The sequence below is a fragment of the Bemisia tabaci genome, chromosome 10 (assembly GCF_918797505.1).
Source record: "Bemisia tabaci chromosome 10, PGI_BMITA_v3".
NCBI classification, from domain to species: Eukaryota; Metazoa; Arthropoda; class Insecta; order Hemiptera; family Aleyrodidae; genus Bemisia; species Bemisia tabaci.
Window position 1 is genome coordinate 19,887,878 of NC_092802.1, and position 144,179 is coordinate 20,032,056.

A 144,179-nucleotide genomic window follows, 5' to 3' on the forward strand; every position below is an offset into this window, starting at 1 on the left:
GCTCCTTAAAAGATGGGACAACTCAACTTACGAACAAGAAGGTAAAAAGTTGAATAAGATAACAAGTTGGAAAAATGGTCGTTTCAAGCTATCAGAAGCTCATTCATAGCTGTGGCTATGGAGCCAAGATCAATAAGTGCCAAAAGAGAGAGGAAATGTCTATAAAACCGAAGAGCAATATCTGCCAAAGATTCATGAGCAGTCTACGGCTAAATCGATCTATATTGGCTTTGGTTCCGTCCTGGTTATGACATTTAAATTCACTGATTATAACGCAAACTATAAACGTTAATTTCTCATATCGTTGTTTTTCAGACAAAATACGTAACTGAATTTCAATGTTGCAAAATTTTCACTCTAAAATTTTACTTATGCTGAAAAACCGTAAGGCAATTCTGACTGAAAATTTTACTAATCATTCTTCTGATAGCATGATAAAGGCAGTGACATTTGAACAAGAATCGCACGGTAATACTCTTGAAAAAACGTTGCAACTTTGAAATGGAATTCTGTTCCTTCGTCTGAGGAACAACAATATCAGTTGATATTGGCGATTTTTACGATATATCATGTATTGTAGTACTTTAATCCATATCCTGTCGAATGGTCCACTTATACTCTATTGGTTGATGTATGTCATGGTGCAGTTATTAGGCGTGAAGTATCCGACTCAAATTAGAGAATGGAAATGATACACCCGACAAATAACTCAACGTCCAATAGGTCTAGATGAAGCAAGTATTATTATGCAAATAAATTGCCATCAAACTATACACATATTTGCAGGTACGTCGATTTTTATTTTACTCCATGGATCGTTAAATGTAGTTGTTGTAAACATATGCCCCAGAGCCAAGGTGCGTGTTGAGCCATGCGTAAATTTTTTATTCGATAAACTTCTCGTAATTGTATAACCGCCATAAAATATCAATGCATGAATTCAAATGTTAAAAAATTGTCTAAGAATTTTCACTCGAAATGTGTGACTATCTATTCCGCGATTTCAATCAATGATAAATAACAGTGAGCGTAAGATAAAATACTGCTGGAAGGCTACAAGCAATTTATCGAGCATTGCGGTGGGTTCTATTGTATAATCGGCTAATTGAAGGCGATTTTTACGCTTCGTTTTAGTCTCTTCGCAACGATGGCAGTTCATGCCTCGTTAGATCGCAAGACGTTACTTCCTCGACGTTTTAGTTGTCATTTGCTGTTGGAAGGACATAACCCGGTCCGAAATCACCCTAAATGCTGATCGTATTTTTCTCACTTTTCCCGCTTTCCCCGCCTGCCTGACTGCCCAGGGACCCACTCTCCTCTTAAAATTATACCAAAGGTTTTTGGGTGACTCAGACGTTTGCGATGACGCTGATGATCGAGATGACGATGACGATCGAGATGACGACGATGATCGCGATGATGATGACGATCGAGATGACGACGATGATAATGATCGGAACGACGCTAATAATCGAGATGGTGATAGTGATCCAGATGACGATAAGGATCGAGATGCCGATAGTGATCCAGACGGCGATAAGGATCGAGATGGCGATAGTGATCTGGACGGTGATAAGGATCGAGATGGCGATAGGGATCCAGATGGCGATAAGGATCCAGATGGTGTCAAGGAAGCCTGTTCCGGAAGACCGTTTTCTGGATTCGTTCCATTGCCATCATCTTTTTTCGATCGATCACCCAGCGGTACCATCTGTCTTCCATCAACGGCTGTTTCATCTTCGCACGACATATACCGCAGTTCGAACTCATCGATTTTTACCGAGTTTTGTTCCGAGTCTTCCTCAAATATCGACAGGAACTTGAGCTGAAAATTTCGATACGTTTTTAGATGGGCCGACATTAAGTAAACGAGAAGACGCCATCTTCCGGCCAAAGTATCACAAGCGTTGCACCATGCACCGTTTCAAACTTTCCGCCGCCCTTTTATTTTTATACAGAGAAATTTAAGTGATGGTTGTTTCATAATTTCACTGAATTTTATTAGCATCATAAAGAAAACTCAGTGATATTTTTGGTCATCTTCGTTGAACAATTTTTCTGTAAAAAATGAAATTGGTGGCGGAAATGACCGTCGCATGGCGCTTTTAATACTTTGGTCGGAGGGTGACGAGGTATATCGTCTTTTTTCAGACAAAAGAGCATAACCTTAGTTCCATTAAACAGCAAAATCTCTCCGCACAAATTGCACTCTCCTAATCGTCAATGGTCAACGGGGGCAGCACGTTCTATCTTCAAATCCAGGAATTCGGCCGATTACCCTGCATTCGGCTAGATTGCCCATAATCTACAAACCAACAGCAACAATAATTATACTCCTGCTAAAAATTGTTGGGCATATTTGACTGAAAATTTCGTCGAGTTTTGTTTTGACCACAAGCAGAAATCAGCAAACTTTTCGACAGGAGTTGTGCAGTCGTGCGCACTTGTAGAAACTTGAACTGTATGAGCCAATTTTGCTACCTTATAATCAAGTTCCATATTTTGTTGGGGAAACGAAAATACGTCACAGTGAATAGTCAAAGCAGACATGTTCTACAGATGCTCATACAAATATTCAAATGTTGAAGACGCATCAAATGTTGCTTGTTCTGGAGATTATCGTGGTAAGAATAAGCAATCAAGCAGCATTATGGCATGTGCGCAATTTACTGTTAAGCGCTCAGCCGATAGGCAGCGCTTTTTGTTTTCGACTTGCCTCTGAGTACTAGTATACTAGTGCTAATGCGTTTAAATGGCGCACCAGCTCATCGACGTGTAGGCTTTTTTTTGAGGGGGGGGGGGGGGGTCCATTTTTAAAATAAATAAAGCTGTGAAAACTGTATTTTATGCTTTTAACGTAATGCGTAGGTAGTTTCGATCGTTTGTCTATAAGAAAATTTCTCAGCGGTAGAGTTATCGAAATTGATCGTTGAACTCAAATGAAGCCTAAAAAAAAACGCGCCTGATGAGCTCAACGGTGAGCTCATTTTCGGGAAACGAAAATACGCGTTTACGGTTTCCTTGGTAACCTTTGTTTGCTATCAGCTGATGTTTTATTTCCATTTCCCAGCCAAGTCGACGGAGTTTGTACTTCCTTTCTTCACTAAAGACATTTCTAACACCTGAGCGCTTTTCTAATACGACAGTATTAGAACTTTCCCGCTTGTTTTTTTGGGGTTTTTTTTTTTGTTTTTTTTTGTTTTTTTTTTTCTTGTTACTTTCTTTCTTTATTTTCCAAAAGATCAAACTGAACGGCTTTTGATGATTTGAGAATTTTCCCACGGTTTAACTCTCTTGAAATTAACTAAAATTTAGAGGGAGAGACACAAACAGAATGCATTTCTTACCATGAATGGTTTTAAAACAGTAATGCGAACAGCGACTCGCTTCCATGATCTAAATTCATTGATTTCAGAATCATCAGCCCAAATTTCCAAGTCCTGCTCCGGGCTGTGTATCAGATCGTAGGGCGTGCTTAGCTCCACTTTAAACAGCTTTATCGACAAAAAAAAAAGAAACAACAACTCCGATTACAAATTATGATTGTCACTTATCAAAAGAGCTATTTTAGCGAAAATTGGTCGAAACCTGTGTTCGAGGGATGGATTAATTCAGTTCATTTTGTGAGCCAAGCGGGGCCGGATTTTCCAACTTGCCGCCCATGGGCCGCCTGTATTTCTCCGCCCCCATCTCATTCGTTTTGAAATATCGATAAAAACAGTCAAGTGAACGTGCCGGAGGGAGGGGGATGCATAAGACGCGTTTACTCGTGTTGGTCACATTTTTTGCGGAAGCCCTGTCAACACTTCTAGCAAAAATTCACGGAACTTAGCGCGAAAGTTAAGTTCCTTAAACCTGTCTCTGTGTGGACAATGCCTTCCATTAATAAGAAAAGAACGAAAAAATTAAGAATAAATGTGGTTCAATAATTGTAACTTCCACCGCCGCGCCGTGCTGATCGCACTTTGTTTGGCGGAATGCGTGAAGTATTCCTACACTCTTGTAGGCGCTATGCCTTTCACGCCGACCGCTGCTGAACGCAGTGTGTTTGACGCAATGGGTGAAGTATCCATGCAGTCTTATAGGCGCTATGCGTTACACGGCGACCGCTGCTGACCACACCGTATTTGACGCTAGGCGTGAAGTATTCATGCAGTCTTGTAGGTGCTAATATGTGTTACATGTCGACCGCCGCGCCGAAGGCTTCTTCTTTTCATCTCAAGTCCTCGTCATCATTGCTCTCTGCGCCGCGCCGCTCCAGGCCAAATTGGGTGTTTGGTTTCTCTCTCAACTATACTAATGAAAGGACAGCCAACCATCTGACACAAAAATGTCACTGACAAAATTCAGATTCCAATGTCAGACCAAAACGGCCAAGAATGTTCATAAATGAGCGTTCTGGCCAAATTGCGTGTTTGGTTTCTCTCATAACTCGACCAATTAAAGGTGCTGTCTTTTGTATCACCGCAAAACGACAAAATCAGAAATTACGATACTCACAGGAAATGCAAGATTTTGTCGCCTTTTCCCGTTTGCAATTTTATTTTTATACCTACATTTGAAAAAGAAATTGCAAAATTTGCCGCCATGGGCTGCGGCCCTTGTGGCCACCCCCTTAATCCGGCCCTGGAGCCAGGAAGGAGGCACCATACGAGTAATTATGAGCTTGCTCAGCATGTTTTCATCATTTTGCTTTTATATATTCAAGTTTGCACTCAGTTCACAAGAAATTTCTCGAATTTTTTTCGAGAATGTTTCCTCACGAAAAACGATTTCGAAATTGCTTGATTTGAGCCCGCGTTTAGACGTCTCTGCTTTTTTTTTACTTGTTTGACTTCTAATTTGTCTTTTCACGTTGTTAACGGACTGGTAAAGTAACTCGAAAGATTCAGTGAGAACCCTCGATATAAAATCGAGAAAACAGGATATTTTTATCAGAGCGGAAAGTTTAAGATGCAACCCCTGCTGGAATTGGGTACCTTGTTTCATCCACAATTTTTACCTCAGTATGAATTTTGTCAAACTATATGACTTGGCACCTTCAATGCTAAGTCTATTTCCCTCATCAAGTTTTCGTGATGTGTAAAAAGTGAATGGAAAATTATTTGCACCCAAAGTCCTATGATACAAGCAATATTTCCCAAGAGTATGCATTTAGAAAACTCCATCACACACTGAGGATATAAATCATTCCTCATCGGTAGATACTCTTGAATGTTTAAGGCAGATTTTTCACAAGCGGTTTTTTGACACTAACCTTCAAAGCAACTAATTTAGGTTCCAATATATGAAATAGGTACTTAAAAATTATACAGCCCTTAGGTCTACGTCTACGTTTGACGTCCAGAGGGCTTAAACCGTAGAAATTGACGCTCCAAAGGCCGCGTGAGGAGTGATAGGACCATCTTCGTGGTTTGCTCACCAGGAAACCGGAGGCAATACCTGCAACCTCTGAAAAACACGGATTTTTACCATTAAGTGTCGTGTAGAAAAATACGCTCTTTTTTATTATCAACAGCAACTATCACGATTGTTTTTTTTATTATAAATAGGTTGTTGTATTCCTGAATTTCTGTCTGATAGTCTCTTGAATTTTTCGCTTTTCTTCGGAAATGGTACATAATATTGAGAGTTTTCCTTGAGAGAGGCACCATTTTCAAATCAGTTTGATATGAAGTGTCGAAAAAACAGCAGGGTTCATTTCCATGTCGACCCCGCTGAAGCGGTGAGAATAGGTGAGTTAAGGTTGCATTTCTCTCTGAATGTGTTTTACCTCAAGGTTATGTCAACTCCATTTTAGAGCGATGCTGTGCCTCTGATTAAATCCATCCTGCTGATTTTTTGGAATAATTGTCTAACTTGTTGCATTGCTGTGCCTTGAGACGTTAATAAAGATCTAAATAAAAATAAAAATGACATATTGTTTGGTCTTTACTACAAAATAAAAACATTTTTCAGTATATTTAACTTTTAAAAAAAAAAAAAAAAAAAAAAAAAAAAAAATGGAGCTAACCCGAATTAATCCACTGCCAGGTAGTTGAATACTTGCATTTAAATCCACAATCGTTATGTCCGAAATCACAAATGACATCTACAGGGAATCTTGGCTTTTGATTTGTTCCTAGAAAAAATAATAATACTGTTTAAAATGTAATAATTAAAAACTGTTGTCTTTGGCCGGCCGTGTAGTAGCACACTTGGCGCCCTTAGAGAGAGGGCCAATGAAAAAACAGGTCTTTGAATTTTGGGGTTTGTCCATTTCTTGAAGTTAAACATTCAAGATAAATTTGAACATGATTCTACTTGAAAAAGTTGGTTCAAATCGAGGACTTGGATACGAGAAAGCCACTTTCTCATTACAAATTTCCAGAATCTCCAACAAAATTGTATTTGTTCGTGGGAAAGTGTTTGGATCATTAAACTTAAAATTTGTTTTAAAGATATCGTTGAGCAATGAAACACATTCAGTTAAATTTTCTTTTTTCCAAAATTGAATTTTGTGAAGAATTTTCATTATTTTTATTACTTATTATTCTCGAACAATTAGTTCCATTTCCTGTCACACAGCTAGTTTTGAGCTTTCCAGTTTCAAAGAAAATTATAATGGCACCTTAGTGGCTCGCATAAAGAGGTTGTTCCAAAAACGCCGATTTTGCCCCCCCCCCCCCTGGATTTGGCCCAAACTTTGCTCAGATGTTGTACTAAGTGTCCCCGATGCTTGGGCAAAATTTCAGCCCCCTCGGATAATTAGGAGGGAGGGGGCAGGGAAGCAAAATTCCAATTTTTTTAAAACTTTAAAAATCGATATCTCGCGAACGGTTTGAGTGTAAGTGTTGCGGTTTGCGCTAAAAAACGTCAAAAAATATTCTCTACAAGAATATTAATGCTGTTTGCAAGGTTGCGTAATTTATCGCGGTCATAAATCGATTTTTTCGATTTTGAAGGTTCGACTTTTTTTCGTTTTTCGTCTCTCCTCTCCAGGCGATCGTTGCTACATGAATAAAAACCAATTGAGGTGATTCTCCATGAAATTCTGCATCTACCACACTTTGTTGGATCTTGGGGAAACGATTCGTTCGTGAGTTATAGCGATTTTTCTGCGCGTTATCGGTTACGCGCGGGCGGCTTATCGGCGGCGCTCCATCCCGCGCGGGCAAGGCAGAGGTTGTTTCACCGCTAGGGCCTTATATTCATGCTGTAGGCTGTAATTATCGATATTTTCTCCTCCCCCCACCCTTCCCCTGCAATACATATTTGTTTAATACTTCGTTATACAGGATATCCCAGACCACCCGTAACAGGTCTTTTTCGCCGTTGGTTTAGGTAGTACGAAGTGGGGGGCCGCGGGATTGAATAGGGAATTGACCCCAAGGAATCCGAATTTCATGGTCCCGATGCCCCCCTAGCCCTCCTTGTGAGGTAAAGAGGGGGTCACGATCCCCAAAGTCGGGAGACATTGTGCCTCCCCCTTTTACCCCCCGAGGGTGGCTAGGGGGGCATCGGGACCATGAAATTCGGATTCCTTGGGGTCAATTCCCTATTCAATCCCGCGGCCCCCCACTTCGTACTACCTAAACCAACGGAGAAAAAGACCTGTTACGGGTGGTCTGGGATACCCTGTATAACGAAGTATTAAACAAATATGTATTGCAGGGGAAGGGTGGGGGGAGGAGAAAATATCGATAATTACAGCCTACAGCATGAATATAAGGCCCTAGCGGTGAAACAACCTCTGCCTTGCCCGCGCGGGATGGAGCGCCGCCGATAAGCCGCCCGCGCGTAACCGATAACGCGCAGAAAAATCGCTATAACTCACGAACGAATCGTTTCCCCAAGATCCAACAAAGTGTGGTAGATGCAGAATTTCATGGAGAATCACCTCAATTGGTTTTTATTCATATAGCAACGATAGCCTGGAGAGGAGAGACGAAAAACGAAAAAAAGTCGAACCTTCAAAATCGAAAAAATCGATTTATGACCGCGATAAATTACGCAACCTTGCAAACCGCATTAATATTCTTGTAGAGAATATTTTTTGACGTTTTTTAGCGCAAACCGCAACACTTACACTCAAACCGTTCGCGAGATATCGATTTTTAAAGTTTTAAAAAAATTGGAATTTTGCCCCCCTGCCCCCTCCCTCCTAATTATCCGAGGGGGCTGAAATTTTGCCCAAGCATCGGGGACACTTAGTACAACATCTGAGCAAAGTTTGGGCCAAATCCAGGGGGGGGCCAAAATCGGCGTTTTTGGAACAACCTCTTTGACTCGAGTTAAAGTTTTTAAATTCCGCATCCCTGCGACACTTATGAAACCCCCCGACCCTCTAATTTTGATCACACACAAAATTTACCATTCCTATCTACCAGCTAGTTGTGCATTAAATGTGTGACTTACCGCGACATCTGTAAAGATCGTTGATTGTATGAATATCTCCGTGACTGAGATGTAGGTTCTGCAACAATATCAATCCATGGCTTTTCGATTTATAGGCAGGCTGAATATGTCTCCAAAGTATCTGTTAGTTGGAAGGAAACCCCAACGTCAATATCACCCGATTGCAATTTTGCAAGTTGGCAATTAATACGGTTTTCCTCCATTTAAATCTATCAAAAATATCTATTTTGAGTTAAGTGAGGCGCTGCACCAAAAAATCGATTGTTTTACATAAATTTAAATTGAGCCAAACAGTGTTGCCAGTTCTCAAAAATCGCCGCTGGATTCGGTGGCGATTCAGGGTGATTACCCTCCTCAGTCGTAGCAAGGGACTGTTCGTAAAATCTATAACGCTAAGTGAGAAACGGCACTGAGCCTGCACTACGGGTGCGTTATCAGGAAAAGGAATTCCATTCCCCGAAACGTCGGAATAGACGCGTACTGCTGATTTTCCGAATTCTTAGATGAAAAATTGATGTGAAGTGGCAATTTTCTATTCATAATCCCACACGAAGTGCTAATTTGTGGGAATGAGGTTGAACTGAGCGTTTTTAGAGCTTTTCTGCGAAAGAAAATGTTCAATAAAACCTTATAAAAAATGTCACGTTATTTTCCTGCTTAAAAATGAAATCATAACGGAAATTTCTAACATCTGTAATGGAATAATATACTTTAATATACTAGAGTAAATATAATGGACTAATAAACACTCATAGACCCTAACCATAGTTAGATTCAATTTATGTTATTTTAAGTGACTGGTGGACTTCTAGTCCAAGAGTAAAATACGTGTTCTTTCAATTTGAAAGTATGTATGGCAATCCGGTTCTTGGTGAGATAGCTTGCCTTACCTGAAATAAATATTTTCAAAGGATTTGAATGGAGGCAAAAAAAAAAAGTTGGAAACTTGCAAAATCACCTCTGATCTATCTGTACCTTTGATCAACTCTATGATTTTTTGTTCATTGAAGGTATATATTTTATACATCATAGTTTGGTAATTTTCGAGTTTATTACTTGCCTAAATATTGGTCTGGGGTCAATTTTGATGAAATATGCATGAGGGTTTTGCGGTCGAATGCAAAAAAATCCGCATTTTTCGCAAAATTGGCCTTTTTCCCCACGCTTCGGCCCCAGTATCAGACACAAACTGAGTCCGGAAATGACCAAATTATCATGCATTGCGTAGTTGAAGAAATTCAGCTGGGTGGCCCTGAGGACGGCCCTTATCGATATCCTTCCTTTTCAAATTAAATAATCGAGGAAGTTCAACGAAGAGATAAAAGTTACATCACCCCTCCTTTTGCGCCAGCACCCGAAGCATACAACATTATCGATTCATGATCAAAGGGTTTCCCCAACAGATTTACGTCCGTCCGATTATGTTTTTGAAAAAAATGCCTCTGGTCCTGCAAAAAAAGTAATATAAAAATCAATCAAAACAATGTCAAGGTACATCAACTTTGCAAGCCAAGGTTTGCTTGTGCACCCTAATGCAGCACAATAAAAGCACAAAATATAAAATGAACAAATTAAAGAGCTGTGAAAAAAATTATTTTTGATACCGAACCACAATATTTACAATACACACATTATATTTCCCTTTGATACATTTTTTTTTCATCAATTTCAATGAGAATTGTCCAAGCAGAATGTGCAAACATTTCAAAATCATGGGTTGAAAAACGCTGTCCGCGAGTTTAAATATTAGAACCTAACACAGCGGAGCGGTGTGCTCCCAGCGCGAAACGCGCTGGCGCCTACAAACCTAACAGGGATACCACACGCATTGCGCAATGCGTGAAGTATCCCTGTTGGGTTTGTAGGCACTTATGCGCGTGTCATGCTGGTTATCCGCCGCGCCGCGGAGTGCCACGGCGCGGCGCTTCAAGCAACTATTGACCAACAAAGGTGTTGCACAGTATCATACGAAATTGACGGTGCTCCAACATATTAAGAATGACAGGCATCTTTCATGAGTACGGAACTTTCCTCGCAACATTAATCAAGATACTACGGTACAAAAAGATAGCGGTAGTCCAAAAACTCACTAAGTCTTAGCATCCGTTTTTAATAACGTTTGGCATAATTTTTGAATTTCATTAGAGAAATAAGTGACTCGATTTAGGCAGAAACAGTCTTGAGTATGCCGCCAAGAGGATTTTATTTTGAATCAAAAATAAAACCGCCGAATGAAAGTGGGTGTCTGCTTTATATAAACATCTTAAGCACCTTTTTATACAAGCATATTTTCATCTTTAAACAAGCATTATTTACTGTGTTGATTCAAAAGGAAATCTTCCCTGCGGTAAATTTTATCATATTTCTGTTTGAATCAAGTCACTTTTTCCTTTGATGAAGTGAAAAAATCATGCTAAACGTTATTGATTACGGATACTTGAACTCACTATCAGTTAGTTTTCTGACTACCGCTCTCTTTCCGTTGTCGTCACTCCATGAAATTTGCTAAGGAACTTCGTGCTTTTGAAAGATGCCATCAATCATGATACGTTGGGGTGCCTTCAATCTCGTATGATACTGTGCAACACCTCCGTGGCGAAATAGTAGCTCGAAGCGCCGTGAAACGCTGGCTCCGTCGCGAAGTTATCGCACACAGGAAAAATGTAGGAGGCTTTAACTCAGGCAAATCAAAAGATTTTTCCGTTTCAGGTGTACAACAAGATGAAATTTTCTTGAAAAATAATCAAGTCTGGTTGCATCAAAGAGGCGTAGAGAGTATTAGTGAATTTTCCTCCGTGGAATTGACGCTCCCCCACTTCTACTAAAAATCTCAATGAAACAGTTTTCTCCGTTGGAACAAACAAACAAAAAAAAACAAGCAAACCCGCATTCTTCCAAGACATTATACAATCTCATCTAAAAACATCGTGAGCAATCGGCGTTTGTATTTGCACGTGAACCAATTAACTTTGGGTCTCAATTGGTACGTGGACCAAAACTCTCCTGCCGAAAAACGCGTGGACGTAAACTCCTGAAAAAAATAGGTGCGCGGACAAAAAATTGTTAACGAAATGTCCTATAGCCATACCATAGAAACTGTAATTAAGTAAACTGCACTTTCCAATGAAAAACAACTATTTTTGGCAGAGAGCACGTATCTTGTTTTAAACTGAACTAATAACGTAGTACTTTCTTTTTGTTTGAAAAGTGCATTCTTAAAAAATCAAAATTTCCCGTTCAGACCGTAAATCTGAACCATTAACCTATGACGTGCAAACCTCTATCAAGAGTCAAAACTCTGTGTATATTTATTATACTTGCATCAAGAATATGTCAAAATTGCGATCGCTCTCTTACGTATGAAACAATCCGGTATAAAACTGGCTTAAACAAAGGGGAATTCCATGTTGCGCACCTCTGAAAAAACCCATCCCCAAAATTGTCTAATCACATACCGGTCTAATGTTGTTGGGAAATACATCTATGAAGTTATCTCTGTCCGGCCGTCGCACTTCGTCAATTAAACCCAGAACATGTCCCAATTCGTGTAAAATCACGAATTCGTGGAAGGTTTCCTTGTTTATCATAAAGAGTTGCTTGCCACCCTTTCTTCCTAGGCCTTCGGCTCCTCCTAATATTTCTGTGCTACAAGCAAATATCAAACGATAATACTTTGAGAATTTGTTTGCTTGTGCACCACAATGCAGCACAATAAAAACACAAAATATAAAAGGGAAAAATTGAAGTGCTGTGGAGAAAATTAAATTTGATACAGAACCACTTCAATATTATTTATAAAACACACATTATATTTTCCTTTGATACATTTTTTTCATCAATTTCAATGAGGATTGTCCAAGCAGAGTGTGCGAACATTTCAAAATCATGAGTTGAAAAACGCTGACTCCGCGAGTTTAAATATTAGAACCTAACACAGCGGAGCGGTGTGCTCCCAGCGCGAAACGCGCTGGCGCCTTCAAACCTAACTGGGATACTTCACGCATTGCGCAATGCGTGAAGTATCCCTGTTGGGTTTGTAGGCGCTTATGCGCGTGTCATGCTGGTTATCCGCCGCGCCGCGGAGTGCCACGGCGCGGCGCTTCAAGCAACTATTGACCAACAGACGTGTTGCACAGTCTCATACGAAATTGACGGCGCTCCAACATATTAAGAATAACAGGCATCCTTCATGAGTACGGAGCTTTCCTCGCAAAATTAATCAAGATACTACGGCACAAATTGAGAGCGGTAGCCCGAAAACTCACTAAATCTTAGCATCCGTATTTAATAACGTTTTCCATAATTTTTGAATTTCATTAGAGAAATAAGTGACTCGATTTAGGCAGAAACAGTCTTGAGTATGCCGCCAAGAAGATTTTATTTTGAATCAAGAATAGAATCGCCGAATGAAAGTGGGTTTCTGCTTGATAGAAACATCTTAAGCACCTTTTTATACAAGCATATTTTCATCTTTAAACAAGCATTATTTACTGTGTTGATTCAAAAGGAAATCTTCCCTGCAGTAAATTTTATCATATTTCTGTTTGATACAGCACCGATAATATTTTGACAGCGTAGAGCAAATTAGTTGTAATAGCATTGAAAAAGGAGCTATCTATTTTTGATTAGTAGTTGGTTAAGAATGGATTCCATAAGTTAATGAGGCCGTTTAAGCATTAATTGCGCAAACCCTTTTAGCCTACTTTTAGACTGTTCCCTGCCCTGTAAGTCGCTGTGTGTGCCAATCTCTAGCCCTTCCTCGTCCCCTCCGTTAGATTTACGTAAGCTTGACTTACCCCCTCCCCCTTCTCCATTCATTGCTTTAAAAATAATGCAGGAAACCTGATAAATTGCTGAAAAAAATAATATTATCAGAAGAATATCAGATGGCGAACATGCTTTGAAAAATCTTAATAGCATATATACCATGGGCAGTGCAAAAGTTAGAATTTCAAAGGTGGTTTCAATGGTTTTTATCGCAGAATACCCTTTAACACAAAAGCGTCATCTTAGATCGCGGCGTTTCAAGGATCTGCACTTGTTCCTTTTCTTTAAATGAGAGACCGGGCCTAACTGTAGCAACGTTGCAGCACCATTTAATTTTTTTTTTTTTTTTTTTTTTTTTTTTTTTTTTTTTTTTTAAATGTTTTACACTCTCAGTAACAGTTTGCATGGTTCCTCTCCTCAGAATTTAGATAGAATTAAAAATGGACCATCCTAGCGGTTGATTAATTTGCGTATGTGTAGAGAAAATCCGCAGTGATTGAGTTAGAGTCAGATGTGCGACTAAACTAACTGCGTAGCAAAGCGTGGAGTATCACACAAAAAGAGGAGCTCTGAACCTCAGTAGTGATGCTTCTGAAATTCTTCACAGATGACACCATCATGGTGCCAATGCAACTTCTGGGGACTAGCCGCGAAAACACTCAGTTTGCGACGCTGCGTACTTCGTGTCTCTTGCCATAATCTATTTTTACTTTTTAAATGGTGTGATAGAAACTGTAATTTATTGGAACTTCCTAAAATTTGTTATTACATGTGTGTCCAGGACCGCTGACTCTACACCTTCGGCTTCCACTTCATTAAGCCCTCCCTGGCACACCTGTCAACACTCAATATAGTTTTAAGAAAAGGTTGTCTAATGGTCCATTTAATAGTTTATTAGTTAGGACCCCGTGTCCACCAGTTACCTAATGTAAATCCAAATGTAATCTATTGTAAAATTTCTTAATATTGTTATGGTAGGTGAAATATATAAATAAAAGGTAAAAAAAAATTGTCCTCCCTGACTGAAGGATATTCTGTAAAGATGATTTAAAAAGAGCAAAAAGGCAGGATTTCTGTAACTGAAGGCTCAAAAGGCAAAAATTAAAAACATAAAATATAGTTGAGAGACCCCTACCTTGAGTCTATCAATACCAAATCCACGTAATCAGTTTCTCCAGTCCATTCTTTAAACCGCACGCAAGTATTCTGCGAAAATTTTGACATGGCATCCATCAACGTCAAACATTGAAAGGACGACGGACATCCTAAACAAGAGAAAAGAAACACAGTTACAATAGTTTTCTTGGTCGGGTTTCATTGAAAAATGAAGGTGTGATAGTCAGGTAGGTACTTGGTGAAAGAAGACAAAGTTTGGGAAAAAAATAAATTGGACAAATGCTACTCAGTGAAACGTGCGTACTTCAAAATTGCATGACTTGTGCATGTATTTTAAGTAAATATACCTGTCACACCCTGTTGGAAGAATGGAGATGTCGCATGTGTGAGGAATTTGCGATCTGACCATCGATTCTTACATAAAAGTTGGCGAGAAACACGAAGGTTCCCCTTGGTTTTCTCTGAAATCAACTCCCAAGCTCAAAAAAAGCTCTCAAGTTGCAATGAGGCCAAAATGGATGGGATCCCACGCTATCCTGAGAGTTAAGGTCTACATCAAGACAAACTCTCCATGCAAAGATAGGGAGCAAATAAATTGACAGGACTGACACTTTATTTGGGGACTCCAAAACTGAAAACACGGCAACCTCGCTAATGCAGTTGTTTTATTTCTTTCGCACACGAATTTAATACAAATTTACGAGATTATTAATTATTTTGATTTTATGATCTTGGATGTTGCGTGTTGCATATTTCAAAATTGAAAGCAATCTCGCTTGACAAAGACTAGACTGATTCTGAGTTGCTTGTGGCGCTTTGATGCAACTTATCGTGTTCGATGTGCTTGTTGCATACTCAAAAATTGAAGGCGCTGAAGCTTTCAGAAATGCACGGGGCTTGTCAGTTGTAGCATCTTACGTCACATGTTACACAAGTTTTTATTGAAATTCACCAGTTTATTTTTTTATTTTGCTTTTATTTTCATTACCTTGGATTTGTGAAAACCGTTCTACTAAGCATTGCAAATCGAATTTTTCTAATACATTTATAGCTTCGAAGGATAATGCACCCTTGAAATGGCCCTTTTTATTGTTTCCCAAGTTCTAGTCTTAAAATTCCATGTTGTGTTTTAATTACATTCAAGTTATATTTTGTTTTGGCAAACCATACACTTTAAAATTTGAGCTTACCAATTGTGCTCGCCTTGTAAATAACAACAGCACTTTTCCACAACATTTCTTTGTTGTTCAGGAATTTCTTGCTCCGCTTCTGTGTAAAAAAAACCGACAGATTTTTTTTTTTTTAAACAAATGAAAAAAGTAATGATTGAATTTATTCATCTTCACTTTCACTTTTCATTTCACTTTTTTTCGAACGGTATACATTCATTTCGTAAATGAGGATTGCTTTCCCATAATTTTTTACAATAATTTCTTGCTTTGCAGTTTCATAAAAAAAATAATAAATAAATAAATAAATACAAAAATTCTATATAAAGTGGAAATTTAATTATTCGTGGACTTTTTGCCTATAAACCACGGCGCATTTAGTGAAAAGTTAGACGCAAGATGTTTTAGTCACAAAACTAGTAACTGTAACTTGGGGGAAATTCCGAAAAATCACCAAACAGAAAAATTAGGATTTTTTTTCGGAGAGGCGAGGGGCAATTTTTAGGGGCCACGTCGGCGCAGAGCCCTCTTTTTCAGGCGCCATGACCGATTTCTTAGGCGAATTTGGCGCGTTGGCGCATGTGAGTTTCGAACACTGCTCCTGTGTGACGCCGGGTCACTTTTTCGATACATGATCGATTGTTTTCGATACACGGGTACCCTACCCGGCCATCCGACGTAAACAAAGAAGATAAGAATTCCCACGTAATCCACACCGCCATTTTGGATCACATGTATCGAAAAAGTGACCGAAGCTCGGCGAACACCGGGCTCGGAATTCGTCGAGCTTGGCATGACTCTCTGAGCTCTCCCATTTGCATTAAAACTCTATGGATTCATATTATACACATCGAAACGCTCTTACCTCTGGATGACCACGCACCGTCTCGTACTCGTCCTCGACTTTAAACTGAGGAGGTGCCGACTTTCCACGGGTCAGGCCGCCGAATAATGCACTCGCAGGAACAAAAAAGAGAGGAACGACGCATAGAATGAATAAAATCGGATAAATAATTGCGGCTACCGCGGCGCGAGACATGGTTATGCTTTTCGGTCACTCTCCACGATAAGACTTTCCCGAAACACGGAGATCTTCTGTGGTTCTTCTGCCCATGAACTACCTGCGTAAGTTTGCATCAAGCAAATTAAGGTGATTCGATGGACGCCATATTTTGTGTCAGAACGGCATGCGATATATCGCATCAATTGGTCCAATTTTTGTGGCTACTCGTAATTTTTCTCCAATTTTGAGATCGCAGTTCTGTTGTCAGGAGACTAAGGCACCCACTTACCAATTTAACAAAGAAATTCAATGTAATAAAGACGTCGTTGTTTTTAGAGAGAAAATATCGCATTCGTGTGCAGTTTCGATATCAGTATCGAATGCGATGTTTTCTCTCTAAAAAAAAAAAAAAAAAAAAAAAAAAAAACCACGCCTTTATTACGTTGAATTTATTTGTTAAAACTGGTGAGTGCTTTAGTCTCCTGACAACAGAATTGCCATCTCAAAATTGGAGAAAAATGACGAGTAGCTGAAAAAATGGAACCAATTGATGCGATATATCGCATGCTTTTCTGACAAAAAATATGGCGTCCATCGAATCCCCTTAAACCGAATATTACCTGAATGGAGATGTTGCATGTGTGAGGAATTTGCGATTTGACTGTTGATTCTTTCGTGAAAGTTCGTGAGAAACACGATGGTGCCACTGATTTTCTCTGAAATCAACTCCTAAGCTCAAAAAAGCTCTCAAGTTGAGGCCAAAATGGAGGAGACATCCCACGTAATCCTAAGAGTCCACCTCTACATCAAGAAAAACACTCCATGCGAAGATAGGGAGCAAATACATTAGCAGGGTTGCCGTGTTTCCAGTTTTGGAGTCCCCAAATAAAGTGGCAGCCCTGTCAATGTATTTGCTCCCTATCTTTGCATGGAGAGTTTGTCTTGATGTAGAAGTGGACTCTCGGGATAGCGTGGGATATCCTCTCCATTTTGGCCTCAACTTGAGAGCTTTTTTTGAGCTTGAGAATTGATATCAGAGAAAACCAGTGGCACCATCGTGTTTCTCGCGAACTTTTACATGAGAATCAACAGTCAAATCGCAAATTCCTCACACATGCAACATCTCCATCCAAAACGGCGTAAGTCCGCAACCACGTATCTCGTTTGCGGTGTTTGAAAATTTCCGCTCCTACTGTATTTTTTGAAAGGAGTTTAATCGACATCATTCCTCGAGGTTTTCGCAGAATATTCTTGGCACTGAGAAGAAATGGTACGGCAATTTTAAAGAATTGCCGTTGAGTAGTTTTTCATTTAATCGTTTGCGACGGTTGTGGACTTACGCCATCGATGTGCGTAATAGCAACGCACTTTATACTATGAAAAAATATGGATGGAAAAAAATTCCTTAGTTGCTATCACTCACGAGTGCTTGATAAATCACGACCCCAAAAGCATAGATGCAGTCATGAAAAATTGTATGATGTCATAGAATTTCATAATACACGAATGACATCAACGTAACTAATTTAAAACTACAAAATTGATTATTTTTATCGTTGGGATGTGGAGGTAGGTATAGTTACTGAACATTCTTAGAATGTTAATCTCGTTCTTTTTTTAGGGGCACAGCGGTCTTATTATTGAAATTGATAGACAAAACGATGGACAAAAAAGACATAGTGCGAATATGGAGCTATCCTATTGGTTGAAATGGGTAGTTTCTGTAGGCTATGGGAGAAAATGATGCACCAACTATGGGGTCTCTCGTGGGTATCCGTTAGTTAGTCTATACCCTTCTTCGTTTGTCCATTGCTACCACACGCCTCTACCGATAGGATCCCTCCATATTCCCTATGGCTACTTTGTCTAAAGCTTTGTCTATCAATTTCAATAATCGGCCTGCAGAAACATTCTTTTCGAAGATACTGACTGCGTTTGATCCGAACGAAGAAACTTGAAAAAAACATGAATGTTGTCAAATATGTATAAGTACATGTGTTGGTAAAGAACACAGAACAAGGCCACAGAACATCACACTTGGTGCTAAAAATATTGCAAATTTAGTCATAAATGTTAAAGAGTGTAGGATTTTCTCTGAACAGCACAAAACAAGGAAACAGACCATTCGTAGAACTAGAAGAACACGCGAGTGTAGAAAAGGTCATTAAATACCACAATAACAACGTCGAAGAGAGATGGATGAACTTCACAGATCGGTTCAACTTGCGAGGTATGAACAGAATGGCTCCACTTGGCCTAACGTCTTTCGATTTTTCGCTCTTTCCTGTTCTCTTCCCTTGCTAAACATACCCGTTTCGAAAACCACTGCTGTCGCCATTAAATTGACCGCGTTCAGCAGAGAAAAAAGTCACAGCCACTGCAAAATTTCATCATTTTTTTTTTTTTTTTTTTTTTTTTTTTTTTTAGAAAGGTTGCGGGCATGTCGACGGTTATATCAGACCACGTACCTCGTCTGCGGTGCATAAAAATCTCCGCTCCCATTTTATTTTTTTGATGGAGAACAAATCAATTCACTCCTCGAAGTTTTCACTGAGTTTTCTTAGCACAGAAAAGAAAAATCACGGAAGTTTTCAAAAATTGACGTTGAGCGATTTCCCATGTAAGTATGGTAGGAAGTCTGCAACGTCGCAAACCAAGATACGTCGTCTGGTAGTTTCACTGTCAACTTACATCACGTCACGAAGCAAATCCCCTGAGATTTTTAAAATAATTTACACAAAAAATATAAAGCACCAGTTAATTTTGGGCAATCGCTGACGTGTCTTTCTGACGGATTCTTTCTTTTAAAAGCGGTCCATGTAAACACTCGTAGGCTGAATATGTACCCGCAAAATGTGGGTCTTTTCCGCCTGTCACAGACTCGCATTCTGACGTTTTAATGGTTGATTTTACAGTTAACCCTTTATTGCATAGCGTTGCATGAAAGCAACAAATGCTTTTCAGCTCTATCTTTATGCTGGAGTATTAAATTGAATCAAATTAATAATTTTTTTGGGGGGAGCAATTTAAGTCTGATCTCCTAACTTTAAAAAAAACCTACAAAAACCGATTCCAATTGCCTCTATTGTCGAAAAAATACTGTACAATGTAAATTTTCTTTCAAAAATCAACGATTAGCTCATGCAACAAAGGGTTAAGTAAAAAATTGTGATATTTGCACTCATCGGAAGGATCGATTTTGTTACCTGTTCCCCCACAAAATTGCAGTTTGCACGGGAATTTTAATCGTGGTTTCTACAATATTGTTTTTTATTTCAGACTTAACCTAAAATTCTAGTGTGAGCGGCACAATTGGACGTATTTCTGCCAAACGGAACTATGTGCATTAAGACATGAGCCCTGAGACCCATAAGAATATAATGCACAGCAGAGCTCACGTCATAATGCACATAGTTCTGTTTGGTAGGAACACGCCCATTTGTAACTTAATAAGACCCCAAATTCATATTGGACCTAAAATCAAACATAACGACGGTGTAAGTCGACAATCACACATCTCATTTGCGGTGTCTGAAAATCCCAGCCTCTATGTTATTTTTTTTAAGGAGAACAAATTGACATGCTTCCTCAAAGTTTTTGCAGAATTTTCTTTGCACAGAGAAGAAAAATCACGGCAGTTTTAAAGAATGGCTGTTGAGTATAGTTTTCCGTTTAAAAAATAAAGTATGACAGGAAGTCTGCGACGCCGCAAACCGAGTTATGTGATTGCCGACTCACAACGTCGATAAGCATAATTTTTCCACCATGTGATACGAAGCAACCAATATGGGGAAAAACAATGTGTTTCTCTCCTAGCATGTTTGGAACGTCATCATTTGTCCCCGAATGACAAGGGGAAAAAACACGTTTTTTCTTTATGTAAATCTCACGTACATTCGAGAGCACTATCGTGGATTTTGGGAATTTCTGTTTATGAATGAGCTCAGTAGCGTTGCAGCCCTTTCAGTAACATATTGGGGAGGTGACTGTGTGCTCATTATGTCAATCAAAAAAATGAGATGTTCTTTTATCGCGAATTCTACACCGAGATGAATTTTCCAGTTATTTATCCACGGATGAGAGTTCTCGTTAAGTCAACTGGAAAAATTTCGTAATGCCAGAGCGTCTCTTTTTTAAACTAGCAACCGTACAATTTGATACAAGGAGATTTGCTGCTGACTTAACGAGAATTCTCGTCCAGGGATGTTCAATTAGAATTTGTATTGAGCCGACAGAAAATTTTCTCAAGTAAATTTCTACGCGTCCGAGTTTCTAGGGATGGAGAACACATTTTGAGGGATTTTCGGTCTTAACTTGAAATCAGGGGCAGATATTCACACGTTAGAATACATTTTTGTTGACTGACTTTCTTTAATTTCCTGGTATTTTCTCCATTTCGCAGACTTAAGAGAAACACTTCGAAATTGGCATGAAGCCCCCTTAAAACTTGGTAATGACCGCAAATCTTCATTGGTGTAAAACATTCTGACTTGAACATTAAATCATGTTACTGATAGTTCCCTCGAATTTTACTGACTTCACAGTCATCACCAGGATTCTGAGAAAGCTTAAAAAACGATTTAAAACGTGTCCATCTGCACACGATGGTTAACGTTCCATGAGAGAAGAGATATCATTCTTGGAAAAAAAACCCGATGGTTTACGTCCTAAACTGCAGAAGTACACAATATAGTTTTGTTACCTTACCATTGAACACATTCTCTTTGGTTGCCCCTCGTGCGTCATTCCAGACATGAAACTGGCAGAGACTATAATGCACTATTGTGGCTGATGACGTCGATCGCAGTTAATGAATGTGGGATATTGTTTGAGAGCACTTATGCGGTCAATGAAAAAGCTCTTCGCTGCAAGTCTCTCGATGTTTGTGGTGCTACACTTTATAGTGCAGGTTTATCTCTCTCTTTCTCCCTTTTCTGATGTATGTAATTTCATCTTCGGTCCCCAGGAATCTCCAAAAGCACGTAAACGCACATCAATCTGGCGCGCTTCGAGAGATTTATCCTCACGAGTGAAGGATCTCGAATCGCACACTGCGTTCGACCCAATAGCCGGATTTGCACTCCTAGGAATCAAAAGCACGTAAACGCACATCTGGCGCGTTTTGTGAACCTCTCAAGTGGAAGATCTCGAAATGTGGGATGCGATCGAGCAAAAAGCCGTGTTTGCACCCTTAGGAATCCCCAAAAGCACGTAAAGTTACATATTCTGCGCTTTGTGAGTTTTAAACGCACAAGTAAGAGATCTCGAACCGCACAATCTGTACGACCGAATAGCCGTGTTTGCACCTTTAAGAATCTCCAAAAGCACCTAAACGCACAACTGGCGCGCTTCGTGAGTTTTATCCTCACAAGTGAAGGATCTTGAATCGCACAATGCGTTCAACATAATAGTCGTGTTTCTACCCATAGGAGTCTTCAAAAGCACGTAAAGTTACATATCGACGGTGAAACTACTAGACCACGTATCTCGTTTGCGGTGTTTAAAAATCTCCACTCACATTTTATTTTTTTTGAAGGAGATCAAATCAATGTCATTCCTTACAATTTTCACAGATTTTTCTCCGCACAAAGAGGAAAAATCACGGAAGTTTTCACGAACTGACGTTGAGTAGTTTTCCAATTAAAAAATAAAGTATGACAGGAAGTCTGCGACGTCGCAAACCGAGATACGTGGTTTGGTAGTTTCACCGTCGATATTCTGCGCTTTGTGAGTTTTAAACACACAAGTGGAAGATCTCGAATCGTGGGAGGCAATCGACCAAATAGCCATGTTAGCACCCTTAGGAATCCCCAAAAGCACGTAAAGTTACATACTCTGCGCTTTGTGAGTTTTAAACACACAAGTGAAGAATCTTGAATTGCACGATGCGTTCGACTAATAATCGTGTTTCTACCCCTAGGAATCTTCAAAAGCACGTAAAGTTACATATTCTACGCTTTGTGAGTTTTAAACACACAAGTGAGTGATCTCGAACCGCACAATCTGTTCGACCGAATAGCCGTGTTTGCACCCCTAGGTATTTCCAAAAGCACCTAAACGCACATCTTCTGCGTTTTGTGAGTTTTTAACTCACAAGTGAAAGATCTCGAATCGCACAGTGCGGTCGACCGAATAGTCGTGTTTGCACCCCTAGGAAGTTCCAAAAGCACGTAAACGCACAGCTGGCGCGTTTCGTGAGTTTTAAACTCACAAGTGGAAAATCTCGAATGGTGGGATGCGATCGAGCAAAAAGCCGTGTTTGCACCCTTCGGAATCCCCAAAAGCACATAAAGTTATATCTTCTGCTCTTTGTAAGTTTTAAATTTACAAGTGAGAGATCTCGAACCGCAGAATCTGTTCAACCGAATAGCCGTGTTTGTATCCCTAGGAATCTTAAAAAGCACGTAAAGTTACATATTTTACGCTTCGTGAGTTTTAACCTCACAAGTGAAGAATCTCGCATCGCACAAGGCGTTCGACCGAATAGTCGTGTTTCTACCCCTAGGATCCTTCAAAAGCACGTAAAGTTACATCGTTGTTGCTTTGTGAGTTTTAATCTAGGAAGTGAATGATCTCGAATCGCACAATGCGTTCGACCTCAGAGTCGTGTTTTTACCCCCAGGAGTCTTCAAAAGCACGTAAAGTTACATCCTAGGTGCATTGTGGGTTTTAAACTCACAAGTGAGAGAATTCGAACAGCACAATGAGTTAGACCGAATAGCCGTGTTTGCACCCCTAGTTTCTTCAGTGTCATTCAGTCCATCTACATTAATTTTAATTACTGAACTTGCAACTGATAGCTACATTTATAGCCAGCCAATCACGCATAGACTTGTTGTCTCACACACTCACCGCAACCGTGACATCAGCAAGTCTATAAAAGCGTGCGCTGCGCCCAAATCGAGGTCTTCTTGCAAGCCTCAGACCCGTGAGACGTTGGTCCTCCCTTAACATCTTTTAACCATAGGTCTTTTCCCATCTCTTAGACCTGCAGAGACACGTATGTGTTTTCTCAACATCCCTTAGACCCAAGTGACATTCAAACCCTCTCATCAAGCGTCGCACTCTCAACGCTTAAAGTGCATCTTTGTGTGGAATTTCGACTAACTTTTCATCCGCTTTTCTTTTCTACATTTTGTGCAACATTTACCGGTTATTTTGGATTAATACAGTGGAAAAACGTTCTCTTAAACTTTGCCTCTCTCGTTTTCATCCCGTCATTCGTAGTTCGTTGGTTCTACGATAATAAAAACCAGCTGGTGCCGAAATCGGATATTATTTTGGACTTTATTTTTCTTCACCATTCTGAAACTTTAAAATGGTATCGAAACCAGTTCTTAAATTGTAACAAAGTATGTGGAAAAGTTGCTTCTTTTTAACTGGATATTTCTATGTTCCTGAGTTAATTTTTTTGCGTTTTTAATGTAAGCATCGTGTTCTACGCGTCATTTATCTTTGGAATTTTTTGTATTCGCAAATTTTTGTATTGTATTTTTTTAATGTATTCGCAAGTGAAAATTCGTTCATGGTTTAGAGCCCTATTTTTTATTCACCAACTTCATTAAAGTTTTAAGGGGTTCTACAAACCCTCACACTACGACTTATCATCCGCTTGCTCCGTGTTAACATGGAGTGTAGGCATCTTTCTAATCTCTCCCGACCGCTCTGGACTCGGGAAATTGTAGGTGGGTTGAGCGACTCCTCGATTCCTTGCAGAATCCCTTTATACGAAATTTTAGGCGCAGTCTGAACTTGTTTCAGGAACTTTCCGACGTCACAGAAATATATCCGTCCCTTGGAGAATTCCTTTTTGTCGTCCGGCCATGAGTTTTGCGCTGCAATATCCTTGCAAAGCTCTTTCGGCGCAGTGTCCTTCGTGGCGAAAGGGTCGTTTGAACAAATCGCTACGATCGCTTTATTAGTTGCCTTGCTTTGAATTATCTTGAAGAATGCTGCAGGCACCCGGACTTTATTTGAGTGTAAAAGGACCTCAACGGATGATCTGCTCTTCGGAGAATACATCTTGAGGACCCCGAAAGTTCCCGTGATGATTCGCAAATCCTCGCCTGTCTGCGTGCAAATCAATGGAAAAAAGACAGAAATTATTTGCACATTTCGTCGCCCCTGTGACGTAAAGACGTATCTCACTTTCCAGGTGAGCCCTGTTTTACATATAATTCTATGCTTTCTGGGGTTCATGAAAAAATCGAGTTACGCCCTAACGTCAGAGGAGCGAAGAATTATAAAACCAAGATATAAATGGTTCTTCAGAATTTATATCACTGCCCAAGGTGAGACGATTGAGAAACAAAATATATACCATTATGTTCTATATATGCAGATAGGTGCTTTTATGAATGAAAATGAAATTTATGAATTTTGGTTTTTTCAGAGGGGAGAAGTTTTTACTAACAGATTTCAAAGTAAACTCTTCCACTATTATTTGGAAATGTTTTAACATGTGCAGCGTGTTTAGCGTTAGACTTTTATGAAAAAACATGCTCTGAGCTACTATAATTTGTACCTCAAATAGCTCATTCTCCAGTGAACTACTTCTTTAGAGGGTGTCAAAGATTATTTTCTGATTCTTCCTAATATTCATTTAATAATCGGTACCTCTCCTAAATTTTCTCATCGCTCTTTCACAAGGATTACTACTCTATAATAAATTACATAGTGAGTACCTTAGCTGCTACTTTTCTCACGTAGTTTTCGAGACTCTTCCAATTGCCTGCGTTGATTATTTGCCACTGTGGGGCAGCGTTTGCGTAGAAAAATGTCGACCATTTCCACGTTGCATAGTAAAAATCTGCCTTTGGTGCGAGATGACCTCTTGCCAAAAAGTATTTGCCGGTCAGCAACGGCTCGCTTAATTCACTCCCCATGAGCTCTTCGAACAATTTTTTCTGATACTCCTGTCAAAATCAATCAGGACGAAACTTTTGAGTAGAGAAAGTAGTAGTAGTAGAAGTAGTAGTAGTTGAGTTTTGAGTAGTATATGGTGGTAATATGGTGGTATAAGTATGATGATAACAAATAATATAAGAATACGTTAAGACAAACATGTTTACACCTGTACTGTCCATTAAACATAACCCACACTGATTATATTCTTTGCCTCTGCAGACTAGACATTTTTCCGCTATAGAACCCCCAGTGGTGGAACATCAGAGTGTCCACTCTTTTGATTGAAACCCTGCCTTGTAACCTGTGACGGTAATTGCTCGTATTGATATTGTAATTTTCGAAGAGAAGTTTACTTCTATATTTCGTTCGTTCTTTTTTATTTTCTTGTTCCTAAAGGGACGAAACTTAACTTATATAAATATGAGAAAGTTAAAAATTTAAAAATAGTGCGGCTTCTACTCGTTCTGGCTGGTATCCTCGAGCCATAATAATTATTAATACGATAATTATAGAGATTTCGAATATTTAGTCGAATATTATTAAATTCCATTTGTAAAAAGTCAATATTAATTGTATAGATCCGTATCCTGGGCGATTAAACCAATTTTTCACAATTAATCGTTTAGGAGTTTATTTTGGACAATGATCAGAAATTTGTGGGGTTAATAATAGATTTGTACCTATTATAGTTGAAGTTGTTCTAAACCAGGGGTTTTCAGTTTGGTTAGCAAATTCAAGATCATTAAAAAGATTCATGTAATTGATGATCTTTTAAATCGTACAAAGTATAAACTGGTTCAAAATGAATACTTAAAGGGGGTTAAAGAAGTAAAAGGAGGAAAAAAGTGAGGTGCATATGGAATATGGAGTTGAGTACGGCTCTTGAGAAGTTATGCGTCAAATATACAGGGTGAGCGAAAAGTCCCCGACCCCCCCTCTAACTTTTGAACGAATTGACCTAGGGAAATGAAACTTTGGGAATGTTCCTACCTCAAAGGGGACCATCTTTTGGGGGGGTTAAAATGTTGGTCCCTCCCTCAGCGGGGGACGGGGGCCCCCAACTTTTTTTTCAAATAGCAACCCCTATCTTGTGATACCTCATTCGAAAGAGCATAAAAAACTAAGAATTTTGGCGCAAACCGCAGATCAATATCTTAATTTTTGACCGAGTTATGATAGGTCAAATGTCAAATTTGACCTATTTTCAAAAAATCATAACTCCGGTTCAAATTATCGTAAAGAAAAAAATAAAACGAGAAAATTTACCAAATTGTGTCCGCTTTTAAGTAAAAATTGCAAAAATTACTACGATTTAATTTTAAGGGGGGGGGGGCTCGGACCCCCAAATACGTCAATTCAAAGGTCATTCCATTTTCCCGCGAAAAAAGGCAATTTCCCCTGGATTTGCCTCCACATTATCTCAGTAAGGGCAAAATCAGTTCAACATTACGTTGGCAAGTCCCCAAATTTCGGGAAAAGTTAAAACAAGCAGTTCCAACGCCCAAGCGTTGGAGGGCGCTTCTTTGACAAAGCTTATTACTACCATCTTATGTACCCGAAGACTGACGAAGATGGAATTTAAAGTGGGAGTCTTTAACCGCAAAACCCTTCAAAACTTCAGATCGACCGCGAGGATCTGAAACATTCCACAAGCACTTTGTGATGAATTTAAGTTGGTGGTGAATGGAAACATAAAGGATGCACTGTAAATCAGACGACGGGAAAGAGCGGCGGAGCCTCTAAAGCTGGTGCGTCAACGCGATCTAGCGGACAGCGGCGTCGCGACGCCGCGAGGTAGGGCGCGCAGGTCGCGGGGGAGCGGGGCCGCGTGAAGAGGAGTTCAGCAGTGGGGAGAGGAACTGGGGAAGCGCGGGTCGCGGGGAAGAGAGGGACCGGCCGGCCGGCGGTGACATCGGCCATGGATGAAAATATAGGCAGCGCTAATGTCTCCGCTAACTGGAGTTGGGGGTCCTTATTCATTCTCTTGGTCCATGACATAACCTTAAACCTTCCGCTCAATGCCGCAAACAGCTGACGTGTCGATGCTGCGCCAAGAAAATGAACCAATCACAAAATAGCACAGTAATACGTCACTAAAATGAAGAGATCACGTGACTGTTCGTAATATTTTCAAATCGATCTGAAAGTACTGCCTCGGATATAAGTATTTAAAGCATAAGGAGGCCCTAAAATACTTTAACCAGGTAATACGTCCGTGCGAGATTGTTATGCTTAAAAGCAAAACATTTCACGAAAACTTTTACGAATACCAGATGCAGAAAAAAATCCAATTTTCCCGGGTGTACCAGAATGGCGTCATTACCCATAAGGCAAAAGGGCATGTAGTATAGTACATGTTACATCGGGGGAGTCGAACGGTTGGAAAGGGCGCATCTGGTACCCAGAAGCGCCCAAAAAAAATGATATTTAAACGGTCAAATTTAATTACCTTAAATTTCGTTTTTTTAACTTTTCCCGAAATTTGGGGACTTGCCAACGTGATGTTGAACTGATTTTGACCTTACTGAGATAATGTGGAGGCAAATCCAGGAGAAATTGGCTTATTTCGCGGGAAAATTGAATGACCTTTGAATTGACGTATTTGGGGGTCCGAGCCCCCCCCCCCCCTTAAAATTAAATCGTAGTAATTTTTGCAATTTTTACTTAAAAGCGGACACAATTTGGTAAATTTTCCCGTTTTATTTTTTTCTTTACGATAATTTGAACCGGAGTTATGATTTTTTGAAAATAGGTCAAATTTGACATTTGACCTATCATAACTCGGTCAAAAATTAAGATATTGATCTGCGGTTTGCGCCAAAATTCTTAGTTTTTTATGCTCTTTCGAATGAGGTATCACAAGATAGGGGTTGCTATTTGAAAAAAAAGTTGGGGGCCCCCGTCCCCCGCTGAGGGAGGGACCAACATTTTAACCCCCCCAAAAGATGGTCCCCTTTGAGGTAGGAACATTCCCAAAGTTTCATTTCCCTAGGTCAATTCGTTCAAAAGTTAGAGGGGGGGTCGGGGACTTTTCGCTCACCCTGTATATTGAAAAAATGTGATCGAGAAACACTCTAAAGTTACTTTGAAAATATGTCTAGGGTGATATATGCAAATGGATGTGCTACACGCAAGGTTTACCGCCGTGCTAAGGAAAAACGCCGTATGAATATTCGAGAGTTGCCAAATTTCTTTCGATAAAATGTTCATTTTTGAAGGAAGTTATGAATATTTTTCTTTGAAATTTTATGGTGTTATTACATTATATTATACTCCTATTATATGTGTGGTTTTATTTTGACTCTGGGATTAATAGTTAAGATGGGTATATTTCCTTTTCATTTTTGATTGATTTTAATTTGTGGCAAGCTTGAATGGATTAGATTTCTTATTTTATCTACTTTAATAAAGTAAAATAAAAAAAGTCTAATAAGTAAATAAAGTCTATATTAAATCTATTAGTAAAAAAAAGAGATATTAATCATTAGCAATAGAGAAGGAGAGGTAGAATAATATATACATAAAGTAATATAATTATTAATATTTAAGTGCTGACATAAAACAGCACTTAAATATATTAAATCTGTAAGTAAAAAAGTAAAGTAAAAAGTAAGTAAGTAGTAAGTAAGTAAAAAGTATAAGTAAATCTATAAGTGTTAGGTGAAATAGCGAGCAAAATGATCTGTAAACTTGGAAAAGAAATATTCATAAGCTTATCAGGAAATTCGTGTTTTATAAAAGGCAATTTGGCAACGCCTGACGATTTATACAGCTTTCTTCCTCAGCACAGCAGTATACAGCCAGCAAGTAGAGTTTCTATAATGGTGAAGTTGCACGAAAATCACGAAGGAAACATAAAAAATTGTAAATTCCACTCTTCAGCGCGCAATCTGCGGTTGGTCTCGTCACACTTTTTTTTCAAGTTTTCCGCGACCGCGGGATGTTTTTCTCAGTCACCAGCGACCACGTTCGCGTAGACATAGGAGTTAAAAATCCTAAACCGGCTTTTATTAATAAACTAACAATTTCGCCAACTTTTTCCAAAGTATGATTTCAATCGTTTCAAAGCACATTTTTGTCTCTGTCGCCTTTCTTTCTTTTGCGAAATCTTACGGAAGGAGAGTTTTTACCAGTTTGCGAGATTGTTTCTTTACTTAAGCTAGGTTTTTTCGAGTCTCTCTATGGGCAAACTTGACTGCTGGCTACCGAGAAAAATTGCTTGCAGACTCCACAAAATTTAAGAAGCGTGTTCCAAACAGGGCCGGATTAAAGGAGTGGCCACATGGGCCGCGACCTATGGCGGCAAATCTATAGGGGGTGGCAAATTTTGAAATTTTTTTAAATGCAGGTATAGAAAATTCGAATTTAGAAAAAAAATTAAAAACGAGAAAAGGTGACAAAATCTATAATTTTCTGAGAGTATGGTAATTTCTACTTTTGTCGTCTTTCAGTGATACAAGAGAGACAGCACCTTTAATTAGTCGAGTTAAGAGAGAAACCAAACACGCAATTTGGCCTGGAACGGCGCGACTTAGAGAGAAAAGATGACGGGACTTGAAATGAAAAGGAGAAGCCCTCGGCGCGGCGATCGGCATGTAACAACATATTAGCCCCTACATGACTGCACAAATACCTCACGCATTGTGGCAAACACAGTGCGATCAGCGTGAAACGCATAGCGCCTACAAGACTAAGTGAATACTTCACGCATTGCGCCAAACACGGTGCGGTCTGCACGGTGCGGCGGCGGAAGTTAAAATCATCAATCCACATTTATGTTTGTTCTTTCATAATTTTTGCGTTCATCTCTTATGAATGGAAGGCCTTGTTCACACAGAGATAGGTTTACGAGACTTAACTTTCGCGCAAAGTTCCGTGAACTTTTGCTAGTAGTGTTGACAGGGCTTTCCTAAAAAATGTGTTTAACACAAGTAAACGCGTTTTATGCACCCCTCCCCCGCTGGCACGTTCATTTGATGGTTTTTATTGATGTTTCAAAACGAATGAGGAGGGGGTGGCAAAATATAGGCGGCGAGCGGCAAGTATAGGTAAATCCGGCCCTGGTTACCTACAAACCACGCAAATTGTGCGCTAATAAGTGAACCTCAATTTTTTTTATGTGTCCATCTTAATTTTCATGCAATTTTACGCGAGAAAAGTACATTTACTTGGGTGTATCTCTTGCGTGCAACAGATCCATTCTTCCGTCTCCGATTTGCGATACTCTGTTGGGAGCAATTTTGGAGTTAAAACGAATATCCATCAAAATATCTCCCAAACTTTTCTTCGTATATAACTGATGCACTAAAGCCTGATGTAACTTGTTGACATTTATAAACAGTCCTCATATACAGACATTTTAAATTGAATGATTGAATATCGAATATTTCTCGGAACTGCAATAGAGGCACCTTCAGGAGTTTCCCTAGGAAAATCACATATCGATGGTGAAACTACCAAACCACGTATCTCGTTTGCGGTGTTTAAAAATCTACGCTCACATTTTATTTTTTTGAAGTAGACCAAATCAATATCATTCCTTGAAATTTTCACAGAATTTTCTCCGCACGAAGAGGAAAAATTATAGAAATTTTCAAGACTGGACGTTAAGTAGTTTTTCATTTAAAAAATAAAGTATCACAGGAAGTCTGCGACGTCGCAAACCGAGATACGTGGTTTGGTAGTTTCACCGTCGATATGCATTTGTACTCGGCAAATTCATAGGTAGAAAATTGTTCACTTCCAAAAGCGGAAAGAGCATGTGTTAACAGTTGTTTTCTCACAACAGCCTTTTTGCTTCAAAAGACTTCAAACGCCTGCATGTCATTCTACCATACCGTGTTACAGAAAACAAATTTTAACATGAACACCACTGGTCAATGTCTGAAAAGTAGCTCTACAAAAATTAAAATTTCGTTAAGGCACGTATGTAGTTATTACCTTCGTGTAGATTAGCTTCAATGGTACGTCTTTATAAAGAGGCAATGGGCCCTCTTGAAAATCAGGTCGAGGCTCGAAGTATGTAGCTTCGCAAATTTTTGATGGAAGATCATGTTCGACGTATAACGTGTCTGCTTTGATCAAGTCATGGCAAAGTGACATCAGTGGCACAAGATCCTTCCCAACCTGTTGAGGAGGTATACATTTCAGAGGCAAAATAAACGGAGTGTAGAAATCTCTCTCAGAGTGTCTCTCTGTAATGGTACCTACTAAAAATATTGGTCAAATTTAGGTTTAAATAATAAACAGAGAGATGTAATTTTAATGTAATGTGCGTTAAAATTCGGTACTGAACTGTTATAATTATGGGGATGAATTTACAGTGGAGCTCATATTACTTGGACGTATTTTTACCAAACAGACCTATGTGGAGGTGAAAAATATGGGGTGTGCTCTAGAAAAGTGCATAAGAAGCAATGTAAAAGTGTGCGTGATTCCTTTCGAAGAATTTGAAAAGTGGGATTTTACATTCTATCAAACAGACCTATGTGCCAACTGAATGCGGAACTCATGAGCCGCGGGCATGGCAAAAGAGCGTTTTGGACAGGGCTCATGAGTTAAAGCGCCCTGACGACGATCTCCCCGTCACGTTTCGGATTCTTCATTGCCGCTGACGTCACTGGCGCTTTATTATTCTCATTCACTCTTACGGCCAAAGAACTAACGAGCACACCCCATATTTTTCACCTCCACATAGGTCTGTTTGGTAGAAATACGTCCACTTTTGAATGAAAGCATACAGTGACAAAATGCTGAGAGAGTGTTTTGAACCAAAAATACTGTTCATATAAAATTGAACTTTCTATTTTGTGAAATTCTGCTCTCTATTTAAACCCCGCTACGTCTGTTCTGTAGAACCGAACTTCACGTTCATGAGCTAGATTCTACGTCGATCAAACTCAGAGACAAGAGACCCACCACTCGTATCTCGGCTATGGTGGAAGCTTTTACTTTCGAGACTTCAACATTAAACTGTTGACTTACCTACTTGGTTGATGTTTAACAACGTGTTTGCAGTTCCGTTTTGCAAACATGCTTAAGTTTGGGAAACTCGTTCGGCTCATGACGTCAGCCGAAGCTCATTATCCACCATGTAGGTAGGTCAACAGCCGAAAAAAGAGTGATGACTGTTGCTCCCTTTTAATCGACCATAAGTAAGTGTTGAATCACTGAAAGTAAAAGTTTCAACCTGTCGTCAAGAGGCCAGTGGAGGGTCTCTTGTCCCTGATCAAACCGCATACCTTTGTCTCTGCTTATGATACTAAACTTTTCTCTTTACGCGCCCAAATTTCTATACAAGGTACTAAACTTTCTGTACATAGAGTCGCAGTCTTATGAAGCGAATTTTACCGTTTATGTGGCTAAACTTCTAACTAAGGCAAATTGTACATAAGAGTTTGGTTATTTGCTTGAAAGTAACAAGAACAAGAATCAAACATTTTATTCAACGGGCCAAGTAGTATATGAACGATTTTTTGCTCCACTTTTCGTCGTTGCTCAGGCGAAAGAACATAACTACATTTCAACGTTGTGAAATTTATATTAGCAGATTGTATATACACCAGAGGCGGATCCAGCTATTTGGCAACACCGGATTCCCACCATTTAAACCTACGTTAAATAATTGATTCTTGTCGGAGCTCCTGGCCCCTCCAAGAGTCGATATATTTCCATAGGTTTAAATGGAGATACACAATGTTGCAAATTTGCTGGATCTGCCAATGATATTCACCCAAAAACTGCTACACATATCTATTTGAAAATTTCAATAATTTTTTTAGCACAAAAACCAGAAAATTTTAGACGGAAATTGCACTGTCATAATTCTGTAAACGATTAAATTGTTGGAGTCAGTTTGGCAACATTGGAGTGGAGTTACGTTGCTTCGTTTGAAAACGGTCACTTGTTTAAGGAAGACCCCTCAATCGAAAGCCCATCCGAATATAATGATCATAAAACCTGAAATCCTATTTCCATCTGTGTCCCAGTCTTTGCGCAAGAGTGTCCGGAAGGATCAATAACTGCCGGCAATCTTTCAGTACATTCCATTCGGCCAATGGGGAATACGATCAGTTTTGGCGTGCCACTACCAGTATTCTGTTTCTTTTTCCTCCAGGTTTTCTGCGACCTCAGTTTGTTCTTATCCCCGGGGCATGCTAAAATCAGCTCCTCCTTGCTGTCCGTCTGTATGAAAACTTGAAGGCCATCTTTGACCTCTTTTTTCTCAAGTTCTAAGTCTACAGAGGGCATAACATACTTCAAATGCCCGTCCACGCGCCTCAAGTAGAGAGGTTCTCTGAGAGGAAAATCGTCAAAACTTCTTTCCTTGCGAACTAAAAATAATGGGTTTTTCTATAGTAATTAGCGACTCGAAAGGAAGAGAAATCGAATACCACTTTGAATTTTTTCCACATCACAATGTAACGTAAGTTATGAAAATAGATTATGAATTTCATAATGCATTTTGTTATTGAACGAAGGAAGTCTCCGAATGTTTATGAATCCAAACTGCCGTTTATTCAAACCTCCGCTTCAATCAGGGTTCCAGTGCGTCTTAAGGGAATCATTCCGAAATTATCATGTCAGTTGAAGATTAAAAGGCAGGGCAGGCAAAATGTCTCCGTAGGAAAAAGTGGAGGGAATTTCATAAAATAGCGAAAAATGTCCTAAAAGGGATCAAAATTTACCAAAAATGTCCAATTGAAGGTAACATTCAGTTTTTTATGCTGTATGGAACAATAGGAAGATTAATTCAATCAAAAGGAACTGTAAAAACTGTAACTGTAAACGTAAAGGGTTGCGAGCTGCATAGTTTTTTTTATGACATATTGCTTAACATGCATAAAGTGCCTTTTAGCAAGAATTCGTCCATTCAAAAGTCAAGAGAGGCGTTGCCACTTTTAGCTCTCCGAATTACGAGCTTGAATAATTGACCACTAGAGAAGTTGTCGATTCAAAGATGATGAAATTATGTTCTCTCATCAAAATCTCGCTGGTAGAACACGATTTGTTGAAAAAAAATTATTTTAGGGAACTCCGAACTAAGATATTAATAATTCCCTATGAGTAAATTAAAACTTTCAGCTCACATAAAAACCAAATTTTTTTATGAATTAAATAACACACTAGATGTTACCATAACTAACAGTCTCGGTGATATGAAAATACGGCAACCTCAATCTTGGTATCTCTGCTCAGCTGTTACACGTTGCAAAATATCAGGCATGCAAGAAACACTGCCGAGCCAAGGAAAAACGCCGTAAGAACATTCGAAAGTTGCCAAATTTCCCTTGATAAAAGATGTATTTTTGACCACACTCATGCACATTTTTTTTTAAATTTTCAGGTATTTCAGATTGAAGTGCAGGGCCGGATCAAGGGGGTGGCCACATGGGCCGCGGCCCATGGCGGCAAATTTTGCAACTTTTTTAAATCGAAAATCGGATTTAGAAAAGAAAATTATCATTGAGAAAAGGGGACAAAATCTCTCCTTCCTGAGAGTATAGTAATTTCTAATTTTGTCGTTTTTCGGTGATACAAGAGACAGCATCTTTAATTAGTCGAGTTAAGAGAGGAACTGAACACGCACTTTGGCCTGGAGCTCAGCGTAGAGAGGAATGATGACGCGGACTTGAGATGAAACGGACAAGCCCTCGGCGCGGCGGTCGGCATGTAACACATATTAGCGCCTACAAGACTGCATGAATACTTCGCCTATTGCGCCAAGCACAATGCGGTCAGGAGCGATTGGCGTGAAACGCATAGCGCTTACAATACTGCAGGAATACTTCACGCATTGCGCCAAACACAGTGCGATCAGCGCGGCGCAGCGGCAGAAGTTAAAATTATTAAATCACATTTATGTTCTTTCATAGTAATTTGGTCATTTCTTATAAATGGAGGACCTTAACCACACAGAGATAGGTTTACGGAACTTAACTTTTGAGCAAAGTTCTGTGAAATTTTGCTAGTAGTGTTGACAGGGCTTTCGCAAAAAATGTATCAAACACGAGTAGGTAAACGCGTCTTATGCATCCCTCCCCCTCCGGCACGTTCACTTGATGGTTGTTATTGATGTTTCAAAACGAATGAGAAGGGGGCAGCAAAATACAGGCGGCCCATGGGCGGCAAGTAGGTAAATCGGGCCCTGGTCAACGTACGAAATTGTCTGAAATTTTTGGGGAAAAATATTCACAATTCACCCGGTAAATTCGGTTTTTATCGAAGGAAATTTGGCAACGTCTGAAGGCTCATGCGGCTTTTTTCCGCAGCACAGCAGAACACTGCTCGATTGAAAAGCCTGCCAACATTACGGAAAAAGAAGAGGTAGGGGTTAAGTCCCAACTGTTGGATGATATGTACATTCTCAATTAATTGTGGTAATACCCGACAAATTGTGGTAGTTTTCCAATTAATTGTGGTAGTATACCGATAAATTAGGTTACTAACCCAAATTTTGCGGTACTACCCCAACTTGAAATGCGGTGCTACCAAAATTAATTGGAAATGTCCATATAATCCAACAAATGGGTAGTAGAACAATTTTGGGGGATAACCCCTGACACTTTTGTTTCCGTAATCTTTAGAGTGGGCGATTTGACTCGCGTGGACTCGAGTTTTTATTGGGAGTGGGAGATTCAAATTTGTCGTGACCAGGGCTAAGTAAAAACGTTAATATCATGGTTAGGAGTTTATTTCAGTAAAGGAGGAGTATCGTTTTGGGCCTTTTCCGGCCCCACCTGGATTTTGCTGAATGTTTCATATATTTTCAAAGTAGTAGTCCCAGGTAGACTTTATGCCAAATATTTCACCGAACGGAGCCCATGCAAAGGTGCAACAACGCCTCAAACCCAGAACCTCGGCATCGAAAAATAGTTATTTTCGTCGACTTTTTCGACTGTTATCACTCTTTCAGCAGATGATTCCTATGTATTTTTTTTCGCACTTTCCGTTTCTGGCCTTTTTAAAGGCCTCCGATAAATTTTAAGGGGCCTTATGGCCCATTGTTGCCATTTTTGGCCCATTTTTAGGGGTTTTTTTCAATTTTACACACGCAGAAATCAATTCAAACTAAGAACCGTGTACGTTTTTGAAAAGAACGCAAAAAAATGAGTAAAAAATGTTCAGTGAAACCTTTCCCTTCGTTGCCAAATTTTCGAGAAAAATCGTCCCAAAGAGCCAAAAATGGCAAAACTTCGATAAATTGCCACGCTTAAGGTTCAAGAAAGTGGAGTACAACTTTTATATTGACGTACGTAACAGCTCTTACCTATATATACAACATATCAAAAAATTATAGTTGTACCTGGATTCCCACGATGTGAAAATTGACCGGGATGTCGATTTTAGCGGCCTTTCTTTACTTGAAGGTAGCTTTTTTGAATGTTTCTCGACCTTAGTCACCCTCTATGTGTGTGTGCTATGTGTAGTTTTCTACGTACTTTTCATATCTGGCCAAATGGCTTCCTGTGAATTTTAAAATGCGTAACGGTCCATTGTTGCCAATTTTCACCATTTTTTAGGGGTTTTTTCAAGTTTACATGTGTGAAACTTAATTTAATCTAAAAACCGTGTACATTTTCGGAAAGAACGTAAAAAAATACATAATATTTGATTTGTAACTTTTCCCTACGTTGCCAAGTTTTCGAGAAAAATCGTCCTGAAGCGCCAAAAATGCCAAAAATTGGATTAATCATAAACGCCCAAAACGATACTCCTCCTTTCTTTGCGCAAATCGTGCACTACGTCAAATTTTGAGGAGGGCTCACATATCGGAATATGCTTGAATTCGTACCTTGTTTAGTGGTTATTCTCTTAACATGCTGAATGTTTCTTAACAAGTAAAAGTAACTTTTTTAAGACAAAAACTGTTTAAGTAGAACCAAACTCGACGGATTTGTGACTTTTTCATTTGGAGCCCGCTCAGCAGTGATTCACTGTCAGGCGTAAAGAGGAAATTAAGTCACACAAGAGAAAAAAACCAAACTGACAAAAAACAAGAAACAATCTGTCTTCTAGATCTGATAATCGATTGATTCTCAGAATCCCTCCCAAAAAAAAAATCATTTAGGAGGTATTATATGCTAAGTAATGAGATTTTAACAATTATTAGCAACATTCAACAATGGTATTTGGTACATTTCCTTGTTCATTGATAATTAATTAAATTTTTGCTGAACAATTTCAGACAACGTCAGGTCTGCATTTTAGAAAGAAAACACACACATTTTTGACGCAAATTTTTACAGATTTTTTTTAAAAAAATGTAAATATTGAAGAAAAAGCAAAAACAAAAATTACTTAATTTATAAATTGAAATACGAAAATATTGTCAGTGGGTACTTATTTTTAACTATGAATAAGTGCTGAGCTAATTGTAAACTACTCGGTAAATATTTGGAACAATTCATCTCACGAATAACGAATCTCTTGTCTCATTTTCTCGACACAAAGCAAGCGTGAAGCAACATAAGCATAATGCCTTTGAATATGTGAAAGTATTAATTTGCCTCTTTTTGTAAAGGATTCCAACGTTTCCCGATCAAAATGAGGACGGCTCATAGTGGAAACAAGAGGAAAATGAGAACGAAAAATAACCTTTGCTGACGGAGATCGGATGGTAAAATATTCCAAATAATGGGAGAGAGGATCACATCAACAGAGGACAACCTTTCACGATACAGCAATCTGAAAAATAATAGACAGCCTCGAGAACAAATGTGAACACAACCAGACACAAAATGACACTTGCGTGCCTTTGTGACTGAATGGTGTAATTGGCCCTCAGACTTGTTTTTACTCAACAGTTTTCAGTACTGAAATGGAATCCGTGCCTAACTTGACAAAGAGATTTCTCGATATATGTCACTGTTTTTAGGAGAAAAAGATTTACAGTTAACATAGGTTTGATGGGTCGTTATGAGCGTCATACATTATGAGTCTGTCAGCTATAGATATGAAAATTGTCTATTTCCTTTCTCTCTACTCTGTACGGGAAAATAACGGTTACGTGATGAGGATGGACTTACTCAAAGATTTCGACTTAGCGACCGCGCAGCTCAAATCTCGTATTTTCAAGATAGTTATCAGACTCAGCAGAGGTATTATCATGATAATAAAAGTCACTGCTGAAGACACAGATTATAGAACGCTACATCAACTATCCATAATTTAAAGAGGTTGTGCACCACTCAACTTCATTTCCAGATGAGGAAAATGTGGTTAAATTCAAGATAAAAAACATACGTCGTTCTCTCTCCCGCCTACCTCACCTATTTACGTACAATAGTGACATCAGTAATCCTGGAATGAAAGTGCAACTCAAGGCCAGTCTACAAAAGTTGAATTCAACTCCAGCACATGTGCTGGAGTTTTTTTCTTGCGAAATTGTCGGAAAATTCATGACTTCCCTAATGAATAAATGTTTTATAGGGTGAAATGTGGCAGCGTTCGATCGTTCAAACGACGTTTGTACTTGCAGCAAACGTTGCGTTGGTCGTACCTACTTCGAATCTGAGAGGCCCACTCGTGGGTTGAATCAGTCTTGATTACGCACGCGAAAATCTCAACAAGTCAGCCTCGCCAACACATCATAAAATTCACGTCTGGTGGAAATTAGAATAACCGAATCAAATAACTCGATCTACAAAGGGTGTCCCAAAAGTAAGTAGACTGATGCTGCCATTTCAAAACCAGGGTTTCAACTTGATCATTGGTCTCATTTGAAAGATCTAATCCTCTTCTATTGATTGTGTCCAAGATCAACTCATTTGAATAACAATTCAACAAGTTAGGACACTATATGTAAGGGAAGTACGCGCGCCACCTACGAGTTTTTCATTCGACAAGAAAAGTCTGCGTGTAAGGTCATGCTTGTTGCTTTTTTTGAGTTTCAGGGCATTATTTACCAGTCCTTTGTGACAGAAAACACGACAGTTGACAGCAAGTACCACTGCAATGTTTTGGCGGAATTGCGGATGCACATTTCCCGAAAAAGGCTCCATTTGAAAAGTTCGTGGATTCTCCATCGGGATAATGCGAGGGCGCACACATCCAATTTTACCCGTGAATTTTTGGAAAGCAAAGGTATTAGATTTCTAAGACATCCGCCGTACAGCCCAGATCTTGCTCCCTGTGATTCCTGGCTGTTCCCTACTCTGAGAAGGAGCTTCGCGGTCAAAGATTCAGGACCAAGGAAGAAATCAAGACGGCTGTCCAAAAAACCTTCAAAAAATTTCCCGGGAAGAATTTCAGAAGACTCTGCTCGTGAAATGGGAGGAAAGGATACACGAGTGTATAAACAACAACGGAAAATACTTTGAGAAGCAACCTGATAATCTGGTGGAGTCTGACGATAGCGGATAGAATACATTTTTGTTAAAAACTCGTAGGCGGCGCGCGTACACTCCTTACATATAGTGTCATAACTTGTTGAATTTGTATTCAAATGAGTCTATCTTGGTTTCAATCAATAGAAGAGGATTAGATCTTTCAAGTGAGACCAAGATCAAGTTGCTAGGTAGCTTAGTTTTGAAATTGCAGCATCAGTCTACTTACTTTTGGGACACCCTTTGTATAACAGATGGGGAAAAGTCGAACAGACGGAACGAGTCTGCAACAGGCTCATGTGACTATACGACGTTGAAACTCCCAAACCACGTGTCTCGTTTGCGGTGTTGAAAAAACTCCACTCCTTTTGTATTTTTTTAAAGAGAACAAATTAACATTATTTCTTAAAGTTTTCTCAGAACTTGCCTCGCACAGAGAAGGAAAATCACCGAGATCTTTGAGAATTTATGTAGAGTACTTTTCTCTTTAAAAATGTTAGGTACACCAGTACTGCCGTGCTGAGGAAGAACGCCGTATGAACATTCGAGAGATGGCAAATTTCCTTCGATAGAATATTTATTTCTGAGGAGAGATTTGAGTATTTTCCCCTGAAATTTTCAGGGACTCTAGGTGAAATTGCGAAAAAAAATTATCTGAAAGATTGGAAGAAAAATACTCATAAGTTTACCAGGAAATTCGTCTTTTATCAAAGGAAATTTGACAACGCCAGGTGGCTCATACGGCGCTCTTCCTTAGCACAGCAGAGTAAGCCTGCAACGTCGCAAAGCGAAATTCGTAGTTTTGAAGCTCATCATCGTATATTTCCAATGGGTAAAATCGCACAGAAATCGAGATGAGCACATAGAAAAATATAAAAATGCCACTCTCTATAGTGCACGATATGCGTAATTTTTAAATCGATTTTTCAAATTTATCGCGTCTGCGGGCAGTCTTTCTCACTAATTTGCCCACACAAAGAGAAAATTCAACACAAAAGTTTGATTAATACGGGAAGTAAAACTCATAACAACCCAAGTTTTCGGTCAACTCTGAGGTTACCCAGTCTTTCCATTGGTTACTTCGCTAAATTCACCACAAACTTTACCACAATCAACACAAAATGGGTTGGTTTGTGTTTTACCTCTCTATATTAGCCAAAAATAACCCGAGAGCACAAACATATTTTTATCAGTGCAGAGAGAGAGTTAAGAAAACCTATCTCAAATGAACGAACTATCTCTCAAAGCTAGCCAAAGTGTAAATGTAGTTCCACGCACACGGAGTGGGATCCCATTACTGCCGTCTTAAGAAAGAGCTTTGCATGAGCCTTCAGCCGTTGTCACATTTCTTCTGCCAAACCACATACATTCAGGGGACTTTGAAAACATTTTTCCCCGATTTTTCAGAGAAATGTTATGGGAATTTGACACAGAGTGTTTGAAAATTCCGAGGATTAATATTTAAAACTTTCTCCTAGAATAAACGGTTATTCCAGAGGAGATTTGGCAACATTCGAATGCCCATACGGTGTTTTTCTTGGGACGACAGTTTAGATATCTTGTGCAAAAAAGTCATTAAGTAACTGTTTCTTAACAGTTTCCAATGAGAATCCGCTTCTTACCGCGATAGGTCATAGGAATATAGCGTGAAACGACAGGCAAAAAAAACGCCTTCAATGAATTGGATAGGCACACCGAGCTCCTAGGAGGTCGAATAGTGGTATCATGCCCAACAGCACATTTCCTAGCACTATGTATCATAAACCGTGCAGTTTTACGGGCCATATTTTTGGCAGTCAAAACATTGATTAACTTTGGTCAATTGATTTTAATATTTTTCCTTGAGTTATACGCATCAAATCATGAGTGAAATTTTCCGTCAAGTTTACGGACGATTAAAAAACATTAATTTTCCAAGAAATTAGTAATTCCTGCTTGGGTTTCCCAGGCAGCAATATGTTTCTCCCTTTTAAATGTATGTGAAACAACTAATGTTTGTCGAGGGGGGCTTTAAGAGGGCTGGGGGGAGATTGGTAATTATAATATATTTTTAAGTGGAGGAAAAACTTTCGGTAAATATTCAGCACCTTCTTCGGACTTTTGTAATATCCTATACAATCTCGCAGAGACTTAATCGCTACCATGTACGATTCTCTGTTTTTCACGAGCGACACTTGTGCACTTGCAGGCAAAAAAAACCCCGCTAAAACGAACCGCGCACAGTTTTCAGAGGAATGACCTCCTCACCCTTCCCATCGAGTTGTCCTTGTCATCAACTTTTAGAGGATTCCAATATTTTTTCCCGCCTGAACACGCACTTGTTCATGCTGAGCTGTGGAGACAAGTGTTACACAGGTAAAAGCTCCATCATCATTACTTCGTTAGTAATTATAATCTAATATTATATCTTATATTATCTTGATATAATATCTTCATATTATAATCTAACTTCAAAAATATAATGTTTTAGGACGATTCGTCCACTCTTGTTTGTCCGATATCAAAATTGGTCCTTAGGTAATTCGGTCGAGATGGAATTGTCAAAATTTTTTGGTCTCAACAAATATTTCAATTTCAAGATGTTAGCCCAGTATGAAATTCTAAAGATGAAAGTTCACAAATTTTAAATGCTTTATGAAATTTTGAGGATAAAAGTTCGCAAATACCAAATGTTTTATGAAATTTTAAGGATAAAGGTGCACAGATTTTGAATGTTTTATGGCATTCTTTCAAATATTTTGAAGTTGTAAATTGTATGTGAATTGTTGTATGTTATATTGCGTATGTGAATTGTTTTGTGGGAACAAGGAAAGCCAAAATAACCGAAAAAATAATGTTTTCATTCTCGGGAAAAATAACCGAATTATTACTCCAGCAACTGGGCAATTCTACCTAAACTACTCAATTAGACCTCTAATAAACCAAAAATTCAACTTTGATTAAGAATTGTTTACTCAGTTCAGTGTGATGTCATGTCATGTCATGTCATGTCATTTTTAACAATTGAATATGGGTGCCTACCTTTTTTTATCGGACATTTGTTTCCTCTCCTTTTTAAACACAAAACATCCTATGCGGTGTGACGACTGTGACAAATTTAAACAAAAAAAGACGGTATACCGAACAACAATGAAGCACAATCTCAAAAGTCGGTACACATGGGAGTTTTTGGGAATTTTTTAAGCGTGCCAGTAGGACTCGCTTTTTGAAATCACTTCGATGCACCATAATACAGAATACAGCACGTCGATCAACCAATGCTATTCAGCGAGCGGTCCAAATATGTTTTTCCTCGGACCCGTTTCTATGTTTTTGAACCGTCACACTGTCAAGCCCTGATGGTTATTCATCAAAAAACCGAATGAACTTGCCAGTGGCAACCCTAAAGAACTTTTTCCCGTCAAAATACCGTACGATTCCATTTGACAGAAACTTCAAATACACCTTTTTTACGCTAGAGCGGCTTGAATCTAGAATATTTTTTCCCGCCGCAACTTCTTAACCAATGAGCGTCTTGCGCTGCTGTCGAGTCTACTACAGTCCATTTCACGAAATCTGAGACTTTGCATTACGGCATTAAAATCTGCAAATTGACAGCGCATCAGTCTCTCACGCGATGACCCGACCTTTTTTCTACCCAGCACCTTCAGCGCATTGGCGGATCCAGCAAATTGGCAACACTGTTTTTCTCCATTGAAACCTATGGAAATGTATCGATTCTTGGAGGGGCCAGATGCCTCAACCAGAATCGATTATTTAACACAGGTTTAAATGAAGGGAATCTGTTGTTGCCAAATTGCTGGTCAGTGCGAATAGAGGCCCGCAACCCGTCCATTGTGATGGTAGGGACATTAAACACCCTTTATTTCTCCTTAATGACCCATAGTACCCGAATCGAAAGTTCTTTGCCGTTGAAAAATTTATCCTTTAGCGCGAAAATTTAGTTCCAGCACGAAATTATGATGAAAACGCACTAAAATTCCGTCTAGTTATCTTGTATTTAAGCTGATGCACGACAGCTCACCGCAAATCGCGGCCGTACGCAAATGCCGCATATCAGCTTAAAATCAATTAAAATTAATTTACACTCAACGTTCATGAATCAATATTTTCTCCGAATTTTGGCAAGCGGTACCAGGTGATATAAATAGAACGACATGAAAATAGCATGTGTTCAGCATTTCAGTTATGCGGTACGCTTTTCCAACATATCGACCGTGTAAGTCGGCAATCACATAACTCGGTTTGCGACGTCGCAGACTTCCTGTCATACTTTATTTTTTAAACGGAAAGCCACTCAACGGCAATTCGTTAAAACTGCCGTGATTTTTCCTCTCTGTGCGAAGAAAATCCTGCAAAAACTCCCAGGAGTGATGTCAGTTCTTCTTTAAAAAAATAACATAGAGGCGGAGATTTTCAGACACCACAGGAGATATGTGATTGTCTACTTACACCGTCGATAATCATGTTGGATTTGTCTCCTTGTTTTTCACTTCATCGCGGTCCATAGTTTGGAAACTCGCTTTTGGCTAGAGCACCTACCTATATAGGGAGAGTATGGACAACTCGAAATATGTAGCTCTTAGGGCCCAAAAGGGTAGGTAACCTTTGAAATGAAAAATGTCACTGTCAATCTTCAGACTCCAATATCAAACGAAAATGGACGAGAAAATTCATAAGTAAGCATTCTTCCGCAGAAATGGGTAAGTTTATGCAAAAACCAAGTCAAATACGTGCTTTACTGACGACAGTTCCCAACACTTGTGATTATAAATCACTCTGGATAATTTGAATTATAACAGAACACCATTTTTTAGAAGTTCCGACTTAAAATTGAAACGACGACCAAAGTTGAATGAAAACGATGATTTTCCCGAAAAATTGGCAAAATTCAACTGGGAGGAGCACTTATAGAAAACGATTTGTGAGTTCAAACAACAGAATGTCAGTTCATAATAGTGAGCACCATATCGACCGCGTTCAACAGTGCAATGCAAATAAAGGCAACAAGTCAGAGGTTTGCTAGTTTCTTCATAGATTCATAGATTCATAGAATTCATAGATTGGCTGCCTTTTTGGGGTCTAAGAGCTCCATCACCTAACCTCAAAATTTTCGACAAGTCCATACTCTCCCTATATAGGTACTCTAATTTTTGCTATCGATAGAACATAGTCGCTAGACGAGCTCAGTCTATCTAGATTAACCCACAAGGGCGCGAAGCGCTCTTGGGGGTTGGACCGCGTAGCGGATAGGGGCCGCACCCTTTCGTTACAGTAAAAAAGGAAATACCTTACACCTATTTCTCTGTGCAGATGAATGCAATGAATGCATTCGTGTATTTTACATTGGCCGTGGGGCTCAATTTCATGGGAACAGCCGACGGTACTTTTTGCATTGAGGTCGGAGAGGTATCTGCACTGGACGATGAGAACTGGCGTCGAGAGGCACCGAAAAATCCTCAACCAGAAGTAAAACCCGGTTTATACTTGTGTGAACATAAAATGGGCGCAGGCAGAACGGTAAGAAGTGAAGCAAATCGTCGTTACCCTCACAAAAGAACGCAACTCCATTTCAATGTTTCCACATTTCTCCTCGTAAATTGGACATATTTCTATCAAAGAGAACTATGTGGAATCCTTAATCCTTCCATCCCGGTTTTGCCAATGGGATTAAAAAGTAAATAATTTAAAGGCTTTCAATGCCACATTCAAAAATAAAAATAAAAATTGTGGGAATATATTGAATTTCGAGTATCCGGGGAACGAATTTTTCCCTCAAAATTTTGCCTATGTTCTAATTATGAGCAAAAAAGGACAAACATCTATACATTCAATGGTTTTTTATTGAGATATTCCTTATTTGCCTTTTTTGATACGAACTGTGCCCATTACAAAAATTACTAGAAACACGAATAAAATCAAAGGATTGGAGAAGAATGAGTTCACATGAAGACTTTAATAATCCGTAATATTCAGTCGAACTATGGTATCACTCAAAAATCCCCAGGAAGGAGACGAAAATCGATTTTAAAAGCCCCCAGCCCAAATTCCTTGCAAGATGAATTGTTGTTAAAATATTTAAAAATGCCTAAAGTTCAGAGATGCATCACTCCCATGGATTGTTTAACAATTTTCCTGAAAGGAAACTGACATGAATATGTCCTTCAAACTTTTTTTGAGTACCGTTGCATGAGTGAGGAAAATTCTCAGAAATTTTCAGGAGAAAGTCAGTTGGTTTTCTTTTGAAAAATACAATATGAGCAGAGACTTGCAAGGTTACAGTCATAAATATCGTCGATGAGACTACCAAACCACGTATCTCGTTTTGGGTGTTTACAAATCTATTTTTTTTTTTTTTTTGAGAGAGAGAGAGAGAGAGAGAGAGTAAATCAATTTCATTCCTTGAAAATTTCACACAGATGTTTTTGCACAGAGAGGAAATTTCACGGAACTTTTCAAGAATTGACGTTGGGTAGTTTTCCATTCATAAAATAAAGTAAGACAGGAAGCCGGCAACGTCGCAAACCGAGATCCGTGGTCTGGTAGTCTCACCGTCGCACAGTGGATCGAGTCAATGGGAAAGGTCGGACAAAAGTTGGAAACTTTCAACGCTTATAACTCCATTTATATAAAACTTTGAGGTTCTGAAAGTGGTTTCATTGGTTTTTTCGTGAAATTCGCTTCAAGAAACACCCCAAGTTTAAAATGTGACGAAATAAACATACAAATTTGCAGTTTTGGTCAGAACTTTCATGTCCGACCTCTCTAATTGACTCAATCCACTGTGCGTCGAGCGCAATTTTTTACTTCAGTCATCCTATACGATATGCTCCCAAAGTCTAAAATGCCCTGTATATGCCCTGTATGTAGACTACACTCTCTCTTGCTCTCATAGCGCATGCAATGTCTGTAATTCTAATTGTTCTCCCTCTGTAAAGTGTTTAAATTCACTACCTTTGACGTCAGTATTCGACGTGCTTTTAGAAGGTCAACCGACTAAAAAGTGCCGTCTGCAAAACGTCTGGTGTCGTAGGTTCTGTCAGTCTCGTTCTCGGAAAATGAGATACGGCACCTAATCTGCCGTGATAGGGAAGAACGTCGTATGAACAATCGAGAGTTGCCAAATTTCCCTTCATAAAAAATGCACAATTGAAGGCATGCATATTTTCCCTTGAAATTTTCAAATATTTTAGATTAAATTGCGCAAAAAATGGTTTGACAATTTTGGAAAATGATATTCACAAATCTCCCAGTAAATTCGGTTTTTATCGGACAAAATTTGGGAACGCCTGAAGGCTCATGCGGCATTTTTCCTCAGCACGACAGTAGTGGACTTTCCAAAAAAAAGGGTGGTTGTTTGGTAACCTCTCCAATGATACGCTGGGATTGCTTTAAATCGGGCCAAAACGCAAGTTCATGATGAGATGATTCTTTTAGGGAAATTTTTAACCTGAATCCAAGGTTTGCTTTGGCGCAGTGCAATGTTTTCTGCATTTTTTAAAACTAAATAATGCTAATGTTTTGAAGTTTCCCAAATGAAAAAATGAAGAGAAAAGAAACAACGTCAGTTGATTTTTTTACATCATAAAGGCTCAGTATCACCAGTTGAAGTTAATCACGGATAAACACGGTTGCTTACACAACAATATGGCGACTTGTTGCAATGTAGCAAACTTCATACCTCAGAGCTTTCAAACTGATTCATGATGTTGAGATATTGTGTTAAAAAATGAATTCAGCGATTGTCATTTTATGTCAGCGGGCAGTCTGTAATAAGTAATTGATCTTAAGAACTTTGCAAAACGAAAATCCGGGTATCGGAACTTGGCTGTTTTGAAAACGCCTTCAAATTCGGCGTGATACCTCACGCATTCCGGAGAGTTCAAATAGTTGTATCATTGTGCCTTAGAAATGCGACGGCAGATTACAATTGAGATAGCCTTCATACACGCTGGGCTTTTCGATTTCCCTTGACATTTTAGTAGTCGTGAATGCATTGCTAAAATGCGCTCCAGCCAGAAGTGTATTTAGCAAATGGGCGTTTTTTATACGAGGATTAAAAATAAACAAGTGATACGGAACAAAACAAAAGAATATGAACTATATAATGGACCGTAGGTTGATTTAAATTTCTGAACGAAGAGTTTTCAAACGCTTCAGTCAAATAAAACACAAATGTATTGAGTTGCATTAGCTCGTAAAATCAGTCATTCTATTGATTTTGTGCTCCAAGTTTTTGCGAAACTACAAACCTGATATTAAAACTTGGCTGTTTTGAAAACGCCTTCAAATGCGGCGTGATACCTCACGCATTCCGGAGGGTTCAAATAGTTGTATCATTGCGCCTTAGAAATGCGACGGCAGATTACAATTGAGATAGCCTTCATACACGCTATGGACTTGTCGGTTTCCTTTGACATTTTATTAGTCGTGAATGCATAGCTAAAATGCGCTCGAGCCAGAAGTGTATTCAGCAAATGAGTAGTTTTTATAGGAGGATTGAAAACAAACAAATGGTAGGAAGAAAAACATAATAATAAGAAATTTGCAACACGATAATCCGGGTATCGGAACTTGGCTGTTTTGAAAACGCCTTCAAATGCGGCGTGATACCTCACGCATTCTGGAGAGTTCAAATAATTGTATCATTGCGCCTTAGAAATGCGACGGCAGATTACAATTGAAATAGCCTTCATACACGCTAGTCTTGTCGATTTCCCTTCTTATAGGGCCTCATTTTTCAATGAAAAACTTAAATTTCTGGCTCCACATAAAAGCACCTATCTGCACATATGGAAGCTGGGAGAAATTATCCAGTTAAAAATTTCCGGACGGGAATTCCCGTTGAATTAACCGGAAATTTCTTAAAAGTGACAGTATGCATGTCCCTTTGGACAAACAGAAACACCGCTTAAGATAATATTTCCTATTTATCAACCATAGAACCATCAGTATGACAATCATCGTAAAATGTGACATGCTATCGATCATCGTGTGCATACAATCACGGCATACCATTAATTGTAATGACAGATTAGAGAAGTAGTGTTTTGAGTGAAATGACCTTTAAGAAAATACACTAAATAACCCAGAGATTCAGAGAAAATCACTTATTGCTTATTCAATCGAGTGACAAACTGAAGATTCAGTTCAACGACCAGAAAACCGTAGCATGCTCCATGTTGACTAAAGTTTTTCAGCTCGGTGGACCATGGCTTAGTCCTCTGAAGCGAAACTACGTTGGAAAGTCTTCAAATTTCGGGAAAAGTTAAAAAAAACGAAATTAATGTGATTAAATTTGACCGTTTAAATTTCGTTTTTTTTTTTTAACTTTTCCCAAAATTTGGAGACTTGCCAACGTAATGTTGAACTGATTTTGAAATTACTGAGATAATGTGGAGGCAAATCTAGGGGGAATTGCCTTTTTTCGCGGGAAAATTGAATGACCTTTGAATTGACGTATTTGGGGGTCCGAGCCCCCCCCCCCCCCCTTAAAATTACATCGACGTGATTTCTGCAATTTTTACTTAAAAGCGGACACAATTTGGTAAATTTTCCCGTTTTATTGTTTTCTTTACGAAAATTTGAACCGGAGTTATGATTTTTTGAAAATAGGTCAAATTTCACCTTAGACCTATCATAACTCGGTCAAAATTTAAGATATTGATCTGCAGTTTGCGCCAAAATTCTTAGTTTTTTATGCTCTTTCGAATGATGTATCAAAAGATAGGGGTTGCTATTTGAAAAAAAAAGTTGGGGCCCCCCGCCCCCCCGAGGGGGGACCAAAATTTTGAGCCCCCCAAAAGATGGTCTCCTTTGAGATAGGAACATTCCCAAAGTTTCATTACCCTAGCTCAATTCGTTCAAAAGTTAGCAGGGGTGGGACGGACTTTTGGTACACCCTGTATAGACGCGTCCTTAGACGATCAAATTCCGAACCAATTCCGATCAAAGTAGACAGCTGATGACTGATGGTCACCCTCACCATCTACCATCAAATTTTGACGGGCCGCACTATTTTGTTCAAAGTAAGATCAGAATGGAGTGCCACCACTCATCATTTCCTGCCACAGGAAACACTTCTACCAAGTTTTCATTTTAAAATTAAGCGAATTAATGCGTTTAAAACTAATGACTCCCGACTATTTGATGTTAATTGGTTCGGGAATTTGATCGTCTATCGAGACCTTAAGTTCCCCGAAGAGGATGAGCACCGTTGAAATGAAAGAACTCTCCCACCAAAATTTTGAGAAAACTACGTTTCTGATGGAAAAAATAAATTATGTAGAAAAACGATTGCCGTCCTCCATGCTTTGACATCAGAAGCATTAAATAAAGGTTTGTCACCAATTAAACTATTCCAAATATGTTAGGTCCCTCCCCGCCATCTTGTAGTTGGGCTGGTGCGCCAGTTGAACGTACTGCCACTCGTATACTAGATTCTAGAGGTAGGTTGAAGTCAAAAAGCACTCCCTATCGGAGGGTAAGGATTCGATCGACATGAATCGATCGAAAAATAAACACGTTAACTGATCGACGTGATTTGATTCGATTGACTCCGATTCGATCGACAGTTATTTTAAAAATCCCGGTGTCGATTCGATCGACTTGAATCGATCGAAAAACAAAAACCGATCGACGTGATTCCATCGACCACCGAATCGATCGACAAATCCATGAATCAATTGACAATCCCGTGAATCGTTAGACAAACCTGTCAGTTGATGGAATCGGTGTCGATCGATTTACGTTTTTTTGCCATTTTTGATTTTTCAATCCATTTTTTTTTTTTTTTTTTTTTTTTTTTTTTTTTTTTTTTTTTAAATATGTTAGTTAGGTTTTTAATCCGTTTGAGAATTCTGCAACCTCGAATGAACATCGGATTAGAGTTAGTAAACATCCATGCTCCAGGCTTTCTTTGTAAGTAGCAGGGATAAATGCCGAGTGGAGTCTGTTTCTGCATGCGGGTCCTGCACTCGTCACTTCCTTGATACTTTTTCGCCAACACCGGGATTCGAACCCAGGACCTATTGCTCTAGAGTCAGACGCGCTGCTAGGCCGACCTGGCCGGCCGCTTAAAAGTTTTTTTCTGCTCCTTGCAAATCTGTTATTTTGTATTATTTTTTTATTATTTGGACGTATTTCTGTCAAACGGAACTAAGCGCCAATTTGAGTTCCTTTTGAGGAATTTAGAATGCCGGATAGCGCATTCTGTCAAACGGAACTAAGCGCCACGGAAAACCATTTCGAGTATAGGACGGAATGAGCTTGACGCCCGGATCCACCGCCAATCCAAGCCCCCCTCTACCTTCCTCCCCCTATGGTGCTTAATTCCGTTTGACAGAAATACGTCCATTTTATTTATTTATTTATTTATTTTATTTTTTTTTTCATATCAAAAGACATTGATTGATTCATTTATTATCCCTTTCAGGTCAGACTCGAGTGCACAGAGACCAACTACTTTGACAGAGTCACAATCGCTCGCACGTACAACTTCTACATCGCAAGTAACCCGCGATTGGCGCAAGGGCACAAGCTGATACTCGGCAACACGGACGTGGGTGCAGCCCCGGAGGTGATGATTGTCGGCTTCAACCCGAAGCAAATCGACGCCCCGAAACTGTTGACAAGCGAGTTTTGTAAGGAGAACAGCAAGGAAGTGATCGAATTTTCGTTCAAGGAGATTCTACCGAAGAAAGACAAAGATGCCGTCGCCATCATCGACGCGCTCACTGAGTACTTCTGCTGCAACGATGTAGACCAATGCATCTTGAAGAATGCGAAAGATACGATCGGGCGTCTCTTTCCCGCTATGCGAAGAGTTTTAAGTGGAGTTTTAAGCGGAGACTACCTGAAACCGCAAGTCGCGAGACAACCGAGCAGACAACCGAGCAAATCGAGCAAACAACAGAGCAAAAAACCGAGCAAACATAGAAGCAGAAGCAGTCAAGTCACACCGGTTAGTAGATACTTATTGTCTCGAGTGATTGCAAACTGCAGCTAAAGCAAAAATAAGACTTGTATCTTATACAAAACTAGGCGGTGCGCCCCCTGGCCGCTGCGCGGCCCAACGCCCAGAGGGCGCTTCGCCCTCTCTTAGGCCCGCTTCGATAAAGGAAGGATCAAAAACAATGAAGTGATTTTCATACCCGACTCTCATTTGTCCAATTTCCCTCTGGCCGGGAGCGATGGGACCAATATGAATCGATTGAAAAAATTTTATTTCTAACACCACACCAAGACTGAAACGAAACAGAACGAAGCGTTTCGTCGCTTCTTGATAGGTTGTAGCAAAGGAGCATACCTTCAATACACTTAACAACATACTAAGATTCAAAACCCGCTTAGTTCAATTTTTCGCTAAATTTGAAATTCCCGCCATTTTTCATCGGTAGAAATTTCAAATTTTACTCCCATCCTAAGCTTTCTGGTCTACTCCAATGCAAAAAAACCTGGGTCCTATTTTCAAATTATGAATACAGCGGGCTCGTTTAGGCACTATCACTTGTCAATAGCCGCAAAATTATAGAAATTGGCCCTGTAGAACGCTCGAACGAACTATGACAAAAAATAAAAATTTACATTGTTTAAATGGGAGAATCCGAAACTTTACCACGTAATATACAAAAACTTGGGTCATATTTTGGCCCATATTTGGGTCATATATTTGTAATCTGAATAGAGTGGGCTCATCTGGCCAAGCTACGAGTGGTGGGTCTCTTGTCTCTGTTCATATCTTACGCATCATAGGTTTCTTAGTCGAACGTATTTCGGCCGAGCGGAACTATGTGAATTAAGAAATGAGCCCTGAGACCCATAAAAATATATGCATGATAGGGCTCACATCATCATGCACATAGTTCCGTTTGGCAGAAATACGTCGATTTCAGACTAAAATTTCCGTTAAACATATGCAGATGAAATGTTAACTTGCTTTTTGTTTTCTTTTGCCCGCGCGTGCAGGTCCCCTCACCATATGCCGGCTCCACAATCAGCTCCCATTCTACCCCAAAGAGGACCTCCTCGCAAAAGAGCACTGAGCCGGAAATCTCCGGAATGGCAAAGCTTCAGGCGGTAATGGCGGTCTTGCTCAACAAAATGATCGATCCTTGCATCCTCATGAGGGAAACCAGAGACAGAAAGCTAACTGAGGAAATCAAAAATTCTTGTAAAGTGTATTGTCAGTTCCTGAACAAGGTGACGGAAGTCTTCGATCAAAACACAAGCGCTTTCTGCGTTGCCGGCTATAACACGAAAGCTCCATGTCTTGCGATTCGGGACGGCAAGTGTTCTGAAGGAGTATGCACGTGCCTGCATAAGGCTACTCCAAATTCCAAGAAACTCGAGCCAGTGTCGATGATGTTTTGCGCCAACTCATACAGAGTCAGCACGTCTGCAACATCGCAGTGCCAGAGAATGAATTAGAATGTCATAGTTATAAATAGAATGTCGACGTTTAAACTACCAAACCACGTACCTCCACTGTTAAAAATCAATGATTTACTTTGAGTGAATAGCCGGCGTGAAGAAAAAATCCAGCGCGAATTACGCGCCGTACTCTGAGTGAATAGATCAGAGCGTAAATAGCACCAACGAAGGGACGAATTAGTTGAGGTACCTAAAGTAGCGTGAATTCAGAGCCTCCTGGTACGAGCGCCGAATGTCAAAGTGGTAGCGCACTCGTCCATCACCGCCGCGACTCGAGTTCAAATTCATGCTGCGGCAGTTCAGTTTTACGTTTGCCTGTCAGATTTTCACTCCCGCCAGAGCGCGAAATTCGCGCCGGATCCATGCTTTCAGAGTAACAGGTGATAGCAACTTAGTAAGCGTGAATTTCGCGCCGGAATTTTTAACAGTGTCGTTTACGGTGTTTAAAAACATTTTGAAAGATTATTGAAAAATTTTATATACAACATTTCGGTGGTAGCACTTTGTGTGATTCTTGGTTTGGGTAGCTAGTGCTAGGGGTTAAAATAAAATGTTAACTCACGTTAACTTGAAATTGAAGAATTTATTAGGTTACACCATGTCAGGTCTTAAAAACTTCCGTGATTCTTCTTCTCCGTGTGAAACAAATTCGGAGAAAATTTCGAAGGGTATAATATTACATAGTTTCCTTTTAACCCTAGTCTGCCTGAGTGGGGTCAGATTGACCCCACGGGAGTTTCAACTCTTTGCCATTTCTCGTGGTATGCACGAAATTTTTTGTCCTTCACAAATAGCTCTACAAAAACATCTAGGAACACGATTTTGAAGGGAAAAAAAAACAACCAAAAAATGTGCATGAGAGATCAAAAAATTCACGAGTACCCCTAGAAAGCCTGAGCGGGGTCAGATATCCTTATAACATATATTTTACCATTTAGCATCACAAAAGCTTACTATTTGAAGGTGTATTCATGTTTCTCTTTTTAATTTTTTTTCAGAACCTTATAAAACAAGCAAAATTTTTCAGATTTCTTTTCGTTTTCAGTATTTAGTAGCCCTATGATTTTTTTTTCTCATGCTGAGAACAACATGACAACATGTGTATGATAAAATGGTTGCATACCCTGCGCCGTGTTTTTTTTAAAATTTAGATATGCTTTATGGTTAAGAGCTGTAAGGTTAGTGCACTCATATAAACTAAAAACATGAAAAAAACATAGCTAACTAATTGATTTTCAGCTGGGGTCAAATTGACCCCGCTCAAGCTTTCTCGTTGGTTCAGAGGCTCAGGCAGACTAGGGTTAAACGTTTTTTGGGGGGTTTGTTGGGTAGGTAGTGCTATGGGTTAAAATAATATGTTAACTCACATTAACTTGAAATTGAAGAATTTCTTAGTCGAAGCTTTTCGGCCTCAGCCACCGATAACATCTGGAAATTATTATGATTGGAGTTTATGGCTGAAGCCAAAAAGCTTCGTCTAATAGATTCTCCAATTTCAAGTTAATGTGAGTAACATTTTATTTTAACCCATAACACTGGCTACCCAACAAACCCCCCCCCCCAAAAAAAAAAAAACTATTAAAAGGAAACTATGTAATATTACCCTTCGAAATTTTCTCCGAATTTGTTTCGCACGGAGAAGAAAAATCTCGGAAGTTTTTAAGACCTGACATGGTGTGGTTTTCCATTTCAAAAGTGAAGTATGATAGGAAATCTGCGACGTCACAAACCAAGGTACGTGGTTAGGGAGTTTCACATCGACATAAAATTTTACGCTTTGGAATTGATTTGCACCCCGAACATGAGAAAATTACCTCGAATACACGAACCGAATACTGCCGTGCTGAGGAAGAACGCCGTACGAACATTCGAGGGTTGCGAAATTTCCCTTGATAAAACATGTATTTTTGACAACATTCATGCATATTTTTCCTTGAAATTTTTAGATATTTTAAATCAAATTACGTACAAAATTGTCTGAAAATTTTGGAAAATAATTTTCAGAATTTCCCCAGTAAATTCGGTTTTTATCGGAGGAAACTTGGCAACGTCTGAAGGCTCATACGGCGTTTTTCCTTAGCACGGCGGTATAGATCAGTGAGCGCATTACGGTTTGCACAAGATCCTAAACACTCCAGTCGAGAGAACGATCGCTTCAGTTCATAAAACTGAAATTTAGGTAAACGAGGTGAAGTCTCTTCAACCGAACCGAAAAACTTGGGTCGATAAAGAGCATGTTCCATGTGCATTAAAGGATTTTGGTTGATAGTACAGAACCTCATTCGGTTCATCCAAACTAAACTCTGTTAACTGCAGCGGTTGGTTCGCTTGAATATAGGGCTTAATTCTTCGAACCAAAATGCGAGTATACTGAACTTTTCGGTTTGTATTTAGACAGGGTTTTTCTTTTTCCTTCTCTGTGACAAATTCCAACAAAATTAAATTTTTGTCGCGATTTTTACCGGTACTACGACATAATTGATTATTTTTAATGTTTGAAATAATCTGGTTTTCTCCCTCTACACGTTCTCTTTAACTCTTTATTGTTAAACTAGGGCATTCATAAAAACACTCGATTTATGTAATTACTTGATTTAACTAAAATGCAAATGTAGCGTCATAGATTTATCAATTAGAGCACGGTATTACTGGCGCGGGGTGATTTGCGATTGCGACATATCGATTTATCTACCGTTTAAACCTATAGAGAAGGATCAATAAACAGGATGTGCGGGACGAACACCTTAATAATCGATTCTTTACCACAGATTCAAATGAGGAAGTATCGATAAACGATCATTCACGCCTCACCACTGTGCAGTAATCTCTCTCTTTAAGGACTTTCAACGATGAAAGCGAACACCGCAGTGAACGCGCAATGCGTGAAGTATTCCCTCGGTCATGTAGGCGCTAATATACGTTCCGTGCTGACCGCTGTGTTTGGCGCGATTATTTTCAGTCAGCCTTTTTCAACTAACTACTACCCTTCACTTCACAAGTTTTCACACACTCTGTTCGGATTACTGTCATTATTTTATGATGATTGATGGTAAAACAATTATATATGATCTAATTTTTTTCCGTTCATTTACAAACGGTTAACACCACGCTCGTATACACCTCCTGTTGAACCTGCACTGATTTAACAGTCGTTGGAAACTCGTGGACACCGGCAATTATTGTTTACACTCTTGAGAAGGTAGATTCCTACGCACTGAAAAAAAATTCTCGGCGTTTTTACCAAGGTCCGTTGGTACCTTTACCATCTCACTTTTTTTACCAATTATTGGTAATTTTACCAAAACAGACTGGTAAGCTTACCTAAAAACCGGTATTTTTACTTTTTTTTCAGGTAAGAATACCACTTTTATTGGTAATCAATTCCCGGTAACTTTGCCATTTTATCGGTAATTCTACCACAGTCGATAAAAAATATTGGCGTTTTTACCAAGGTCCAGCAAAATTACCGGGAAAGTTCTATAATTTTACCGAGATTTCTGAGTAAAATTACCAAATCCATATATGGCAATTTTACCAAGAAAAAACTGGGATCAAATAGAACCCTGAATTCTTGGTAATTTTACCCTTTTCTTAATAAATACACCGATATTTTTTTTCAGTGCGTATGAAGCTGCAATTTGGCCCATGAGCCCAGTGGCGAGGCTTGAATGATCGATTGTTTCCCATTTGAAGTAATGATAAAGAATCGATTATTGGGGTGTTCATTGCGAATACCCTATTTATCGATTCCTTTTTACAGGTTTAAATGGCAGATCAATCGATCCATCGCAAAGCATAATACCCCATCGATGTATTTAATATAGGAAGTTCCAGCGACCGACCGATTTCCTCGCTATTGAGATGTTATCATTTTAACGATTGTCGTTACAGAGAGAGACGGCTGTGATTAAGTTAAAAGTTAGGTCTACAATTTCATGAAATATCACGAGTGAAATTCAGTAGTGAATGAAGTTCATGATATTTAACATCTGGCTCTAGATGATTTGAGGAACGATTGCTTCGGTATCGCTGCAAAATTATAATTGTTATTGTGACTGTTGGAGAGGTTCACGCTAAGAGTTAATTCCAATAATATTATACCTTTGTAACACTTTCATCTTTTATTCTTAACAATTATTATACAAACTTTTGTGCATTCGTTATTAAAAATACCTGAGCCCCCCCCCCCCCCCCCCCCCTGCTATTTGTCTATCCTGTGTTGATGAGCTATACTTTCAATTTAAAATCATGTACGTTCTTTCTGTTAATAAATTTATCCACGTGTTTTTGGTGTGTGAATCCACGTGTTTTTGGTGAGTGAATCCATGTGTTTTCGGTGTGTGACTAACAAGAGATGGTTTTAAAATTTATACATAATTATCATTTTCCAAATCAAGAATACCGCAGAATAAGTGCGCGCAATGAGAGATTAGTGTTTAATGCCGTATTAATCACACGCTGAATTGAGCAGCTGAATGTGGAAGTCAACAGTCATCGCCCAACGCCTGAAATTTCGCAAATTATTCGAGTTATTTTCATCCAGATGTGTATCAAATCTACTCGAATAGTTCAGACAAATCCAACATTCGTCCGATGGTTGCTGAGAATTGTTGCTGAATTTTGCACGTCACGCGCAAAATTCAGGCATCGGGCGATGACTTCCACATTCAAGCCACATTCAGCGTGTGATTGCGGCATTAAGCGATCACCGGATGTAACCGGAAATTCTCCATATTTTGGGTAAATATTTACTTGACGCGGTAATTTTCCGGCGAAATGAGAGAGTATTCTCTGCAACTACCTGATTTGACCGAAAATTATGAATAATTTTGTTGAATATACACTTGACGCTTTTCCTACATTCTTGAAAAATAATAATATGAATCAATTCTTCTATATTCGTTTCCAGTACCATTAAATTCTTACGTCAGTAAGTCTCACTGTTAATACAGAAATATTTTTGATCTCCTTTCCCCGATTACCGACAAGAAATTACACTATATTGATAATACACAATTAATCTGATAGCACAAATTTCTTTCATACAGAAAATTATCATAAAAGTATTGGAATAGGAAAAATTACAAATATTAATAAGCGAACAAAAAATTAAGCATACAAACAAAAATCAAATAAAAAACAAGTGTACACAAAAAAGCCAAAATTTTCCGCCGAAAATATGTGAAGAGGATTCAATTTTCCATATCTATCCTAAAAATCACGTAGGATCTGTAAGGACTATGAAGAAAAAGTAAAATATTAGGGTTGAATGACCGCGCTCTTTTCTCCTTACGCGCGGTTTTTTGAAAATTTGTCCGAGTTTTTAAAATTCCCGCTATTTGAAAGTTGTATGTTTCGACAACAGAGAGCGCGCAAAAAGCCCGCCAAATCAAAAACGAAGTAATCAAAACAAAACAAATTTGAGGTTATGAATTCAAAATTCGCCTTGTGCGCCTTGATCCTTGTCCCATAGATTTATCCATAATTCCATATCCATAATCCCACACCGAGGCCATTGTCTCCGTGATCTAAGGTGAGTCTGTAATTCTAATATTTTCTTTAGTGTTCCATCGACATAATTTTAGAAATTTTATTTTGTATCTTCCTTCGCAGCCGTTCAGTACTCATAGCAGAGTTTGTGTATGTTCATACTCTTTCTGGCTTAAGACGGTTGAATTTGAGTAGTGATCACATTGGTAAGTACATCAATATGGACTCTCATCCTCATCGCATTTCGCACTTCCTCCTGTCAAATTATCTTCATCTTGATCAGGAATATAGAGGTATCAGTGTCACCGTTAGGCCTCGCTGATTCCCTCGGAAGCCAACCCAACCTTCCTTCTCAATCCAAGAGTTCCGCACCATAGATGAACAGATTAACCTTACAACTTTGCTGAAATGGTGCGCAGTTTCTTACAGAGCAATTCTGATGATTCACTTTATCTTTTTCCTCTAAGAAGTGCTGCCTGCATTCTACCTACTTACTTTTCTATGAAACCAATCCGAATGCACTTGTGCAGGTGTTTTGTATGTATATGGATTACCAACTTATGATTGACAAAGTCGCTCAACTTGGTGAAGTTCAAGGCTTTTCTGTGAAAGATTTGAACATTCAAGTGTTACAGTGTGCCCTCGTATGTGGACCTCGGTTAATAGGAGATCTCTTACTGGAAAGCAAGTTTTTAATGTTGAGTAAGTTTTCTTGTAATTTCTTGTTTTGTGTTCCAGTTTGTAATGAGTTGATTGCCTGCTCAAGATGATTAAGCCGAAGAACACCAGACGAGGCTGTAGCTGGGCTGCTGGTCCTAACTCAAATCCTGGTCCCAACTTGGCTGCTGGCCCTAAAGCAGCTGGTGGTCTAACCGGTGAAGACCTCAAGAACTGGGCTGCAAGAATGGGATTTGAGGGTAATGTCTCGGCTGAAAGTTTCCAGAAGTAAGTGTCATAGGTAATTTAATCTGTATGGATAGTGAAACAAGAAAAGGAGACATCTCCGGTTGTCTTGTTGCGGATTTTCTGTGGGGTTTTAATTTCTTGCTGGAAAATAAAAATGTTAGATTAGGGCCAATGTTCATTAGTGCTCACCTTAGCCTCTCCTCTGCAGAGCCTTGGTCATTCATGTATAATTATTTTTCTATTTTAAATCTAATTTCACTAGAATTGGTGGTTCACGAGTAATTTCAAGTTCTTCAATCAGATTTATTCCCTGTTAAAGGGAAAACTCATTATGTGGTCCAAGTATCCATCCCACAAGCAGCCAAAATTACTGCCTCCCAAACCTTCTACTCCTTTTACCGAGTTTCTCCCTTTTCAGAGGGTATCAATAAGTAAAGGCTGTGCAAAAAGATTCTTTACATTTGTTTCCTGGTAGTTTCTTTAATATTTTGCCGAGCTACAGATGAACGCTGTATGAGCCTTCAGACATCGTCAAATTTCCTTTGAAAAAATTTGTAAATATTTTTCTTTCAATTTTACAGAGAATTTTGTCAGTAATTTGATTTGAAGAGTCAGAAAATTTCGAGAAAAAGTATTTACAGGGTGTCTACAAGTCCAGAAAGTTCGGAAATAGTACTGATTTTCTAAGGACGGTCCGGAAGTACATGAAAAGTGTGGAAATTCCGCAAGTAGGTCCGGAGTTTTACTCATTTTTGTCGCAATTTGAGAGAGAAATTTTCAAATTTCGACCAATATAGGTCCTGAAAAAGGACTGAATTTTTCTGTTGGGTAGCTACTGAATTTCTTGGGAATGTACTGAAAAAGTACTAATTTTTGGTCAGCTTGTTTTAGTAGATACTCTGATTCATAACTTTCTTCAAAAATAAACATGCTCTGAGGGGAAATTTGGCAACATTTGAATGCTCATCCGGCGTTTCCCCTCAGCACGTCAGAATTCTACTTCAGTGGGTATCCTCATTGTTCATACATGCCTTTTACATTCTTACTTTATACATCCAATCTACACTTTCAATTTTTCAGACTACTCACCCCGCAGATGGCAGGAATGTGGAAACACATTGTGAAACATGTCAGACCTAAAGAAGAAGTTGAGACCATTCGGAAAAACATTTTACTTAACCAGTTAAAAAAAGACAAAATGTTGGGGAAAAATAAAGGAAAATTCACAGTAAGTAATGCTTTCACGTTATTACTTACCTTCACCCTCCGCTTCCAAAGGACTATGCATGGAACACTTAAAAGTCGGGCGTCAGCTTAGTTTTAAGTTTTTTTATTTAATTTTTCCTACAGGGTTGCCTCAGTGAGGGAAACCCTGAAAATGTTAAGGAAAATGATGAAAGTGTCACCAAAAAACTGTTAAGTCACCTTCATTAGCTTTCTAGAATGAGTTTGACTTTTTGCACAGCAAATTTTGCCTGAAAACCATTTCAAATTTTGTCTTTTCATCCATCTGGCTCATATTCAGTTGTCAAGAAATTTTACCAAAATGCGTCAGGGAAATTCATTTTCTGAATTCTGTATTAACCCTGTCTTACGTTCTCCTGAGTAAGATGAGCTTCTAAAATATAACTTTCCTTGTACCGATTTTAAGATTATCCGGTCTGAAAAGAGGATTTTTTGGCAGTTTTACATGCACTCTCATGTGTGGAGTGGAGTATGAAGGGGCAAGCTCTACTTTCTTCATCTCACACTGGCCGGGGAGGTAAGATTGCGCGTTAAATCAGTTCAAAGCAAAGGTTTCTGTATCTTCGACCAAGAGGCGGTGCCTCATCTCCGTAAGATTACACAAGTTAAATTGCCAAAAAATGCACTTGTCAAACCCAATTTTCCTAAGATTGGCTCGTAGAAAGTTTGATTTTAAGGAAGCATCTCACTCAAGAGACTGCAAGGAGTCTGAAATCGAAAAATCTCGAAATTCAACCAGCACTGTGGTATTCTGTGCACAGTCCTTTGTTTTAATATTTTATCTTAAGACTCCAGGAAAAGACCTATGTTTTCCAGTCTCTCATAAAAGCATTATATTCATTATGCAAGGATTGATTTTTCACTCCATGGGTTAACAGTCAACAAGTAAAATTATCTTTTCAGCTCTGCCTATCTCAACATTGGCACTTACACAGTTTAATTTTAAAAGCTAATCTTGCTCAAGAGGTCGTAAAGAACATCAAATCAGATAATAACAAAATTTAGCTGCCAACATCTTTGTGCTCCAAGCTGGGTCCTTTCCTTGGTTTTTTCTGTTTCAAAATAATACTTTCATGACACCTCTTCAAACTTAAAAAGTAGATATTGACACAATGGTATAATGGTATTCACCAAACATCAGTAGGTATCTTGTATCATTTTTTGCATTGAAATTATTTTTTCAAGTAGGTAACTTGTCTGTAAAGAAGCTTTAAAATTGATGTTTATTCTCTACAGAAAAGAATCAATCAGATTTCTCAAATTGAGACTTTAAGGCATTATGAAAACTCAGCAAATAGGATAGAGGCCAACAAAGCTGAAATTAAATCCTTGACTAGTAAATGTGAGGATTTGAATGCAGAACTAAAACGAATGGGTAAGTGAATAAAGTCCAAGGAACAAGTTTTTTCATTTTTCCACAGATCAAATCAATTCCGTTTTAACACACATTATATACATGAATACACAGGGTTTCAGTGGTCTGGAAAGTGAGGAAAAGTCAGAGAATTTTGTAAACCGTGTATAGCAGAAGTCAAATTAGAAGAAAAATAAATCTGGAGTCAATAGTGCGATGAAATATTACTTTCACGTCCTATTAATAAATTCATAAATCATACCTATCTTTGGCCAGATGAACCACCAAGTCAGTCATATGACTGATTAAGATTTTGTAAGACAGAGCAAGATTAACAAAACACTCTGCTGTACCGTATTTTTTGATAATCCTGTCCAACAATTCCAGGTCTGTCCAAGATTGCTCTACCAATCTGCACTTAAAATACACTTTTATCACTACATAAGATTTACTTAATGCTAATGATGATAGGCAAACAATCTAGGATGTAACTGATGTTTGTCGCTGATATACCACAAATTTTATTTGTGAGTGTGATGGTGTCCCCCAAAATTATGGAAGTTAACCGAGACAAGTGTGAAAATAAGTATCAGCTCAAAAATTACTTTTAAGGCAAGTACATATGTTGTTTCTCTCTCTCTCTCTCTCTCTCTCTCTTCTGCACACTATCCTATATTATTATTGCGTTTTTTTACAGGTAAAGTCCAGAAGGAAACTGAAAAAAAAATTTATGATGACCAAACGAAAATTGCGCTCCTGCAGGAGAAGGAGGCGCAGTTCAGAAAACTTCTCAAATTAAAAGATTCTATCGATCAAGTAAAATGGCTGATACCTCAACAAGAAACGGTAAAGTTGCATGCTTATTAAGTACGCATTTTCTATTTGTCTTCCTCTAAAGTATGATTCAACTTTCTCTGCCGAGTGGTGGATGGATACAGGTGGAATTAAGTACCTATGTAGACATCGTCTAATTTTTTTTTTTTTTTTTTTTTTTTTTTTTTTTTCAATTTTTTTTCAATTTTTTAACAGAAAAGTAATGGTCATGGTGAGTATATTCTCTGTAAGTCAGCCAAGCGAAGTGCACAGACAGTTACAAGGCATCTTGTTGCTGGGTTCTTGCTTTAAAAAATTAAACTTGACAGGAACTTTGGCAAAATAAAATTCAGCAATGCTGCTGCTGGTTAAATGAGCTGCATTTTGCGATTTGGAACTACTGATTTCAATTCTATTTTAAAAACAATGTATGTACCATTAATTTCCGCGTAGACGAATGTTTTCACATATGAGCCATAAATTGTAGTTATTAATTGCAATATGTAATTTGATACATGTAATTTGTCTCCAGTTTGACGAAAAAAATAAATGAAAAAAAATCCACCTAGTTAATGTATGTCCAAGTGCTGATGAAGGTCAATTGAACGCCAACAAGAGGATTCCAAGAATTTGGGTGTTTCATGTTTTTTCGGTTTTTCTCCCTTTTATAATTTATAAAACCGTTTGAAACCGTTAAACTAAATTTTTCCAACAACAGTTTGTCAAGAGATTGAATTCTGATACCTAGTTTGTTTTCGTCATTGAATTTTTACTTTCTGGATATTTACCATGATCACAAAATTATCCTTTCAATCAATCTGCCATGGAAAAGTTCTCAACCTCTGAGTACATTGTATTAAATCCTGTAGCATAAGTATTCTATTACATAGGAAGTAAAATTGCAATGAGGCAAATTGAAAAGAATGTAATAATTAACTTGTGTTTCTGGTGAACACCAGAAAATTTGCAAAACGCCTCTTCCAACAATTCCTCGCATTATTCTTGCATCGTAAATCCTGGATTTCTTGATGCTTCATGCTGGATTTCTTCTCCTCCTTTTACCTTCTTTTTTTTTTTCCTACAGAAATCGAGAATTATGGGGAGATTCCAACCAAAATATAGTAGTTCACCGCTGTTCCAAACCTCAAACAGAAGCATCTTGACAGAAGCTCAAACAGCTGACGTTCTGGTAAGCCATCTTATGTAGAAACAGGGGTGCAAAAAATGCTTGATCTTGTACTTGAAAATGTGCCAGAGCTCTTAAAAATGTGGATGGAGGGAAAATTTTTAAGGGTCAAAAATCAAAAAGCAAAGGACACAAGGAGAAAAATATGCTCTTGTTGTGAAATTAGATATCTTGTGAAAAGCTGGCTGATAGGCCCATGAAACAGAGAAGCTTGTAAGATTCTGCATCCCTAAGTAGAATGGGCCTGTTGCAAACTTTTGCTAGAGCAAAAATAAGTGTTGTTCCTCATAGATAATGTCTCAAAAATCACAATAAGCGCATCGGCAAACTATGAAAAGCACTCCTAACTTTACTATCTGTGTAAGAACTTCACATTTTTTTAAGCTTCCCACTTCAAAAAAGATACTATGGCACAGGTGAACAATCCATTAGAAGATTCGTTCCATTTAATCCCTGCTCAACATGGCCGGCGATTGGTCGACAACGGAAACCGGAGTTTTACGAAGTTTCCCTAGTCCCGCCCACCAGAATGACCAGCGGCTCCGAGTAGGATAAAGATAATTTTTCCGCGAATTTTCCAGCTACAGCGCAAATTACGTCGAAATTAACGAATTTTGTGTTGTCAACTGGCGAATTCGCAAAAGTCTAGATCACATACTCGAAATTAACACAACTCCATGATGCCTCTAAGCTTGGTTCAGGTGGTTAAAAACGACGTTTTGAAAATTTGTGCGAACTGCGCGAACAAATTTCTAGGGTTTCTAATCATGCATGCAAAACATAAAGGAATCAATAGATACCCACCCACCGCCTTTTTTGTCAGCAGGGCCTATCACAGATTTCCATTGTAATCAACTTTTATTAGATTTCAGTAGCGGCTGTATGCCTAATTTTTAGCCAGTCATCAAATTACTCTCTGATTTTGAATAAAACCTTTGAAAGAATAACTCTTTGACTTCATTTATCTCCTTGGCCCAATCTATATAGGCTTTTTAAGCTTGGAACTTCAGATATTGTCTTAATTTTGCTAGGGGGGATGCTTCAGGACCTGACAAATCCTAAACCCTGATTTAGGCGAGAAAAGTTCTTGGTCCTGTTCTTACTCGGGACAAATACTCGAGACTACCTCTGTTTTAAAAGTATAGAGTACTCAGCTACTCCTTGGAATTTAGATTTTGCCCTGACTCTAACCTTTTGCCATAACCTTTCTGAATTTACGGTCGCGAACTCTAGTTTCTATCATCAATAGACAGACTATGATTTTTATTTTTCCCTTAGGATTTGCTTCATGGTCTTGATCTTACAATTATGGAAGAAATGGAAAGAACTCTAGTAAGCCCCAGTGAAGATGAGGAACGAAAAAGTAAACTCCAGATGCATATTTCCAACATTTCCAGAAACCTCTCTTCCTCATCACTATTAGCAGGTTTAACTGTGAAGCTGCAGACATTGAATCAAGAATTAGTCGTTGCTGCCACATCCCAAAACGTCGGAGAAGAATATTCTACACTCAAGTACGTCACTTAGTGTAATTTTTTGTAAAATTTTGCTGCTGAAATTTAATCTTGCCGCTTTTTTTTTTGTTCATGAATTGTATGGATGATTTATTTACAATTTATTCACATTTTTATTGGGCTAAGTCCATAAACATTACATGTACTAAGATAACACAAGTTGATGCGATACGTCAGAATGTGTTTCTAAGTTTTAAAATGTACTATGGTAGAATTTTTCTCTAAATGCAGTTAATTTTCTGCAACTGTGCAAATAGCCAATTAAAATTTCTAGAGGCCGAAAACAATTCTTTCCGACAATTAGCAAGACTTGTGCGTTCATGGCTTATGAAAACCTGTTTTGTGTTTGATGAGAAGGTGGTCATAACGCAGTAAGTGCGCATATTGTTAAGGAGTAAAATTGACAGCTTGAGACCTTTTGCTTTATTAAGCCATTGGTCCAAAATGTAATTTTTTCTTCTAAATGTTCCATTTATTCTTTCTAAGATCGAATTCTTGCATTTTGACTGCATTTAGTATGCAAAAGAAATTCTACTGCACGGCTTAATTTTCTTCCATTTAAACCAATGTACTCTTTGATAGTAAAAAGATTGTGCTAGCAAGAAACCCTAGGATCACTGTCAGGGCCTCAAATTACACAAAATTATAATGTCCCTTCAAATTGATTCTCTTGCAAAACTTAATTTTGCTTCTCTTTTTGCAATTAGACATTTTAATTAAACCTTTGTTATTTTAAATATCTAACTTTTACCTTCCCCCTTCCTTATCAATGGTCAAAATAATTTTGGTTCTCAGAATTTATTAAGAAGAATCGATTTGATTGTCAAAATATTTCAAATCATGTATTAGCAATTGTCTTAAAAGTTGTCTTCTTAAAGTTTCAAAGCTTGAACTTGAAACAAAAATTTTGTGGAAACTCCTTCACGAATAAGTTTCTACGTTTATCATTCATGGAGGAATAAACATTGATCTCTATAAAACTTGGAAGGAAGATTTCTTAAACAGAATTTATTTTTAGGTTTATAAACTTCAAAATTTTTCACAGATGACTTTTTGATTTTTTAATCCTTTTGCGGTATGCTTTGATTTGCTTCCATTTAATTGTTTGATCTCTGATGTATTACAGGAGGGAAGTTGAACTTAACGGAGGTAAAAATCCAGATGATCAATTAAAGGATTTTTGGAAATTGATAGCGGAAGATAAGCAAAAGTTAGAAGAGATTCAGAACTCAGTAGCGCTAAAACGAGAGGAGCTGATAAGAAGGAAACATATGCTTGTTGACTCAGTTGTAAGTAATTGGATGCTAGTTAAGCTGAAACAAAAAATATGAAACAAGCTATGCTAGAAAGTTATAATAAGAAGTAATTTTCAATTGATTTATTAAGATAATGCATGACTGCCTTGAAATAAGGACTTCTGCTCACTTTCGCAAATTTTTCAGAAAAATAATCTTTGTTGAAATGAGTGGAAAAATGAGAATTTGAAAAACATGCTTTAATACGCTCTCAGAAAACTCCCCTCTACCCTAGTATCTTTGAGGTCAACTAAGCAGGCAATTTAATTCATTTTTAAGCCAATAGACGAAGTAGAATTCTGCAATACTGAGTTCAACGGATGAGCACCAACTTGTAGATAGGAAAAAAATGAGATGGGAGTAATAAACCGAAAGTAACAAAAAGTAAGTGAAACAAAAAAAACAGCAAATCGAGGTAACAAACAGTGAACCAAATATTGAAATAAAGAAAGCCGAAACTAAAAATTTCAAACTCATAAAAGTGGATTAAAATTTCCTAAACGTTTTTGGGGCTCCGCAGCCCCAGCCTGGCTTCAGTTGGAATTTCACCTTGCAAAAGGGGCCAGGGAGCTCTGGCACGCGTTGGCAATTTTAATTTATTTTTGTGAAGTTGATTTTTTTGGTTTAGGCTTTCTTTTTTTTACGATGGGAGTAGTTTTAAATTCAACGACATACATACATAGCTCTAACTTTCTTCCTGTCAAAAATTAGAATTTGGGAAAAACGTTTTAAACGCAGAAATAGCTAGTTAATTTTGTTGTGGGGGCAGGGCTTATTTTCGCGCTCAAAATTTGGGAGCCCCTGAAGATACATTGTTATACAAAAACTGCAACGTGCTGAAAGCAAGTCGTTTTTATGTTGTTCAAAAGAGCAAAGCTGTTTTCTAACCTTAAATTGGAAGTTGCTCTCTCATTGGTTGTTCAGAATCGCGTGAAAAAAAAAAAAAAAAACAACAAGAAAAAAACGGAAACATTTTGTTGTTTTGAACAAAACTTGTCTAATATTGACTTAGCTGTCAGAACAAGCATTTGTAATGCTTACGGCTTAAGCTGCTTCACAGGGTCTCATCAAAAAATGTCTGAATATACTTCAAATTCAACCAATGCAACAGTCTATTTATTTGTTTTGCAGATGAAAGCAGTCCGAGGACTACCAGAGGAAGATGCCGCAGAGTGGGTTGACTCCGTTGTCAATTATTCATTGGTGACTGAGAGGATTAAGTTTCTAGAAAAAGAAAACGATGCCTTGGAGCTTCAAATCTTGCGTTCAGAAGATTCGAAGGACCTTTACTTTGAGATGGAACATGCTACATTGGAGGCAGAACACAATATTGTAAGTAATGTTCGTTGCAAAATTAAATCTGAATTAAACATGTTTCAAAGTTGTTGGAAAGGGGCTATTTTTCAAAATGAAATTTTTAAACAAAGATAAAATCAGAAAGCCAAAGACCATCATCTGAGACCACAACTAGCGAAAAAAAGTGTAAATTTTAAAGCATTTTCCAGTTCAATTTTTTTCTCTTTTTTCCCTTCATTTTTCTCATTAATATGGTGCAAGTGTGCTTGCTATACTAATTCAAGTTCTTAAAATTTTTGATAGTTAGAATACTATCACAGGATCGTCCCATTCTTATATGCATAGATTGCAGTTGCACACATAAAATTCAAGCTTTGGATACTTTCTGTGCAATAAATGCATAATTCACCCTTGAAATCAGGCAGGCAAACGAAAGAAATAATTTAGGGACGCCCCCCCCCCCTTTCCTTCTTTGGTGAAAAGTATACATCGCCAAAGTCCATTGCGGAAGTTACGCTACAACAGGGAAGTAGGTTTCGGACTTCAGTATAGAATGGTAAAACTCAATTCTCCCTCAGAAGGTAATATCTAGATGTATTTTATAGTGAAACTTAATTCTATAAGCTTTACCATCACACACTTGGAATTTTTGATAAACTTTAAAATTTCCCAAAGTAAGTTATTATTATGGCAACAGAGGCTAAGTACAGACAATTTTAATGGACGTTATATGTATGCATTTTTTTAAATTTCAAAAGGTCATCAAAAACTTGAAGATTCCTTCAACCACAAGTTTTTCATTCATTTAATTTTGCCAAATTAACCATGTGTTTAGTATGATTGGCAAATCAATTGATTCTGATATTTTTGTAATGTGTGTGATAGTATAAAAGACCCTTTTCTTTGACAAAACGGGAAATTACATTTTTCGATTTTTTCAGTCATTGATATTAAACATAATGCAATTTTTGGTTTAACATCTCTAATAGAAATTTCATTTGCCTGAAAGGATTACGCACAGAATACCAGGAAATTCTGTCTGCATTTTTATATTATTTGATAAGATAATCCCCTGACCTTTTAAAATCAAACTTTCCATACTTCAAAATTGAGAAAGAAATGCAGGCCTGAAAATCTCTTTTGGCTTTTTTACATGTATTTTTTAAAGCAGATGATGAACTGTTGCCATATGTGTGGATGCTGCGCCGCAAGCTATCATCATTTGGAGGAGTTTCATTCTTCTTGCCAATCTTATCTTTTTGGCTTGCAGGGAAACAAGATCTCTTTTTGATCACCATTAAGACGTTGCAACGTTTCTAATGGATATTGTCTATATAAATATAAAAAAATTACTTTTTAGCCTTGCTTGTTTCAAGATCGACACATAGAAAGTTTAATTTTAAAGTTCATTGTGTTCAGAAGGCTGTAAGGAACATCATATCAAATAATATAAAAATTTAGCCGACACTGAATTTCTTGGTATTCTGTGCATAGTTCTTTCTGAAGAATCCTGTCTTTACTTTTGAGGCTAGATAATCTCCATTTAGTTTATACTGCTTTGAGCAGTTACTGTGCATATTTCATGATTGTTTTATTTTTGCCTGTCTAAAATCTAGAAATCTCTGCTGAAAAGCTTAGAAACAAGCCTTCTTCACCTCAAAAAAAACTCTGTGATGATTGATATTGAAGCTTCCAAGCAGAAAATAGTATCAAAAATTAAAAGCTTCCAAAAAAAAGAGCTGGCTCAGAAATGGCTTCCTGATAGTAACAATCCGCTGTTGAGTTTGAAAGATTTTATCCAATCAGAAGTATCCTTGCTCGTCAGAATACCGGTTGAAGCCCTGCAACTAGTTTGGTAAGTAATTACTCCAGAGTAATCAGGCTTTTTCTGTTTCTCAAAAACTAATGAAGATATCTGTAAGCAAGAAACATTTTTGTCCATTGTCTATTTTGCTTTCGGACCAGCCAAAGAAATAAAAATAGTCCCTGCCCTCTATTACTATAGAAGTCAATTTTACTGAAAAGTTCTATCTCTGTGTTCTATCAAAATGAATATGCCAAGAATAATGTCTCTCCATCAAAGCAAGACATTTGCCATAGGTAACAGAGTCAGTCTTCTGACAAAAGGTGCTCATGAACCAATGTCTCTTTAAAGGGTCCAAGCGCCAAAATCCAAGTCTCAACAAAAACGGAAAAAAGTGTGCCACTCTGTATGTGTTGAATCTTTCGAGCCCAATTTCAGAATTTATTCTTCAATCACATACATGTTTTAAGCTCAAAAGATCATTACTGTCCTTTTTCCCTGACAAAAAACGTAACCCCATTTAAATTTTTAATTTATTCAGAAACTATTAGACGCTCCTCGCTGAAAATTTTAATTTTTTCTCAAGGATTGCGGTCAGTAAACAGCAAAGTTGTGGGTAGCAATTTCTCCGTGATCTCAGTTTGTGAAAGCAAAATTGTGCAAGTAGATTTTGCACCCTTGGAATAGGTATATGTTCCTTCATCTGCAAAGCGATGATATCAAACTTAAAAATTCACAACTTAGCTCTGCTTTGTACTTTAAAAACCGTATCGATGATTAATATGATCCTCGCATGTTCGAGGGAGAATCTTCCACTGTTTTTATCTGTTCCCTTAGCATCAGACTTAAAAAATTGGTGTGTGCATGGTTATTTTTACAAAGTAAGGCTTTATTCATTATTTCTTTTTATTTTACTCGCCTCTTATAATGTCGCCCCATTCATCGCAAGCCCCATAACTCTCTTCTATTCTGCCATGCTAAGAAAGAACTCCGACATTCAAGAGTTCCCAAATTTCTCTGGATACTATGCATTTTTTCAGGGAAGTTGTGCATAGCTTCCTTGAAATTTTGAGTTATTTTAGACTCTAGTATGTACAAAATTGTCTGAAAAATTGGAAGAAAAATATCCAACAGTTTCCGTGAAAATTCGTATTTTATCGGAGGAAATTTGGCAACGTCCGAAGGCATATGGTGTTCTTCCTCAACTCGGCAGTATTGTTTCAAATCTTATCTGATGGACTTTTGCAAGTTAAGGCTCTTGTCGACAAACCGCATGGTCCTATTTTCTTCAGCAAATATGGCTAGTCAAGGAATACTAATTTTTTTCAATTTCCGAAGTTTTTGCGAAAAGTTTTGGTTTGATTTTGTTTCATTTAGTCAGATTGTTCTTGTCACCAAAATTTGTTCTTAAGATTACAGAAAAGATGAGGTTTTTTTTTTATTACTCATCTTCTGATGAGCATCAACTCATATTTTAGTTCTTTTCTACATAGGTAACTTCTCTCTGAGCAAATAGCATGTAACAAGCCTTCAGAAATCACTTATTGTAGATCAGTAATAACTTTTAATGACTTTGTTATTTTATGTGAAAAAATTGAACCGGAATTTCAATTCCTAGAAGTTACCTATATACTTTTCTCAAGATTGTAAAATCAAATTTGAAGTATAGGTACCCAATCTTAGAGCCATTTTTCAACTGCAGAGCTTACTTTTATCCTTGTTTCTTTTAATAATTTTTAATTATTCGTTCTTTTTTTTTTCACAGCGAGCCACAACACATCACAAAAAATGTACCTTGCTTACCCATGTACACCCCATACACAGCGGCTCATTGTATCCTTAGGAATGTTCTTGAAAATTTGTGCTGGCATAATATGTCTATCAGTGCGCTAGAAGAACTGATGCCATCACCTCCAATAGGTGTGTCCCTATGGAAATTGCCAGTTTTTTTAAAATTTTTCACCCGTTTTTCCATCTTATTTTGTACCAATTTGAACATATTTTAATGAGTTCTCTAATTTCAAGACACAATTGCTGCACCATTTTGATGATTTTTATTTTGAAAATTTTGTCAAAAATGTGTCCAGGGCTACCCGTGACCTTCCAGAATTACCACTTGTGTCACTAGAGTAACTTAGAATAAGAATGCAATTTATGTAGCAAGAGGCTAATGAAATAACATTTTTTCGATCCACTCAAGTATTTGCTCAAACATTTTATAATGTTGATTTTGATTACCGACGAGGTAGAAGAGAAGTCTGATTTATGCTCTCACAAAATCATTTTGATTTCTGAATTGAGTTTGCAAGTTATCTCTCAGACGCTGAAGCTTTATGTATCAATGACTCAGGAATAATTCCGCCTCTCTGCAAACTGACAGTTTTACAAGATGAAGGAAAACTTTGCCATTTTTGTAATTTTAAGGTGGGGTTTGCAATTTTCTTCTTAATTTCACTGCGTGATAAATTTTTAACTCATTTTTGCCGAAATTGTCATGTTAGGCGGTATTGTTCCTCACATATCGATATTCATCGACAATAATTTTGATACTGATGCTTTGTCATATTTTCACTAGGTTCCATCACACAGATTTAAGTAAAACAACCACAACAACCACCGTAACAATAGGGCAGTAGCAAGGAATTTTTGCAGGATTGTAGTATAGTATTTAACACACACAGTCTCTTGAAGCAACCAGCAAGTTAAAAATATCATTCCTAAAGGGAGGAAAGGCTCATCAAAATCCAAGCAATGGACCACTAGACAAGGTACGAATTTCAGCATTCTGATACATGCTAATCAACCAAAATTTCACGTAAAACACGATGCGCACAACGAAAATTACAAAAATTAACTTTTTACGAAGCTATTTAGTGATTCTTGATGCGTGAATTCAAACCACCCGCTCATGAAAACTCAAAGCTCTACGTGATTCACATCGAGCGCTAAACGTTATCATGGCAGTTTCTGCTATATAAAAATCTGGCAACCTCAATCTTGACACTCTGGCTCAGCTATAGCAAATTGCTTGTAATTTAAACAACACGTGGTGGGAAATGTATATTGCTTAACTGAGAGGCTTGGTGAAACCGTTGTAGTGCTCGATTTGACTCACGTAGAGCTTTGAGTTTCTTGTGAGCGGGCAGTTCAAATTCCTCGTAACCAATGTGAAATAAAAACGTTAATATCTTCTTTAGGAGTTGGTTTCAGTAATTTTCGTTGCACGAATCGTGTTCTACGTGAAATTCTTGTTAAGAAACATGTATCAGATTGTTTAAATTCGTACCTTGTCTAGTGGTCCATTAGAAACTGAATTTAGCCTATTAGCAAATACTGTTTCCCCTGCGTGGCTACGTCATCAGAGTGCACCAGAAATACTGTTTCAAACAAGTCCCATATATAGCACTTTGTGGTTACATACAATGAATTAAGAGAAGTGAATGATATTGACCCATCATTATTTTTACAAGTACCCTGTTATCTGGTCTTCAAATGCAGAGACGGGTAGAAACAAGAGAGAATAAAAGTTAACATCCACGAACACATTTGGACATGTTTCTGCCTAACGAAACAATGTGCATTAAGACATGAGCCCTAAGACCCATAAGAATATATGCATAACAGGGCTTACATCATAATGCACATAGTTCCGCTTGGCAGAAATACATCCATTTGCCTCTTTTTACCCTTGTTACTTTGAGCTTTCCCGAGTGCCAAATTGTTCTAAGTCATGTTTACTTTTGCAGATTTCAATGTGGACCATCTAATCGAAAGCACCAAGTCGTTAGAGCTAAACAATCAGTTGAAGTTGGAAGAAAGCATCTCTGAATTTGAAGAAGTGTGCAATGAAGGAGAACAGAATATTCAGCAGGCTACAAAATTGATTCTCTTTTTGTAAGGTTTTACTTTGAATAGTTTAATTCTGAAACTCAGTTTCCACAGTCAAAATGGGTTATGGATGCGCCTGTCGCCGATCAAAATTTAAAGGAACCCCTAAGATTTGATCAACATAAGTCACAGACAGGGTATCAAATAAAAACATCGTTTTGGTTCATAATGTTGTCTCGTTTGGAAAGGTACAATCCAATGCAATTTTACATTTATATTTTTATCCAACGGGAGAAGGCTGTTGTGTTTCTAGCCCAAACGTCTTTTGGTAAATGTGTTATTATTCAGCCTTGTTACCTGCAGTTGTATTTTTTAAAAATGTATGTCTTGTCACGAACAGCTCAGTTAGCAATATATCTCAAAGATCAAATAAATGGTCTTTGATACTCTGTTTGCAATTCATGTTGATCAAACCCTTGATGTGCCTGATCGTAAAAACCAAGCTTTAAAGTATTGTAGAAAAATGCTGTCGGTAGCATTTGCTGTTTCATAAAAATGTAAAAAAAATTGTCCAATATCTAAAAGAGAAACCTTATTTTTTTCTGTCACTAAAAAATGCTTCTGGAAAACAAACTATGAGACGCAAGATCTGCGTAGTCTATATCAGTCATTTTCAAATTTTTCCTCTTCCCCTCATTTTCCTTTAAGGATGCAGTTAATCTCTTGAGAGAGATAAATATTTATCAAGAACCTAACCTGAGTAGCCTAATAATCATGTATAATCTTATCTGTCATTCTAACAAATGTTCTCAGTCACTTAAAAGCACGTTGAGTGTTTGACATTTTTACAAAAAAAAGGGGGGGGGGGGTAGGGGAAACAGAAACAAATGTCTAAAACAATAGAAATCATTATTATTCATTTATTCATGGCATTTTTGCTTACAGAAAGATGTAAAGGACCAAAAGGATCCTGAAACATAGCCTATTAACACAAAAAAGTACACAAAAAAATTGAATCAGTTTCTGTTGACAGGAGTAAGTTCAAAAACTCATGAGCCCTAGCGGCCTGCGTGATCAACGAAAGCCAGGGCTCATGATTTTTTGGACTTTTGCCCTTCGAACAGAGATCATTCCAATTATGGGTCTGGCTACCAACAGAAATTAATTAGGCACTACAAAAAATTGCTCATACTCACATTAAATAGTCAAGTACAGAAAGAGTGTTCTACATGAGTGTTAAAAAAACAAAAGAGGTAAAACAAAACTAATTAAAATTAAAACTGTGCAAAGAAATACTACGTAACAAAAAATACAGAATCATTATGAAAAATAAAAATACAGGAAAATACATACCATTTGTAAGAATGACTTTTAATAGTCATAAATTTGTTTCCTGAGGTTTGGTGCTCGTATATCTCTGTTTTAAGCAAACCTGAACACTAGAAATTGAGAAAATGTATCTAGATTGAGGTAAATTTAAAAACTCGAAATATGAATGAAGCAAGGTTTGCATGTTTTAATTTATTTTATGATGTATTCATGCTGATATTCATGAGATTTCACCAATGTAAAGCTTGCTCAAATGCATCCCATGTATGCAATAGCTTTAGACGTCAAGATATTTGAGCAAATGAAATAATTGCATAACCAATGAACCTGCAAAGCTCATTTTTCAAAACTGCTTCTTATGCCGTATGTCCGTTCAGTTTTTCATCTGCCGATTACTGTTTGTTTCAGGAAACAACCGCCTGTGGAGAACTTCATACCAGAGTCTATGATATTAGATGGCCTCAATTTCAATTCGTGGAAGCCAACAATCTTAGAGTATCTCAAGGAAAAACTCTTGGACTAACATAGAAGCCCCAGTGCCCTCTTGTTTTTAAGTATTAAATTAATTTTTACCAGTGTCTTGTTGATTTGTTAAAGTTTTTCCAATATTTTGTAAATTTTTATTTTTGTAATTTTGTAAGATTGTTTTAACTTGTGACATTCTTGTTAACCACAAGGTGACTACAGGTCTAAATTCAACCAATGTTACTAAAAATCAGGTATTTTTTATAAAACTTCATTTTCCAGACATTATTTTGTGTATCTCTATCTACGTCATATCAAATAACCAACAGTAGGACTACAATTGTACGTATTCCTATCAAACAGAACTATGTGCAGGTGGGGAAGGTGGGGTCTGCTTGTTAGTGCTCAGGCCATAAAAATGAATGAGAAATATAAAGCACCAGTGACGAAGCCTCCTCGCGGAGTCGAGGAGTCGAAACTCCTTGTAGTGGTCATTAACTCATGAGCCCTGTTCACAAGGCTCTAGACACATACCCATGGCTCATGGGTGCCGCATTCAGTTGGCTCACAATTTCGTTTGCTGAATTGGAAAAGCAGGATTTTACATTCTGTCAAATAGAACTATGTGCAAAGTGTATAAGCCATAGGCATGTGTCTAAAGCGTTGTGAACTGAACTCATGAGTTAATGACCAGTACGAGAAGACGGCTCCATCACCGGCGCTTTGTATTTCCCATTCATTCTTATGACCCCAGCACTAACGATCACACCCCATCATTCCCACCTGCACATAGTTCTGTTTGATAGAAATGCGTCCAATTGAGGTGCTGGACGTGAGAAGGGTTTTTCTGAATTGCAGTGTTTCAGAATTACCACTAATACTTCATTCATGGAAAGGGAAGCAATTGCATAAACTTCATTAAAATATTTTCTGAATATTCTTCATGATTCAGCTTTGTTCTGCAAGGAACCCATTAAATTATTCTCTGAGACATAAATTAGTGACAGAGACTGAAACTCCACATCTGAGAAATAACCTCCTCACACGAAGCACTTCAATTAACAAGTACAGGGAGAGTCAGAACATTTTACTCAACCACTATAAATGAAGACAAATTCAGGGCAGAAACTGCTTAATTCAACCTTAAGTAGTCTATACTTGGCCACAAATCGACAGTAAGACTACATTTGAAAATTAAAGGATGACAGGAAGTATGCAACGTCGCAGACTGAGATACTTATTTGGCTTAGAAATTTCATTATCGAAATGTCATGACATGTGATTGTGTACAGAATAAGAGATACTGTTGCATAAAAAGCAAATTTTTCAGGAAAATATTTCATATCAATAACTGACGATGAGTAAATAAAAAATCAAAGTTTTAGTTATTGACAAAGAATGCTCTCCTCTACATTAAAAAACGAGCTGCAAGCGTAGCGATGGCCAAAGTGCGAGACCGCGTAGCCCCGTTTGCGACGTTGCAGACTTCCACTTCCAGTCACACTTAATTTTTTCCTCGGAAAACTAGTCAACGCATTATCATGACAACTTCAATCCTTGATTTTTCTTCTCTGTTAGTAGAATAAATTCTGTCTACATTTCAAGTCATGAAGTTGACTTATTCCCCTTCGAAAAAATAAAGGAGGGGATATTTTGAAACACCGCCATCGATATTCTTCTTATTTGTATTCATTTTTTGATGGTAAAACTGCAGGAATGCGTATATTGGTTTGCGGCATTGCATGCAGATTTCCTGTCGTACTTCAGTTTCCATGTAGAAAACTACTGTATAGCATCATGTTTTGATAATTTCTGTGATTTTTCTATTCTTAATAAAAATATTCTGTGAAAGCTTCGATCCATGATGTTGGTTCGGTCCTCTTTTCAAAAGTAAAATAGCAGCGGAGATTTCCCAATACTGCAACCGGGATAGGTACGCATTTTTGCAGTTTCACCCTCGATACTTGATATACAGGGTTATTCAAAAGTCACGCACCACTGGCCATAACTTTAGTTCTAATTATGATATCGACTTGCGGTTTAAAGCGTTTTTCCTCATATCGAGGGAGAAACTTTTTTAGGTATTTTCCAGTTTTTTATCCCCTGGGGGGGCGGGGGGCAACTCAAAAATTTCAAATGGCCACCCTCATGGCCAGTGGTGCCTGACTTTTGAATGACCCTCTATGTACCAACAGAGGTATTACGCACCTGACGCACTTCAGCATGGTGTGATGCTCAGAAATTGTTGAAAAATGTCTTAAAACCCATAAATTGTCGACTTGTCCATCGCCTATCAAATCTTTCTCCCAACTGCTATAGAACTACCTAAAAATAAAAAAAAAAAAAAAAAAAAAAAAACAGAGTTGAATGGAGATGTTGCATGTGTTGTGAGGAATTTGCGAATTGACTATTAATTCTTTTGTAAAAGTTCGCGAGAAACACGATGGTGCCATTGGTTTTCTATGAAATCAACTCCCAAGCTCTAAAAGAGCTCTCAAGTTGAGGCCAAAATGGAGGAGATATCCCACACTATCCTGAGAGTCCACCTCTACATCAAGCCAAACTCTCCATGCGAAGATAGGGAGCAAATACATTAGCAGGGTTGCCGCGTTTTCAGTTTTGGAGTTCCCAAATAAAGTGGCAGCCCTGTCAATGTATTTGCTTCCTATCTTTACATGGAGAGTGTGTTTTGATGTAGAGGTGGACTTTTAGGATAGCGTGAAATATCCCTCCATTTTGGTCTCAAATTGGGATCTTTTTTGAGCTTGGGAGTTAATCCCAGAGAAAACCAGTGGCACCATCGTATTTCTCGCGAACTTTCACAGAAGAATCCATAGTCAAATCGCAAATTCCTCACACATGCAACATCTCCATTCTGCCGCTGGGGTCGCTCCGAGATCCGGCAACAGCGCCACGGCTAAGCGCGGTCAAATTTATCGCGTCATTGCGGCTGTAAATTACTTGAAAATAGCGGCGGGACCAGCAAACCGATTCTTGTAGGCGCAACATGATAATTTATCGCCTGGCCCCGTCCAGATAGAGCACGGTCAGTTAAACAATTATACCTGTCCCCGTGCCCCCAGCGCCCCCCTCCCCCCTCCGGGCGGCTGCTAAGAAATCAAAAATCCCTCGCCGCGGTCTTCCTTCGTCGCTGCAATTAATGTAATGAGGGCTCCATTACGAGCTCCTGAGGTGGGAAGGGGGGGGGGGCGTGCTTTGCGCTCGGGGTGTCCCTGTGATGGTTTCTTCGTGACCGTGGCATTGAGTTCCAATGGACCGCTCAAAATTCTCTAGTGAGAGTTTTCCTATACAATTTTTGCAACATTTTTCAAGGACACCGGAAAATAAAACGAAAGTTTATGCAATAATGGTGTATCGATTATCCTTAAAAGTGTTGCAGAAAATTTCCAACGCCGCAAATCGGGATACGTGGTTTCATAGTTTTTCCATCGATATGAGTCTGTGGTGCTGGCAGCACCCTGGTAAAAATTGGCGATAGGAGCTGCGTTTCAAAATACCATAGGAGTTCTTATAGCCGACTGAAGAAGGCGATAGAAAATCATATAGCTGGATGTAGAGAGTGGAAAGAATTATACGGCCGGGCCACACGAAGCGATAAAATAGTTCCTATCGCCGGTCTTTACACTTTATCGCCTGGCTGTTGCTTTTTTGCCATCGGCTATAAAAGGCTATAAGAAATTGTGTAGAAATTCGTGTGCTTCTTAAATCCTTAAGTGTGTGCGGAATCACCTTAATATTTACAAAACGCACATTATATCTTCCCTTATTACATATTTTTTTCATCAATTAAAATGAGAATTATCCATACAGAGTGTGCAAACATTTCAAAGTCATGAGTTGACAAACACTGACTCCACGAGATTAAATATTAGAGCTTAACACAAAGCGGAGCGGCGGCGCACTGGCGCCTTCAAACCTAACAGGGATACTTGACGCATTGCGCAATGCTTGAAGTATCCCTGTTAGGTTTAAAGGCGCCAATGCGCGTTTTGCGCTGGCTGCCCGCCCGCCGCGCCGCAGCGTACCACGGCGCTTGAAGCAACTATTTCACAACAGAGGTATTGCACAGTATTATACAAAATTGCAGGCGCTCCAACATGTTAGGCATGGCAGGCATCCTTCAAAAGTGCGGAGCTTTCCTCGCAAAATAAATCAAGATACTCCGGTCCAAAAAGAGAGGGGTAGTCCAAAAACTCACTAAGTCCTAGCATCTGTAATTAGTAACGTTTAGCATACACTTTATCGCCAGGCTGTTGCTTGCTTAGTCGCCATCGGCTATAAAAGGCTATAAGAAATTGTGTTGCCGGTTATAGAAGCTATTGGAAATCTTACAGCCGGCTGTAGGTCTATGGTATTTTGGAACACAGATTCTACTGCCAATTTTTACCAGGGCAGGGCCGGATATAGGGGGTGGCCGCATGGGCCGCGGCCCATGGCGGCAAATTTTGCAATTTTTTTAAATGTGGGTCTAAAAAAATCGGATTCAGAAAAAAGTACAAACGAAACAAGGCAACAAAATCTCTCATTTCTTGAGAGTGTAGTAATTTCTATTTTGTCGTATTTCGGTGATTACAAGAGACAGCGCGGCGCGGCGCAGAGAGCAATGATGACGAGGACTTGAGATAAAAAGAAGCCCTCGGCGCGCCGGTCGGCGTGTAAGACATACCTAGTAGCGCCTACAAAACTGCGTGAATACTTCACGCATTGCGTCGAACACAGTGCGGTCAGCGGCGGTCGGCGTGAAACGCATAGCGCCTACAAGACTGCATGAATACTTCACGCATTGCGTCTAACACGGTGCAGTCAGCGCGGCGTGGAAGCGGAAGTTGAAATTATTAACCCCCATTAATGTTTGTTCTTTCGCAATATTTTCGTTCATTTCTTATAAATGCAAGACATTGTCCACACAGAGATAGGTTTACGGAACTTAATTTTTGCGCAAAGTTTCGTTAACTTTTGCTAGTAGTACCTATTGATAGGGCTTTCGCAAAAAATCGACCGCGAGTAAACTTTTTCAATTTTTCGTAGACTAAATTACACCCGCAACGGAACGACGCCAGGAAATATTTGAAAAGAAAAATACCTTCTCTTGTTTCCTCGGATTTTTGCTTGAATCAAAATCAACTCCCAAACTTTAAAAAAGCTCTCAATTTGAGACCAAAATGGAGGGATATTCCACGCTATCCTGAGAATCCACTTCTGCATCAAGACAAACTTTCCGTGTAAAGATAGGGAGCAAATACATTAGCAGGGTTGCCGTGTTTTCAGTTTTGGAGTCCCCCATATAAAGTGGCAGCCCTGTCAATGTATTTGCTCCCTATCTGTGCATGGAGAGTTCGTCTTGATGTAGAGGTGGAATCTCAGGATAGCGTGGGATATCCCCACCATTTTGGCCTCAACTTGAGAGCTTTTTTTTGAGCTTGGGAGTTGATTTCAGAGAAAACCAGCGGCACCGTCGTGTTTCTCGCGAACTTTTGCATTAGAATCAACAGTCAAATCGCAAATTCCTCACACATGCAACATCTCCATTTTCGGACTTGTTAGATCAAATCACGAACGAATTCGTTGCTCCTCTGACGTTAAAGCGTAACTCAATATCTTTACAAGCCCTGTTCTCTGTAAAATTCTGCGCTTCCCAGGGCTCATGTGATTATACAGGTACGCTCTCACGTCAGAGGAGCGACAAAATTACACGTGTTTCGGAACAAAGGATGAGGATTCGTCGAAGATGTGACGGGTACATCTGAGACGGACACGACTTTGACAGTGGCGAGGCGTGAATGATCGATTATCGATATTTCTCCATTTGAAGCTATGGTAAAGAATCGATTATTAAGGTGTTCGCTGCGAACACCCGTTCTATCGATCCTTTCCCATAGGTTTAAAAGGCAAATAAATCGATATGTCGCAAAGCACGCCACGCCACTGGACTTCGCGGAGCAATCACCAACATTTACGAGGCAACATAATGTCATGAAACCCGCATGCAGGAATGACCATCCCTCAGGAATTCGAACATCGAGGAAAAAAAACCCTCGCTCTTATTCAACGGGTATTCTGGTTGTCACGTTTTTGCAGTTCTGGTTTTCTTTTGGGCACAACGCGGTTGCGTCAATAAATCCGTCCAAAAATGCGCGTGTCAAAAAAAAAAAAATAAATAAAAAAAAATAAAATAAAAAAACTGGAATCAGGGATTTTCAATTGCAGCAATAGTGACATCGACGGCGCTGCGTGAGTCCGCAACCACGTATCTCGTTTGCGGTGTCTGAAAATCTCCGTCTCTATGTTAGGAGAACAAATATTGACATCATTCCTTGAAGTTTTTGTAGAATTTTCTTAGCACAGAGAAGAAAAATCACGGCAGTTTTAAAGGATTTCTGTTGAGTTGTTTTCCGCTAAAAGATAAAGTATAACAGGAAGTCGGCAACGCGCGACGTCGCAAACCAAGGTGTGTAATTGCCGCCTTACACCGTCAATATGCGTTTCACGCAGACTAGCAAATGCAGGTTTGGCGCGATGCGTGAAGTATTCCTGCAGTCTCGTAGGCGCTCGTATGACAGATATAAAAGATGAAGTATGACAGGAAGTCTGCGACGTCGCAAACCGGGTTATGTGATTGCCGACTTACACCATCGATATGTGGTTCCGCACTGCAGCAATCGATTTGCTAAGCTTAATATGTATTGGATTTACGAGGCCCAATGTTTTCTGCATTATTCAATTTAAATGTCTACACTGAAAAAAAAACACATTGAATATAGAGTCCACTCTCTTGAAAACATTGACAAGAAAAAATACTCTTGATTCGATCAGATTTAAGCTTAAATCAAAAGGAAATCCGCTCAAATTAAGAGGCTTAGTTATTGATTTAAGCAAAAATCCGATTGAATCGAGAGTATTTTTTCTAGTCGATGTTTTTAAGAGTCTGGACTCTAGATCCAATGTGTTTTTTTCCAGTGTACCTACTTTTTAGTTGATAAATTAATATTATTTTTTTAGAGGATTTTAGCATTGCAGGATATCCTCCAAGTGGTCATTGTTAATAGCGTTCTAGGCTGTGATTTAAACTTTAGCTAAAAAAATGTCACCGTGCCAAAAGAAGTCACAGTTTTAAGCGCTCAGCCGATAGGCGGCGCTTTTTGATTTCGATTTGCCACTAGAGCTCTAGTATAGTAGGGCGCTCAAGCGGTCAAATGGCGCACCAACTCATCGATGCACGGAACGTCATTTAGGAAAATTTATTTTTTGATTACCTCATAATAGCTCTGTGAATACGATTAAATGCAAATTAGCGTGAGAAATAAATAACAGTCCTAAAACTCTCTTCGCTATGCGGTTTATAGTTATTCTATAATTACTTTCGAAAGTTCAAGATGCGCGTTCTGATTTACGAAAACTTTTCCACCGGTGATAACTTTATTCGGAGACCTTAGTAGAATTCGCTTACATCTAGGTTATGTGTCTTTGACTTATTTTTTGTCTTTGGCTCTGGCGACGGTAGGTAGTTGTTACGCGTTTACGGTTTCCTTGGTAACCTTTGTTTGCTATCAGCTGATGTCGAGTAGTATGACTATAGACCGTATTCGATAACGGTTCGATGTATCGTTTGGTTCAAAACAATAGCACATAACCTCAAACCAAACTGTAAGGATTTAAGTTGGAAAAGCTGAAAATGAGAAAATTCCTGACAATTTCACTTTAAATTGGCATTAGGTACGCAAAAGAATAAAAAATCTGTTCCAAAAGACCCGTTCTCTCAGATTTCTGAATTTACTCTTGAGGCTATGTTTATATTTTGAACCAATCGATATCGATACAATCTCAGCCGTTTGATGTATCGAATACGATCTATAGGAAGCTCCAACCACGGCATTCTTCGAAAAAAGCGCGAAAACTTATAGATTGAATTTTCAAATTTTAAGAAAAAAAAAAAATTCTATTTAAGAAAGCTTTAATTTAGTTTCTGTAATTTAGTTTTTAATAAAAATTCTGAAATAAAGTAAATATATATTGGTTTAAAAGTTGAATATTTCTTCACTTCAGGCAGACCCTCAATGCTGAGCGCTTCTCTAATACCAACGTATTAGAGCTTTCCCGCTTGTTTTTAGTTTCTCTGAAAGTTAGACAAATGACTCCGTTCCCTTTTGAATCCATTTGCTTCAGTTATAAGGCAGTAGAATGTCATGAAATCCGGGAATGACTGTCCCTGAAGAATTCGAACATGTCGCAAAAGCCGCCCGCTCTCTTTCGACGCACATTAAGGTTGTCATGTTTTCACGGTTTTGATTTGCTCTTGAGCAGAGCGCGACCGAATGCCTTCATTTGACCCTGTGGAAAGATTTTCTCCCCGTTCGACAAAGGGTCTATTGCAAAATTTTGCCTGCGGGCTGATTATTGAAAATGATGAACAAAGCTATAGACAAGAAGGACATAGAAAGTATGGACCGATCCTATTGGTTAAAATGTGTGATTCCCATAGGCTGAGGGAAATAATGATATGGACTAACTGTCGGATTTCTTGTGGGTTGCCGTTACTTAAGCCCGTGTCCCACGATCAAATGAACTCATCAAATAGTCACCAAATGCAAGATGGCGGTACATCAACATTTGACGGACCGCTAACTTTTGATACAGCGGACTTGCACGAAAACCAGTCACCATCTTGCATTTGATGAATATTTGATGAGTTCATTTGATCGTGGGACACGGGCGTAAGTCTACTACGTACCTTCTTTGTCCATTGCAACCACCACCGTCTACCAATAGAGTCCCTCCATATCCCTTTTGTCCCCTTTGTCTATAGCTTTGTATGTTAAATTCAATAACCGGCCGGCAGGTCGGGAAAAAACGAGTGGTTTTTTCGAGAAAATGGCTTAAAATCAAGATACGCGCATAGGGAAAGTCTGAATTTAAATAGGATCGCATTTAGCAAAAAGGAAACAGTGCGATTACGGTGTTTTCAAAATCGTGCAACTTCTAATTTTCTTTCAAAAAAACCTTACAAAAGTATGTACTCTTTTCGAATCTACACGATTATTTTCCTTTAAAATTAACGATGTTTTGGTGGAAAGCCAGAACTATCTGCGATTCTGCAGACGTGAACCTGAAAAAAAAGGAATAATCGAGTATCAATACAGTCGAGGACAGGAGAAACGTACTCGGGCCTTTTTTTAAACTTGTCTCCCGAATCCGAGCGACACCGCATTGGCAGCATGAGGAGAGCACTGCGAATTCACGCCTCACGTCATCGCGCCTTCAATTTTGCAGACGCAACACGGACATCCATCAAGCACGAATAGTTGTATCTCTGCGCCGTCATCAAAGCGCATCCTCTCCCTTACTCTATTTCCATAATATGTTGCTTTCGTTGTCTCAGTTGCAGTGGTGCCTCAAGGGATACGTGGGCATAACAGCCGAAGATAGGAAATAAGATGTAATACGGCCTTGTTTTGAAACTTTTCACCCGAATCTGAACGACACCTCAGTGGCAGCATAGAGAAAAGCATTGCGAGTTCCCGCCTCGCGTCATCGCGCCTTCAATTTTGCAGACGCAACATGGACATCCATCAAGAACGAATAGTTGTATCTCTGCGCCGTCGTCAAAACGCATCTTTGTTGCATCAGTTGGTAGATTTCTTGGATGATTATGAAGAAGCAACATTTTTACAACACTGCGATCACGCTGGTTCCTTTTTGCCAAATGCGATCCAATTTATTGTAATTTTGCAGATTGCATTTATTTTTATGGTGACTAAAGATAATTATTAAACCTTAATGCCTTTGAAGAGTTTTATGAAAGAAAATTAGTCATGTCAATGTTGACATACTACCGATGCACATTTCGGCTAAAATTGACCATACTGTTCACTTTTTGTCCTTTAGGACATTAGATATGGTTTTTCATAGACATTTTAAAGCCTATCGTTGAACGGTATTATAGGAAACGGCATAAAATCCCCGAATGGAAAAATGAAACTTCTCGTGAAAATTAAAAACAGGAGTGCGCGAAGCGTTTCTTGAGGGTTGCACGAGTCAGGGGGCGGAGCCCCGGTGATGATCTTCACGGTGATGAGAGTTTTATTTTCCCCTCGAGAACTGGCAACGGTCGAGAGCCGAGGAGATTGGTATTTTTAACTCGATTCTAAATCGCGATGAATTATGAGTCAGCTGAGAGTTCATTAATGTCAATTGCTTCTCATATCTCGGCGAGTGATATCAACCCCCATTCGCACACTCCCGCACGCCCCTCAGAACTCACCCCCGCGTCTATCCCTCCTACTGCCGTCTTTGATATTCAGGCAGGAAATTCTATACTCGCGATGGCACATATACTCGAAAATTGGCAACACTATTTTCCATTCATCTACGGTGAATCTATAGGTCAGAGTATCAAGACATCAAACACTGAAAACAAATCTCGGTGTATTTACTAAGAAAAGGGTAAAATTACCAAGAATTCAGAATTCCATTTGATCCCGGTTTTTTCTTGGTAAAGTTACCATTCATGGAATTGGTAATTTTATCGAGAAATCTCGGTAAAATGATCGAACTTTCTCGGAAATTTTACTGGACCTTGGTAAAAACGCCAATATTTTTTATCCATTGTGGTAGAATTACCGCGATAAAATGGCGAAGTTACCGGGAATTGATTAACAATAAAAGTGGTATTCTTACCTGAAAAAACAGTAAAAATACCGGTTTTTAGGTAAGTTTGCCAGTCTGTCTTGGTAAAATTACCAATAATTGGTAAAAAAATGAGATGATAAAGGTACCAATGGACCTTGGTAAAAACGCCGAGAATTTTTTTCAGTGTATAGGTCAGAGTATCAAGACATCGAACGAGTTTTCTGGAGTTCAAGATTCACTGTAAATTTTTTACATGAAACGAGGCCACTATGCCTAAAGAAACTCTACTTATCATTTTATCTCACGGTGATACTTATTGATCATTTACATTTTGAAGAATTTTAGAGAGAACTACGAGTTTCTATCTTTATATTTGGATGGCTATAAAACGAAAAAATTTCAATTACTCTCGAAGGATCTCTAATTACGAAATAACTCTTGGCCAATGCGATGAGTGACAAGCCGACAACTTAGCAGAGAGCAGAGTGACAAGCCGACAAGTGACAACTTAAACTCCGTTTAAAGCCATTGAATGCATCGATTCTAGGTGAGTTTTAGGCTTCCTCGGTCGAAAGACCTTTGAACATAATTTTTCCCTTTTAAAATGACTATTGATTTGGACAAACCCTTGCATATTTTGAGCAAACTTAACCGTATCTGATCTCAAAGTTCAAAAATAAGATATACGTAAACGCGATACAACTATGCGTGCAACATGGATGTCTATTTTGTACAAGAAAACTTTAAGGCGCGATGGCGTGAGTCGTGAGGCGTAAACTGAAAAATGCTTTACTCTATGCTGCTAGTGAAATCAGGGAGAAAAGTTGAAAAACAAGGTCGGATTACATATTTCCTATCTTCGGCTCTGTTGCTCACGTAGCCCTTGGAGCACCACTGCAACTCAGACAAACGGAACCAACACAATATGGAAATAGAGTAAGGGAAATGATGCGCTTTGACGACGGCGCAGAGATACAACTATTCGTACTTGATGGATGTCCATATTGCGTCTGCAAAATTGAAGGTGCGATGACGCGAGGCATGAACTCGCAATGCTTTTCTCTATGCTTCTCTATGCTGAGGTGTCATTCAGATTCGAGTGAAAAGTTTCAAAACAAGGCCGTATTACGTCTTATTTCCTATCTTCGGCTGTTGTGCCCACGTATCCCTTGAGGTACCACTGCAACTGAGACAACAAAAGCAACATAATATGGAAATGGAGTAAGGGAGAGGATGCGCTTTGACGACGGCGCAGAGATACAACTATTCGTGCTTGATGGATGTCCGTGTTGCGTCCGCAAAGTTGAAGGCGCGATGGCGCGAGGCGTGAATTCGCAGTGCTCTCCTCTATGCTGCCAATTAGGTGTCGCTCGGATTCGGGAGACAAGTTTAAAAAAAAGGCCCGAGTACGTTTCTCCTGTCCTCGACTATATTGATACTCGATTATTCCTTTTTTTTTAGGTTCACGTCTGATTTATTTTTAAGGTTGGATTTGCAAACTCGCATCTGACCTTCTGAAGCTCGTGTGAACCGGTCCGATACAAGTTTTATTTTCTTGTCAATGTTTTTAAGAGTCTGGACTCTAAATCCAAGCGACTTTTTTCCAGGGACATTAATAAAAATATCATTAAAATTGCTACACCCTGCTCGCACCATCACACGGAGAAAAAAACTTCGTGCGTGGGACCCGAAGTTTAGGCCATATGGATATCTGAAGTTTTCGGAATGCGCATCCGAACACTTAAGGTCCAGCTGCTAAGGTTTGGATCACACATCTGAAACTTCAGTTCTTACGTTTGAAGTACTTCGGTTTTCACATCCGAAAAACTTCGGTTCTCACATCCGAAAAACTTCGGTTCTCACATCTGAAGTACTTCAGATGTAGGAACTGAAGTTTCAGATGTGTGATCCGAACCTCAGCAGCTGGACCTTAAGTGTTCGGATGCTCATTCCGAAAACTTCAGATATCCATATGGCCTAAACTTCGGGTCCCACGCACGAAGTTTTTTTCTCAAGCACGAATAGTTGTATCTCTGCGCCGTCGTCAAAGCGCATCCTCTCCCTTACTCCATTTCCATATTATGTTGCTTTTGTTGTCTCAGTTGCAGTGGTACCTCAAGGGATACGTGGGCACAACAGCCGAAGATAGGAAATAAGACGTAATACGGCCTTGTTTTGAAACTTTTCACCCGAATCTGAACGACACCTCAGCATAGAGAAGCATAGAGAAAAGCATTGCGAGTTCATGCCTCGCGTCATCGCGCCTTCAATTTTGCAGACGCAACATGGACATCCATCAAGTACGAATAGTTGTATCTCTGCGCCGTCGTCAAAGCGCATCATTTCCCTTACTCTATTTCCATATTGTGTTGGTTTCGTTTGTCTGAGTTGCAGTGGTGCTCCAAGGGCTACGTGAGCAACAGAGCCGAAGATAGGAAATATGTAATCCGACCTTGTTTTTCACGAGGTTTTTTTCTCCGTGCAGGATTCAACATTCGACGCGGAAGAGGGCATTCAGTCAGTGAACTTCAATAAAATTTAGTTTTGTACAATCCCGGTCCAATCTCCAATGATTTGGTCACGCCCAAAAACATTCTCATCGGCAGCAAAATGATTGTCGAATGGGACTTCCTGCTATGCAGGAATGCGAAAATTTACGAACCACTCCAAAATGCAGTCCTTTCGTGTTAAAGGAAAAACGCCGTATAAAACATTCGAGAGTTGCCAAATTCCCTTCAATAAAATGTCTGTTTTTGAGGAAGATTATAAAAATATTTCCTTGAAATTTTCAGGAATTTCAGGTGAAATTGCGAACGATATTATCTGAAAAATTGGAAGAAGAAAATTCATAGGTTTACCAGGAAATTAGTGTTTTATTAGTCGAAATTTGACAACGCCTGAAGGCTCATACGGCGTTTTTCCTTAGCACGGCAGCATAGACCTGCAGTCTTTTTCTGGCGGATTTCTGGGCACGACGTGACAATAATGCGGCTGGTTTGAGAACCAATCGATGCAAACGCTTGATCGCGATAGGATTTATCATAGCGACAATACTTAATCCGTCATTGTTGTTGTGGGCCTTAATGCGCGTTTGTTTTCGTCACCCGGTGGTTTAGGATAGTTGATTTTTGGTGAATTTAATTCGTTGAAACTACCCCAGCGAGTGATATAACCCTTGGATAGTTGCTGACACAGTGAGTACGAGTATACTTCGAAATTATATCTAGGGTAGGGCAGGGATAGGGAGAGAAGTGGTCTTATCGGATAAAATCAAGGAAAAACTGCGGTTGCATTCGGGGAAAAGGGACTCCTGTCTTTTCTAAAATGAGGCATTTGCTAGTCAGTTGATAAAATACAAAAGAAATACATTATAAAAATACGTGCGACAAGGTTAAAAATGGGCGGAAATATAGTCAGGACGTTTTTGGCCAATTGCATGTCTGTTCTCTACGAGAACAAAAGCTAAAAAATAACCCCCTAACCCAAACATCCAGGCGGAAAATCTGGTTTCCGTCTTTTCAGGCGCAAATTCTCCTTCGGTGGTAGCAAAATCTTAATTTTAATTTTATGGAACTTAGATCCTTCTTACCAGAAAATTGTGTGAATATATCGATAATATTTTTTTAGGGAAAAAATATGACTCCTAAAACGGTCCAGGGTGGGTGATGAACTCGATTTTGTGACGTCAGGCCCTGAGATGCGCGTTTTTAAAATTTTTACTAGCGAATGATACGTTGTTTTGAGAGATCCTGTGGTCTCCACGGATCGCAAATTTGACACGTGGCGAATGTAGACTGGGAGCTTCAGAGTATCCGCAAAAACTTAAGGACAATGCAAAGGTGGATCCAGCGAGTTGGATATTTGGTTTTTCTCCATTTAACCCTGTGGAAATGTATCGAATTCCGCAGGCGACACGTGTTCCGATGAAAATCGATTTCTTTATCTCGATCGTCTCAATTTTAATTTGGCTGATGATTCTTCGGATGCATTTCAATCAATTAATACCTAACCTTTCAAAAGATTATTTGCTATGTTGCTATGTTGCACAGACCACGTTGAGTAAGAATTCGGTACATATGGAACATTGAAGTTTTCAGAGCAGATAAACTAAGCATCGGTTGACCATACTAAGGCTCGCATTATTCCACCTAGGACCTCGTTAATCTAAACTGAAGTTTGGTTTGCACGATTGAAAAACTTCAACCACCTCAATCAAAAACTTTTGCGTTCCCCTGAGTGTTAACCCCAAGTAGAGAGATATATTTAACGATGTTTTAGTGGTGTTCTTATAAATCAGCACCGGAAGCATTATATTCAGTCTTTATAAAGCTTTTTTTTTCTGATCAAAGTGGTTAATTATTGTAATCTTGCCCATTACATGATAAGTGAAACATTTTCAAGCCCCGTAAGGTCTAAAAATATGATGTTATTTAATTATACTTCTATTACGAATACAAAAATCATAATAAAAAACAAGTCTTCATAACCGAGATTTGTTTTCCTCAATGTGCCTAATTATTAAAACAAGAGAGAGTTTGATACTCCACGACCGAGATACACGTTCCAGGATTTTCACAATCTGTAAACTCCATTTTTCCGTTTTATTGTAACAACTCAAAAGGACTGAAATTACACGAAATTCATAAAACTCAAGTCATGAGCGCACATTGCATCCGGATCTCTTTGAGCGTTCCAATTTAAGGCCGAGCAAAAGCCCGCCCGTCCGAACGCACTTTCCATTCAAATGAACCTATTCATAAATCAAAAGAACCATCTCAATTATGATATGGGCTCTAAGACTCATAAGAATACATTCATGACAAGGCTCATGTTTCAGTTTAGATGGTTCAAAGCGCATCGGAATGTGTGTGCCTCTGAAATTGCGAGGGCTCCCTTGTGCTGCATTTTCATATAGCGCCTCCAGGAATCCCGTGACAGTTTTTGCCAACTCCTGAAATCTCTCTCAGGCTGCCCTGGCCGACGCCGCGACGCGCAGCAGTTGAATAGGACCCGTAGAACGGGCTACGGGCATCGGTATGTGTCGATTGCCCGCTCCGCAGGTCGAATTACGGAGTCGCTGTCCGCATCATGTGCGAGCAATGCGCCTCAAGCAAGGCGGAATTGCCGTCCTGTACGCGGAAATGGCTTCTGTTTCTCCATGTTTTATTCCAAAAAGATGAGGTTTTTCTCCCCTTCCAATCTCATGCTAAAAACATGAGCTTTAGTGCAATAATACCATAAAAAATAATGCAATTGACTTACAGAACACACGTAGTTTAATGACAGATACTGAAATGACAAATACTGAACATAACAGACTGAGGATATCTTGACTCCGAAGAAATGATAGAGTAGAAATGTACGAAGCAAGGACAATCAAAAACCACTCAAGCTACCACTCTGATGCACACTCAAAAGATGGTCAAAAAATTCATTTCTATGGTAACGGTGACGCAACAGCTTCCAAGTATTAATTTGGATTTCTGTGAAGGGTTTTATGAAGCGCATCGCAGGGCAATACTGCCGTGCTTGGGAAAAACGCTGTAGAAACATTCAAATTTTCCCGTCAAAATATGTATTTTTGAGGGAGGTTATTCGTATTCTTCCTTGAAATTTTCCGATATTTTAGGTCAACCTGCGAAAATAATCGTCCAGCAAATTTGAAGAAAAATGTTCAAAATTTGTCCAGTAAATTCCTTTTTTAATGAAGAAAACTTGGCGACGGCTAAAGGCTCATACGGCGTTCCTCCGTAACACGGCAGAATAGAACATGGATATAAACGGACGGAGAAGTTACAAGTGCCCAACTGTTTCCCGATACAAGTAAAGTTTACTCGTGGAATGTGCGGTTGATTGAGAACGCAAAAGAACACACAATTCTCACCTCAATTTCGAGGAAGATACCCGATTCCTAAAACGATGCGAGCATAATCTTCATGAACGTCAGTAACTTGAGATATACACGGGGAAAAAATTAAATGTTGATTTAGCATGTATACTGTTAAAAATATGTCCGACAAGTTTCAAGTGCTGATTTTACATTTGAAGAAATGCTAACTTAACTACGCCCACTGTAAAACGAACAAATCCAAATGTTTTGTTAGCATTTTTGTGTTGTAAAATCAGCATTTGAAACTTGACGGACTTTTTTTAACACTTTAAATGCTAAATCAGCATTTCATTTTTTACCGTGTAGGCGAAAAGCTAAGATTTTTCCTCATGCCTCCTTCGGTTCAATTAGTTGCTCGTTTGACTTTCGTGTGTAAAAAAGTGAGAAATTACTCGAGTTTAATCTCAATATCGAGGGATCAAGGGATTTCCAGTGAGTTCGATAACTCAAAAGAAATTATGCAATTATCACCGCAATATTGCGACACATACACAAATTTTCCATAGGCTGATCAAGAACACACAATTTTCACCTCAATATCGCGGAAAATAGTCAATTTTTATATATCGATGCGAGCATAATACTCGTAAACGTCCGTAGCTTGAGCTACGCGAAAAGCTAAGATTTTCCTTCAAATTCGAATGATACCACATACCTACTCCGGAGTTCGAATAGTTGCTCGCTTGATAACAGCATGTGAGAAAGTGGTAAAATACGCGAGTTCATTTCAATATTTAATCTCAATACCTAATCCATCGTTGCATTGGACCAAGCTCAATTCAGATTTGCACATCTTTATAAAAATACTCATAAAAACATATCTTTTTAGTTTTAGTGAAGAATTAATGTGTCTTTTTCTGATTGATCTGTGAGTTTCGACTTTTATCCAACTCTTAGGAGCCAATGTAAACAAACGAGACGTTCAAATAGTTTGAGACGTAATGCAGTTATTGAATTTCAACTTCTGAATTAGTTTTGAACAGACTTTACTTTGATCAATATTTTTGCTCAGATTAATACTCGCCCTTCATTTTCTGCTGGGAAATATACAATCCTCTAGGTCATGTTTGATCAGATCGAGGTTTTCCTGGTCAAATTGCATATTCTGCCCGCACTTCCTTGTGTAAGACTGGTCTGTATGTTCTATCTGGAAAGACAGGAAATTTTCCCTCGAGTTTCAGTGGATTCACTTGACAAAATAAATAAAAAATTTTGCAATTTTTTTTTTAAATTCATGTCCAACCTTCTTAAAAAGCTCGTACTACTGAGCGCGGGTTCGGGAGTTGACCCAGATCGAAGCATTCTCAAAATTGATTACATGGTATTAGGGATGTGTACCTTGAGAATATTTTCACCAGGCATTCCAAAATACTAAATTTTGTTCATTCACTTTTCTTCGTTTTTCCATCTGAGGGCGGTCACAGGTAGTCCACCGGGACATCGAGAAGATTACAGTGGGCTGGAAGGGCCCCAGGGCCGGTCATGTCGTTTCGGGAGAAACAAATAAGGAAAACATGAGGCATTATATTTGTATTTCATCGAGTGTTTATCTTATTGACTTTTACTATCTATTTCCTCGTCCGTTTCAAAAAAAATGTAATTTATCTATCTATCACAGAAAAATTAATTCCACCAATAATAATCTTTATTACAACAATCACAATACACTGTATTAGAGAATGTAAAATAACCAAACCCAATGAAGTTTACAGTCAATTCATCAGTGAATGAAATGGACTGCATTTTGCAATGGGCCTGTTGCATGCAAGAGATACAGCCGTGCGAATAGACTTTTTAGAGGTTAAATGACACGAAAATTACAATGGTCACATTAAAAAAGTCTGAAATACACTCCTTACTGCGCAATTTGTGTTGTTAGGAACGCGCTTTTTCAAATTTCCCGCGCCGGGGGGCAGTTTTCTAACGGAAACAATTAACGGCAACTCGCGGCTATTTCCGGTCAACTAAAACTGACAACATAACCTACAAATCGGAGCTCGTGACATCGTGAAATTAAATGTAGAAGGATTGCGTCGAATATTTGAAAGTTGATCAATTTGGTTACCGCATAAAGCGTATACGGACTAGAGTCCCTTGATACTGAGAGTCAAGACAACACCCCTCATGGAGTCACAAACGGGAATAAAGATTACAGAAATTGAACGTTTTTCGTAATCTTTGATCGGCTCTTTCTTAAATTCCTTTCTCCGTTCCTTCTCTCATTCCGTTTGTTCCTTTTCGAACCCGAAATTCCTCGGTCCATTCCAGATTATAATCTTTGCAATTGGTGAAAATGTAATCTTTATTCCCGTTTGTGACACTGTGAAGGCCTAAATTCCGGTTAACCAATCAGAAATGGATTCGCATTGTCTTGACTCTCAGTATAAAGGGACTCTAATACGGACCACTGGGGGGTTTGTAAACAAACTGAAGGAAAAAATAACAACAACAACGACTCGGCATCTTCCGGTAATCACCGAGCCCGCCGTTTGCTCGTTTCCGGTGATTAGAAAACTGCCCCCAGACGCGGGAAATTTGAAAAAGCGCGTTCCTAACAACGCAAATTGCGCAGTAAGGAGTGTATTTCAGACTTTTTTAATGCGACCATCGTAATTTTCGTGTCATTTAACCTCTAAAAAGTCTATTCGCGCGGCTGTATCTCTTGCATGCAGCAGGCCCATTGGGAACTATAAATTCTGGGTCTCCAGGAAAAACACTTATGTGCATAGGGAAACTAATGGCACATACGTTGTTTTTAGACCAGGCTAGAATTTATAGTTCCAAATTGCAAAATGCAGTCCAAATGATTCTTGTCGTCTGTTTTTGACTCTCGTTTCCTCTTCTCCCTTCCCTTATTCTCTACCTTCCTAAGTAAGCGGGTGGCATTTGTTTTTGTCATGACAAACTTTCGTCAACTGATCAAGCACTATTATAATAGTTATAATAATATTTATATTTTCAAGATCACGATTTAAGATTTTCATATTTTATACCACAACTCACAAATTTTTTTAAAAAATTAAATTTAAAAATTAGAAGTTTCCACTCCAAAAATAAATATACTTCCATACTACACATTATTCCAATAATTTTGTTTTCTATTCACCCAGATATAATAATTATTTAAACTCGGCCCCGGTCTGCTTTGTCTATAGTTCTCTTAGACCTGAGTCTTCATTGTAGTGGAATACTAAAGTGAAGAAAAAGAAGAGAAAAAGTAGGAAAGAGAAGAAAGAGGAGGAATGGAAGAAGAAACAGACGAAGAAACAAATTTTCCTTCCTCCACTCTTCTTCTTCTTTTACTTTTTCCTCTTTTTTCTTTTCATCTTTTTCGTATTTTCCTTCCTCCGTTTTCCTATTGTCTTCGTTTCTCACATTACTTTTTCCTCGTTTCCTCATCATCCTTCTTCTTCCTCACCTCATTCAACCTATTCCTGTTACGTCTATTTTTCCTGATTCTGTTCCTTCCAATTTCTAGTGCCTTCTAATCTGACAATTGGGCTACATTTTAAAATCAGGAGCTACTGCTATTCCTGACTCATCCGCAAAAGCACCAATCTGCATAAAAAAGTATTGGCTCATACGTTGTTTGTGGGATGAGCCAGGAAGTTTAGTTCCCAATAGCAACGCATGTTGTCCTATTGATAATAATCACAAAACCAGAGCCTGTGAAACTAGGTCACGGGAAAAGTAGGTAAAGATGCACTAGTAGCGGATTCTAATTTTTTTCAAGCGGCTCCCATACAATAAGCGTCAAGACGTTTTGAAATCAATACGTCGTTGCGCCAATCGAACCAAACGATCCAATATTGCGAGCATAATATCAAATCCTCTATCCTTCTCTCATATGTTACTGCGGAAGCTCTTCCACCCTGGATATTTTCATTCAAATGTTGTTTTCATTCATTGAGTTGTGGTTCCGTAAAATAATATGCGCCTGCGAATCTCCTCTTCGAGAAGTATCATGGATGCGAAAAGTAATTTATGCGATTTTTGTACGTGCAACCCACATAAATTGTTGCACATCAAGATAAATCCATAACGGGAGTGAGTAAACACTGATATGTCAAACACATTCTCTTTAAAATACCGTTTTAAGGTCAACTTTCTGACTGGAAGCGGATCTATTAAGTCCAGAAGGACATTTCAGCTTTTTCTTGAAACGCATACAAAAATCCCAAAGACCAGAACTGCAACTAACCTCAGGCGCCAATACCACAGCTAATTTTAAGAGAAGAAAGCATGCTTTTGCCGTTTCAAATCTTAGAAAGAGATCCGCACGGTTGTATTGCGAGCCTCCATTGGATGAGGCTGACGTTTCATTCAAATGCGTTTTTGAAGAGACGGTCGATCTCCGTCGATGCTTCATGTCCATATACTTAATAATGTGCAAATGACGGCATGTTTCCTTTATACGAGGTTCTATGGCAATGCCATTTTGTTTTAAAAGTCTCTAAAATATATGCATAAAATGATCAAATGGACGTATTTCAGCTGAACGGAACCAGAGCCACGTGGTAAAGGAGGGATGTGCTCGTTAGTTGAGGGCCGTAAGAAAGAATGGGAATCATAAAGCGCCACCCTGGTAAAAATTGGCGATATGAGCTGCGTTTCAAAATACCATAGGAATTCTTATAGCCGGCTAAAGAAGGCTACAGAAAATCATATAGCTGGCTTTAGAATGCGGAGAAAATCATACGGCCGGGCTATATACGAAGCGATAAAAAAGTATGCAGCCGGGCTATATTTCCCATCGCCGGGCTATAGTTCCTATCGCCGGGCTTTACACTTTATCGCCTGGCTGTTACTTTTTCGCCATCGATTATAAAAGGCTATAAGAAATTGTGTAGAAATTCGTGTGCTTCGGAAATCATTAAGTTAGAAACGGAACCACCTTAATATTTACAAAACACACATTATATTTTCCTTTAATACATATTTTTTTCATCAATTAAAATGAGAATAATCCATACAGGATGTGCAAACCTTTCAAAATCATGAGTTGAATGACGCTGACTCCGCCAGATTAAATATTAGAGCCTAACACATAGCGGAGCGGCGACGCACTGGCGCCTACAAACCTAACAGGGATACTTCACGCATTGCGCAACGCGTGAAGTATCCCTGTTAGGTTTGTAGGCGCCAATGCGCGTTCCGCGCTGGCTACCCGCCTGCCGCGCCGCAAATATGACCGTCTACTGTTGATAAACATAAAAAAACAGCCACTATACTAAAAGAAATAAGTGTTCATTTTTAAGAAATTTGCTTGCATTGAATTTTATCTTCTTTATCAACAGCAGACGGTAATATTTGTTTTCGGCCAAGACTACAAAATTTTTGAAATTCAAACTTCGCGCCACAGCTCTAGCGGCCGAAAAGGAGCCGAAAGCCGAATTTTGGTAGAAAGGTTCGGGAAGAGCATACTTTCGTTTCACTTACTTTGCATTATGTCTTCTTTTACTTTGTTTTTCATCCACCTTTCTAGTGCACACCCCATCTTTCCCACTCGTCTATAGTTCCGTTTAACAGAAATACGTCCAAATGTTGAACTACTGAAATAAATAAAAGCAAATGTCACTCGCGTAGCACCCACTGGCTAGCAGTAACGCTTGTAACGAGTGCGCGCCCAGAAAGAGCGCACAGCGCGGCTCTCTGTGGACAAAGATAAAAAATTCACAACTCGACTTCTGCATATTTTTACTTTGATAGTGCCAAAAGGTTTTCCTATGTCGGTGCTACTATCTTCATTACTTCAAGTTTAAGTGTCTTGTACCGATTTTTGTCCGCATCGTTCATAAGGATGCCGCACTGTGCGTCGCTCCGACAGCGCACTCCAGGGCTCTGCGCCACCCAAACGCCACATGTGCCTATCTTCCGATCGGTCATTAGGTAACTGACAACGCAACACCTCCTCGATTGACGCTCTGCCACAATCCCCTCATAGCATAATGGAGATATTGCATGTGTGAGGAATTTGCGATTTGACTGTTGATCCTGATGTGAAAGTTCGCGAGAAACACGATGTGGCCACTAGTTTTCTCTAAAATTAACTCTCAAGCTCAAAAAAAGCTCTCAAGTTGAGGCCGAAATGGTGGGGATATCCCGCCCTACCCTGAGAGTCCACCTCTACAGAAAGACAAACTCTCTATGCAAAGATAGGGAGCAAATACGTTAGCAGGGATGCCGTCCTTTCAGTTTAAGAGTCCCAAATAAAGTGGCAACCCTATGTATGTATTTGCTCCCTATCTTTGCATGGAGAGTTTTGTCTTGATGTAGAGGTGGACTCTCAGGATAGCGTGGGGTATCCCCTCCATTTTGGCCTCAACTTGAGAGCTTTTTTTGAGCTTGGGAGTTAATTTCAGAGAAAACCAGTGGCACCGTCGCGTTTCTCGCGAACTTTTACAAAAGAATCAACAGTCAAATCGCAAATTCCTCACACACGCAACATCTCCATTATTTGCTTGTTTCATAGTTTCACAGACACGCTACATTTCGTTGCAACCTCTAAACTTGTTTCCGTTTCCAGATCCGGTATCAACATCAGCGGGATGCGCTCGACGATGAGCCGGCTGCTCCCTCTGGTGACGATCCTGCTGAGCCTGTCCTGCTCGCAGGTGGGGGCCCACGCGGCGTCGGCGTCGTTCCTGTACGCCAAGGCGGAGACGAAGCGGAAGTACGGGAGCGGCTACGGGTTCGGCGGGGACGCCCGCGGCGGGGAGTCCGGCGAGACGATCGAGGTGTTCACGAAGGAGGAGCTGGCGCGGGCCCTCTGCAACAGGGTCAAGGACGGCTACTGCCTCGACGCCGCGCCGCGCAACGTCATCCTCCAGGACGAGGTCGACTTCACCACCGACGACGGCATCGTCACCGAGCCCGGCTGCGACAACGATGCCGTCAAGCATCCCGAGTGCACCGTCATCAAGAGGCATATCCTCAATAGGTAGGTTCGTTGGATTCGTTCAAAAGTCACCAAAAAATATCGCGGAAAACGCACAACGCTATGACAGTTCTTGCACCCCTAGGAATCTCTAAAATCACGTGAAAAATATCGTCCTAGCTTAATGTCGGATGCACGAGGATACCCTTGGCTCATGAATTGAACAATTATTAGAGAAGATATGACAAAATGATCTAATCTGCTGAAATACGCGTGTTTAAATGGGAAATGCCGCCAGATGACGTCACTAGGCGGTGCATTTTCTCAATTTTAAATCTATTTTATACTATTTCCCATATCAGGAAAAAATTATAGAAAATACCGCGAAGTTAGCTCTTTAAGCACTCTCAGATGGAGCCAGAGACAAGAGACCCTCCACTGGCCTCTTAGCGACAGGTGGAAGCTTTTACTCTCGGGGTTTCAACGATTCCTTATGGACAATTACTAGGAAGCAACAGTCATCACCCTAGTTTCGGCTGTTGACTTACCTACATGGTGGATGATGAGCTTCAGATGACGTCATGAGCCAAACAAGTTTCCCAAACGTCGGCCATTTTCGGCTTGTTTGCAAAATGAAACTGCCAACACGTTATTGAACATCAACCATGTAGGTAAGTGAACAGTAGAATGCTGAAGTCCCGAAAGTAAAAGCTTCCACAATGGCCAAGATACTAGTGGAGGGTCTCTTGTCTCTGTGCAAAAGTCACAAAAAATATCGCGGGAAATGCACAACACTATGAGAGTTTTTGCGCCCCTAGGAATCTCCAAAATCACGTGAAATACATCGTCCTAGCTTAAAGTCGCTTAAACGTCGCAGAAAGTTGTTTGTGAAGCGCACAACACCATAACCGCATTTGCATTTCTAAGAATCTGCGAAATCACGTTAAATGCATGCTCCAAACATGGATTCGTTCAAAAGTACGAGGGTCATCCAAAAAGTAAGTTCACCCCTTTCGTATCTCCGAAACTAAAAGGGATAAATCAAATCGGTAAAGAAGAACTTCTTACTTACATCCTCAGCTCTCCATAGGTACCAAGGTTTTTTAAATTTGGACCACTCGTTGCCGAGATATTCGATTTCTACGTGAACAACTCCCGTCAGTTCCGTCCACCAAACGACGCGCTGATATGAGATGCACCACGCGCTGTCGCGTCGCTTTTGTCTTCTGGGACTCTCGAGGAGTACTTCTCGTCCATTATTTGGAGAAAAGGTGTACAATCAATGCACCACGGTATTGTGGAATATTGAATTCGTTGCGATTGGCAATAAAAAACGAGCGACCGGGTCTCTTGTCTCGTGGTCCCCTATTCCTTCACGATAATGCCAGACCTCACACGGCGAAAGAGACCCAAAATTTGTTGAACAAATTTGCGTGGGAGGTGTCTCCTCATCCTCCATACTCTCCAGACCTTGCCCCGAATGACTATCATCTTTTCCCGCAACTCAAGAAGCACTTCGAGAACGATCAGCATGTGATGGAAGCAGTCAATGGCTGGTTCAAGAGTCAACCAAAAGAGTTCTTTGAGAACGGCATTAAGAAGCTTCAGAAACGCTATGAAAAAGGCATCAATAGGAACGGAAATTACGTCGAAAAATAGGTAGGATTGTTTTAAAGCTAATCTTAGAATATTTGAGTTGGTTGTTCCTACGTAGATGTGGGGGGAACACAGTCAATTCAGGTAGCGTGACGGAATCGCAGAGCGTCGTTTGGTGGACGGAATTGGTCGGGAGTTGTTCACGTAAAAATCGAATATCTCGGCAACCAGTGTCCAAATTTATAAATCTTGGTACCTATGGAGAGCTGAAGATATAAGTAAGAAGTTCTTTTTTACCGATTTGATTTATCTCTTTTTGTTTCGGAGATACGAAAGGGGTGAACTTACTTTTTGGATGACCCTCGTATAATAAAAAAATTATAGAAAATACTCCGAAATCAGCTCTTTAAGCACTTTCAGCTGGAGCAATAAAAATTTTGCATGCAAATTCTCAATTCGCTTGATTAATTTCCTACGACTATCCACCAGGTACGACTCGTGCCGCGGGCGTCCGATGGTGCAGGTGGCCTACTCGCACGCGGGCGTGGCGCCTCTCCTGGTGGGCTCGAACAAGACGCTCCGCGGCGGCGGGACCATCGTCGGGAGCGGGCTCCTCTTCCGCGGCGTGAGCAACGTCTTCGTCTCCGGGATCTTCATCGACGCTATCAACCCCCGCGTCGCCTTCGCCGGCGCCGCCTTCACCGTCGACAACTCCACCCGCGTCTTCATCGACAACTGCACCGTCCGCGAGACCGGCATCTTCGTCCGCACCCGCGGCCGCCAGAACGCCTTCACCGTCTCCAACTCCCTCTTCTACGGGGCCGACGAGTACATTCCCTCCTGTGGAGACTACCACTTCTTCCTCTGGTCAGTATTCTTTCGTTCACTGAGAAAAAAAGTTCGGTCTAATGCCCGCGTCCCACGATCAAATCAACCCTTCAAATACTCATCAAGTGCAAGATGGCGACTGGCTTTCGCACAAGTCCGCTATCAAAAGTTAGCGGGCCGTCAAGTGTTGATGAACCCGCCATCTTGCATTCGATAAGTATTTGATAAGTTCATTTGATCGTGGGACACAAACGTTCGGTTTTCCATATCATCCTAACTATTCAGTTGGGCAAACTGAACTTTCGGTTGGTCAAACTGAACTTTCGGTCCGTCAAACTGAAATTTCGGTTCATGTGGCCGAACTTTGTTCGTCAGTTCACTTTACAGCTGAAGTTTGGTTGCAAGAACCGGAAGTTCGGTTTGACGAATGGGAAATTTGGTTTGACAAACGGAATAAGTTGGGATGAAATGGAAGGCCTAACTCAGGTCCATACGACCGAACTTTTATATTCAGTGATTTATTTTGGGAAACCTTCAGGTGAATTCATATGCCTTGTCCACACGAGCGCAGTTTGGAAGCATTGAACTGGGGGTTCCCGTAAAATGATACAGGTAAAGAAGTTCCTGAAACAAGTTCGCTCCAAGTCCCTCAAAATGCGCTCGTGTGGACCTGCTGTTAATGGAGCGAGATAAATAGATGTTGGTCGATTATGTGTTGTGTAACATGATATGTACAGTGAGCCCCAATAAATTATAATTGTATGAGCAGAACTGCGTTGCAAGTGTTGAAGGCAATTTATTTAATCAGGCACTTTTATCAAAAGCCCATGCAGGCAGTCAAATTTTGGTCATTTCGGAAGTTCTTATGTTTTTGACAAAGGGCTCTCAAGTTTTTAGCGTTTTCAGAGTAAAATCCCATCAAATTCACAACATTTTCTAGTAATTTTCTTTCTAAAAGCTCCTCGTGAGTTTTAATTGTAAAAATTTAAGAAATTTTGTATTTGATGAGATTTTGTGCATTTTGAGATGAATCTTAGTTTAGGAGCTAGAAATCCTAACAGATACCGCTGTATGATGCACATTTTTACAGTGAATTTTTTCCAACATAAGTAAAGAATTATTCATCAAAAGAACCGAAATTTTAATTGAGATTACTTTACTATTTGTCCAGGCATTTGACAAAATGCCAAGGATTATTTACCAGCGATATGCAAGCTCTGTGCACATGGTTCTTTTCAGCAAAAATACGCCCATTTCTAAAGTACCTATAATAAGAGAGTATAACCACCAGTGTTACCACCTCTGATTGGCTCAGCCATCTTAGGCTGAATGGAGCCCTTAGGCTTAGGACCCAAAAATAGCGGACGCCATAAGTTAATGTAACGCAAAATGACTCAAAATGTAGTTTTCTTTGCTTATCGTAACGAGAAATCTACCCAAATGCACTTTTGCGACTTCTTTACATATTTTTACGGCTAATCGTGCGCAATTTTCGAGAAAAATTATCTTAGATGTAGTAAGGTTGGCAGCAAGTGCGGTTGGTGATAACCGTCAAAAGTTGGCAATGACCCCCTCCCATCCTCAAAAACCAAAACAAAGCACCGCCACTTTTGGGTCCTAAGCCTCTCCATGGGGCCCAGTCAGAGACAAGAGACCCTCCACTGGCCTTCTAGCGACAGGTGCGGAAGCTTTTACTTTCGGGGTTTCAACAATTCCTTATGGAAAATTATTAGGGAGGAACAGTCATCACCCTAATTTCGGCTGTTGACCTACCTACATGGTCGATGATGAGTTTCGGAAGACGTCATGAGCCAAACAAGTTTCCCAAACGTCGGCCATTTTCGGCTTGTTTGCGAAACGAAACTGCCAACAAGTTGTTGAACATCAACCATGTAGGTAAGTCAACAGTAGAATGCTGAAGTCCCGAAAGTAAAAGCTTCCACAATGGCCAAGGTACTGGTGTAGGGTCTCTTGTCTCTGGGCCCAGTGGCCATACTCTCTTAATATAGGTACTCTACCCATTTCTAATGGAAAACCTCGCTTTTCCAGGTTGGTGGACTCGTACCACGACCGGGTGACGTTCTACAAGAACCGGGTGGTCAACGCCCTGGGCTCGGGCTTCAGCACGTCGACGCCGTCGTCGGCGATCATCCACCTCATCTGCAACACGTTCGTCAACTCCTCGATGGAGGCCATGGTCTACGCCCAGGGCGACGCCACCGTCCTCGCCGAGGGCAACTCCTTCAGGGCCACCCACCGGGCCGGGCTCCCCTTCGGCGGCGCCGTCTACATGCCGCGGGTCCCGCCCGACTCCAAGCGCTGCAAGCCCCTCATCGACCGCATCTGCCTCCTCAACGAGATCTCCGAGGCCCAGTGCGGGACCGATGGCTGCCGCACCAACGAAGAGGTTCTCCAGACGTTCAAGATGCTCGACCGCTCTTTCCTCGCTGCCTTTTAGCCTCGAGGATTCTTAGGGATAACGAATGTGGCAAGACTGCCGTGATAGCGAAGTGAGCAGTAAGTGCGAAAATGAAGTTTTGAGAAAACGGGCTCAGAAGAATCTGACCGGAAAATTGTATTGGAAGAAGCCTCCGTTCTTTCTCAAATTATCACTAATCGTCCGAAAGACTCCTGAAAATGGAGACATTGCATGTGTGAGGGATTTGCGATTTGACCGATGATTCTTATGTAAAAGTTCGCGAGAAACACGATGGTGCCACTGGTTTTCTCTGAAATCAACTCCCAAGCTCAAAAAAAGCTCTCAAAGTTTAGGGCGTAATGGAGGGGATATCCCACGCTATCCTGAGAGTCCACCTCTACATCAAGACAAACTCTCCATGCAAAGATAGGTAGCAAATACATTGACAGGGCTGCCACTTTATTTGGGGACTCCAAAACTGAAAACACGGCAACCCTGCTAATGTATTTGCTTTCTATCTCAGCATGGAGAGTTTGTCTTGATGTAGAGGTGGACTCTCAGGATAGCGTGGGATATCCATTCCATTTTGGCCTCAACTTGAGAGCTTTTTTTGAGCTTGGGAGTTGATTTCAGAGAAAACCAGTGGCACCATCGTGTTTCTCGCCAACTTTTACACATGAATCAATAGTCAAATTGCAAATTCTTCACACATGCAACATCTACATTATCACCAATCGGTCGAAAGACTCCTAAAAATTGTTCAGATGATTAAAAATCGATTGATTTTATTTCAATTACATAAAAAGGGTATTTTTCATTTTCATGCTAGGTAATTGCTCGGCAAGACATCCGTAAGTGCTATCTACTCCATGCTTTCGAGGTTCCGCCTCGGACAAACATCAAACACATTTTCAGGTTAGAAATTGGCAGAGGAGAACGGCACTTAACTTGAAAGCACTGTTTTCATTGGCTCTCTGGAGGAAAATTGTCACTTACTGCTGTTTTGTCTGAAAATACGTCATTTTTTGCGCACTTGCGGTTTTCTCAAATGTCTCGTTTTGATAGAATTAAGATGAATCTTGCTGTTTTAGTTATTTCAGTGTTTTCATCTAAAAGAGATTCGACGAATTTTGAAGGAGACTCGATTTCGAAAATTTGACCCTTACTGCTCACTTCGCTATCACGGCAGAAGAGGCTACGATCCCTGCAGCCTGATTGTTGAAATTAATAGACAAAGCTATAGATAAAGAAGACAAAAGGGATTCTATTGGTAGAAGCGGGTGGTTGCAATGAACACAAGTCGTAGGTGATGTAGTACCCTTTCTTTAGTCCATCAATTTCTCCCTCAATCTATAAGAACCTTTAATTTTCATCAATAAGATCACTCTATACTTTATATATACTCTTTGTCTATCGTTTTGTCTATAAATTTCAACAATCAGCCCACTGCCCGCTTCATGGACAAACCATGTTTCTGTTTTGCGCACTAACTCTCTTTTTCGCCCTAAGAGTTGTGTTCAAAGTTATTTTTTAGACAGCTCTACCCCCTAAGACGTCGCATATTATGGCGATTCTTGAAAGTTGGCAACACTGTATTTCCTGTATTTAAATGTATGTATAACAATCGGTTCTCGGCGAGGCAAACTTGTTTCACCTAATATCGATATTTTTTAAAGAATTTAAATGGGAAGAAAAACAGTGCTGTCAACTTTCGAAAGCGCCGCAGTTCCATATCGATGGCTGAAGTGCGAGACCACGGTGCCCCGTTTGCGATGTTGTAAACTTTCAGTCATACTTTATTTTTTCCTCGCAAAGCTAGTCAACTTAACTAATTGAAAATTTCCTCCTTTTTTCTTCCCTGTTAGTGGAATATTAGGTAGACATTTCAAGCTATAAAGTTTTTTAGGTTATAGGACATTTCGTCAACGATTTTTTGTCCGCGCACCTGCTTTTTCCAGTAATTTACGTCCACGCGTTTTTTCGGCACGGGAGTTTTGGTCCACGCGCCAGTTGAGACCCAAAGTTAATTGGCTAACATGTAAATACAAACGACAATTGCTCACGACGTTTTTGGATGAAAATGTATAATGTCTTGGAGGATGAGGGTTTGCTTGTTTTTTGGTTTTGTCTGTTTGGTTCAACGGAGAGTAATATATAGTTGAGAGTTTTGGTAAAAATGGGGGAGCGTCAATTCCATGAGACAAGATTCACTAAAACTCTCTACACCTCTTTGGTGTGACAGGACTTAATTATCTTTCAAGAAATTCCCACCTTGTTATACCTGAACCGGATAAACCTCTATATTTGCCTCAGCTAAAGGCTCTTAGATTTTTCCTGAGTACAATAAGTATCTTGATTTATTTTGCGAGGAAAGATCTGTACTTTTAAAGGATGCCTGTCATTCTTCATACGTTCAATTTCGCATAGTACTGTGCAACACCTCTGTTGTGAAATAGTTGCTTCAAGCGCCGCCGTACCGCGAGCGAGCGGCCAGCGCGAAACGCGCATTGGCGCCCACAAACCTAAGTGGATACTTCAAGCATTGTGCAATGCGTGAAGTATCCACTTAGGTTTGTAGGCGCCAGTGAGCCTCTCGCGCTGGCAGCACGCCGCGCGCCGCTCCGCTCTGTTAAGCTACAATATTTATACTCGCATAGTAAGCGTTTTTTAACTCATGATTTTGAAATGTTTGCACACTCTGCATTCATTATTCTCATTTAAATTGATGGGAAAAAAATATGTATCAATTTATCAAAGGAGAATAATAATATAATGTGTGTTTTTTAAATATTGGTGGTTCCGTGTCAAATTTAATGATTTCCAAAGCACTTTAATTTTTTTCTTTTACATTCTGTGCTTTTATTGTGCTGCAGCGAGGTGTACGCGCTACCAAACGCTCAAAATTTGACGTATTTGACTCTAAAAGATCGATGTACAAATGGGTTAAAACTAAAGATTGCGTGCTTCTTGGTTTTTTTCCCTCTTTTATTCATTTTTGCAGTTTCTGTCGACACAATTGCGGCTCATTGAGATTAATGTCACTTGGAAAAGGTTTTACAAATATTTGCCACGTTTTAAAAATGTAAATGTTTTCAAAATGAAGTAAAAAAAAATTAAAAAATTAAGAAAAAAGTACCTGTGCATATATGAGGTATATTGTACATCGAATATTTTAAGGGTAGAAATAAAACCAAATATTCATCAATGACAATTTAAAAAGATGATTTAAAAGGAGAAAGTAATAACATTTCATTTAGAAAATGAGCAACCATAACAACACCTCTTTCTCTCTCAGTTTCTCATATACCGACTAAAATATAACGCTTGGACCAAGTCACTGTTGGTTATTTTACGTGTGGGCGTATACTACTGGACAAAAAAGGTGCGCGGACAAAAAATCGTTGACAAAATGTCCTGAAACCGTTTCGGAACCCTCCTCGAAAAAATAAACTAGGGGCGGATATTTTGAAACGCCGCACACTGGGCCGATTCAATAGAGGAAGTCGGACAAATTCTGGAAACTTTGAAAGCCTATACCTATTTTCGAGAATGTGAAACAAATAAGTTTAAGTGTCGTGCTATCAGTTTCTCCTTGAAATTACCTTTCGGAGACATCCTTTGAAACGGAATTTGTTACTAAATAAACATAAAAATTTGAAATTTTAGCCCAAAATTTCACGTCCGACTTCATATATTAGTTCGTTCCACTTTGCGCCGTATTAGATATATGTGGTGTCTTACTTTAGCCATCGATACGGTTTGAGCTGTGATTTATAGAGATTCAAGGTGAGCTTGAGCTCATAGCATCAGTTTTCGCATCAGTTTTGACATTTTTGCGAGCATCGAGTGACATTGAACAGTTTAACTTTGGAAATGAATCCTTGCGAGGAATTACAACGATTTACTCTGACATTTTATTTCAGGAGTCGGATAAAAGTACTCACATACCAAGAATTAAATATTTCACCAAAAATTGTTTCGAAATAGACAGACAGTAGAAAATATAGATCACGCAAGACAAATTATTTTGAAATTAGACATAGTTCCAGAAATCAAAAGCCTTCTCACACTTCTCGATGAATTCTTTCAAGTTTATAAGTAAATCGTGTAGTACGTAGTTGTTAAGTTTTGTAAATAAATCCAAGTTCAACAATCAACAAAATCCGTAAGACTTTCATGCTTTGAGTAACCTTTTGTATTGAACACACGATATTCAATTATTGTACCTGTACATAATTTATTTATTTTTTTTTTTAAAGTAACAATTTTTTAAACGCCTTTTTAGCCTGAGTAACTAAACACAGAGCCGCAGTCGAAGACTTTTTTTCTAAACGGGCACGCATGAATTGGCGTTAAAATTCATATCTTAGTTAATCTTAAAGCTTGGTCAAGCTGTCCTGTTTTGGAACACAAATAAAGTCGGAATAAAAAATACGTAAGTATGAAAAAACAAACTTCCGGAAGGTTGTGCAAGTCTCTTATTTTCTTAAATTGGTTGGGGTCCATTAAATCAATTTTTCTTTTAAAACAAATGTCCTCTTTGAAGAGGTGAAATTAAAACTACAGGGGTTTTCATTTACACGATTCATCTCATTTATTTCTGTAAACTAATGCTTCAATTCTCAATTCACTTAAGATACAAATATGCTGTTACTGTCTGCAAAAATTTTAAAGAGTTTCCAGCATTTTAGCTGCTCATCGACGCAGTGTCCAACACTAACAAGAGATTATGAATTTTCAACGATTAATGCGCGCACCGCAGTGGATGCGGAATGCAAGAAGTATTCCTACAGTCTTGTAGGCGCTGATATGCGTTAATTTCGCAGCGACCGCTTTTTGTTCGGAGCGATTAGTCCAACTCGCGGAGTCAGCGGTTTTCAACTTGGTACGAGCATTAAATTTTTGCACACTCTGTATGGATTACTGTCATTAAAGATGATAAAAAAATGGCATAAAATATTACTAATTTTATTCTGTTCGTTTACAAAATGGACAATCCCATGCCCGCATCTTTTATGAAACTGCGTTGATTTCTCAGCCTCTGGATTCTCCTAAACAGCGGCAGTACTCATTGAATCCTCAGAAGAGGAGTGGTTCATTTTCGAACTTAAAAAAAAGCAGTTTTATGACACCAAAATTAATCCGTGGGAAATTTCTTAGATATTTTAACCGAACTGTGGTGAGAGGCCACTCCGCGGCGAGAATCGGCGTACCCAATTAAATCAACTTAACAGCACTAAACACACTCAACGCTAGAGACTAATTGCTAAGTTTGAGACGATCACTTGAATAATGTACGCGTTGTCTTGTTGGTCCCGTGAACTCGCTTGGAAAGGAGGTGACGGTTCCCTCGGGACGGGCCGATTTAATAATGCATTCGATTGGGACTGACTCGAACGACTGTCTACAGACACAGAGGAACCATACGTTCATGATTCGTGATTAAGATGGGCGAAACATTCGTTAGACGAAGACTGAAATGGTTCTACACAACGAAAAAGAAACCGATATAGTGTCGGAGATATCTCCCTCGTCTGAATTTCATATACTTGTGAGTCGCTTTATAGTACTCTTTGCGGGCTGAATGTTGAAATGCATTGAAAAAGCTACGGACAAAAAACACATGGGGAGTACGCAGCGATCCTACTGGTTGAAATGGGTTGTTCCTATAGACTAAAGGAGAAAATGATGGAACGGAGACTGAAATGGTTCTACACAACGAAAAAAAAACCAATTTAGTGTCATAGATATCTCTCTCGTCTGAATTTCATACATATGTAAGTCGCTTCATAGTATTCTCTGCGGGCTGATTGTTGAAATTTATAGACAAATGGACGAAAAAACACATGGGGAGTATGGAGCGATCCTATTGGTTGAAATGGGTTGTTCCTATAGACTAAAGGAGAAAATGATGGAACGGAGACTGAAATGGTTCTATACACAACGAAAAAAAAACCAATTTAGTGTCATAGATATCTCTCTCGTCTGAATTTCATACATATGTAAGTCGCTTCATAGTATTCTCTGCGGGCTGATTGTTGAAATTTATAGACAAATGGACGAAAAAACACATGGGGAGTATGGAGCGATCCTATTGGTTGAAATGGGTTGTTCCTGTAGACTAAAGGAGAAAATGATGGAACGGAGACTGAAATGGTTCTATACACAACGAAAAAAAAACCAATTTAGTGTCATAGATATCTCTCTCGTCTGAATTTCATACATATGTAAGTCGCTTCATAGTATTCTCTGCGGGCTGATTGTTGAAATTTATAGACAAATGGACGAAAAAACACATGGGGAGAATGGAGCGATCCTATTGGTTGAAATGGGTTGTTCCTGTGGACTAAGGGAGAAAAGGATGGACTACTATGGGGTCTCTCGTGTATTGCCGTTAGTTAATCAATATATTATCTACTTCATTTTGCCATGGCAACCGCAACCACCCGCTTCAACCGCAAATACAAAATTAACTTCTGACGCTCCCAAAAAATCAGCTCCTCTCTCGCTATGATTCAAACGATATGAGTAAGTAAGTAAGTAAGTAAGTAAGGCCGGGCTGGCCGGCGAGGCGCCCTCAAGGGGCCAAGGCAACTGGCAACTGCCGTCGTGCACCCCGAAGTTGGACCGTACTCCTTAACTTATCTTCGTACTATTGACACATTGAGTATCAATTATATTCCCGCAAGGCTCAGCGGCCGTCTGATAGCCAACGGAAGGTCTTATCAAAGACTGTGGCAGACGCTGCAGAGCACGGACTTTCGGAGCACGGCCATGTCCCCACCGAGTTGGACTGTGTTGTTGCAATCTACACTGATAGGTAGCGCTGGCAGTCGCGCACACTACGAGTGATTACCGATTTTTCACAACCCAGTCGAACAGTGCAGACGGATTACTTACTGGGTGACTATGTCCCTCCCGCACCCTGTAACCTCGAAGGGTCAGGGTATTGGAGTGGCATAGTCATCCACAGTCACGATGACTGATATTTGAGTGTCCTCAAATATCAGTCACCTCCGGGGATTGAACCCGGGACCTCAGTGTTGGCAGCGAACTGCCTTGACCACTACACCACTGAGGCTGACCTCAAACGATATGAGTAAAAGTTTTGAAAAAATCAAGTTTATTTCTTATTTCTACTTCAAGTAGCCCACAAGGGCTATTCTTTGCGCTTTAGTCCATGTCCCCCCTCCGTGCCTACAGCCAGTACCAGGCAACCATTGTTTGAGACCATCAAACTCGGGTCGCCTGGCCGGGAATCGAACCCGCGGGCCCTCCCGATCATAGAGCTAACACTACATTCACTACACCATAGAAGGCCGACACCACTACCCCATAGAAGGCCGACTTTATTAGGCCGAATTTTTGGCGAATTTGATGCATCTCCTTGCTTTTAATCAAGGATTTCTGAAACACAAGGGAGAGGGGCAATCGTCCCCTTGCGTGTCCATACAAGGCCAAAATACCCGCCACTCCTCTCCCCGTGGCACATCCTGCGAAGAATCAACACCCGAATTACGAAAGCCGCGCGAGGGTCGGTCCGTGGAGATAATGCCGGGAAAATGTCTGGAGCCGAAACTAATTGTAAGTTCCCGTTTGTCTGGCAATAATTTAAAAGGCGGCTGGGGCCAGGGGGACCGGGATACCTGCGCCGCGCGCTGCCGATGGAAGATGGAGCACGCCGCCGTCGCTTTGTCTACAATTCTAGCTTCCGAGCCCCCATTAATAAACCACGACGCAAAGACAATATTAACCCTCCGGTGTTGTCAGCTTCAACCGCTTAAGTTAGCAAATTTGATCAGCGTTTGCTTGACCGGTATTCAAGGGTGACAGGATTGAAACAAGGGGAAAATTGGGAAGCAATGGACCACTAGATAAGGTACGAATTTCAGCATTCTAATGCATGTTTCTTAAATAAAATTTCATGTAAAATACGACGCGCACAGCGAAAATTACCAAAATCAACTCCTTCCAAAGATATTTAACGATTCTTGATGCGTGAATTCAAACCACCCGCTCATAAAAACTCAATGCTATGTGTAATTCACATCGTGCGCTAAACGTTATCATGACAGTCTCTGCGATATAAAAATCTGGCAACCTCAATCTTGACGCTTTGACTCAGCTGTAGCAAATTGCTTATAGTTTGAACAACACATGGCGGAGAATGAACATTGCTCGATTGAGAAGCTTGCTGAAACCGTTGTAGTGCGCGATTTGACTCACGTAGAGCTTTGAGTTTCTTGTCAGCGGGCAGTTCAAATTCCTCGTAACCAATGTGAAATAAAAACGTTAATATCTTCGTTTGGAGTTTGTTTCATTAGTTTTCGTTGCGCGAATCGTGCTATTCGTGAAATTCTAGTTGAGGAACATGTATCAGAATGCTTAAATTCATACCTTGTCTAGTGGTCCATTGGAAGATATGCAAAGCAAATGGGAAGAAAACTTAGGGATTTTTGTTTTTTAAAAAAAAAAGATCGCACAAGCGCAGAATTCCTCTTTACAAAAATAAACGAGGGACGTTTTATTTTTTTCGAAATTAAATACCGGAAAGAAGTCAGAGCATGTAGCTACATGTAGTTGGGGAAATGTTTATGTTAGGTATGCGGCTGGCATGGTTCTGAAGTAAAAACTATACACTGGAAAAAAAACACATCGGATCTCGAGTCTAGACTCTTAAAAAAATCAACAAGAAAAAATACTCTTGATTCAATCGGATTTTTGCTTAAATTAAGAACCAAGCCTCTTAATTTGAGCGGATTTCCTTTTGATTTAAGCAAAAATCTGATTGAATCAAGAGTATTTTTGCTTGTCAATGTTTTCAAGATTCTGGACTCTAGGTCCAATGTGGTTTTTTTTTTTCCAATGAATTTTTTTTTTCGAACTTTCCTTCTAGGTCTAAGCTTTTGGAGTAGTTAATTGAAGTTTCTATTAGTTTCAGTGGCAACAGCGGCTCTTCCTAAGACCTTCAACCGTCCAACAAAGGCTAGAGGTTTCCAAACTGATAAAATTTAAGGCCCAGGTAATTTCGGAGCGGAGATGCGGCCGTCGATGGGTGTAGCAAATGTTTGTTTTGTCGGCGCGCACATCCTGACCTATCTTAAGGAGCTCGTCGCTTTAGCTTTCCATTTGGAGGAGGGGAAGGGGCGGCAGTCTCACACTCGTTATTCATTCTTCGGAGTAATTTACGCTGTTTTCTGATCTTCGAATCGGATCTTTCGACAAGAAGGCGAAGGTAAGAGGAGCCGACGTGAGGGAGTATGCTCCATAGATGCGAGGATAAGGCACACTACGGCGCCTTCAATTTTTTGCATGCACCACGCACATCCATAAGGCACGAATAGTCGCATCAAGTCCAGTGGCGTGGCGTGAATCACGATGTATCGATTGTTCTGCCATTTAAACCTATGGTAAAGAATCGATTACTAAGGTGTTCGCTATGAACACCCTGTTTATCGATCTTTTTCCATAGGTTTAAATGGCATAACAATCGATACATTGCAAAACACGCCACGCCACTGATCAAGTCGCTTCTTTATACTTGGCCGCGTTGTTGCGATCTTTTTCGTAATATCTACGTACCCGGAATTCGAGCTAGCCTTGGCACGCGACTATGCTGCCTTGCCAAGGAAAAACGTCATATGAGCCTTCAGGCGTTGCCAAATTTCCTTCAATAGAACACGAATTTCCTTGAAAACTTGTGAATACTTTTCTTCCAGTTTTTTAGATAATGTTCCTCGCAATTTCAGCGAAAAGTTCTGAAAATTTCAAAGGAAAGTATTCACAACTTTCCTCGAAAAAGACAATTTTATCAGAGGAAATTTTGCAACCCTCGAATGCTCATGCGGCGTTCTTCCTTAGCATGGCGGTATAATGGATTAAAGGATAGTGTTTTAATGGATTTTGAAGCGATCCTTTCGAAGGAGGAGATCCTGTGTTTATCCTGTCGTGTGTGACACCGTGTTCATATTGAAACTCTAGTAAGTGCTTTATTGGCGGAGAAAAAAACATTATAATGAAAACATTAAGATGATGTTCTCATTGGTCTAAACATTCATATTACTGTCGATGAACTTCTGGAAGTCCCTATATGACTCGTATGACTCTCGGATATTTGCCCGCTTAACATTTTAATACCACTCGTTTCATGCGCTCCATATATCTTAAGATCCAGTGTATTCATTCGTCTCCTTCTTTAGTTCCACCACTATTTCAATTGAATCAGTGAGTTTGAAAACAACTTGGGGAAAAAAATTGTTCAGGAAACACCTAAAACTGCGCAGCGGGCGAAGAAGTTAGTTTTAGTAAAACCTTTTTGGTGTCAAAGGACAAGTACTTAGAGACTTTGTAAAGCACCAAGTTGAAATCTACACACCATGTTTGATGACAGAGAATTAAGCATTTAAAAATTTCTGAGTTGGTGTGTTTTCGTCCTCACCGACTTTCAGATACTGATTTTTCATAGTCTGCCCTGAAAAATTTATATTTTTCGACCTGAATAACGCTTGAATATTAATATTACTTGTTGGTAGAAGGTATACTGAACCGAAAAAAGAAAACCGCAAGATCGGATGGTCACCCGTTTCCCTTGAAATGGCCAAAAATTGAATTTCCAATGAAATACTTGCATTTTTCTCTTTTCCCGTCGTTGTTTCGCGCACTTCCGATTGCAGTTTCGAAATTTCCTTTTGCGTGCAGATGCTTCTATCCATAAGTGTTACTAAACCGTAAGAAAGTGAAAATCTAAAAAAAAACCCTAGTTGGTGTGTTTTCGAACTCAATGATTCAATTACTTAAAGGTGAAAAAGGTTAGATCAATCAGGAAATGAAGATATCAAGTACCTAGGTATCTGCACGAATCACATGAAAGCGTGACATTTTCAGAGTAAGTCTTGCGAGGACGATCCTGTAAGGGATGTGCACCAATATGGAGTAGCTAACGTTTGATAGGCCAGTAAAACAGGGCGAACACGGATTTCCTCTCTCGGGCGAGAATATTCCCACCCCCCTTACCCCCGCGATGCATCACCTATAGGCACACGGCTTTCACGATAAAGAACAGTGATGTCACATTACTCGATGCATCACACAATGAACAGGATAGGATAAAAGGACACGTTTCAAATTGATGAATATTGTTTCCTTGAAGCTATCGAATCCTTTTTGTTAAAGTGAGAAAAAATTCCGGTAAAAAAATTGGATAAAAAATTTCATCGGCTTCCCAGAAAATGTGTACTTTATGAAAGGGAATGTGGCAACTTTCGAAAGCTCATACGGCGTAACCTGACTTAAGTACACAAATAAACTTGGAGACTATAGTCAATCATTCTAGGGTATGACTCCTGTCATTCTGATGAATTTATTTTCTTGCACTGGAAAAAAAAACACATTGGATCTAGAGTCCAGACTTTTGAAAACATTGACAAGAAAAAATACTATTGATCCAATCGGATTTTTGCTTGAATCAAAACGAAATCCGCTTAAATTAAGAGGCTTGGTTCTTGATTTAAGCTAGATTCTGATTGAATCAAGAGTACTTTTTCTTGTCGATGTTTTTAAGAGTCTGGACTCTAGATCCAATGTGCTTTTTTTCCAGTGTTCCGCCGGTTTCCTAGAAAATGTGTACTTTATGAAAGGGAATGTGGCAACTTTCGAAAGCTCATACGGCGTAACCTGACTTAAGTACACAAATAAACTTGGAGACTATAGTCAATCATTCCAGGGTATGACTCCTGTCATTCTGACGAATTTATTTTCATACATAGGGAAGAAAGCAATAATGAATGCTTTAAAACGCGATTGATATCATACGCGTCGCGTTGAGGATTGAAGATTCTTTTCGAGATAGTTTGTACATGAGGGTTGGGTTTTCTCATTTCTATTTTTAGACAAATATGGTTGACCAAGTTGAAGGAAGGTGCCTCACACAATTTGAAAGGCGTAATATGACTAATATGGACTCGAAAATTGAGTGTTAAAAAGGGGAGTCAGAATTTTTTATTTAGTGCTCATCGTGATCTTTGCGTGAATTTTACCTTTAAAAACTCTATTCACTTGTCTTTAAGTCTTGTGTGCAACATTTAAGATAACCATGTTTAGTCCATTAGGATACCTGGATAAACAAAAAATATAGCGCATTCGATAGCGGCTCGATATATCGTTTGGTTCAAAACAATAGGACATAACCTTAAAAACAATTTAGAATTTAAGTTGGAAAAGCTGAAAATGAGTAAAATTCCTTACAATTTCACTTTTCATTGTTTTTTTGCACGGAGAAAGAAACCTCGTGCATGAGACCCGAAGTAGAAGTCATATGGATCTCTGAAGTTTTCGGATCACGTGATCCGAAAACTTAAGGTCCAGCTGCTGAAGTTCGGGTCAAACATCTGAAGTAATTCGATACGCACCGAAGGGTTCGGCTCACACACTTGAAGTGCTCCGGTACATACTGAAGTATCTCAGATGTCTGACCCGAACTTTGGCAGCTGGACCTCAAGTTTTCAGATGCGTGATCTGAAAACTTCAGAGATCCATGACCTCAACTTCGGATCCCACGCACGAAGTTTTTTTTCTCCGTGTGTATATCGCAAAAAACCCGTATCATCAGATTACTCAATTGACTGTTGAGGCTATGTTTACATGTGAAACCGATCGATATCGATACAACTTCACCTGTTGGATGCATCGAATGCGATCCATTGAGAAATCCATTGCCAGTCGATTGAGATACCTGAATAAACAAATAATCAATCGTAAAATGTTCTGTCATCGATTTCTTTTAACTACGTTACCATCAATTCCCTCCTAAACAAATCACAACTTTTCCTTATACCACATTTTCCACCCTGTAAAATACTGTTTGTAAAAGAATCCTTTTCATGATCCCGGACGCTGAATCGGACGTATTTCTGCATAATAACATGAGCCCTGTTATGCATGTATTCTTATGGGTTTTAGGACTCATGTCTTAATGCGCATAGTTCCGTTTGATAGAAATACGTCCAATTTAGTATGTCTCAAGCTCGATCCATCCCGACTTAGTCCGAGCTCTTACGGAAGAGAACGCAACAATGCGGCAAAGTTTTAAGGAGCCTTGATACAACTATTCGTGCTCGATGGATGTGCGTGGTGCATACACGAAATTGAAGGCGCTATCAGTTGCTGTCCTTATCCATGCATCTTTTTTCGACGCAACAACGCGGCAAAGTTTCAAGGAACCTTGATACAACTATTCGTGCTCGATGGATGTGCGTGGTGCATACACGAAATTGAAGGCGCTGTCAGTGGATATCTATCCTTGCATATTTTTTTAATGTTTTGTGAATTTGATCAACGTTTTTTTTTTAATGAATACGACTTCTGGGTGTAATTTTGGTGCATATGAGACTCTCCGTTCAATCACTTCTATTTACTTTTTTCTCATTTCTCTTCCATGACGATAATTACTACATTAAAACTGGATCGTGGTATCAATGGCTCTTAATATGATCCTCTAGGTGGAGGAGATCCCATGTTTATCCTGTTGTGTGTAACATTCTACGTATATTGAAACAATTATTGGTGGTTAATGTCGAGAGAAATTTGAAAACGCGTGTTACGAACTACAAAAATGGCGTGTTAAGGAGTGGGACGCAGGAATTGTTGACGAGCTCATCGTGGTTCTTGAGCGGGTTTAACCTTTGAAAACTCTGTCGTTTTGTCCATTTTTCTTAGGTGCAACTACTCGTCGTTTCTTGAAGGTACGTAACTCCATTCCAAGGTTGAAAAATTGACTCAAACAGTTCACTTTTTTACGAGAATATACCTTTAAAATTTTTGTCCGAAGTCTGATTTTTGCACGAGGTCATGAGAAAAATCAGTGAAATTTTCGGTTCAAAAAATCCAAGTTTCTCCGGGTAAAAATTCATTTGGCAAAATTGAAATACAGTTACAGTCCTTTGCCTGGAAGACGACGAATTGTGAAAACTATTTGGAGTCAATAAAAATGGCTGAGCAAACGAATAATTCAATCATAAATTGTATTGTCATTGATTTTTTTGAATGGCTTGGTTGATATTGAACGCAGAAAGTTGCTGTTTGGACAGCTCCTACTAATTTTAGCTGATTTAGAAAACTCAAACGTCAAATCAAGATTCTTAGACCAGCGTAACACTGACCTATCGTATAGTAAATCTTGAAATCTTGAATCAATTCTTCGATGTCACCAAAATCCATAAATTCTTCGAATTCTCGAATCTTCGAATTTTTCTTCGATTTCTTTGAATTGTTGCGATCAATCTCTTTCTAACCAAATCACAACTTTTCCTTGTGCCCACATTTTCCACCTTGTAAAACGCGGGAAATTGAGGCTGTGGTATTACGTGACCTGGATAATAGGGGTGACCATTCTTCAGGGAAAAACATCGAAGGGTATCCTTTAACTAATAATTTAAAGGGTCCGAAGTCAAACCGTTCAAGGGTCGGCGGCTCGCCTCGCTGCGGCGGTCAGTGGTTAGAGGGATCCCTTCGTAGTAGCCAGATCGGAGGAGGGTCTCCAGGTTTTCGAGTCCTTGCAAAAAGAAGTTCATTCTCAAATTCGTTGGTATGAATCCACGATTTATGCATTTATGTCACATCAAGAGTCATGATTCAAGATTTCAAGATTTATTATACAATGGTTCAGTTGCGCTGTTTCTTTTTTTTTCCTTTTTTCTTTTTTTTAAATTTAGCGTAAAAAGATTAATGGACCTCCTTAACCAATCATTGATTTCTAATGAATACTGTAAAATCTTCGAATCAGTGGCAATGTAAGTGTTAAATTGTTTTCGTCGAAGATTAGTTTTGAGGTTCCAATTGATTAATTTGTTATTAAATATTTCCGTGAGATTCTTTAATACGGAGAGACCATCGATACATTTCGGTTCAAGTTTTCAAATACCAATGTTTAAAATGGGCCAGTTGCGTTGATCGCAGAATCGTGTTTTGATGCTTGATTCTTGTAGATCAGCTTAAAATTATAAGATCCGTCCAAACAGGAAGGTTCCACGTTCAATATTAGCAAGATATTGCGCTTTGAAAAATTTGGTTTATAACGTCATCAACCGCGGTATTGTCAATACTTGGTTTCTTCCACCTTCCTTTCATCCGAGTTCCTCGTTGATTAACCAGTGCAGATGTGTGTCTCACTGACTCAAACACGATTAAAACACGATCTGCGACCAGCGCAACTGACCGATTTTAAACATTGGTATTTGAAAACTTGAACCGAAATGTATCGATGGTCTCCCCGTATTAAAGAATCTCACGGATATATGTAATGACAAATTAATCAATTGGAACCTCAAAACTGACCGGCGACGAAAACAATTTAACACATACATTGCCATTGATTCGAAGTTTTCACAGCATTCGTTAGAAATCAATGATTGGTTAAGGGGGTCCATAAATTACTTTACGCTGAAATTTTAAATTTTGGACCCTGATCTCCTCGAATCTCTCGTTGCGCACGCCTCATGCATGACAAATGACGTATATTCAATGGTCACTCATGAAAAAATACGTCGCTTTCAACAAGCGTACGTACAAGTACAAGCATCCATTACTGACGTTCTCCATCCAACGTAGAAAATTATCAATTATCGTCGATTTTTTGAACTACCAAACAATTATTTTTGTTGAAACATCAACACTTCATGCTTGTTTAATATGTCTAACTTCTTCTCCTGAACGTGTAAAGTAATAACGAATGTCCATTAACTTAAATTTCAGTGGTATTCAATATGCATACATGAAAAATTGCACGATTATTTCTATACATTTAGAGCTTTTTCCAGATGTCCGGTTTGAAATCTTACACTGCTTGAAATAGTTAATCCGGTTCCCCCATGGACAATAAGATCACGTCAAAAACTTGAATTTTGAGTCAAATTTGGCTATATTTCAATCCATTTGACTGAAATTAACTGTAATTGGTTCTAAAAGTGCCTCTAAATTACTTTAGCTTGCACGAAATTCGGATTCTATTTGACTGGATCTACGAGTCAATTGACTAGACTGTCTCCGATATGCCAAAAAGAATATCACTTCCTTTAGCAATTCAGTCGGACGCTTTGCTAACACTAACCTGCACAATCAACTTGACAACCTCCGATATCCTATGTCTGAATTGGGCGTCTGCTAATATATGAACTTGCTTATTTTTTCAGACTTAAATGAACAATTCTTGAGCGTGGAGAAGGAGAACCACCTCCAAGTCCTTGGGGACAGTCTGATCGGACCCAGAGCGTTGTTGCCTGACCGTGCGTGGCCTGTTAAAAGTAACCAAGCAACCTATGAAAAAAGTTTGATTTTCAAGCAGCAGTCTGACAATTCGATCTTCATCCCTCACTGTTCTAATTTTCTCTCCTCGCTTGCCCTCACGATCGACTCTAGAGAAATCTGTTCGAAGAGCATTGTTACATTGTTGGGAAATGTTGTGCTTCCTCTTGGAATCTCTTAATAATCTTAAAAGATAAGGTAAATTAAAGTGCCGGAGAAATTGCAGGGTGCAATTTACCATATGATCTCTACTTCGCACTGAAAAAAAATTCTCGGCGTTTTTACCAAGGTCTGTTTTTTTTACCAATTCTTGATATTTTTACCAAGACAGACTGGTAAGCTTACCTAAAAACCGGTATTTTTACTGTTTTTTCAGGTAAGAATACCACTGTTATTGGTAACCAATTCCCGGTAACTTTGCCATTTTATCTCTGTAATTCTACCACAGTCGATAAAAAATAGTGGCGTTTTTAACCAAGGTCCAGTAAAATTACCGAGAAAGTTCAATAATTTTACCGAGATTTCTCGGTTAAATTACCAATTCCATAAATGGTAATTTTACCAAGAAAAAACTAGGATCAAATAGAACCCTGAATTCTTAGTAATTTTACCCTTTTTTTAGTAAATACACCGTGATTTTTTTTTCAGTGCGATAGACGAATACGGCAATTAGATGTCGCAGAGCACCCGGGCGAGCTGCAAGAGCGAATTGTACATATATAATAAACTTCATTTTGGATTTAAAGAACGATTGTTTTGATTAAAAAAAATGTTTTTTTCAAAGTGAAATCAGATGTTTTTCACTCCTAGAAACTTTGCTCTGCGTGAAAGATTTTCTCTTATGTAGATGAAGTTATTTTTTTTTTTCAATTCAAAAAAATTCTTTCACAAAACAAGTTTTCTATCATCAAGAAACCTTGGTATAATAAAAGAAAAATTCAGCCCGAAAAATTCTCTTTAAATCGAAGACCACTTTCTTCCTTTGAGTTAAAACATGTTTTTTTTTTACCATTTTTTCCGTGAATAGTCCTACTAGGTGCACCTTGAACGAGTTGTCAAATTATTTGACTTCCGAAATAGTTCATTACCCAGTACAAAATTTCACGTGGTCGATTTTTTTGTTATCCTAACCGTCTCTTGTTCAATGTGATTGGTGGAGCGTATCGTGGCCTTCAGGCTTCGGAGAGAATCGCAAACGAAGTCGTTTGCGAGAGTTCGGAAATGAACTCTTGAGCTAGGTGTAAACAAGTATTTTTAACACAGATCATATTGAACTTAGGGACCGTTCAGGGGGTCGTTACAGGGAGAGGGGAGAGCGTTTGGGACTGCGTGATTTAACGCTAGAATGGGCGATTAAGAACGATTTTTCGAAAACCTGAGCTGAAAATTCAACGCGAGGTGGCAATTTTCATCCAAAATTCATCAAAAAGCACTAATTTGAGGGGGTTCGAATGAACGTTACGTAATTTTTTTTGGGAGGGGAGAGGGAGGAGAAATACTTGTGATAAGGGGGTGCGGTGGCATTTGCGGACATGGCGTTTGCGGATTCTAAGAATCCGGTGGCGTTTGCGGATTCTTATATTTTGATGGTAGCGATTGCTGAAAGGCGGAACAGGGCCGGTGGAGTTTGCGGACCAGAGAATTTCGGCGGTGGTGATTGCGGACGGAGGGGTAGGCACTTAATTATGCTGCCCCCCACCCCTGCGCTGTATATTAAAGAAAAAAATTACCGGAGAGGCTTTAAAATTATTTATAAAAATATAATTGAAAAGATGCGAATTGGCTGGGTTTTATGTAATACGTTGTCATTTGAAATGACAATAACAAACTCAACAAAAACTCCAAAATCATAAGTTCAAAACCGCTGACGCCGCAAGTTTGAATAATCACATAAAAACACAGTGCAGCCGGCGCGCACGGCGCACAGTAGCGCCTTACAAGACCGCAGAATACTTCATGCATTGCGCGTACGGCACGGTGCGCGTGACGCGTAGTATAGCGCCTTACAAGTCTGCAGGATACTTCATACATTGCGCATTGCGCGTACAGCACGATGCGCGCTGACGACATAGCATAGCGCCATACAAGTCTGCAGGATACTTCATACATTGCGCGTATACCACGGTGCGCGCTCAAGTCGTTAAAAAGTTGTATTTTCTTGGTGTCGAACCTGCCCCGAAGTACCCAATTTCCGAATAAAGCACACCGCCAGGCTCTGGATTCCTTTCCGTGGAAAAAAAAAATTTTAGTATTAAACATTAGTATTATATTAGTATAAAAACATATGAGCAGTGAACATACGGTAAATTTTTAAAAAAGGCATATCAGAAATCAAGAAACTAAAAAATCGTCAGTTTCAGTCCATTTTTAGGATTCAAAACATGTTATAAATTCTAGTCCAAAATTACTGAGAGTAAAAAAATTACACATGAAAAATGAAAACACATAGGTACATAGGTACAAACTGCCGTGCTAAGGAAAAACGCCGTATGAACATTCGAGAGTTGCCAAATTTCCTTCGATACGATGTTTATTTTTAAGAAAAGTTATGAATATTTTTCAATGAAATTTTCAGGTAATGAGTATTAAAGTGCGAACAAAATTCTATGAAAAATTGGAAGAAAAATTAGAATCCGCAAACGCCACGTCCGCAAACGCCACCGCACCGAGAAGGGTGTGGTATGAGGAAACGGGCGGGGAGGGGGGGTTAAAAATCGGATGCTCAACTTTACATATTTTATAAACGGCATTTTAGTTTACACAAATGACATAATTTGTATAATTTCCATTTAATACTGTACGATTCGTGTTCCGTGTGTAAGTTTTTTCACGAGGTTTAAGAGATCGTTGATGTTTAAGAGCTGTTTAAGAGAAAGCATGTGTCTAAGTGGTGACCCATCATTGTTTCAATATTGAGACACTTTGAGAAAGCAAATGAAATTTAGAGCCTAAAAAAGGACAACAATGTTCATGTGTTGCATTACGTAACTTACTATTTAATTTTTTGTAGAAAATTAAGGATATGAGTGGTTCGAGGTTTGCTTAGTCAGCATTCGTGGGAGGCTCGCGGCTTAACCGTTCGTAGACAAGAGTTTGTAGAAGTCTGAAAAATTCTGAGATTTTTTTATCTAATTTGATAAGAACTGCTTTCCTGAAAGGGGGAAAAAAATGTTTAGCATCGTAGTCTCCTCCAGAGAGCGGCCACATTCAACGGTAAGACCAAAAAATTACGATCTAGATTTTAGTTTTCCGACATTTCCACCATTACAGCATACTGTTCCGAGAGGACCTCGATAGCCGAAGTCCGAAACCACGTGTTTTCGTTTGCGACGTTGCACTCATCCTGTATAAATTTATTTTCTCTTTGGAAAACTAGCCAACGTAATCTCTTGAAAATTTACTTGATTTTTCTCTTTTGTCAGCAGAATACTCTACTAATTTCAAGTCATAAAGTTTGCTCGTTTCTCCTCGACAAAGAAAATAGGTGCGGAAATTTTGAAACATTGTAATGGAGATACGAGGTTCTGCACGTTTGTCATCGATATTATAAAACAGTTCTATCTAAAAGTATCACTTTTTCACAAATGTTTAAATAAAAGCCAGTCATTTAATACAATTTAAAGTACTTAAAGAGATATAGCCGATCCCTCAACTAGGGAAAAACATTTGCAAAAGTAAAATAACAATTTTTATGTAAACATACTTCCAAGAATCCCGAGACAGAATTGATTTTTATTAGTTCTTGAATTTTGAGTGATCTGTATTTTCTTGCAGATATGTCAACGTCAAGGTGAATCTAAACTCTGAAATTTTCACACCCGCAATTTTGAATTTTAATACGGTGCTAGTTCTGTAGAATCGTAATGCACAACCCAGCCGAACAATTTACATTTCTGGATGTTCCCGAGCAAGACGTCAAGGATCACTTTCAGTATGCAAATGCGAAAAAATCGGCGTGGGCACAGGTACGTGAATACAACTAAAATCGGAGATCGTGTAATTTTCAGGATATAATTCAGAGCTAAATAAACGTAACTGACATTTCTTAGAGAACAAAACATTTTATTATAGCAACTTTTTTTTAAAAAAAAAAAAAAAGTGAAAGATTTGGCAAGTGCTAGAATTAAAAATGTGTTGAAGCTAATCCATCTGGTCAGAATTAATTAAATCAATAAATGGACTAGGTAGTTTCTAACTTTTGACACTGATGATGGTGCAAAGACATGGAAAAGCTTCCTGTTTTGTTGAGTGCAATTAACTTCTTTCGTTTAGAAACACTGTACATTTTTTATCTAGAATTAGTCACCACATTGACATCCTGTAATACGCACATTCAACGTGATATTTAGAAATTATTGTCATGGGAACGGAGTTCCCCATGATATTAGAATCGTTCCGTTGCTTTCGCTATGGGATTCCCTATACCTCTGCGACCTTGAGCGTTTCGCCCAGTCTCCGATTTTTGGTTGATTTTCCGATGTATCAAAAACCGTTGTATTTTTTAGCCAATCATGTCTCTACGTCAAGTTGTGTTGATTGCTAAAATTCGCTTTCAGCGAGTTTTTTTTCCACCTCGAGATGTCGTGTCTGACTGGTAAATCTGCGCAGAACCACGAAGTTCCGTTTTTAGGCAAATTCTTTTTTTTGGGAGGTTCTGATTGGTTATTTTTCGCCATCAGTTTTCTGTTCGTTGGTGCAAAAGATCGCCTACCTCGGTGTTCTTGAGAAGCCGCCATTATCCCACCTCAAATTTGAAAAATAGAAGTAAAGAAATAATAACCATCGTACAAGGTGGAAAATTGTTCTGGAGGACTCGTTACGGATAAAGAAGTCAAAATCAGAGCTCGATTGATTGATTTAATTCATGGATACGCAAATATTGCCTTAGCTCAACTGCCGCGATCGGAATGCGTGGTGGGATGGACCTCGAGACGCATTAAAACAGTGCGAATCATGGCTCCTATAGTCCAGTCAATCTGGCCCAAAAAAGGGGTCTACTTTGCGAAAATCTGAGGAGAAAAAAGTAAGACGGATTCCTATGTAATTCGGGTCGCTGAATCCGAATCTGATGTTTGCCAACAAAAATTTTGACCGGAAATGGCCGCCATCTTGAAAAAATGGCGGAAAATCACGTTTTTCCCCCAAAATCCCCCAAAATCTCACTTATTTTGGGGTTTTCGACAAAATGAGTTATCTTCACTTTAAAAGTACGTAAAATTTCCTATCAAACGGCTTTTAGATTTTTGAAATCGGACAATTAGGGTAAAAGTTATGGGCGATCGCGTTAGGGGTGGTTTTAGGGGTTGATGAATTTTTCACCGAAATTGCTGCGTAAAAACGCTGTAATGCCGTTGGAAGTGAAACAAAAATTCCGAAAATGGTTTGCATATGTCCCCCTGGGTACCAGTGACTCTCCGCCATGAAAAAATCCCCCACCCCCGCCCCTCCCCCCGCGCCCCTCATTCAATGTGCACTTTTTTCAATTAAATCACACTAATTACAGATGCCGAAAATGTATGCAAAACCCTCATGGATCACTTGGTTTTCCAACTCCCATCACCCCCCTTAATCCCGTTATGACCCCCCTCACCTACCCCTCCCCCCTCAACCCCCTCCCCGCCCCTCCATCCCTCCACCCCAAACCCTTATTAGCCATATAAGAGCCACCGAACCGATTCTGAAAGCAAGATTTTTTTTTATTTTTTTTTACAGGCGGCGAAAATATTTTAAAGACTTCATCGTAGGCAGCTAGGAACTCAAGATGGATGTGTGGGATTTCCACCCACTAAAAACCCCTCCACTTTGGGTGAGCGAATTGAAAAAAAGAGCACTCAATGAATGTTGTCTTGAATCCCTGGTAAAAATTGGCAGTAGGATCTGTGTTCTAAAATACTATAGACCTACAGACGGCTGTCGGTTTTCCTATAGCTTCTGTAGCTGACTATGCAATTTCTTATAGCCTTTTATAGACCGTGGAAAAAAAGCTACAGCAAGGCTATATACTGTACAGCCCGGCGATAGGAACCATAGCCCGGCTTTATATTTTTTTATCGCTTCGTGTAGCCCGGCTGTGTGAAATTCTTCGCTCTCTACAGCCAGTTAAATAATTTTCTATCGTCTTCTATATCCAGCTATAAGAATTCCTAAGGTATTTTGAATAACGCAGCTCCTATTGATAATTTTTACCAGGGATAGCTTTTTCTCTATGACATTTTCCATAAATCCGCTCCGACTCGGTAAATTCGGTATTTTAATAGAATGTACATAAATCCACAAAAAATCCAGCGTTAAGATCTTATAACGATCAGGCAATTTATTAACAGTCTGCAAATCAAGAATTTTGATGTCTTTCATTCCATCGTGGCGTTTCTTTTCAAAAATTTCAACGGGTGTTACTGCAGAGGCCCGAGCTATTTTACCGGCGGATTTTGAGATAAATTACGAGGTATTACCTAATCAGGGTAAACTGATGATTGTGGTGTGATGCACATTACGCCGCCCATAGCATGGAAGGTGTTCATTCCATCAAGCGTCTTGACAATTCAAATCCACATTATCGAATATGAACTGAAAGAAAGTGTCGAAATTGATTTTTGAATAGCAGCGGTTTCAAATTTCAAAATTTCATGGTACGGTGCAACGTAGGCGAGAGATTCAATACACCAATCAATTTTTTCGATCTGAATTTTTAGCACACATACAATGAAAATCCGATTTGGATGGGCGAATTATATGACCGAGGTCTGACTGCTGAAATTGCAGAGTGAGAAATCGCGTTGACTTTTTTTTGGAACTTTGGTTTACTCTTAACTTTTTTGTTATTTAGAATAATAGTATCAAGTAGGAGCTTCAGAGACTCGGGAATGTCTGATTCTCCGTTCTTAAAAAAATAACCAAATCAAACCAATGAGTGATATCTTTTCCCGTTTTTGGTGATAAGATTCTCAACGAAGCTTGGTAAAATCAGGTTTTAAGCAATAAAAACGCTGAAAGGCTACGTATCGTGGAAACTGCTGCAAAAATGATTCTCGAGGATATCAGAACGAAGGGTTACGACAGAGACAACTATCCTGCATCTCATGATTTTTTTAAGAACGCAGAATCAGACATTCCAGATTCTCTGAAGCTCCTACTTCATACTATCATTCTAAATAACAAAAAAGTTAAGAGCAAACCGAAGTTCCAAAAAAAAAGGCAACGCGATTTCTCACTCTGTAATTTCAGCAGTCAGTACAATACCGAATTTACCGGGTTGGAGCGGATTTATGGAAAATTTTACAGAGAAACAGCTATTCAAGACAACATTCATTGAGTGCTCTTTTTTTTCAATTCGCTCACCCAAAGCGGAGGGGTTTTTAGTGGGTGGAAATCCCACACATCCATCTTGAGTTCCTAGCTGCCTACGATGAAGTCTTTAAAATATTTTCGCCGCCTGTAAAAAAAAATAAAAAACTAGAAATGATGAAATTTCAACTTTTTTTTCTTTTTTTTTTTCTTGGAGGATGACAATACTTCCTCTCTACCCTATGGGAGCGAGAAAGTAAAAATCTTGCTTTCAGAATCGGTTCGGTGGCTCTTATATGGCTAATAAGGGTTTGGGGTGGAGGGATGGAGGGGCGGGGAGGGGGTTGAGGGGGGAGGGGTAGGTGAGGGGGGTCATAACGGGATTAAGGGGGGTGATGGGAGTTGGAAAACCAAGTGATCCATGAGGGTTTTGCATACATTTTCGGCATCTGTAATTAGTGTGATTTAATTGAAAAAAGTGCACATTGAATGAGGGGCGCGGGGGGAGGGGCGGGGGTGGGGGATTTTTTCATGGCGGAGAGTCACTGGTACCCAGGGGGACATATGCAAACCATTTTCGGAATTTTTGTTTCACTTCCAACGGCATTACAGCGTTTTTACGCAGCAATTTCGGTGAAAAATTCATCAACCCCTAAAACCACCCCTAACGCGATCGCCCATAACTTTTACCCTAATTGTCCGATTTCAAAAATCTAAAAGCCGTTTGATAGGAAATTTTACGTACTTTTAAAGTGAAGATAACTCATTTTGTCGAAAACCCAAAATAAGTGAGATTTTGGGGGATTTTGGGGGAAAAACGTGATTTTCCGCCATTTTTTTCAAGATGGCGGCCATTTCCGGTCAAAATTTTTGTTGGCAAACATCAGATTCGGATTCAGCGACCCGAATTACATAGGAATCCGTCTTACTTTTTTCTCCTCAGATTTTCGCAAAATAAAATGCCAGATTGACTGGACTACTACAGCAATACAGCAATGCGCTTCATATCATCCCAAAAGCAGTCTCTTGTGATAAGTCCCGCCCATTGCTTGAGTCTTTTGTATGCTATTTTTACTCTCGCATATATGGATCCGTAATAGCCTAGTTGACTAAACCGCCCCATATTTTTGATTCGGTGCGGGCACCCGGCGATCGGGAGTTCGATACCCGACGATGGAAACTACTTTTTAATGGTTGTATTGAATGTTTTAGACTAATCATCAAAAAATAATTAATAGTAGATGATAAATGTGCGAACATTTTCTCGTGAGTTAATATGTTAAACAAAAATACTGGAATATACCTCCTTCATATAATCAGCCACATGTTCCCCCAAATTAATGACGTTATTTTCTTTTTTCAATAAAGTTAATTTGCATTCAACGTTCGTAAGTTAAGCAAAAAGTACCTATTGATACAAATAGAAAGACATGAAAATAGTATGTCTAACATTTCAGTTGTTTTTTTATTATTTATTTTTTGTTTTCTTTGTTTTTTCAATAAAACAAATTGACTGGGACTAGAATCATCGTATCTCTGAAGACAAAAGCTAAGTTTTTTGATACAGAAATACTAATATATTCATCCTTTATATAATCAGGGAGATGTTGACCCAAATATTGATGTATATTTTCTCTGTTCGCCCAAATTAATGATGGTATTTTCTTTTTTCAATAAAATTAATTTACATTCCACGTTCTTAAAGCAATATTTTCTCCAAAATTCAGCAAAAAATAACAATTTATACCTACTCAAAAAGTAAATAAATAAATAAAGCAATGACATGAAAGTAGTATAGGTAGTACACATCTAACATTTCGGTTACATCTATTTGAATGAAAAAAATGGCAACTTAGGAAGCACATAGGTCACTTATCGACGGTGAAACTACCAAACCACGTATCTCGGTTTGCGACGTCGCAGACTTCCTGTCATACTTTATTTTTTAAATGAAAAGCTACTTAACGTCCAGTCTTGAAAATTTCCGTGATTTTTCCTCTTCGTGCGGAGAAAATTCTGTGAAAATTTCAAGGAATGATATTGATTTGGTCTACTTCAAAAAAATAAAATGTGAGCGGAGATTTTTAAACACCGTAAACGAGATACGTGGTTTGGTAGTTTCACCGTCGTTATGATGCGTATTCGGGCATATGCGTAGAGTAAAAATATCATACTTTACGCCGAAAAAAACGAAACTGAAAGTTAAATGCGTTAACTTCCAAAAACCATACATAATCCAACGAAAATAAATAATTGGTAAATAACAGCTTTCTTGTATGCAAAGAAAAAAAATTAAAAATGTTAAAAAAGAGATGTCGACACAAAATTACATAGCCCCTTCAATTCTGAAGATACTACAAACGAACTGTACCTTAAAATTTTCATATCCCAGAAGCAAAAGTTCCCATGACGAATATTGCTATCGCTAACGATTGCAAAAACCAACTTGTTTTTTTTTAGAGAGGAGAAGAAGATTGTATAAAAGTTTGTAATTTTTTTTAACGCATTATTTTTTAAAGCGGCTCAGCACAGTATTCTTGAGAGTATTTCGGGGAGAGGGTTGGCACTTAAACATTTAAGCTGGCCCCAAATTAAGCTGACTCTTACGTCTTGAGTTCAAAGTTGCCATTGATAATTCTTGAACATTACAGATTTTGGCGTCACTAATGCAAAACTGGCTGTTTATCGAAATCGGGCTGGAATTGGTCATGCCTACAGTCATTCTTGGTTCGCTTCACAACAACCCTGCGGAGCCTCTCAATATGAACGATGATCAAGCGTCTTGGTTTGGTAAATAAACAAATCTTGAGATCGAGTTCATTTACAATACAGAATCCAAAAAATGCATCACTATAGTTCATCTCCTTGAATGTTCTAGGTCGTTTGTGCAATAATTTATAATTCCCCCGTTTTCAAATCTGTAAAACACACCGGGAAAATTTGCAAGAAACATCTTTAAAACATTTTAGGGTTTGTAAAGATCTTTTAAGGTGATTCGATGGACGCCATATTTAGTGTCAGAACGTCATGCGATATATCACATCAATTGGTTCCATTATTTCAGCTACTCGTCACTTTTCTCCAATTTTGAGATCGCAATTCTGTTGTCAGGAGACTAAAGCACTCGCTTACCAATTTTAACAAAGAAATTCAACGTAATAAAGGCGTAGTTTTTTTAGAGAGAAAACATCGCATTCGATACTGATATCGAAACTGCACTCGAATGCGATATTTTCTCTCTAAAAAAACCAAGTCTTTATTACGTTGAAATTCTGTATTAAAATTGGTAAGTGAGTGCTTTAGTCTCCAGACAACAAAATTGCGATCTCAAAATTTGAGAAACATGACGAGTAGCTGAAAAAATGGAGCCAATTGGTGCGATATATCGCATGCCGTCCTGACACAAAATATGGCGTCCATCGAATCACCTTAAAAACACTTTTTAAACGTATTTTTGCCATTATGACACTAAGATCCATCTAGCGTACGAAAAAAAAACCTATTAAAAGTTACATGTGTTCGGCAGGGAGCATTCCAGACTTTTGTTTCCCTATCGGTAGTCTGACGTCGGGGCTGTTGCAAGATAAATTCGGTCGGAAAGGGGCCATGATGCTCGTTAACATCCCCATTTTCATGGGATGGATGATCCTGTACTTCGCCGAATCCATCCACGCTCTCTACGTCGTTTCGGTCATCATGGGACTTTGCACGGGTCTGGCTGAAGCCCCCCTTTACGCCTACATCGGCGAGATTGGGGAGCCACGTTTGAGAGGGACCCTCTCCACTACTTCAACATCCTGCTTTAGCATAGGTAATATATATTATACATGGTACTCTAAAACTCGATCCAGTTCCTCTAAAATTTTGGCTAATTCATATTTTGGAACGAAACTCGGCGAGTATGTTAATGGATTGATATATGCCACTTTTAAGGCCCTTCAAAATTTTCCGGGCGCCCTTAAGGCAGCTTACATTGATCCCAAAGTCTCAAAAAAAAAAAAAAAAATTACTATGGGTAGATAGGACTTTTGGGACACCCTCATTAGCCGTGAAAAAAAGATTGAAAATGAGTAAGTTGCGTTGATCACGGAATCGTGTTTTGATGCTTGATTTTTGTAGATTAGCTAAAAATAATAAGATCCGTCAAAACAGCAAAAGGTTCAATATTAAGCGAGATATCTTCCTTTAAAAAGTCGAGTTCTTGCCGTCATCCACCGCGGTGGTGACACCCTTGGTTTCTTCCATCTTGCTTTCATCAATTAAAGAGACAGACGTTTGCTCTAGCTACTCAACGTGTAACTCGAATGACAGTTAGGTGGAAGAAACCAAGGGTGTCACTACCGCGATGGATGACGGAATAAACCGAATTTTTCAAAGCGTGATATCGTTGCGTGCGCTGTGCGGACCAGCAGCTCTGCTTTTAGAGCTTCGTCTTTATGTCTTTGGGCACTTCAGTCGACTTTTTGAGCATATTGATGCAACTAACCTATATTACTAAGTGCTAAAACTGATGGCTAGCACACGAGTGCCTTTGATTTGAGAAGACTTTGATTCTTGATGTGCAGGAGATAAGGATTTTACGAGCACGTAGAATGCCAGTTTCTCATAGTTGAGTAGAGACTAGATACACGGAAAAAAATGAGTTAGGGTTGAGGACTAGTTTCTGCCCTTCAACACTACCGCGCGGTACCTGATTTCGCAGTCGTAAGCCAAGGTAGTGCTGAAGCCTACCTCGCGCTTGCGTTCCACGCTAGATGACCCGTGACGTTCAGAAACAGATCTGGCAGCGCGTAGGCACAGAAACAGAAGGCTCCAAGGATAGATCCGGCAGGGCTAAAGCCTACTTGATGCAAAGTTGCCAAAATGTGCGAAAAAATCTGATTATACCCGTAGAGTATAATTTCACTGCACACAATATAGTTTTTTCAATTATTTTTATTTTTTTTTTAATTTTTTATTTTTTTACATTTTTCTTGCAGTTTATTTGGCTTTTCTTCCTGTTTTTTGTTTTTTTGTTTTTTTTTTGTTGCTCAGGAAGCCATAGCTAGCTATAGGCACGAGTTTTTACAAAGAAATTATTTGGTTGTCAACGGGCATCAGGGGGACTTTTAGAACATTCATGCTCCATAGCTCCGGCTTTCAAATTTTCAGGGATTATGGTCGAGTAGAATCTGTTTCTGCAGATCCACTCGTCAGTTCGGTGAAAATTTGTCGCCACCACCGGGATTCGAACCCGGGATCTATGGGTCTAGAGTCAGACGCGCTAACCACTAGGCCAACCTGGCCAGCTTGCTTATGTCAGGGAAAAATCTGAGTTTTTGGGTGTTGATTCTTTTCTCATAGTATTAAACTATTACTTTAAGTAAAGTGCCGGACTGGGCAACGCGACGCGGGGCAGCCATGTTTCCTTTCCTCGTCCGAGGCGAATACGATGACGTAGTCGAGCAGTCCACGGCGCATACGCATCCCGGACATTCTAGCCTTCCGCAAGAGAAATTCTACTTGTGGAGACAAGCTTGCCGTGTGTGTTGCAGTCAAGCGGCGGGTAGGCGCTACGAACAGCGAGAGGTAGCGTTGACGAATACATGTTCTGTTCCTCAGGACTACCGACCTTAAAACTACCCATAGGTAGTGCCGAACCCTACCCTGATTTTTTTCCGTGTATTTTTGCAATGTGTCCATCTCATGAACTTTGTTGAGTTGCATTTTGTAGAGAGTGCATCTCTTACGATGTTCGATTTTTTCCTTGTAAAATGGACTACATTTTGCAATTAAAAACCACAAGTTCTAGCTCATCCGAAAAATCACATATGTCTATAGGAAAACCAATGGTACATATGTTGATTTTCAACTGAACCAGATATTATAGTTCCTAATTATAAAATGTAGTCGACATGGACCATTGCTTAGAGCTTTAAGCTTTTGTCTCTCAACCGGTGATTCATACCCTCTTTCATTGAAAAGAAGACTTGTCACCCTGGTGTAAATGAGTAGCAAATAGATTTAATTAAAATTTAAGTAAAATTGTTAATTCTACAATAGTCACTTCAATGAAATATTCACCATTGATCCGTATTGCCTAAAACTTAACGATGCAATCTATTATGACAATATATATGCACAATCTTTACATCTATTTGACCTACCTGTTATGTTCTAATTTTAATTTATCTCTCAGGTATTTGCACAATGTTCTTATTTGGTTACCTTTTCGATTGGCGAACGGTTGCTTTAGTGAGCAGTTTATGCTCTATCATCACATTCACATTCATGACTCAGGTTAGACAACACACTCAAATAATTTTCAGACATCCAGGGAAGGGTACCTTCGGGCAGAAAATCTCAAAATTGAGTCATCAGTGCCTAAAAATTGATGGAGACTTTGCGATTATTTGGGATAGAAAGTTCTGAGAGATGTGAAAACACACCGGAGCTGTGGCAATTCAAAGTTTTTTATAAATAAAGAATGATGCTGTTTACTTTAAGCTACTATTGTGCTTATTCCAAACATGTATTTCCTTGTTCCTGGAGAAATTCAGCTCGAATCAAGATGAAAATATCTTTTGACGGCAAATTCAAGGATAACCCATTCTTGAGCCGAGTATTTTTTTATTTTATTTTTTAATGACTAAAACAAGACTACAGAGGCAATGACGAGGTCCAGTTGCATCCGCTGAACCCGTATCACACTCATGACACTGCCATGCTCAAGACACAAATTGTACTACATCCTGCAATTAGGAACTACACTTTCCAGCGCACTTCAGAAACAACGTAGGTGCGCTTAGTTTCCATATGCAGATAAGCGCTTTTACAAATGTGTCAGCGATTGCAGTACCTAATTATTGCAAAATGAAGTCCTATTGCCAGATTAAAATGCAATTTTTTGTCCACTTTTGAAAAACAATGTACGAGGGCTGTCCCAAAAGAAACCGGACTTTTGTCATAGAAGGCGAACCGAGCGTCGTAATGAAGTTTTCTGGGGCTTGTTTGAAAGCTGATAAGCTACTAAAGATGCTTGTTTTTACGGAATGCAAAAATTCGTCTTGGTAAGGGAACTACATGCTTTGGAATAAAGGAAAGTCAAACTCGAGTTGCGATTTTTGTCTTTATTTCAAGAAAAATTTAGATACAACTTTACAAAAAACCCAGGTTTTAAGTTAAAAACTTCGTTGCTCTCTTCTTCAAATGCTTAAAAATAAGGAAATTAACATTTTAAGCAGCTTACCAAGTCATCACCTATCCCCTTCAAAATACTCGCCAGCTTTGTCGATGCATTTTTGCCACCGTTTCTTCAATGCGGAGAAACACTGTTGGAAATACTCAGGTTTGAATGATCGCAATTCCTTCAAGGCGTTCTCTTGAATTTCCGGAATGGTTTGAAAACGTCGACCTTTCAAGGTAGATTTAAGTCGCGGAAGTAAGAAAAAATCACGGGGAACCAGGGCGGGTGAATAAGGGGGATGAGGGAGGACACTCATGGCATTCTTTGCACAAAATTCGCGAATTTGGAGGGATGCATGGGCAGGTGCATTATCGTGATGCAGAAACCAGGAATTCTCTCTCCAAAGCTCGGGCCTTTTTCTACGGACATTTTCGCGTAATCGTCTCAGAACACCATTTTAATATTCGCCATTGACAGTTTCTCCTTTCGGTAAAAATTCATGATGGACAACTCCTCGAACCTGAGGATTTCCAACAGTGTTTCTCCGCATTGAAGAAACGGTGGCAAAAATGCATCGACAAAGCTGGCGAGTGTTTTGAAGGGGATAGGTGATGACTCGGTAAGCTGCTTAAAATGTTAATTTCCTTATTTTTAAGCATTTGAAGAAGAGAGCAACGAAGTTTTTAACTTAAAACCTGGGTTTTTTGTAAAGATGTATCTAAATTTTTCTTGAAATAAAGACAAAAATCGCAACTCGAGTTTGACTTTCCTTTATTCCAAAGCGTGTAGTTCCCTTACCAAGACGAATTTTTGCATTCCGTAAAAACAAGCATCTTTAGTAGCTTATCAGCTTTCAAACAAGCCCCAGAAAACTTCATTACGACGCTCGGTTCGCCTTCTATGACAAAAGTCCGGTTTCTTTTGGGACAGCCCTCGTATTGCACTGTTCAAAACATACTCTAAAAGAAATATAGAGAGAATTTTCAGTCGAAATTTCAAAATTCAGTTTTCAACCCAACTTAACAAGAATTACTCTACTGAAATTGTTGATTCTCTAGGCTATAGGGTCTTTTCCCCTCCCGAACACTTCAGCAGCAACATTTCAAGCTTTTGCATCATATTTTTTATGTTGGTGTTTTACCTTATTGTTACTATAATTTTCAGCTTCCCGAATCGCCAACGTGGCTGATACTTAGAGGTCGACTGGACGAGGCCAAAAAATCCCTGTGCTGGTTGAGAGGTTGGGTTAGCTCGGCCGAAGTTGAACCTGAGTTCCTATCTTTAGTCAAATACACCGTGAAGTCTGCCCGGCTGAGCCGAGAGAACTCTGCATATTCGAGTTTACCGATTAAAGGTGTGCTATATGACCTACAAATGAACGGTTGAAAATATTTTCTTTTTTCTTTTAGGGGAGGGGGCGACAGGCCCCTCGCTCCCTATTTCTGCTCATGCTATTAGGTTATAGGTGTGGAGAAAAAGACTATTCCATATACTGCGACCGTTTTTAAAAATCGATTGTGTACGAGTATTATTCTTCACGTCTTTTTTTCAGAAGGAGAACCTGTAGCAAAAAGGGGTGGCTTCTTGAAAGAACAATTGAAGGAACTGACCAATAAAAGAACGTTTCGTCCTCTCCGGCTGATGTTTATCGTGTTCATTATTACCGACATTGCATGGGTCTACGGCATTAAGCCTTATTTTGTCAAGGAACTCAGAATGCTGGAGTCCCCTATTGATCCAAATCTTGCCTTGGTAAGTTGAGGATTTCTTCCGATTTTTCCTTAGTTTGATATTTCAGAAATCACTGAACTCCTTGTTATAATATCATTGACATAGATTTCAGAAGTTGAAGTAATCCTCCAGATAAGTAAATCCATGATAAAGTGGAGCCGCCTTTTCCTTCAAATACGTATAATGTAATAAAGTACCGGACGTTTTTGTAAACCTAAAAACCTGGTTTTTGGACAGATCTTATTAATTTCTGCTTGTCTATTATCTGTAATCCTAAAAACAAGCAGGAAGCTCCAACGCATTGGCGTCGGAGAGCGGCTCTGGGGGCAGTAGTTGTAGTCAAGAATGAGGGCCTAGACATATTTTGTCATTGATGTACAATCCGACAACTGTCGATTCATGTTTTGTAACTTTTGTAGCCGAGTGCCGTAGGTTAAGGGCCCGTTCGCAAAAACTAATCGGAACTGTATGAATGAATTGCTCCTTTTAAAAATCAAAACAATATCGAATTGCGATATATTACACAGTTAAGATAGGGCTATGTCCTGTCGTAAGCGGCGACATACAGTCGATATAATTTCAATAATCGCCCCAATGGCCACGATAGTTGTTAGACGTTTACGGTTTCCTGGTAACCTTTGTTTGCTATCAGCTGATATCGAGTAAATGACTAGGAAGCTCCAACCCAGTGGTTAAAGCTTCCTTAACCGCGAAAACTTTAAAATTCAAATTTTCAAATTTTGAACGTAAAGTACATTTTTTCCATCACGAGATAAAAGCACAAACAGGTTTTGAATTGTTGACTGTATCACCATGATTCCAAAAATACAATACACAACATAGCATTGACTAACAATAAAACAGTATGCAATAAAATAAAGTCATGACAAGGAACATAGCCGAAAATGGCGCCGATTCCCATCAACCAACGCGCGGTCTCTACAATGTAACATGCTGCATTGATACTCCCCAGCTGGGACCGTCCGGAATAGCAGCTCTAGTGCAAGCACCAGAGCCGCTAAAAGATTATGTGACTAGCGCAAGCGATACAGTGTCTATCATTGAATATTTTCAGATGCGGTAAAAATGCACAGAAAATACAAAAAAAAGATTGATCTCCTTTTCAAAGCAATAAAACATAAGAGAGAATTGCAACGCCGCAGTCGAAGATGCGTATTTTTCTATAATGTAGCCATGGATATTACAGCCACGATCTCGTTTTTTCAGATGGTGTTTTATGGAATGACCTTCACGGGTGCAATGGTGAATGTGGTATTCCTTCGGCGATTTGGCAAGCGGAGGATCGCCCTATTCTCGCACATCCTAGCGGGTATCTGTATCCTTAGCGTCGGAATGTATGCCTCATTCCTCCAAAGTTTGACACAATACCCACTTCGCGTTTGGTTACCCCTTATGCTCTGGTTCATCATAAAATTCCTCCACGGCTTCAGCATCATCACCTTACCGTGGCAGCTTGTTAGCGAGGTTTTCCCTCCTTTGTGAGTCTCACTGAATTGGGTCATTATCAGGGATTGTTCATAAATTAAGCACTTTTCAAAATTGAAAGAGATACAAAAGTAAGGAAAGTCTAGCCGTTGGCCCGCTACGCAGAATTACTAATGTTGTAGAGAATTTTTGCATATCCTGAGCAAACTTAACCTAAACTTTTCTCAAATTTTGAAAATAAAAAACACGTCAACGTGCGTTGCTGACAGCGCAGAGATACAATCATTCGTGCTCGATGGATGTGCGCATTGCATCTGCAAAATTGAAAGCGCGATGGTGCCATTCCGTGAACTCGCAATGCTCCGCTCCATGAGCTGCCAAAGTTGTGTCGCTCAGATTCAGAAGAAAAGTTAAACAAGGAGGCCCGATAACGTCTCTCCTATCTTCGGCTGTGTTGTTCACGTAGCCCTTAAAGTACCACTACAAATAAGATTAACGGAACCAAAACAACTAAACAGAAATAGAGCATGGGAAATGACGCGTGTTTATGACGGCGTAGAGATACAACTATACGTACTTGATGGATGTCTGCGTTGCATCCGCAAAATTGAAGGCGCGAGGGCGCAAGGTGTGAACTCGCAATGCTCTGCTCTATGCTCCCATTGAGGTATCGCTTAAATTCGAGAGAAAAGTCAAAAAACGAGGCCCGATAAGTCTTTCGTATCCACGGCTATGTAAGACACTAGATTTCTTATTTTTTTAAAGACGTCTGATTCGTTCTTCAACATGTATTTGTGGACATAATCATATCTAAAGCTTGTATGCACCGCACAGTCCCCATTCAACCCGCGGTCCATATGTTTTCAAAGCATGTTTTGTAGGTGATGTTGTGACCATATGTTTAGTCTTGATAAAATTGCCCCTGCTTGGGTATCTAAGGGTTAAGTCCAAAATTACTAATGAGCTGTTTTTCGAAAATTTTGAAGGGAAAATTTCAGAAACTTTGAATTTTAATGGCACATCTTGTATTTATGCTAGTCAGGTTCCGCGCAGTGGCGTGTTGTGAAGGATCGATTATCGATATTTCTCTATTTGAAGCTGTAGTAAAGAATCGTTTATCCACGTGTTCGCTGCGAACACCTTGATAATCGATCCTTTTCCATAGATTTAAATGGCAAATCTATCGATAGATCGCAAAGCACGCCACGCCACTGACTCCGCGGCTGGATCAGTCGAAGTCTACTTTATAGTTTTACTAGGGGGTCCGCCCCTTTGCCACTACGCGGCCCGACCCCTGGGACGTACCATTCTTACTCCCCTTCCTCACCTCGTGCATCGAGCGTCTGTAAAATGATTTAATTAGAATAGAGAAGATACTTTGTTCAAGTGTTGAAGGACTCCTCCCAGAGTATTTTGCGGGCTCGGAACTTAAGGTGATTCGATGGATACCATGTTTTGTGTCAGAACGGCACGAAATATATCGCATCAATTGGTTCCATTTTTTCAGCTACTCGTCACTTTTCTCCAATTTTGAGATCACAATTCTGTTGTAAGAAGACTAAAGCACTCACATACCAATTTTAACAAAGAAATTCAACGTAATGAAGGCGTGGTTTTTTCAGAGAGAAAACATAGCATTCGATACTGATATCGAAACTGCACTCGAGTGCAATATTTTCTCTCTAAAAAAAACCACGCCTTCATTACGTTGAATTTCTTAGTTAAAATTGGTTAGTGAGTGTTTTAGTCTCCTGATGACAGAATTGCGATTTCAAAATTGGAGAAAAATGACGAGTAGCTTAAAAAATGGAACCAATTGATGCCATATGTCGCATGCCGATCCGACCCAAATATGGCGTCCATCGAATCACCTTAATTTTGTATGCAAAATCTGACGAAAGTCAAGTATTACTGGGGGGCTGAGCCTCCTGGCCGCCTCGCAGGTCGACTTTTCAAAGCGCTTTGCGCCTCAGCCGCCATGCATCATTCTTATGGTTTTATATTACAGAGCTTATAAAGTGGTCTTTAAAGCCGTGTAGCATGATTTTACACAGGTGCTGTCAATAGTTGAAAATTCGTACACCGATGATTGACTGAATCTCACCTTCCTGTTTCTTGCTTTTCTTTCAGGGGCCGAGGTACAGCTACGGGCCTTACAGCCGCTTGGACTCATCTTGTGATGTCCTTCTTGACTAAGACGTACCTATACATGGAGGCGTGGCTTGGATTCAGTGGCGTGATGTACCTTTACGGAGTATGTACCATGGCTGGGGTCGTCCATCACTACTTTTACTTACCGGAGACGGAGGGGAAAACTTTGGAGCAGATTGAGACGTATTTCACCAAAAACCACGATAGGAGCGAGAAATTCTCCGTTGGGAAGCCGCAACGGCAGCGGGCTCAAAGTGGAAGTCCATTTTAATTCAAGGGGAAAATGAGGGAGGGTGTGGATTCGATCGAAAAATGAGAACGGGAATCGATCGACGTGGATTGATCGACGCCGATTCGATCAACAACCGTGAGTTGATCGAAAAACCCGTGAATCGATCGACAAAAGCTGTGAGTTGATCGACAAAAGCTGTGAGTCCATCGACAAACGCGTGAACCGGTCGAAAAACCCGTGAATCGATCGACAAACCCGTGAATCGATCGACAAAAGCTATGAGTCGATCGACAACCGTGAATCGATCGACAAGTCCGTGAATCGATCGAATTTTGTCGATCGATTCACGTTGATCGACTCACGTTCTTGTTTTCCGACACCAAAAGAAGTCTAAACTGCGAACACCCTGTTTATCGATCCTTTTCTATAGGTTTGAATGGCATAAAATCGATGTATCGCAAATCACGCCACGCCACACGGAGGGCCAGCAGCCAAGTTTAGCCGGACAAAAGTCCTCAGAGGCGCCTGAACTTACTAATATGAGAGAATGTATGTTATTAGGGGTAATTTAGGTCGCTGAATCCATATTTTGGGTTTTTTTAAAGAAATTTTGAAGTTTTTGATGAGAATTATTAAAAAAAAAATTGCTTTATCAACGGGTAATTAATAGCAATTTTTCACTCAAATCTTCAGAGGTACCTGAGTTTGTTTTGTGTGAAGAAATTGGTTTCGAAGGGTTATTTTGGTGAGTAAATTACAGTTTTGCTCTCTTTGTTCAACATTTTTCAGTTTAAAATTCAAAAAAATTGAAAAATGATGATTTATCTCTGGGTAATACATGGGAATATCTGTCGCGTATTTTTCAGCAGAATTAGCATTGCATCTCATCTCGCCCAACGAATATATTCATAGCCCAGAAAACTGCCGAAAACTGCAAGTGAACCAAAGAAATTCTCAAATTTCAGGGTGTGCTTTTACTTAAAATTTACAATTTGAACCCTTCAGCCATGTCCAGAAAATTCAGGAGTCGTCTGCATGTCGCGTATTTTTCAGCGTAATTATAGTATTGAATCTCATCTCGCCCAACGAAAATACTCATTGCTCAGAAAATTGCGAAAAATTGCGAGTAAATCAAAGAAATTCTAAAATTTTAGAGTGTGTTCTTACACAAAATTGACCATTTGAACCCTCCAGACATGTCCAGAAAATTCAGGAGTCGTCTGCTTGTCGCGTATTTTTTGGCGGAACCAATGAAAATATTGCTTTGAAGAATGCACTTCTTTTGCCAGAAATTAGAAGATGGAGAGGCAAAGCCGGAATAAAACCTTGAATTAGAAAATTTTATTCAGAATCAGTCATAATTTAACCCCAGAAGTCGGGCCGCAACTGTATGGACATAAGTAGATTAGCGTAGGATATCGCCATTATACGGCATGCTTGCAATTTGGCAACACTGCCTTTCATCCATATGAACACATCTACGATAGAATCGATACATATCGAAAATCCTAATCTAGAATCGATTTTCGTTAGTGTGGTTACAATGAGAAAGAGCATTGATGCCAACATGCAAGAATCGCCAATGCCTGGCACGTGAGTGATCTAAGATAAGAAATTAGCATAAAATCCTCGATCTTGCGTCACAAAAAAATTCATAACTCACGGTAAGGCAAGAAAAGGCAAATGAACCAATGAAAATTTAGATGTTTAGGATGCACTGAGCCACATGATAGCGGTCCGTAACCTTACAGATCTTTACAGAAAATTGCAGACCACTTTAAACCTAAAAATTAGGACATTTTCGTGCCCAGTTTTTAATTTTGTGTACCAGACTATACAATGCACAAAATTGATAAAAATACCTTAAAGTAAAATGAAAACATGTCAATCTAACTTGGTAAAACACTCGTTATGTTGGGAAACACTCGAAGGTTTGTGGAACATAACCTTTTGGATGAGCGTTGAACCAAGCCAGCATACAGGATAAATAAACAAGACGGTCATTTTGAGTTCACGAATGACGTTTCCAATGCTCATGCTGGGCATTGGATGTTCTCCCAGTAAAGTGTAAAGTCTCCAAATACGTACTTCACTTCAAATTAATTTTTTAGCGGCTCTGGTGCTTGCACTAGAGCTGCTATTCCGGACGGTCCCAGCTGGGGAGTATCAATGCAGCATGTTACATTGTAGAGACCGCGCGTTGGTTGATGGGAATCGGCGCCATTTTCGGCTATGTTCCTTGTCATGACTTTATTTTATTGCATACGGTTTTATTGTTAGTCAATGCTATGTTGTGTATTGTATTTTTGGAATCATGGTGATACAGTCAACAATTCAAAACTTGTTTGTGCTTTTATCTCGTGATGGAAAAAATGTACTTTACGTTCAAAATTTGAAAATTTGAATTTTAAAGTTTTCGCGGTTAAGGAAGCTTTAACCACTGGGTTGGAGCTTCCTAGTCATATTACTTGATATCAGCTGATAGCAAACAAAGGTTACCAGGGAAACCGTAAACGTCTAACAACTATCGTGGCCATTGGGGCGATTATTGAAATGATATCGACTGTATGTCGCCGCTTACGACAGGACATAGCCCTATCTTAACTGTGTAATATATCGCAATTCGATATTGTTTTGATTTTTAAAAGGAGCAATTCATTCATACAGTTCCGATTAGTTTTGGCGAACGGGCCCTTAACCTACGGCACTCGGCTCATGGGAATTTTTTAACTTGTCCTGGACGGACTCGTCTGTAGCGCCTCGTTCTTCGTTGTGTGTGTGATTTCGTGAAGAAGTTTCTATGGCAATTTGCTTTTATTTGTGAGCTGTTTTTTCACGGGATTTTTGAATGTTCTGTACGAATAAATTCGGTGAGTACCTCATTTATCCCTCCTTCCAGTAAAATTATTTCAACTTTTCCTTCTCCCTCATTCTGGACCCACTCATGGGCTGATTATTTTCTCATTCTTGAAACTTTAGACTGGCAATTTCTATGCACAATCTATAGCTCATTAACCTATAGTTCAAGAGTTCCTCACTAGTTAAAGTGTCTGGATTAGCACTGCTTTCAGAGAGCGCCAAAATTCAAACGAGCCAATCAGATTTAAATATTGCAAATCGCTACATCGAATGACATCATGATTCTTCGTTAAAAATGGCGCTTTTTGCAAAAACCAGGGATTTTTTAAGTATATTTGAGCAAATCTGGGGATTTAGGGATTTTTAGCGAAATCTAGTCATTTTTTTTCTTCCCCGCTAGGGATTTAATATCGGAAGACTGGCTTCCAGTATCGTAGCGTTGATCGTCGCTGATGTCGAAATGGAACCTGATGCCGGACTTACTGTAACACCTCCATTCCTCAATTCCGGTGAGGAATACGTCTCTACCCTTAACTCAATATAAATATACAAATTGATAAGTGAGTGCTTTAGTCTCCTGAAAACAGAATTGCGAAACTTAAAATTGGAGAAAAATGATGAGTAAATGAAAAAATGGAACCAATTGATGGGATATGTCGCATGCCATTCTGACACAAAATATGGCGTCTATCGAATCACCTTAACTAAATAAAATAACCAAATTTTCAACTCTCAAACTATCAACTATCAACTATCAAATTTCAAACTATCAAAATTTCCAACAATGACAAAAATGATTGTAATATACCTATAATGTAATGAAATATACACGCTCTAATCATTTAATTTGTATTACCTTTATGTTATGTACCTACATGTTATACTATTTTTATAATAAATTTTGCCAACATGCTTTTCAATTCAGTCTACAACATTTCATTCCGACGTGGCAATAATGATTTATAATGCCCCTAATCCATTAAAATGAATTACAATAGTAATGCCGCATTATAATGTCGTATTATACATCGCAACGATTCATGTCCTACTGATTATTGATTATTGTAAGATGAATTCTGTTTTCTCTGATTGTATGTTTCATACGTGCGAAGCAAG

The 144,179-nt window shown here is 39.2% G+C and overlaps 7 protein-coding genes across 11 annotated transcripts; 5 read left to right on the plus strand and 2 right to left on the minus strand.

The window, feature by feature from the left end:
* Nucleotides 1–454: 454 nt before the first annotated feature.
* On the minus strand, nt 455–16,654 carry LOC140225652 (uncharacterized). Its single transcript, XM_072305240.1, has 10 exons — nt 16,315–16,654; nt 15,471–15,549; nt 14,300–14,429; nt 11,853–12,042; nt 9,732–9,845; nt 8,398–8,518; nt 6,014–6,121; nt 5,258–5,451; nt 3,348–3,494; nt 455–1,825 (listed from the first exon to the last, which is right to left on the minus strand). Exons 1-10 carry the CDS (start codon nt 16,486–16,488, stop codon nt 1,181–1,183), a joined length of 1,902 nt encoding a protein of 633 aa, XP_072161341.1. The 5' UTR covers nt 16,489–16,654; the 3' UTR covers nt 455–1,180.
* A 7,320-nt stretch (nt 16,655–23,974) lies between these two features.
* On the minus strand, nt 23,975–38,577 carry LOC109036899 (salivary protein Tsal2A). 3 transcript variants are annotated; one of them, XM_072305125.1, is made up of 6 exons: nt 38,388–38,540; nt 37,957–38,046; nt 33,319–33,692; nt 31,300–31,485; nt 25,137–25,367; nt 23,975–24,522 (listed from the first exon to the last, which is right to left on the minus strand). In XM_072305125.1, the coding sequence occupies exons 3-6, from the start codon at nt 33,607–33,609 to the stop codon at nt 24,022–24,024; spliced, it is 1,209 nt and encodes a 402-aa protein (XP_072161226.1). In that variant the 5' UTR covers nt 33,610–33,692; nt 37,957–38,046; nt 38,388–38,540; the 3' UTR covers nt 23,975–24,021. The 3 variants fall into 3 exon arrangements, with proteins under 3 accessions (XP_072161226.1, XP_072161225.1, XP_018906864.2); XM_072305124.1 differs by lacking the exon at nt 37,957–38,046 and having other exon boundaries at nt 38,388–38,575; XM_019051319.2 differs by lacking the exons at nt 25,137–25,367; nt 37,957–38,046 and having other exon boundaries at nt 38,388–38,577.
* Nucleotides 38,578–44,892: 6,315 nt separating this feature from the next.
* On the plus strand, nt 44,893–57,314 carry LOC109036919 (uncharacterized). The gene is made up of 3 exons (XM_072304944.1): nt 44,893–45,206; nt 51,121–51,648; nt 52,653–57,314. The coding sequence occupies exons 1-3, from the start codon at nt 45,000–45,002 to the stop codon at nt 53,112–53,114; spliced, it is 1,197 nt and encodes a 398-aa protein (XP_072161045.1). The 5' UTR covers nt 44,893–44,999; the 3' UTR covers nt 53,115–57,314.
* A 1,155-nt stretch (nt 57,315–58,469) lies between these two features.
* LOC109036918 (uncharacterized) lies at nt 58,470–75,930 on the plus strand. Of its 2 annotated transcripts, none has more exons than XM_019051339.2 (13): nt 58,470–58,650; nt 59,346–59,552; nt 60,594–60,741; nt 61,995–62,133; nt 62,810–62,958; nt 64,010–64,114; nt 65,390–65,625; nt 66,752–66,914; nt 68,052–68,252; nt 69,833–70,071; nt 71,786–71,940; nt 73,767–73,914; nt 75,586–75,930. In XM_019051339.2, exons 2-13 carry the CDS (start codon nt 59,374–59,376, stop codon nt 75,698–75,700), a joined length of 1,977 nt encoding a protein of 658 aa, XP_018906884.2. In that variant the 5' UTR covers nt 58,470–58,650; nt 59,346–59,373; the 3' UTR covers nt 75,701–75,930. The 2 variants fall into 2 exon arrangements, with proteins under 2 accessions (XP_018906884.2, XP_072161043.1); XM_072304942.1 differs by lacking the exon at nt 58,470–58,650 and adding an exon at nt 58,752–58,813.
* Nucleotides 75,931–89,321: 13,391 nt separating this feature from the next.
* Nucleotides 89,322–108,063, plus strand: LOC109036890 (uncharacterized). The gene is made up of 4 exons (XM_019051311.2): nt 89,322–89,483; nt 98,706–99,119; nt 101,142–101,519; nt 103,530–108,063. The coding sequence occupies exons 2-4, from the start codon at nt 98,728–98,730 to the stop codon at nt 103,936–103,938; spliced, it is 1,179 nt and encodes a 392-aa protein (XP_018906856.2). The 5' UTR covers nt 89,322–89,483; nt 98,706–98,727; the 3' UTR covers nt 103,939–108,063.
* A 15,139-nt stretch (nt 108,064–123,202) lies between these two features.
* On the plus strand, nt 123,203–136,442 carry LOC109036900 (facilitated trehalose transporter Tret1). 2 transcript variants are annotated; one of them, XM_072305197.1, is made up of 7 exons: nt 123,203–123,408; nt 123,970–124,160; nt 130,131–130,269; nt 131,006–131,290; nt 133,658–133,758; nt 135,809–135,998; nt 136,197–136,442. In XM_072305197.1, the coding sequence occupies exons 2-7, from the start codon at nt 124,059–124,061 to the stop codon at nt 136,403–136,405; spliced, it is 1,026 nt and encodes a 341-aa protein (XP_072161298.1). In that variant the 5' UTR covers nt 123,203–123,408; nt 123,970–124,058; the 3' UTR covers nt 136,406–136,442. The 2 variants fall into 2 exon arrangements, with proteins under 2 accessions (XP_072161298.1, XP_018906865.2); XM_019051320.2 differs by lacking the exon at nt 123,203–123,408 and having other exon boundaries at nt 123,890–124,160.
* Nucleotides 136,443–137,630: 1,188 nt separating this feature from the next.
* Nucleotides 137,631–140,306, plus strand: LOC109036902 (facilitated trehalose transporter Tret1-like). The gene is made up of 2 exons (XM_072305265.1): nt 137,631–137,874; nt 139,952–140,306. Exons 1-2 carry the CDS (start codon nt 137,636–137,638, stop codon nt 140,241–140,243), a joined length of 531 nt encoding a protein of 176 aa, XP_072161366.1. The 5' UTR covers nt 137,631–137,635; the 3' UTR covers nt 140,244–140,306.
* Nucleotides 140,307–144,179: the final 3,873 nt, after the last annotated feature.

Excerpts from the sequence above, each read along its gene's own strand:
- LOC140225652 (XM_072305240.1), bottom strand. The coding sequence starts at position 16,488 with ATGTCTCGCGCCGCGGTAGCCGCAATTATTTATCCGATTTTATTCATT. Across the intron at positions 14,430-15,470 it reads TTACAAGGCGAGCACAATTG|GATGTCCGTCGTCCTTTCAA; the intron begins GTAAGCTCAAAT and ends TCTCTTGTTTAG. Across the intron at positions 1,826-3,347 it reads CTGTTTTAAAACCATTCATG|CTCAAGTTCCTGTCGATATT; the intron begins GTAAGAAATGCA and ends CGAAATTTTCAG.
- LOC109036899 (XM_072305124.1), bottom strand. The coding sequence starts at position 38,469 with ATGATAATACCTCTGCTGAGTCTGATAACTATCTTGAAAATACGAGAT. Across the intron at positions 25,368-31,299 it reads TGAAGCTAATCTACACGAAG|GAGTATCAGAAAAAATTGTT; the intron begins GTAATAACTACA and ends TGATTTTGACAG. Across the intron at positions 24,523-25,136 it reads TGAGAAAAGTAGCAGCTAAG|ACAGGCGAGGATTTGCGAAT; the intron begins GTACTCACTATG and ends ATTTGCACGCAG.
- LOC109036919 (XM_072304944.1), top strand. The coding sequence starts at position 45,000 with ATGAATGCAATGAATGCATTCGTGTATTTTACATTGGCCGTGGGGCTC. Across the intron at positions 45,207-51,120 it reads AAATGGGCGCAGGCAGAACG|GTCAGACTCGAGTGCACAGA; the intron begins GTAAGAAGTGAA and ends TATCCCTTTCAG. Across the intron at positions 51,649-52,652 it reads GAAGCAGTCAAGTCACACCG|GTCCCCTCACCATATGCCGG; the intron begins GTTAGTAGATAC and ends CCGCGCGTGCAG.
- LOC109036918 (XM_019051339.2), top strand. The coding sequence starts at position 59,374 with ATGATTAAGCCGAAGAACACCAGACGAGGCTGTAGCTGGGCTGCTGGT. Across the intron at positions 62,134-62,809 it reads TGCAGAACTAAAACGAATGG|GTAAAGTCCAGAAGGAAACT; the intron begins GTAAGTGAATAA and ends GTTTTTTTACAG. Across the intron at positions 71,941-73,766 it reads GATGCCATCACCTCCAATAG|ATTTCAATGTGGACCATCTA; the intron begins GTGTGTCCCTAT and ends TTACTTTTGCAG.
- LOC109036890 (XM_019051311.2), top strand. The coding sequence starts at position 98,728 with ATGCGCTCGACGATGAGCCGGCTGCTCCCTCTGGTGACGATCCTGCTG. Across the intron at positions 99,120-101,141 it reads AAGAGGCATATCCTCAATAG|GTACGACTCGTGCCGCGGGC; the intron begins GTAGGTTCGTTG and ends ACTATCCACCAG. Across the intron at positions 101,520-103,529 it reads GACTACCACTTCTTCCTCTG|GTTGGTGGACTCGTACCACG; the intron begins GTCAGTATTCTT and ends TCGCTTTTCCAG.
- LOC109036900 (XM_072305197.1), top strand. The coding sequence starts at position 124,059 with ATGCACAACCCAGCCGAACAATTTACATTTCTGGATGTTCCCGAGCAA. Across the intron at positions 131,291-133,657 it reads AACATCCTGCTTTAGCATAG|GTATTTGCACAATGTTCTTA; the intron begins GTAATATATATT and ends TTTATCTCTCAG. Across the intron at positions 135,999-136,196 it reads TTCGAGTTTACCGATTAAAG|AAGGAGAACCTGTAGCAAAA; the intron begins GTGTGCTATATG and ends TCTTTTTTTCAG.
- LOC109036902 (XM_072305265.1), top strand. The coding sequence starts at position 137,636 with ATGGTGAATGTGGTATTCCTTCGGCGATTTGGCAAGCGGAGGATCGCC. Across the intron at positions 137,875-139,951 it reads AGCGAGGTTTTCCCTCCTTT|GGGCCGAGGTACAGCTACGG; the intron begins GTGAGTCTCACT and ends CTTTTCTTTCAG.